Raw genomic sequence first — 144179 nt, 5'->3', positions numbered from 1 at the left:
CTCCCTTCTGGCCTGCATAGTTTCTGTTGAGAAATCAGCTGACAATCTCATGGGTGCTCCCTTGTAGGTAACTAATTGTTTTTCTCTTGCTGCTTTTAATATTTTCTCTTTGTCTTTTGCCCTTGGCATTTTAATTATGATGTGTATTGGTGTGGTCCTCTTTGGATTCCTTTTGTTTGGGGTTCTGTGTACTTCCTGTACTTGTAATTCTACTTCTTTTACCAGGAGGGGGATGTTTTCAGTCATTATTTCTTTAAAGAGATTTTCAGTATCTTGCTCTCTCTCTTCTTCTGGCACCACCATAATTTGGATGTTGGTACGCTTGAAGTTTTCCCAGAGGCTCCTTACACTATCTTCATATTTTTGGATTCTTTTTTCTTTTTTCTTTTTCAGTTGGGTGTTTTTTGCTTCATTCACAATAGACGGCTTTGATGTGTTGGCTGCTGTCCTTTTTACATTTGACAATCTAAGGGACAAGAGGTCAGTGCCCACGACTAAATAGTCAGGTATTGCATGTTTTAAATATTCCTGTGGCACACCTGTTGAAAATTGCTGATCAAAGTGAAGACAGCAGGCTTGCTTTCATCAAGGTAAGCCTGCATTCTTTCTTTCACCCTGCTTGCTGTGCCAAATCTCACATAGAACTGCCAGAATCCCCCTTCTTGTGTCTAATTACTCCCTAATGCTCTCCTGCCTGATTTCTTACCCACAAAGAGGTGGTAGTCCTGGAATTTCCCTGGAATGCATTTAACCCAGCCCATCTCCTATTCAAATTCTGCTTCATTTGGACTTCCCAAATGAAGCATTCTTTCATTCAGTGATAATAGATCTCCTTTCATTAGATTGTCCAGCATCTATAATACTCACTCAGTCACTTAAATATATCCTATCACAGTGAGTGTGTGTGTGTGTGTGTGTGTGTGTGTGTGTTTGTGTGTGTGTAAATGTGTGAGCTGATTCTTATTTCCTTAAGGGCAAGGCTTACAGTTCATTCTAATTTTTCTCTTATACTACTTAGCATTTGATTGGACTCAGCATCAGTGCTTCTAAGTATTCACAGATTGATTCATTATTAAGAACATACTAATAACTGACTTTAGTTTGAAAAAAACACACATTCTAGATAGTAGAATAAACCAAACAGAAAACCATGACCAAGGCCATTCCATTGTTCAAAGCAGTAGGCTTACTGTCTAGAGTCACATTTAGCCCTGTTGCATGGTTTCCCAACTTAGCTCTGCCATTGGCAATTCCTTACCCCTTTGTCCAAGTGGGTATCAGTGACCTGCAGCACCTGAAAAAGGTAGCCATTAAAACATCCTTTATTGATCAGGTCTAGAGCTTTCCTAGTCAGGGGCTCAGTAGCATTGCAATCTATAGGACTCACAGTGTAGGAATATCTAAGTGTGATCCAAAGGATGGAAAGCAGAGCTGCAGGGAATGTCTTCATTTTGTTAAAATGGAAAAAACCACCCCTTGTGATGGTATACTACAGCAGAGAATTTTATACAGGTTTTTAAACACATACACACACACACACACACACACACACACACACACACACACACACTATTGATTAATCAGTCTTTATATATTTTTGTTCTGTAAACTGAATGTTTACTGCCACAACCTTTTAAGGCGGGGATTTAGGATCTGAAGAAGGGGCTGACTCACAAATGAAAATACTATACAAGACATATGAATTTAGAAGGCATGGGGGCCAGGTGGAGACTTCTCTCTTGGAGAGGCAAACTGAAACCTGGCCTTATCCATTTTTATTCAATTTTAGATGCACACATCTTGCCCTCAGTAAAGCACGGCAAACAGGTAGAAGACAGACTGTGTCTAAGGTCAATAAAGATCAGTAAAGGTCAGTAAGGACCAGTAAACATTTACTTTGAGGCTAATAGGTCAGGAAATTGCTTTGAGCCACTGCTATCTCAACACAGCCCTGCTAACGCCCACGGTCCATCGCCCTTCCATGTTCCTTGGTGCACTCTTATGACAATATTGGGAAAACGGTGACTTCCTGCAGTTCACCTTGACCCCTGGGTTAAAATCTCTATCAACATGCTGTAAATGATTAGTGGGTCCTGGGGACATGCCTCTGGTGAGTGGGTGAAACTGTGAGTTGCACAAATCTGGATATTTCTAGAAGATACCAGGTCCAAAGTGTTTTTTACCATAAGCACTGCCTCATTCATGAGTGTGCTGGGTACAGTTAGCAGTAAAGTCATTTTCCTCTATCTGCTGGTCTGTCTCAGCCAGGGATTGCTACCATCAGTCTCCTTGTTAGATTATAGCACTAGAAGTCTTCAGTAGAAAACAGCTATCTTATTTAAGGGAGGACCTGAGTTCTCATAAAATGATTAAGAGCATGTTCCTTTGGAGTCAGATCTGAATTTCAATTCTGCGTTGTTACCCTCCTCCTGTGTGATGCTGGGGAAGCTATGAAATGTCTCTGTGACTTTGTTTCCTCGTGTATAAAATGGGATTAATGTCCCCTGACAGGATTGTATGATAATTAAATAAGAAAACATATAAAGTAAATAATACAATTCTTGGCACAGATTCAGGTGCTGAATTAATGATGCTATTGATGATTATTTTTGTTGTTATTATTATTATTGTGCCTGAGAAGAAGTTGAGGACACCAGCTATCATTCCAGTTCTCCGTGGCTCTTAAAACATGCCAAAAATATTGGTTACTGTGGAAGAGAACCGTGCTGAGGGTAGAAGTCAAGCCATTTGATGCCCACCCATTGCAGAGAAGGGGTGAGAGGGAATACACCATTGGGAGAGGGTCTCAGCATTGAGCGACAGAGCTGGGATTAAGCTGACCCCCTCTGCCCTATTCCTCCAATAAAACCAATATACCTATATGGATCCTTCATACCAGGAGAACCCAGTAACATCAGACCAGAGGGAATCAGCCCCGGTTAACTTTCCACTTAGACAGTATCTCCCTCCATGCTCTCTTCTCCGTAGTGTCTATAAGTGTCCACAGCAATGATGCTCAGCCTTAGCTAGAATCGCCTGAGGAGTTTTGAAAAGTCCTTATGTCCAGGCCTTCCCTGAGAGCAATTCAATCAGGATCTCTAGGTATTAAACTCAGGCACTGGTAGTTTTGAAATTCCAAGATGATTCAAATGTGCAGTCAAGGTTGAGAACTATGGGGGCTCCAGAAAAAACCTGGAAGGAGTTTGAAGAGAGAGAGGGAAAGGGCAGGGTATACCACACAAAAAGCAGACCACACTTCCCCAGAGACACAGATTGGCTTAAGGAGTGCTAAAAGTGGAAGGGACACATTTTGACTTTTGTTTAATATTGAACTTTTAATATTAACAACACTAACTTTTAAATACCCAAATAATACCACCCTAGTGCAACTTAGAATGACTGGAAAAGTATGAATTCTGGCCAAGGTATTATTAAGGGGCTCTCACAAAGGTGGTTTGGGGGGATGTTATTGATTAAAACAAAACTGTTTTATGCTTCAATGAGTTGATTTCCTTAATTAAGTCTTTCAATTATTGCTGTATTGGTCATGTCCAATATGGAGTGCCCTGGACAAACCAAATGCTGGTGAAGGGAAAGGTATGGGACAGGGAAAAGCCACCAAGGAAGAGAATAAGCACTTCCTACAATACTGTTTTGCTAAGACTTAGGGGTACTCACAAGAGCCATGCCTTCTCTCCCCTTGCTTTATTGAATCTTAAATACGGACACAATGCTAGTGATGCCATCCAGTTATGGAGCAGCTTCAGATGAGACAGACATCTCAGGGAGCCAGTGAAAGTGCTAGGGTGGCAATGGTCAGGAGGAGACAGAATGATGGTGAATAGGAGAGATAGTCCTAGGAATTGTCTGATCTAGTGTTGTGGCAAAATGCATGGGAAAACAATCAGCCAGCACTCCGAGGGAGGAACCTTTAACCTTTCTTTCGCAGATCTGCTAGTCCAGGGGAATTCTGGATCCAAAGCCTGAACCAAACTCCTGGGGAGGCTCTGGCCTATATATCTCCTCCTGTGGTGGGCCCCTGAGGGTCCCCAAAGCTCCGCCTAAGTAGGTCTTGGCAGGGCCTTGGGGTCATGCTCTGCAGAACTGCAGCTCCACAGCTCTGCCCAAGTCAGCTGTGGCAGGGCCCTGGGGTTAGGCTTTGCAGCTCCACCCAAGTCACTCAGAGTGGGGAAGAAAGATTACAGTTTTAACCAGATGCTGAACTAGGTTGCAAATCCCTCCCACCCCTCTCACCCCGCCACCTCCCATATTCCTTTTCTCTGGGAAGTCACGTTTAGCATTTGTGAAGCTTCTTACTGGCTTGGGGAAAGCTTCCTGGCAGTCCTGAGCCAGAGAATGGCCAATGATGTGGAATGGAGAGGGGACTAGTGACTTTTCACAAGATGGTTATCAGGGCAGCCGGGGGTAGATAGATCTTCACCTCTATGTGTTCTTTCTGTTATGCAGGTTCTTTCTGGGTGTCCTGGCTATAGGATCAGGAAAGTCAGGAACAGAATTTTTATCCTTTTGTTGTTGTTAATCCTCATCCAAGGATATTTTTCTATTGATTTTTAGAGAGAGTGGAAGGGAAGGGGGAGAGAGAGAAACATCGATGTCAGAGAGACACATAGATTGGTTGTCTCCCACACTCCCACATGAGCCCCGGATTGAGCCTGCAACCAAGGTACATGCCTTTGACCGGAATTGAACCCGGGACCCTTCAGTCTGTGGGCGAATGCTCTATCCACTGAGAAAAACCAGCCAGGGCCAGAATTTTTATTCTTTAAAGCTTGTTTCCCCCCACACACTATGGTTGAGTGTTTACTTACAACCTCTATTGTTGAAGGGTATTACTAGAAACCACTTAAGGTTTATAAATGTAGAAAATACAAAAGCATAAAGAAATACTCACCTCTCATCCTACTATGATGAGAAAAATCATGAACAATTATATATTGCTTTATAGACTTTTTCTATTTAAATATCTATAATAAATGTGCTTTTACATTATTGCAATTATTCTTTACATACAGGTATTGTTTTCCTCCACTGAATTGAGTGTTTACTTACAATCTCTATTTTTGAGGGGTATTACTAGAAGCCATATAAGCTTTATAAATGTTGGGGTTTGTTTGGATTTTTAAATAAGGTTTTATTGTCAAATTTGAGTTATTTTAATTATACAATTTTTAGTTATAAATATAATCCCTATACAAAGTTAAAAGAACACAGGATATTATCGAATGTGTAAAATAAAAATATCTTTGTTATCCCTCATGTTTTAAAAAAATATATTTTTATTTATTCATTTGAGAGAGAGAGAGAGAGAGAGAGAGAGAGAGAGAGAGAGAGACATTGATTTGTTGTTCCATTTAATTGTGTATCCATTGGTTGCTTCTTGTGTGTGCCCACAACCTTGCTGTATTGGGACAATGCTCTAACCAACAGAGCTACCTGGCCAGGGCTTCTCCTATCTCTCATTCTTCAAACCTTTTCCCAAGGGAAACACTTTTTTTAAAATTTAAGGAAAAATTTTTTAAAGTTCTTTTTTTTTTATTTTAGAGAGAGAGGAAGGGAGAGGGAGAGAGAGATAGAAACATCAACTTTAAACAGTAAAGAAATGAAATAAAAATAAAGAAAAGAAACATCAACATTGATTGACTGCCTCTGCTAGGGATTGAGCCTGAAACCTGGGCATGTGCCCTCACCAGATTCGAACCAGCGACCTCTTAATGCATTGGTTGATGTTCAACCACTTGAGCCACAGGGGAGCCCAAGGGAAATGCTTTTAATAAATTTTTGTTATATACAGCTTAGACAGTATATTTTTCCTTAAGGTTATACCATGAGGACTTTACCAAATCATTAAATATTATTCAGAAAGATTATTTTCTAAGATCACATGGTAATTTGTGCTATATATGCTTATAATCTATCAATATTCCCTTATATTTGGACATGTATATTGCTTTCAATTATTTGTTCTTATAAATAACTAGAGGCCCAGTGCATGAAAATTTGTGCACTTGGGAGGTCCCTCAGCCCAGTCTGCGCCCTCTCGTAGTCTGGAATCCCTCGGGGGATGTTCACTGGCTGGCTTAGGCCCACTTCCCTTCCCGGGGGAACAGGGGAATGGTCCTTAGCTGGCAGTCAGACATCCCTCTGGCAACCCGGGAGCCTTGGGGGATGTCTGACTGATGGCTTGTGGCTGAGCAGAGGTCTCCCTGTGTGAGTGCACTGACCACCAGGGGGCAGCTCCTGCATTGAGCATCTTCCCCCTGGTGGTCAGTGTGCATCATAGCAACCTGTCTTCCCGGGTCGTTCCACCATTAAGGTCAATTTGCATATTACCCTTTTATTATATAGGATGTCAATATGGACATATTTGTAAATTTCTGATTTCTTTGGGGATCAGTGGACCAGTTGACAGAATTTTATAACATTCAGCCTTTTGTAATATAAGGCACTTAAAAAAAAGATTTTCATATACTCTGTGCTCACTCTCCTGATACAGCCTCCTTCACTATTAGTATTCTCACCAGAGTGGTACATTTGTTGTTATCAATGAACCTACTTTGAAACATTATTATCACCTAAAGTCCATAGTTCATATTGGGCTCACTCTTGATGTACATTCTATGGATTCAGACAAATGTGTAATGCTCTGTATCCACCATTATAGTGTCTTACGGAATAGTTTCATTGCCCTAAAATACTCTGTGCTCTGCCTATTTATCCCTCCCTACCCTCAACCCACTGATCTTTTTTCTGTAGTTTTGCCTTTTCCAGAATATTAAGTAGTTGGAATCATAGGTTATGTCACCTTTTCAGATTTTATGCTTTCACTTAGTGATATGCCTTTAAGGTTCCTTTGTATTTTTTCATGGCTTAATAGCTCATTTGTTTTTAGCACTGAATAATACTCCATTGTTGGTTTGTACCACAGATTATCCATTCAACTACTGAATGGTATTTAGGTTGCTTCCAAGTTTTGGCAATTATGAGTAGAGCTACTATAGACATCCATGTGCAAGTTTTTCTGTGGACATGTTTTAAACTCATTTGGGTGAATATTAAGGAGCACATTTGCTGGATTGTATGGTAAGAATATGCTCAGCTTTGTAAGAAGTGCCAAATTGTCTTTCAGAGTGGCTATACCATTTTGCATTCCCAACAATGAATGAGAGTTTCTGTTGCTCCACATTCTCTCCAGCCTTGGTGTTGTCAGAGTTCTGGATTTTGGTCATTCTAATAGATGAATAATGGTATTTCATCATTGTTTTAATTTTCAACTCCCTGTGATATATGATATAGTATATCTATTCTTTTGCTTATATGGAAAAGAGGTGACTGTTCAAATCTTTTGCTCTTTTTTTTCTTCTTTTTTTAAAATCCTCACCTGAGGATATTTTTTTCCATTGATCTTTAGAGAGAATGGAAGAGAAAGATAGAGAGAAGATCAATGTGAGAGAAACACATCGATTGGTTGTTTCCTGCCATGACCATGGCCTGGGCCTGAGAGGAGCCTGCAACCAAGGTATGTGCCCTTGACTGTAATCGAACCTAGGACCCTTGGGTCTGCAGGCCAGTGTGACTGTACTTGGAGATAGGACCTTCAAAGAGGTAATTAAAGTTAAATGAGATAATAAAAGTAGGGTTCTAACTCAACAGAACTGGTGTCCTCATGAGAAGAATAAGAGACATAGGGGTGTACAAGCACAGAGGAAAGTCCATGGGAGAACAGAAAGAAGGCATTTGTCTGTATGCATAGGAGAGAGACATTAGGAAAAACCAACCTGTGGACACATAGATCTTGCACTTCCAGTCTCTTGAACTCTGAGAACATAAATGTCTATTGTTTAAGGCACCCAGTCTGTGGTATTTTATCATGGCAGCTCTAGAAGACTAATGGATGTCAGCAAATCTAACTATATCTTGTGTAATGTAAAAGATATGTTAGGGCATGGCTATTTTTCATATTAGGAGTGTTCTTTTATCAAATGACTAATAATAAGTTTATTTTAAAACTAGAGGCCCGGTGTGTGAATTCTTGCAAGGGTGGGGTCCCCAGAGGGCGGGCAGAACACTATCAGCCCTCTGGGCAGGCAGTGAGATCTGGATCCTTCCCACTGACATTCATGCTAGTTTTCAAGAGCCACCTGGTGGCCGCTTTTATGTAATTTCTTTTTTGTGGAACGTCTAGGAAGGGTAAGCAGCCATGCTGCCCAAGGCAAACTTCTAGGAGGTTGGCAGCGCTGTCAGGATTATACCATTGGCACTGGTCTGTCAGTGTCTGGCCTGTTCTCTGGAAATTGGACCTGCAGCACTACTGAGGGAGTGAGTGGCTGCTCCCTGGCTGGTGTGCCACCTGGACAGGTCAGTCAGCTGAGCTGTGTTCTGGCTGCAGGAGTGCACTGATCACCAGGGGGCAGCTCCTGCATTGAGCGTCTGCCCCCTGGTGGTCAGTGCAGGTCATAGCGACTGGTCATTTGGTCTCTTAGGCTTTCATATCCTATGCTAGAGGCCCAGTGCACAAAATTTGTGCACTGGGGAGGGGGGGTCCCTCAGCCTGGCCTGCACCCTCTTGCAGTCCAGGACCCCTCAGGGGATGTCCACCTGCTGGAAATCCCTTTCAGTAGTCCAGGACCCCTCGTTCCTTACCACCCACCTGCTCACTGCTCCTTACCACTCAGCTTACTGCTCCTTAGTGCTGCCACTGAGGCAGGAGAGGCTCCTGCCACTGCCACTGCCACTGTGCTCACCAGGCGTGAGCCCTATCTTTTAGTTGTCTGTGGGCCAACTGCTCTCTTCCTTCTGACTTAGGGCGAGCAGCATGTGAGTTCGGAGTGCACTGTCATGGAATGCAGAGGGCTGCCCGGAGCTGAGAGGAGTGGCCAGGCCCACGGGGTGAGAAGTGGACACAGAGGACGTTATCTCACCCAACTGTGAGATGTGCTGGCTGGCATTCATCTGCCTGACCCCACCCAGGGAGGGACCGAGCAGGGTGTCTGCCTCTCCATTCTCCATCCTTCCATCTGTGACACCTGTCACCCTTACCAGGCCTCCCCCAAAATGAGTTCAGCTCAATCCCTGAATGTTAAAGGGCACAGGGGAAGAGGGACCCTCCACTCCAGTGCCCCCTGATTCCCAGTGACAAGACCTGGTCGACAGGACCTGATCTCAGGATGGTGGCCACAGCTATAGAACATAGATCTGTTTCAAGAAAAGTTGGGAATGCAGACTTTTGTATGCGCCCCTATTCCAAAAGGTGGCAGTTTATTCACATTGTGGCAAAGACATCTTCAAGAGTAACATAAGTGGGTAAAGTCAGGGCCAAACCGGCCATTTCCTCATCCAATCTCTCTGAGGCATGTGGACAGAACCAAGTCTCAGCTCTTCGCAGGACACTTCCAGGGCTTTTTAAGCCTAAAGGACAATAAGTAGTCTGTCTCCATTCTTGTTCTTTGGGATTTTTTCATCGTCGGATAAAAAGATATGTACATTGGGGCAATCCTCTGGAGATACAATATTTCAGTTGCACCCATGTGATGACGACAGTGCCCCTCAGAGTGAGGGAGCTGACAGATGGGGAGCAGGGAATTCTGAAAACCAAAGCGATGACAGAGATGCTAAGCCTTTCCTTCACGTGACTGACACCCCTCTTCAGGCAGCCTGCAGGCCAGGCGTCTGCTGGACCTTTACCACTTGATGTCCTGGCAGGCTGCCCTGGTTCCTCCCCTAGTCGTGCTCCTCCCCCCCGCCCCCCAGCCATTCCTGGTACAGCTCCTGCACATGGGCACTGGTCTCCGGGGGCCACACCGAGATGGCAGCATAGATGCCTTCCATCTGCCACAGCAATGCCCTGTCTGCATGCCTGTCCTACTCCTGGGCCTGGCCCCTGCTGCTTTAGGCATCCCCGGTGCAGACCATGACCTTCACGAAGTGGCAGGGGAACTTGCCCCTCTATAGCTTCAGGACCATTTCTATTTGTTCCGAAAGCCGTAAGCAGCCTCAAAACGTAGCAGAACCTCCCCGTCGTTTCAAGGGTGACCTCCTGGAAGTCTTTGTTCCTCAGGGTGTGGTAGGTAAGCACTCCCACATCCTCGTTGAACTATGGCCATGTGCCTGAAGATGTGTGCCAGGTACCATAGTGGAGCCTCACTTCCTTCTCCTTCATGTCTCCAAATAGAGTGTCCACGGTGGCATCATTCAAGGCGAGGTCACTTGGCTCCATTTTCTGGACAATTTCACCTGAGGTTAACATGCAGTCAGCACCGTGGGAACTATGTAAAGCTGTGGGAACATCTTCTCTAAGGGCCTCCAGTTTTTTGTCATAACACAGGGCCACAATGACGTGCAAAATCTTGTCTGGGGACAGGTTCTGCCGTCTGATGAAGTAATCCTTCACCAGCGAGTCCATGATCTGCTGGGGAGACTTGGCCGTGCAGAGGTGGGGGTGATGGGGTGACCCAGCACACACTCTGCATATCGGTCCCAGCCGGGGCAGGCAGAGGTCAGCATAGGTAGCCAGGGCTCTTCCTCACAGTGCTGGCAGTACCGATGCACAAATTCCTTTTGACTCTCCAGGTTGCTGAAGTCCGCAGCTATCTTCATGTCAAAGACAGTGCGCCCCAAGGCTTCTGAGAAAGCCGTAGAGCCTTCTGAGTGCATCAGTGACACTGAGGCTGAATTTAGCAGCAAAATAAGGCAGAGACTGAGGACACATGGGCACTTCCAGCACCTTGTGCTGTGAGCTATCACATTTCTTATTCAGGTTCAGAACATGGAAGAAGTCCTTGGTGTTCTGTTGAGAAACTTGGACTCCTTTCTCTGTGATCACACAACTGTCACACAACAGGCAGTCACTCAGAAATATCTTGGCATAGGCCAGTGGTCGGCAAACTCATTAGTCAACAGAGCCAAATGTCAACAGTACAAAGATTGAAATTGCTTTTCGAGAACCAAATTTTTAAAACTTAAACTATATAGGTAGGTACATTGTTATTAACTTAATTAGGGTACTCCTAAGCTGGCCTTTGCTAAAAACTCAAGGGGCCAAAGAGCCGCATGTGGCTCACGAGCCACAGTTTGCCGACCACTGGCATAGGCCAACTTATGGAATTCTCCCTTCTCTCCGTTCTCTTGAGCCGGACTCCGGACATTGACTGCGGCATTCTCTTGATCATTGGTTTTTGTTTTGTACTACATTCCTTCTGCGCTCACACTTCATCTGGAGCGGGTGGATGGGGGCTGGCTCAAGTGACCTGGAGGAAGCACGGGGAGAGCAATCAGTCACCTATGGTTGCCCCTGGCACTGCTGGCGGTATCCTTTCTTCCTTGTGGAGCATCTAGGGAGGGGAAGAGGCCACAGTGCCTGAGGCCGAGTGCCAGGAGGCTGGTAGTGCTGTTGGGATGGTGCCGGTGGTGCTGGTCCATTGATGCCTGGCCTATCCTCTGGAGATTGAACCTGCAGGACTACTAAGGAAGCCAGTCCCTAGTTCCACCCTGCCTCTGCCAGCGATTGATTGGAGTCTGAGGGCTGGGAGGAGGGACCAAGAGGCCTGTCTTCCAGCTGTTTGCTAGTCCCTGCCGCACCACTCCCTCCAGTTCCCTGTTAGCCATCCCCTGATCAATGGGAGCCTGCGGGCCAGGGGAGGGACCAAGCTGTCTGCCTTTCACCCGCTCACCAGTCCCTGCTGCCATGAATTCAACCCTGGCTCTTTATGTATAGAGAGATAATAAAAAGGTAATGTGCAAATCAACTGAATGGCAAAATGACTGGTCACTATGATGCACACTGACCACCAGAGGGCAGACACTCAATGCAGGAGCTGCCCCTGGTGGTCAGTGTGCTCCTGGCAGGGAGCAGGCCTAAGCCGCCCTCAGACATACCACAAGGGCTCCTGGACTGGGAAAGGGTGCAGCCTGGGCTGAGGTGTGTGGCCCCCCCTCCTGTGCACGAATGTCTTGCACCGGGCCTCTAGTATAGAGATAATATATAATGTGATTTAGTTTATAAAGGTTATGCCACTTTCTCCATCCCCTTTATCTCTTACAATTTGTTTATTTTCTTAGGATCAGCTCAAAAGTCTGTCTTTTGCTATGCCCTTCCTAACTACCCTAAAAATGAAGTCATTTCTTTCCTTGAGTTCCCATAGCCATTCTGTTGTACCTATCTTAAAATATTCATTATGTTCTAGCTTACAGAGAGGAGGGATTGTGTTTTATTCATCTTTGTATCTCCCACAACATGAAGCCCAGTGCTTTAATGCTTATATTAATTTTCATTGTTGCTGTAACTAATTACCCCAAACGTAATGGCTTAAAACAACACAAATTTATTATCTTACAATTCTGGAAATCTGAATCCAAAATGGGTCTTGGCTAAAATCAAGGGGTCAGTAGAGCTATGTTCCTTCTGGAGGCTCTAGGGAAGGATTTATCTGTTCCCTGTCTTTCCCAGCTTCTAGAGACTGCCCACAGTCCTTGGCTCCTGGCTACATCACTCTGCTTCCATTATGGACACATCTCCCATTCTGACTCTCCTCCTTTTCTCTTATAAGGACTTTATGGTTATACTGGGCCCACCTGGATTATTCAGAATAATCTCTCCACCTCCAGATCTTGAACTTAATCATATCTGCCTAATCCTCTTTGCATGTAAGATAACATAATCACAGGTTTGGGGGATTAGAATGTGGACATTTGGGGGGGGAACATTATTATGCCTATCACAATGCCCAATCCATTTTTTGAATGATAAATATTAAGATAATAAGAAAGACTTAGGGGAGACAGTAAATAAATTATTAGACTAGATCTGATCCAGAAAAGTATCTAAGAAGTTGTGAGTTTTGAAACAAAAATGGCAAAATGATTTTTTGTTGTTGTTTTTATTCTAAGGTCAAACTAACCGATGAGAAGATTTTCCCATTTGCCCATCGCACACATAATAAGCACTCAAATATGTTTTAATAAATTAGTGAATAACTAGAAGAATGGATATTATATATTTCCTATAGTGATTTATAATGATGATACTCTGTTTTAATTTCTTTTTTTTTCTTATTATTTTTATTGATTTCAGAAAGGAAGGAAGAGGGAGAGATAGAAACATCAATGATGATCAATCAGCTGCCTCCTGCACGCCCCACCCTGGGGATCGAGCCCACAACCCAGGTATGTGCCCCTTACTGGAATCGAACCCAGGACCCTTCAGTCCTCAGGGTGACGCTCTATCCACTGAGCCTGAGCCAAATCAATTATGGCTATCTTGATTTCTTTAAAAGAGTCTATTTCTCCTTGCTATTTATAGTCAGAAAGGACCCATCTTGATGTTCTCTACAGTTTATATGACAATTTTTATTTCCTTGACTTATGGGCCTTTATTTAATTACTGAAATGGTTATGATTTATGTGCTTTTAACTCGGAGCTGTTTTAAACTATCTGGACTATAAAACAAATTACAATTACTTATAAATTTTATTTTTTTATTGTACAAGAGATGCTTTGAAAATGATAGAGAATATTTAAAAAATAAAATTTCTAAAATTTCTCTTAACCCTACTACATTAAGAAACAAAGTTCAGTGAGGCAGGGCATTTCCTCCTGTTCATGCCCCATTAGCTGCTATAGTGTTGCTACTTCTGCTGATGTTTTCTGTGAATTTTGTATGGTGAATTTGCCCAAATTTGAAGCGAGGCTGAGTGAGGGGTCCTTAAATTCAGTTCATGCACCGGAAACTGGGGTGTAGTAAATAGAAATAAAGCAGCAATTTACAGATCTACTTCCTCAGTATAAATCCAGCCATTCTTCAATTGTTCAGACTCTTATAATTTTTTTTTGCCACATTCGAATACCATCTTAATTCTTTCCCGAAATTTTTATAAGTCAATTTGCATTTACTTCTCTTGAGAGAAATCAGGTTTAATTTGTTGTATTTTTCCAAAACTGATGAAAACAATTACATAACTATTAATATAAATACTGTGTATCAATATATTCCACCTGAAATTTCTGACAGTTTGGGATACACTGTTTTAGGCCTACCAAAATCTATAGTCATTAGCCAGACCATAGCAGAGGCAAATTAGATCTTGTTTTCAGTTTCGAATTCTGAATGATAGGCCACACATCTGTGACTAGCCAGATAAGTATTGTCAGTTGCTCCTGATGAAAATTATTTCTGATTTTATCAATAAGACTTTAACTGGTGCTCTCTGAGGTCTCTGTTTGGGAAGGCCTTTGAGTCTTCCCTGAAGGGAGAAGACAGTCAAGGGGTAGTGTCCCCTTGATGAAGGTTTTTGTTTTTCTTTTCCTTTAAGATCACTTTGAAAAGTAATTTTTAAAATGTTACACTTACACTTGATCTAAATAAAATAAATTATATATGTTACAATGTTATTTAATAGGTTTTGAGGGCAAGAAACCAATGTGTCAAGTACTTGAAAATTTCAAGGTACTAGGCAGGTCATTGTCCTCCACAGTAGGTTAAGGACAATCCTCTCTAATAAAATGGTAATATGCAAATTAACCATCACTCCGCTACATAAGCCACGCCCACCAGCCAAGCCATGCCCACCAGCCAATCAGGGCGAGTATGCAAATTAACCCAACCCAAGATGGCTACAGCCACAGAGAGCAAGGTTTCCCAGGTAACAGAGCAAGCCAAGCTTTCCATAGCCGTTGCAGGCCTAAGCCTCCACTCAAGCTACAAAGTTTCAATTATAGAAGGTAAACAAATTCAAACAAATGGCGGCAGAATGGAGCTTGAGAGAGCAGGCCAGGGTTGCCGGCGGCAACAGGGGAAGCAAAGCTTTCTGCACACCCTGACCGGGCTCACCCGCTTAAGGCTACAAAGTTTCAATTGTAGAAGGTGAATTAACTGCCACAGAAATGGCTGCCGCCCCGCCCCGGAGGGAGCAGCTGGCTTGGCTCCGCTCCAGGCTACAAAGTTTCAATTGTAGAAGGAAAATAAATTCCAGATACCAGTGCCTCTGCTTGGGTTGCCAGGCGGTGTGGCCGGCCTGCAAACCACCACAGGCCCCTTGCTCAGGCCGCCCCACGCCCCAAGGGAACCCCCACCTGATCCGGGACACCCTTCAGGGCAAACCAGCTGGCCCCCACCCGTGCACCAGGCCTCTATCTTATCTAATAAAAGAGTAATATACAGATTGATCATCACTGCAACACACAATATAGCTGCCCCCATGTGGTCAAAGATCCTGCCCCCATGTGGACACAAGATGGCCACTACAAGATGGCCAGCAGGGGAGGGCAGTTGGGAGGCACCCGGCCTGCAAGGGAGGGCAGTTGAGAGGGACCAGGCTTGCAAGGGAGGGCAGTTGGAGGTGATCAACCCTGCAGGAGAGGGCAGTTAGGGGTGACCAGGCCGGCAGAGGAGGGCAGTTGGAGGTGATCAACCCTGCAGGAGAGGGCAGTTAGGGGTGACCAGGCTGGCCGAGGAGGGAAGTTGGGGGCAAACAGGCTGGCAGGGGAGCAGTTAAGCATCAACCAGGCTGGCTGCGGAGTGGTTAGGGGGTGATCAGGCTGGCAGGCAGAAGAGGTTAGGGGCAATCAGGAAGGCAGGCAGGCAAGCAGTTGGGAGCCAGCATTCCTGGATTGTGAGAGGGATGTCCGACTGCCCGTTTAGGCCCGATCCTGGTGGGATCAGGCCTAAACGGGCAGTCGGACATCCCTCCAGGAGTCCCAGATTGGAGAGGGTACTGGCTGGGCTGAGGGAGAACCCCCTGCTGTGCACGAATTTTGTGCACCGGGCCTCTAGTCTGGTTATATAAGGAATGAGACCAGACTGGTACAGAAAAAGCCTTATTTAATTACTACTGACCCAGTGCACGGATTCATGAACATTGAAAGGAAATCAATTAGAAGGTAGCTGGTGCGGTGAGACCGGGATGGGACTGGGCGAGACAGACCAGATATACCCTGGAGCCAACCTTCTGTGGTGCATCACCAACCGGCCTCACCTGGGGTGGTGCCATGGCTCAAAGGCCCCTCTGCGGAGGGAGCGAGGTCTCTCCAGCAGGTGGGGTCCCTCAGCCTGGCCTGCACCATCTACAATCTGGGACCCCTCGAGAATGTCCCTACAGGATTCGGCCTAAACCGGCAGTGGGACAACCCTCTCACAATCCAGGACCCCTGGCTCCTAACCGCTCACCTGCATGCCTGCCTGATTGCCCTAACCACCTCTGCCTGCTGGCCTGCTGCCCCTAACTGCTCCCCTGCCAGCCTCATCGCCCCTAACTGCACTCCCCGGCTGCCTGATCACCCCTAACTGCTCTCCCATGCCGGCCTGATTGCCACTAACTGCCTCTGCCTCAGCTCCTATCACCGTGGCTTTGTCCAGAAGGAAGTTCCGAAGATGTCCGCTCTAATTAGCATATTACCCTTTTATTAGTATAGATAATTTATAAGGCTCTGTCTCTGGTTAGGTTCAATAAGAAACACCAAAACTTTTCCTGAGATGTTTTATTTTATTTTATTTTATTTTATTTACTGATTGATTGATTTGAGAAAGAGAGAGTAAGAGAGAGATTTCTTGCTCCACTTATTTATGTATTCATTGTTTGATTCTTGTATGTGCCCTGAGCAAGGATTGAACCTCAACATTGGTGTATTGGAATGATGCTCTAACCAACTGAGCTACCTGGCCAGGGCCCTGAGATGTTCAATGCTTTTTACATGTTTACTAATCTCCCTTCTATTGCAAAGCAAATACAATTTTGCAGTGTTTCTTCAATGTGCAGAATATGGTTATAGTAGAAAATGGAATTTGTTTGCTTAAATTGTAGTTGAACCAGTCTGGTCTCTTTATTCCTGATATGACTTACCTTTCTATATAATCTGATGTCTCTCTATTAGTGGATTAAAAGAAAACCCAGACCCTGTATCTAGCTGTCTTTCTGCCAGCTAAAATGAAACATGATTCTAATAGATTTAATGCTAAATACATTTCAAAGCCTCCTTCTTGCACAAGATGGTGCTATGGCAGTGATGGGCAACCTTTTGAGCTTGGTGTGTCAAACTTCACCAAAAACCTGAGAATAACTCGGGTAGTGTGTCACTTTGAGGAAAAAACATTATTTCGCAAATGTTTCATCCTCGGCATGCGGCTGCCTCAGCGGCCGCGTGTCATCAGAAATGGCTAAGCGTGTCAGTGCGGACATGCGTGTCATAGGTTCGCCATCACTGTGCTATGGTAAACTCAGTTGTCAAAGTCCCGCCTGATGCTCTGGACTGAGCTCCTGGCATGTCAAAAGAAGTGAAAGGCAAAGTCTATGGGAAGCTTCCTGTCTTTTCCTGCCTATCTCTAACATGGGATTAGCTGCTGAATCTATTAGATACTTCAAAGTAAACAATGACAAAAAAATCTGTCACATGAACTAAATGAGGTTCCTACATTTAAAAAGTAGAATCAATATACTCATTTCTATATTAATTGATAAGATAGAGGTAAGTATACTTGTGACCAGTGGGAATCACTGAGAGATAGACAGCACCAGGGTATATGTATTGAGACATAATTATTAAATTTTTATTTGGGAAATGTGTTTTCTAACGCTGGTTGCCCTCCTCCTTTGCACTGACTCAGGTTCCTAAAGGTAAAAACGAGGGAAGGGGAGAGGATTGCACAGAGATTAAATGATTTAACGCAAGATGATTGCTTTTGTTTTGTTTGTTCTTTTTAAAATTATTTTTATTGTTGAAAGTATTACAAACTAGTAGCCCATTTGCAGGAAGAATCCTGCAAGCGGCCGCTGCGGCCGCGTGCGCTGCAGCCGCCTTTTCGACTGCAGTGCCTGCACCCGCGCGTGGCTGCTACCCGCCCCGCTCCGCCCTGCCCCGCCCCGCCGCGCTCCGCCCCGCCTGGGCTTTCCCTCTGGCAGCCACCTTGCTTTCCGATTTTCCTCCCTCTTCCTTCTAAGTTGTCTTCAGTCTTCACTCCTCCCTCCCACAGCGTATGCAAATTAATTGCCATCTTTGTTGGGCAATTTGCATACTAGCCCTGATTGGCTGGTGGGCGTGGCTTTGGCAGTGGGTGTGGTTTGGGCATAGCGAAGGTGTGGTCAATTTGCATATTACTATTTTATTAGGTAGGATGTGCCCTTTCTTGTTTTTTTGTGTTTTTTTTGTTTGTTTTTTCTCCCCATTGACTCCCTCCACCTTACACCCACCCCTCCCAAGCCTTCACCACACTATTGTCTGTGTCCCTGGGCTATGCATATACACATATTAATTCCCCAGTTAATCTCTCCTACCCCTTACCTCCCACCCCCACCTTCCCTCTGACGTTTGCCAGTCTATTCCAGGGTTCTATGTCTGTGGATCTATTTTGTTCATCAGTTTATTTTGCTCATCAGCATCTACATGAGTGAGATCACATGATACTTATCTTTCTAATCTGGAGATTATTGTGCAAAAGTGCTTCCTTTTGAATGCTTTGCTTGAGCCCACAGGGATGAGAGCCCCCTGGGTATCCCTGAGGCTAACTTGTGGGAATTAGGTTTCAAAGCTTCCCAGGGAACTCTGAATGGTTTGTGGCTCTAAGTGGACTCTTTAGGCTCCTGGGGTCATCAATGACCACCTTTGCTTCACCCTGCCCTCTCCCTTCAAGTGGGGAGTTTTTTGCCCCTGTATATTAAATTTGTTAGAGTGGAAATTTTTGAGCACTCCAGAGAGGCCATGGACTATGCCCCAGATAGAGTTGTCAGTGCTGACACCAGACCAGGCCAGGCCTTGAGATATGGTCTCATGGCCCCTTCCCAGTTGCACCTCACAAAATAGCCTTGCTAGATAGAACACTGTCAGCTTTCTAAAGAACAGGATAACCCTGTAAGTAACATGGTCATCAATAGCATGGCCCTGACATTATTTGGGAAAAACTGTTTTGTCTTGGGTTGTTTACTCTGCAAAAACAGGATGTGGTTAATGTGCTTAAAAGTGATCTTGAACAAAGGGTCGGGGCTGCTCTCTGAACTCCCTGTGTGGAGAGAGAACAGTCGCCAGCCGGCAATTAAAGGCTCTCTAAATTTTAATTTGGTCTGGACTCCAGTGGTCGTTTACTCGCGTTCGCTCCACAACAAAGTCTTGATTATTTTTAAAGTTAAAAGATTGATATTTAACCTCTGCCCTCTCTTGAAAGCTCACTAAAATAATGGTAAAAGTGTTCCTTCCTTCCTTCCTTCCTTCCTTCCTTCCTTCCTTCCTTCCTTTCTCTCTCTCTCTCTCTCTCTCTCTCTCTCTCCCTTCCTTCCTTCCTTCCTTCCTTCCTTCCTTCCTTCCTTCCTTCCTTCCTTCCTTCCTTCCTTCCTTCCTTCCTTCCTTCCTTCCTTTTGAGGAGGAAACTGGTCTTGCAGAACTCATTATCTAAATGCAGAGGCCATGGAACTGTGAACAATGCACTGCCCTGGGGGAGAGGAGTGCATTGTTCACAGTTGCCAGGATGGACCATCAGATGTGGCCTGACACCTGGGGGCCTTCCTGCAGGGCCACAAAGGGGGCAGGGGGCATATCTGCAAGACAAAGACCCCAGCAGGATATATATAGACAGGCTCTCTGCATGTTTCTTCACTCTGATTTGGAAATTATTCCCAGAGTCCACTAGTGTTAATAAACGGGGTCCCTCTCTTTCTCTAGTAAGTGTGCTTGGTATTTCTTTGGTTTTCTGTAACATATGGTTCCCTGACAGAGAAGCTAACTGCGTTTTGACTTTGTTTTGCCTCAGGTGAATGGACAGGGTTTGGGGCGTTGGGACAGGCCTCTGGGAGGTGCGTGCTGCTGATTTTAGCAGAATTGAACCAGGGGGAACTCCAGGCGCTCCTGGACCTCAGCCCAGGACCCAGCCGGCATCTGGAGAAAGTGGACAGACACCTCTGGATAAGGTAGGTAGGGGCCCCAGTCAGTCAGGCCCACTCCAAGTGAGTGGAAGGGGTATCACCTCCTCAGAAGTCATAGGACTTCGTCAGGTAAATCAGGAATCAGGACTCCGGAGGTGAGTGAATTCAGATTCGATTAAGGAATTATGGGTTCACACTTCTGTTTGTTTGTGTGTGGGACTAGTCAATTTGCTACCAAGAAGGGGGGCTGTATGCAGCCTTAACACCTCAGGTAGGTTCTCACCAAGAAGTCAGTCGAGAATTCTGGTCTGGGGCACCGGGAGTGACCCCATGCCAATCTGGGGAGTTGGGCATTATCTGATCACCTCCAGTCTGGGCTAGTCTGAGAGAGTGTGAGTACGGATGTTTGTCTGTCTTGGCATAATTATCTGCTGATTAACTGGTCTGTGTGAAAGCGAAAGCTACTTTGATTTTCTGTTCGCTCATCTGGTTAAAACGTTTGATTTGCTGAAGGCTGAACCTGTGATGGTCTGCAAACGTCTCAAGCAGTGCTGTTGAATTAGTTTTCTCAGAGAAGTTTGCTCTCTATCATGGGAGAAATCAGTCCACTTAGTAAAATTTCTGTCTATGTTTGTGTACTAGGGACTTTGGTTTGCTCTGTGATTTTGCTGTGTTAGGTTGAAAATTTGGAATTCTGGGGTAGATTTAAAGGTATTTGTGGCTTTTCTTGTCTGGGACTTTCAGGGGCAGGGCTCACAGCTCTGCAGGGCAGAGAGATTTTACAGACCCTGCCCCATGCCTGTGCTGAATTAAGGATCTTTTCTTTCAGGAGACCCTCCAGGCTTTTAGTAAAATTTCCCTGTACCCTTGTCATCCTCTGACTTCTTTTCCAGGCCGACTAAGAGTCATTTTCCTCCACAGGTCAGACCCCAGCCTCCGGGAGGGAGGGCAACTACAGTGACAGCCTGTAGTTTTCTCTGAAACTCCTGCGGTTTCTATTTCTCCCCTCTGTAGGAATTGTCTTCCTCTAACTCACAATAGGAAATAATACAGACCAGTGTCATTTGGCTTGCTGGTTAAAAGAAGACAATGGGCCCTGGAATCTGTAAAAGTGGCCAGGAATGAAGCTGGTCAAATGTACTGAAAAGGTTTGGTACCTGTTGCTGCTAGCAGAGGAGGGGCTGATATCCCCCTTCCAGTGTACTCCCTTAGGAGAGGCCTGATTGCAGCTCTGCCACGGGATGGGTACGAAGGCAGGGGCCTGGTACCATACCTACTGCCACAGGAGCACTTTGTAATATGCAGGGCTTCTAACTGCAACTCTGGCTGTTTTGGACTGGCAGCTTATGTCAGGACCCTGTAACTAGTAAACAGGGTTAACCAAAGGGCAAAGGAAAGGCGCTCTCCCTGGACCCGGGAGGGAGCCTTCAGGACTTTGAGATTCTCCAAGAGAGGAGAAGTCTGACTGAGGGACTGGCTGAGACCCCGTTGGGGTGCGAGGACCGGAGGCTGCATATTGAACTTGTTGACTGCAGTTTGTTAGGCAGAGGTCCAAGCCCAGTTGTATAGGGGTTAAGCTACCTGTGTAAAGCGAAGCAACTTTCTCCCATGCCAGAATACATTTTGGGGAACTGGGCAGACTGTATTTGTGGCTGGAAAGAGGAACCAGCCACCATGCACAGCCCTGACAATGGCCTGCAGAAAATTGTATAATAGACTTAGAAGATGCCTGTGTCTTCATGGACATGGCTCCAGAGAGACAAGGATGTTGTGATTCTTATTCTAATTGCTACAGTTTGTCTCTGTAAAGGAGGGGAGAACTTGGGAAAGGAGTTTGCCTCTTTACAGTCACTCCTTCCATTTCTCATTTTACTCGCAATAAGAGAAAACTTGCTTCTCACTGGAATATCACAACGAAGCCTCCCATGCCTGAATAAGATTAAATATTTAAGCAGAATCACCTCTTGACTATAGAAACACATTCAGAAAGTAAGGACTGTTGGCTGTCCTCTGAGTCAACCACTCAAATATGGGTCTCCACCTATTTGTGGATCCACCTTTTGTAATATTAGCCACAGTAATAGCAATAACAAATGCATATTTACTGAATTTTCTTACCCACTGTGGTTTTTCAGCAGCATATCATTATTAAAAGGTGTTAATATACATATTTATTATAATTATGAGAGATTTATGGGAGTCAAATCTGACATTAAAAATGGTCACGATATATGTTGTGTAAAAATAGAGATTATGTATTATATTTATAGCAGGACTCTTTTTTTTTTGGAATACACATATCTACAGACATTTGGGGGGGAAAAACACATTTCTGGAAAGTTATAACCAAAATTTCAACAGTAGTTTCCTTTGGCTGGTGAAATTTCAATAGTTTTTATTTTCTGCTTTATGTCCTTCTGGATTTTCTCACTTTTCCACATTGTACACTTAAATATGTAGTATACAATAGAACAATTAATAGTGAATTTCAACATTTAAATGAATATTTAAGTATAAATTGGCTCAATCTTAGTCCTACATTTGCCTGTCCTATGTTCTGGCTTTTATTGATTAACTAGAGGCCCGATGCACAAAATGCATGCAAGAGTAGGCCTTCACAGCCCCAGCTGCCTCAGCCCTCCCAGCCCTGGCTTCGTCCGGAAGATTGTTCAGAAGGTCATCTGGACGGTAGTGCTCGGCTGTTGGGTCGATTTGCATATTATGCTTTTATTATTATAGATATTTATCTGGCACATGTAACTAGCAGAAAATGATTTGGGGGTGGATAAGATGTCAGAACCAAGCAGTAGTGGATGTTCAAACCACAGAGACTAGACACAGGAAAGAAGTAACTGCTCATTAATCTTCAGGGGAACTCTGAGCAAGTCACTGCCTGTATCTTTCTCCTTTTCTGGGTCCACCTCCTTCTCCTCTTTGTCTCTATCCCCTCATTATAGAATTCTAGACTCTGAGGAGGGTGAGCCACAGCTGTCACCTTGTCCTGCCCTGCTACCCAGCAATCTGTCCCAGAAGACCTTTGACTCCCAGCCTCTACTTCAGCACCTCCAGAGATGTGGAGCTCAGTTTGGCCAACCACAGAGACATTGCAGGTTGGTTTCCAGACTACAGCGACAGAGTGAGTGTTGCAATCTTTTTGCTGGTGGAGGGTTTTGTCTTCAATTTACATGAAATGCAAAACCTGTAAAATGCAGTAAAGCCAAGTACAATAAAACAAAATGTGCCTGTACTTTTGCCTGAAAAGCATTCTCCTCTTTATCTACCTAGGGAACTTCTCCTCAATATTTAAATCAGGCGTGCTGTTTTAAATCAGGCCCCTGTGGCATAGGCATCTGTGGTTACATGAGTGGACTCTAGTCAGAGACCTGGGTTCCATCCTTCCTCTCCTAATGATACCTGGTGTGTGATCTTGGCCAGCTGATCTCATTTTTCTGAGCCTGAGTTTTCTTACCTGTAAAATGGGGTATCCCGATGTGTTAATGTGTATGGGATCTTTATATGGTGTCCAGCACACAGCAAGTAAGCAATACATGGTAACTGCTACTATTCATCACGTCGGTGGTTTTGACCCTGACCTGCACATTCCAATCACCTGCAGAACCTTTAAAACATGACTTAACAGGTCTGGAGTGATGCTCATAGCAAGGTATTTTTTAAAAGTTGCCCTAGTAATTGAGAACTGTTACACCAGCAGTTGTACCATATGCCTTAGAGCAGCAGCACCAGCATCTCCTGGGAACTTGTTAGAAGCTCAAATTCCAGAGCCTTTCCCCAGACATACGGAATGAGAAGTTCTGGGAGTGGCCCCAGCAATCCAGGTTGTAGCAAGCCTTGCAGGAGATTTTGATGCACGCTCAAGTTTGTGAGCCACTGCACTAGATTGTTAGCTAAGTGAAGGCATGAACTAGCCGTGTTTGTCTTGTTCAGTGCCCTATTCCTAGGACTTACCACTGTGCCCTATGCAAATTCAGTTTACTTCAATTTAATTCAATTTTCTGTGAGGGCACTGTGCCTGAAACCTGGGAAAATGGTGCTGTGAGAGACAAGTCCTTGCCCTCTCAGCTTGCTTACTGCCTCCCAAACTTGATTCTTTCTTTCTGCTCTCACTGCCCCATAAGCACATCTCTACCTCCTGTTGTAACCTCTTTATACGTTTTTATGTGTCTGTGTCCCCCACTCTACTGAACAGCCTTCACTCATTTTCTTAGGAGATGCTCTAATGCAGTTGCATTGCTGGACCTGGTTCTGTATTCGAAAGCAATGGACTGTGTTTCCTTATGTAAATGATGGAGGCGGGGTGTCTGATGTGTCAGTCAAGGTTTGATCAGGGAAGCAGAACAACACTATGAGTCTTAGGGCATAAGGGATTTATCTTAGGAATTAGATCTTACACCGTTGAGGGAGGGGCTAGGGAAGTTAGATCCAGGGTAAAGAAGTTGGAGGATCAAAGTTATTAACCAGCCTTCCCCAGGCATTGGTGCTGTAGGACAAGTCGGAGATTTTAAAGAAATCTGGACAAGCAAGTCCAGCTGCCAGAGGAACTGTGGGGGGAGTTAGTGAAGAAACCCACAGAAGGCTGTTGCCCTAGAGCGCCTCCTGTGCCTGTAGGTCAACATGGCCAGCGGTGGGGGAGAGAGCTAAGTGCCAAATAAGGAAGGATGAGGCCAGGCCTGAGCTCTTGCCTCTGAGTCCTCACTCATGGCATCTCACTCTGTGACTTTCAGAGATTCGTGGCTCTGCTTCATTCCATCTTCTTGTTCACACACAAATGTCTCTTTTGAACAAATCTTATCCAGAACCATACAGAAAAGGGGCTTCTTGGAAACAATTCCTGTTTAGCTAAGTTGACCAAAGCACCCAGTGGGTAAATATTCCTTACGTAAAAAAGCTGGTACTTTTATTTTTTCCAAGAGCTCCTATTTTATCTGTTTTTAATAATAGTGGTGTTTACACACAATCAGAAATGCCATATAGAGAAGATAGGAGACAGAAAAGCTGCCATAATAATGATCTTTTGCTAGTTTCAGGTTTCTAATTCATCAGTCAAATAGAAGTTAAGATTATTTTCAGAAAACAATTTCTCTCCTTTCTGTTCTTTTTGATAGGAGGAGTCCTTTAATTGTACTTCTCTCACCTGTTTTTCACAAGCTTGGTCTATGAGTATCTAATGATAATTCCCTGTTAATATGGCAGGTGCCACAGATATTGCAGTAAATGAAATAATTTGATGTGGGTCTGAGTAGTGTTTTACGTTCATTTGCATAATGATTTCATATGCTTATTCAGTTGTTGAAATATCTTAAATTATGTGCATTTGGGGTCAGTCTGGTTTTTAGAGTTACTAGGAAGCACAGAACACCTCCCAGTTTCCTTGTTTGTGTTAATGGTATTACTATTCCCTTAGGCACCTAGACCAAAAAACTTTTTGTCATCTTTGACTTAATCCTGTCCTTCACTTCTCATACTTAGTTAATAATTTGTTAAAAGTCTTTGAAAGGCCATTTATACCCATCTTATACTCTTCATATTTATTGCAACAAACCTAGTGAATATAATGCTTAGTTATCTGTCTGTCCGTCTGTCCATCCTTTCCTCCATCCATCCATCCACCCATCCATCCATCCATGCATGCCTTGTGAATCTCATAACCTTCTTATTTTAAAAAAGGATTTGAAAGACAATAAAGCAGTACACTGTAAACCAGGATTGAAAGGAAGAATAGGCCTAAATCAATTGTTCTCACCTTTAGATGCATTAGAATCAATGGAGAACTTTTGAAAAATACTGATGTTCAAAACAACGCACAGAGATTTGGCCTCCTATGGTCTAGAGCTCCCTTGGTTATTCTAATGTGCAGCCAGGTTGGGAACAGTGGAATTGAAAATGAGGGAGCAGATATTACCACTTGATATGAGCTGATTACAACCTTTGAAACATGTGTATGGCTGCAAAGGCAAAAGGGGATATATGCTCTGTTAAACACATCTCATTGTCTGACAAAATATTTTCCTCCAGAGTTAAATTCTAAAAGTAACATAGTTCTGTTCCAGTAATGCAACAATAGCTACCCTTTACTGAATGGTTGCCATGTGCTAAGCAATATGCCAGTTCAAGGAATTACCTCTTTTAAGTCTCACCAGACACCTATGATGTGAGCATATTATTAACCTAATATTTCACATGAGGAAACTGGGATGTTGATAACTTAAATAAATTTCCAGCTTTTGGACTCAGGCTGTCTAATTGCAGAACCCTGGTTCTTAACCATTTTACTGCACTGCCTCTAATGTGAATACTGGGCAACACCTCCAGTTAAACTTTTGCAAGACACAGAATGTGGTGGCCAAATGGAAATTCTTGTAAAATACAGGCTGAAGGTAAGTAATTTAACAAGAGCAATTTTTGCAAGGTATTTAGATAACATTTTGCTTGCTGATCATCTACCTTACAGGTAGAGACACTAGGAATTCTGGAAGAGTGGGTTGTTATCATATCTACTGGATTCTTTCAAGTGTTCTCATAGGAGACTTGGGGTGGCCTGGCTTCTCCCACAGAGCACGAGCAGGGGCCTGCGGGGAGATGGGGTAAAGCAGGAGTACAGGACAGATTGGGATGAGGCTTAGCAGGAAATGATAAAAGGGGGTAGAAAACTGGTAAGGGCATCCTGCTTGAGGTGCTCAGCCTGGACAACATGAGGAAGGTGGGTTGGGCTAAACAAGAGGAAATTCCTGTCCTGAAGAGGAGTATAAAAGGAGGAAGCTGTGTGGTTTCAGAGCCAAGGTCAGAAACATGGGTGTGGTTTTGGCTTGGAAGTGGGAGGAGGGTGCAAATATTTAAAGAGTGAAAGGTAGGTTCTGGGTCACAGGAAAATCATGATTATTTTATCTAACAAAGGTCTAAAGTAGAAACACCTAATGTTGCTGAGTGAGACCCGTAGGTTTTATATACCAGCCTGGGTGGTCACCTTCTGTGAAAGTACCTGAACTCTGCCTTGAGTTCAGTCTCGTCTCATTCTAACCAGTTACTTTCCAGAGTCTTCAGAATCATGTGTTTTATACACTCTTTCAGCAGGTCTCAGCTCAAGAACTGTCAGAGGTTCTCTACTACTACTTCAAATCCAAACTACGAGTTGGGCTTAATTTTATCTTTCCATCTCTTCCATATCTTCCTATCCCATTCATCAGGTCTGCTTACTGCTCCACAAATGATCATGGGGTGGATTAAATGTCAGTCCCACATACTTTAGTCCTAACTTCTCAATGTGATTGTAAATTCTTTCAGGAGTTATGTCTTTTAACACTTGTTTCTCTTCTTTTCAGTACCTAGTGCTAAGCAAACAGTAAATGGCCATTGCCAGTGATTGACTCCATCATAGTTTACCCTGAGCAGTACTCAGAACAGCATCAGACACAGTAAGATATTTAATAAGGGTTTTTGTATTGAGATAATGACCATTCTCAGATTCAGAAATGTGTTTTTTTTTGTAATGCTAACATTGATAATAATACCTCATGGTAACTTGGTGTAATGAAGTTCAAAAGGTCTGAGTATGAATGCCAGCTCTGTCATGCAGTAATTGTGTGACCCTGAGCAGGGCACTGGGAGTTAGCTTCCTCATTGTAAATGAAAGGTGGTCATGGGGACCTCAGAGTTGTTGTGAGGACTAAGTCACACACCAAACAGAAACTGTCTAGCATGGTAAATGGCTCCAATTGGCATTCGGTAAATACCTATTACAGAAAATTAAAAAAAAATTATCTTATCACTTTTTATTCTATTAGATTTCTACTTTTTACCATTATTTGAACCAGAAAGACCATTTTAAATTTTCTTTAAACTTTTTTGAGGTTTGATATTTTATGCTAGTGAAAAGTTAGTAAGCATCCTATTAACAAAGAATATTTTTTTGTTTTCTTCTTTGGTAATTACCTAGATCTTTAAAAATAACAAAACAAGACAAATCTCTCTTAACTTTGGGCTGGAAATCAGGAGAGAGAGAGAGGGAAAAAAAAGAGAGAGTGGAAGAAGGGCAGGTAGAGAGATTCCTTAGATTGCTGATGGAAACATCATCCACAAAACCCTTGATTTAGAGCCCATGATGAAGTCCTAGTATTAGGAAAGCCCATTTAAGGGATCCCCGCCAGTCCAGAGTTGCACTGTGAGTCTCCATGGTAGAGCATGCTCTCTGATCAAGTGGACTTTGCTGCAGGATGGGAGTGGCTGAAAGCAGACTACTGTGAATAAACCAGGTGTGAGAACATTAAGATCAGACTTTATTGCACCCAGAAACAGACTGATAAAATGGCATTCTTCTCTATTGACATTCTATCCCATCTTCTTGTCCTTCCATTCAAGGCTGCTGACAGGTTGCTGGGGCTATGATGCCAGGCGTGGAGATTATGCCCACTGGTCAAGAGGCCTCACTCACAGATGTTGGCTCTGTCCCTGCCTCCCGAGGTCGGCCCTTGTACACGCAGGGCCTTAGTTGCTTCTGAAAGTATAGTAAAATACTGTTAACATTATGTTATCATTCAGTAAGAAAAGAGTGAAGCAACCAGTTTATAATATGAGATTCTTTTTCCTGACATCATTGGTTCTTTATTGAAAAGTACAGGTAATATTTGAAATGGAATAAAAACTCAGAGGCTCAAATGCATCCAATAACTTGAAGTAGCAGTGCCACATGCATCCACAAGTGACTGTAGGTGTTTAAAGCCCTGTCCTGTTTCCCTAGGCAGAACACAGCAAGGATTATGAAATGTGTGCTTCCCTGAGATTAGAAGCAATTAACAACAATCGCATTGTCCTTTTTTGGTAAAAATCAGCGCTCTTCAATGTCATAGCAAAAAGATGACTCGATAATAAAGTATGGCTAGAGAGGCATTACCTCATAAAATTTCTGAATAAATTTTTCATCACATCTTATGATATTCCCTTGTCAATTATAAAAAAAGATATCCTTCTATGTCTCTACTCCTGCTTTCCGTTATCATTAAACTCAGAGCTGCTGAAAACTAAGGATTGATCATTCTAGCCTCAGCAATAAATAGACAAACAGAAAACTCCTATTTCCAAGCCTTGTTGCAAAGAGTAGTTATTGAGTTAACAGAAATTACTGACTTCTGAGAAACACTCTGACTCAGAAAGAGAATTACCAGAATAGCTTTGTGAAGTGGGAGTAACTATTTGATATAACTAGCCCATTTTGGAAACAGAAAGTCAATTAGTTTATTTCCTCCTGTCCTCCCTTTGGCCAGTCTATCTTTTTTGTTGTCCCTCTTTGACCTCTGGTGGCTTTTATTATTATTTTTGCCCTATTAATAAGTTCAGCATTCAGTCTCTTGACTTTCCTTATTTTCACATGTGTTCAGGGACCAGATGCCACAGTTTATTCAGAATGGCAAGAATCTTTGTATGAAAGTCGATGACATCCATTCTAAGGTACATATTTGTTAATAGAAAAGCAAATTGCAGTAGGCCACAAGGCACATTTGTTTGTCTATTTTCTGTGATAGTTAGGAAAACTCGTGAGGAAGATTCAGAAAGGATTTAGAATCCTGCACACTGTTTCGTGTTGTCCATAGAAATTGACGGTGTCCCCATTGGGAGCCTCACCATTTATCTCTAGGCTGTTTTGAAGCTTCAGGGTTTTTGGTGCATTATACCAGGGTATGTGGATAATGGTGAGAGGGGATGAGGAAGTATTAAAGAAACACCCATGGCTGCATAAATTAAAAAAGAACATCAGAGAGATCGAAATCATGAAATTCTTTTGTTTCCACAGTTGGATTCATTCCATTAACTGGCTTCCACGGCGTCCAGAACACTTGGGGGAAGTTGTTTCTGGGAAATCAGATATCAGGTTAAATGAAAGGCTATTTGGCTCTATCTGGATTTCAGGGATCCAAGAATCATCATTCTCTGTGGGAGTTGACGGTGTATTAGTCATGGTAGCTGCAATGAGATCTAAGTCCCAAAATTCAGGAAAGGCAACTGCTACACCTGACTGGGCTATGGAGGGGAGGGATGTTGGTTCTTTGTCTTCTGTGGTATCTATGCAGATGTAGTACTATCTTAGAAGAACTTGTTCTCCAAACATTGTGATTTCCATTCTGTTTTTTCTTTATTTTTATGTTTTTCATGTCCATGCTCATGCTCATGTTTATGTCTAAGGGCTAGGCCATGTTCCCATTGATGTCCATAACCAAGGCCATGTCCGTTTTGGTGCCCAAGGCCTTGGTCATGCTCATGTTTATGGCCATGGCCAAGGCCATGTTATATTTGCTTTTCATGGCCCCAGCCATGATCATGAGTGGGTCCTTGTTCTTTTTCTGAATCCTGCTCTTCATCTTGTACAAGTGCCATGAAAGTGTGGGGTGGACTTACAGTTGTTCCTTCTTTTGTTACCGCCACTTATACTGATCAGAACGGTAAAAAACCTGGAGGTCTTTTCCACAATGTGATCTAATCAGGAAATATTAAGATGAATTCATTACTGTGGAAGCCTCATTATCAATGAAGAAAGAAGGGACTGAGACCTTGGTTCAAAACAGAGTAAGTATTTAGCCAGGTTTTAAATGCTATGTTAATACTTCAGAAAGAATGAGAATGAATAACTTTTCTTCTTTTGATTGATTTTATAATGCGTGGATATTTCTTAATAATAGTCCTCTAAACTGCAGAGGTTTTTCTTCATCTGAAAAATTGGGAGGTTGAACTACATAATACCATGGCACATTATTTATTAATTGATATTATTTCTATTAGCACAATTACAGTTTTTATATCAAAAGACCCGAAATGGCTTTATGGACTGAATATATATGCAGCATATGCCCACAATTACTTTGTTGGGCTGAAACACATTAGGACATATTCATAAGCTTGAAATGCAGCCTTTGTATAATGTCTGTGTTACACTACATATATGCGTATACAGGGAAAAAGATAAATCAGAAAAAAAAAGACAAGAGGCAACTCTCATTGAAGATGTGGATGATTCCTACCTACATTTCACTATTGGTGAGAACAGGATGCTGGAGGCAGTGTTCAGTGGTGCAAAGAGCATGGTCTTTGGAGTCAAATAAGCCAGACCCTAGTTGTTAGCATCATGTGAATTTGGTTGACTCTGATTTGACCTACACTTGTATCCACGCACCACTAGCTTCACTTTTCTCATCTCTAAAATAGGAATAACAGGGGAGGAGAAAATGGCTACATAATAGACAGACGTGTTCCGAGCCTTGTCCCAGAGCAGGAAGAAGGAGCAGCTGAGAGTTGCACAGGGAGTGTTTGTTGGCAAGCTAAGGAACAGCTAAACTCCAGGAGAAGGTGGGGGACTGCTGGACAGGGTTCCACTGACCAGTCAGCACCCACTACGCCTGGGTCCCCTCCCGGAGCTACAGGCTCGGAGGGGGAAACCACGCCATCTTGAAAGGAAAAGTAGATCTTATCGGAAGCCTGAAAATCCACAACTGCAGCAACCACCGAACAGCTGGGATCCCCAGAACACCTGTCCCCAATTGGCACAAACATTCAGATTCAAAGGAGCTCTTCACTCCACCACTGAAAGGTCAGATTTTGCTGGGGATAAGGTGAGGTCTCTGGTCCCGGCGGGAGAGAGAAATGTGCGTGCTGCAGGAGCTGGAGGACCGTCTGGGGAAATCTGTGCCTAGAAAAGTCCGTGGATGTTGGGGCTGGCATGATCCATGAATGTGGAAGGGGGTCCTCAGAGCTGCTAACAGAAGGGATCTATAAAAAGCAACCCATTTTTACAACAATCCAAAATCTATGGGACACAGCGAAAGCAGTCTTGAGAGGGAAGTTCATAGCTCTACAAGCCTACTGCAAAAAACAAGAAACAATGGTAATAAATTACCTAATCCTACAACTCAAAGAGTTAGAAAGAGAGCAACAAGAAAAGCCCAGTGTAAGCAGAAGGAAGGAAATCATAAAGATCAGAGCAGAAATAAACGACATAGAGACCAAAGAAACAATACAAAAGATCAACAAAACCAAGAGCTGGTTCTTTGAAAGGATAAATAAGATTGATGAACCTCTAGCCAGGCTCACCAAGAAGCAAAGAGAGAGGACCCAAATAAACAAAATCAGAAATGAAAGAGGTGAAATAACAACAGATCCTGCCAAAATACAAAGGATTGTAAAAAAATACTATGAACAACTCTATTCCAACAAACTGGACAACCTGGAGGAAATGGACATATTTCTAGAAAAATATAACCTTCCAAAACTCAATCAGGAAGAATCTAAACAGCTCAATAGGCCAATAACTATGGAAGAAATTGGAACAGTCATCAAAAAGCTTCCGGCAAACAAACGCCCGGGGCCAGACAGCTTCACAGGAGAGTTTTACCAAACATTCTAGGAAGAACTAAAACCTATCCTTCTCAGACTATTCCAAAAAATTCAAAAGGAAGGAACACTTCCAAGCTCCTTCTATGAAGCCAGCATCACCATAATACCAAAACCAGATAAAGACAACACAATGAAAGAGAATTATAGGCCAATATCCCTCATGAACATAGATGCCAAAATCCTCAACAAAATTCTAGCAAATCGGATCCATCAGTACATCAGAAAGATCATACACCATGACCAAGTAGGATTTATCCCAGGAATGCAAGGATGGTACAATATCCGCAAATCAATAAATGTGACACATCACATAAACAAATTGAGAGATAAAAATCACATAGTCATATCAATTGATGCAGAAAAAGCATTTGACAAAATACAACACCCTTTCTTGATAAAAACTCTTAGCAAGGTGGCAATAGAAGGATCATACCTCAACATAATAAAAGCTATATATGATAAACCCACAGCAAACATCATACTCAATGGGCAAAAACTAAAACCATTTCCCCTAAGAACAGAAACAAGACAGGGATGCCCACTCTCACCACTCCTGTTCAACATAGTACTGGAAGTATTAGCCATTGCAAATAGACAAGAAGAAATAAAAGGCTCCAAATGGGAAAAGAAGTAAAGCTGTCCTTATTTGCAGATGACATAAAAACCTGAAAGACTCCATCAAAAAACTATTAGACGTAATAAATGAATTCAGCAATGTAGCAGGATACAAAATCAATGCCAAGAAATTTATGGCATTTCTATACACCAATAGTGAACTTACAGAAAGAGAGACTAAGAAAACAATCCCATTTACCATCACACCAAAAAAATTAAGATACCTAGGAATAAACTTAACTAAGGAGGTAAAAGACCTATAAGTGGAAAACTACAATACACTGAAAAAAGAGATAGAGAAAGACGTAAACAGATAGAAGAACATACCATGTTCATGGATTGGTAGACTCAACATCATTAAGATGTCCATATTACCCAAAACAATCTATAGATTCAATTCACTCCCCATTAAAATACTAATGGCATATTTCCATAGACCTAGAAAGAACTCTCCAAAAATTTATCTGGAATAAAGAAAGACCCCGAATAGCCACAGCAATCATGAGAAGGAAGAACAAAGTAGGTGGGTTCTCAATACCATATTTCAAGCTATATTACAAAGCTACTGTTCTCAAAACAGCATGGTACTGGCACAAGAACAGACATATAGATCAATGGAATAGAATAGAGAATCCACATATCTACCCAATCCACTATGCGCAATTAATATTTGACAAAGGAGGCATGAACATACAATGGAGTCAGGACAGTCTCTTCAATAAATGCTGTTGGGAAAGTTGGACAGATACATGAAAAAAAAAATAAATAAATAAAATGAAACTAGACCACCAACTTACACCATACACAAAAATAAACTCAAAATGAATAAAGGACTTAAACATAAGATGGGAAACCATAAAAATACTAGAGGAATCCACAGGCAGAGAAATCTCGGACATATGCCGAAGCAATTTCTTCACCAATACCACTCCTAAGGCAATGGAAACTAAAGAGAAAATAAACAAATGGGACTACATAAAAATAAAAAGCTTTTGTACAGGAAAGGAAACCATCAACAAAACAATGAGAAAGCCCACTGTATGGGAGAACAAATTTGCAAATATTATCACTGATGAAGGTTTAATCCCCAGCATCTACAGGGAACTTATACAACTTAATAAAAGGAAGATAAATGATCCAATAAAAAAATGGGCAATGGACTCAAATAGAATCTTTTTGAAAGAAGACAGAAGGAAGGCCAAGAGACATATGAAAACATGCTCAAAGTCACTCATTATCTGAGAGATGTAAACCAAAACGACAATGCAGTACCATCTCACACCTGTCAGGATGGCTATCATCAACAAATCAACAAACGACAAGTGTTGGCGAGGATGGGGAGAAAAAGGAACCCTCGTGCACTGCTGGTGGGAATGCAGACTGGTGCAGCCACTGTGGAGAACAGTATGGAGTTTCCTCAAAAAACTAAAAATGGAACTCCCATTTGACCCAGTAATCCCACTTCTAGGAATATACCTGAAGAAAATAGAAACACGAATCAGAAAGGATATATGCACCCCTATGTTCATAGCAGCACAAGTCACCATAGCTAAGATTTGGAAACAGCCTAAATGCCCATCAGCAGATGAGTGGATTAAAAAATTATGGTACATCTACACAATGAAATACTATGCTGCTATAAAAAAGAAGGAATTCTTACCATTTGCAGCAGCAAGGATGGACGTGGAGAACATTATGTTAAGTGAAATAAGCCAGGCAATGAAAGAAAAATACCACATGATCTCACTCATTTATGGAAAATAAAGAACATTATAACCTGATGAACAAAAAGATAGCTACAGTGGCAGTAAAGCACCGATCAGACTGTCAAACTACAGTGGGAAGGCTGTGGAGTTTTGGGGAGGGGGGGAAAGAAATCAACCAAGGACTTGTATGCATGCATATAAGCACAACCAATGGACACAAGACACTGGGTTGTGTGATGAGGGCATGTGATAGGGGTTAGGGGAGTCTGGGGGAAGGTCAATGGGGAAAAAGATAAGGAGATATATGTACTACTTTAAACAATAATAAATAAATAAATAAATAAATAAATAAATAAATAAAAATGAATGAAAAAAAAAAAAAGAGAGAGAGAAGCTCCTGAAGGATGGGACACTGACAATGGGTGAGAAATGATTAAGGGGACTGACTGTTGTTTTCCTTTCTAGACATAAAAAAGAGAGGTCAGCACAGAAATGTGAGAGTTCTCTCCATTCTAAAAAGATAGTCCCCCAATTCATTTAAATAGTGGTTCATTTTCAAACCCCAAATAGGACTTTGCAGAATGAGCAAAATTTACCCAAGCTCACTAATTACAATCATACCTTTCCTGGTGATTGACATTTGACAGTGGAGTCAATTCTATTCTTCCAGGAAACCACAATTACATCAGCAGTGCATCTTAACATTTCCTATCCATGAAAACAAAAGCCAAAAGAGAGAACAGTGTTATTCATGAAATACTTAAACAAGTATAAAATATCAAGTAGATTTCTAGGGAATAAGTGAGTTGCATGAGTACTCACTCCAAGTTTATTGGTCTCGCAACTTTCGGTCAACTCTTTATTACTTTCCTTGGAACATGTGGTTTCCCTGGCCGTGAACTCAATAAAATATTTTGTTCCAGCCACCACCTGGAAAATTAATTAGTACAAGGTAAAACCTTAATTAATATTATATAATAAATGATATGTTTTTACCCTAGGGTATCTTAGGGGAGAATATTAAAATTTTAATTCACTGCTCAAATGAGAGGTATTCATATAAAAGTACAAATGTTTGACAGATAAACTTTTAGTTTGTATGCATATGTAAAATATTTGGCTGTTGGTTGGTCTTGTTTCCTGTTCTATAAAAGGAAACAAGGCTACAATTTTTATTTTTAAACTTTTCTGAGTTTTATTATTCAACAACATTCAAGCACTCAAGTTGTAATAGAATCTAAGAAGAGTAGGAAGAAAAACTTAAATATTTTCTTTAAGTATGCCTTATTGTCATGCCAAGTCTTGAATCAGAGAAATACTGAGTTAGTGTCACTACAGAAATTGTGGGTTAAATTCTGTGACTAAGAAAATTCTTTGGATTTTTTAATTTTCCTCTCTTAATTGTTTTATATTAAAAAACCTTTTTAATCTCTACCAAAGTTTTTTAAAATGGATTTTTAGAGGGAGAGGAAGGAAGAGGGAGAGAGAGAAAAATCGATCAGCTGCCTTCTGCACGCCCCTTACTTTGGATCAAGCCTACAACCTGGGCATGTGCCCTAACTGGGAATTGAATACACAACCTTTTGGTGCTAAGGATAATGTTCAACCAACTGAGCCACACAGGCCAGTACTCTGGCACCAGTTTTAATCTTTACACAATGCTGTGTCCACAATTAATATTTTATGGCACAATTTATTTATTTATTTTTATATAAAACAGGCACATGCTATTTATTTTAAAAATTAAACTCATGCTTTTTAAAATGCACCAACTTCAAAAAAATTGCACATATGGCTTTTTAAACGTCATTTCAAAATACCATATCTTACTTCTCTTACACTTAAAATACTTGATAAAAATGACTTTAAATTGTATGTTAAAAAGTTAGTTGATATGGCCAAATTTCTAATCCAAGTTATTCAGTACTTATTTTTTTTCAAGTTATTTAGTACTTAATTCTAGGATCTAAATGTGTGTGTGTGTATGTATGTGTGTGTGTGTGTGTGTAAAAGAATACATGAATATATCAGACCTGGAGAGATGACTATTATTTTTTAAAATGAAGTTACAGCCCTGTTTGGTGTGGCTCAATTTGTTGAGTGTCATCCCATGCACCAAAGGGTCCTGAGTTTGATTCTCAGACAGGGCACATGCCCGAGTTGTGGGTTTAATCCCCAGGTGAGGGGTCATGCACGAGACAGCGGATTGATGGTTCTCTTTCCTTCTCCCTTCTTCTCTCTCTAAAATCAATAAAAGCCTATTAAGAAATAAAATAAATGAAGTTACAGGGTGATAGTAGAATCTCGTTTAAGAAAGCAAACCAAAACAGTCTTCCCTATCCCTATGTTTTTTAAAAGCATGGAAAATGTGTGGCGGGAGGAAGAGAGCAGGAGAACAGAGTCATAGGAAGAACTAAGCTCCCCCTCTACTTTAAAAAAATATATATATTTTACTGATTTTTTTACAGAGAGGAAGGGAGAGGGATAGAGAGTTAGAAACATCGATGAGAAAGAAACATTGATCAGTTGCCTCCTGCACATACCCCACTGGGTATGTGCCCGAAACCAAAGTACATGCCCTTGACTGGAATAGAACCCGGGACCCTTCAGTCCGCGGGCTGACACTTCATCCACTGAGCCAAACTGGTCAGGGCCTATCCCTCTACTTTTCCTGCATTGTTCTGCTGGGTAAACATGGTTAAATTTTTTTAAAAAAATTGATACTTAACTTTTAAGACTCCAGGTATAGGTGTAAATGGGGAAGAAGGTTCTAAAAGGGTTTTAGGGTCTATATTTTGGTGATCATAAGTTTTCTTGCTCATTTCAGAATATATCTTAATTCAATTTTCTGTAACAATAAAGTTGATCACAGTAAAGTTGTCTAAGAAACTTGATAATATGTGACACAAACCACAACTGATAGCTCTACTCTATTCAGGGTCAAGAAGAAGGAATTAAATAGATGTAAATCTTCCATTTGAGGGCCTCAAGATGGCATCTATATTGCCATTATTATCATGTGTCATTCTAATCAAAAGTCTTCCCTGCTCAAACCCATCCTGCTCAACTTTTTTTTTAACGTAGAGATAACTGCACAGCAAAATAAATTCCAAATGTATTAACAATTTAAATTAAAGAAATAAACTCAAAAATATAAATATGTATTCATGAGGTCTCAGGATGAAGAAGGCCTTTCTTAGGTGAAAAGCAGAGGAAGAAAACCTAAATGGAAAAAAAAAGTCTAAATTTGTTCAGACAGAAAGGACAACTGATTCTCAAAAATCACAGCAAGCAAAGTAAAAAAAAAAAAAAAATTAAAGCTGGGGAAAATATGGTATAAGATTAATATTCTTATGCATGTAAAGCACAACATGAAAAAAATGAACAAAAGACATGAACAAGTATTTCAGAAAAGAAGTAAAAATGCTCATTAAGCCAGAAACAAACTACTACCTTCATTAATAACAAAAGATTAAAAAAAAAAAACCAACAACAACACAACAGCATCTTTAATCTTCCATATATTGGCAAAGATAAAAAACAGTGGTGATACCTGGTATTGGCCACGTGTGGGAAGCATGCAGCCTCAGTCACTGTTGGTAGGACTAGAACTCAAAGCAAGATGATCAAGGTCCTATAGTCAGGTAGTATGAATGTAAATTGGCATAATTGCAAATAGTTTGGCAATTTGGCAATTGGCATCAGAAGTCTTAGACATATACATACACCTTGACATTTCTAGTACTTTGTTAAAGGAAAAATTCCTGAATGTGCACACACAGATCCTTGAAGTATATTCATCTGAGCAAAGACAGGGAGGAAAATGGACAACAGAGGGGACAGCGGCGGCAGAGGCAGGGCAAAAGAAATGGCTTATTATAGAAATCACATCAGTCACATGTGCAAACGGAGAATTTAAGAAATATTTGGCATCTGAAACCACCTGGAAATGGACATGCATCCAAATAGGACTAAATATGCAAAGCCAAGGCAAAACCAAATCTGTAAAATAAATCTTTGGCAAAAATCAGTCATTTGGCAAATTCATCAAATGGTAAATGGATTTCCAGTAACTCGGCTGCTTCCAGCAAGGCCTCCTTGAATATCAGAACAGCCAAATTGTTCTGTTTAAATGTAAAATCCAGTAAAGATTCATCTTTTGTAAGTAAGTCTGAGATTCTCACCATATTTCAAATTGACTTGGCAAGTGAAGGAATGTCAGTTCTCTTCAACTAACAACATTACCTGTTGTTCCCCTGGCATCCTTGGCATACACAAATACACACTGTGCTAGGATGTTGATTCATTAATTTACAGAGAACTGCAAGTACTCTGAAGACTAGCTAGTCATGTATAAATGAGTGGTTCTCTCCTGACAGCAAACCTCTGATATGAAATATGTGGTGGAGTAGAGGGTATTCCTGCATCAACAATAAGGGAGTTTCACAAGAAAGCAGAAATATGAAGTGAGAAGAAAAGCTGACAAATACAAGAATAGCATTGGGGGGTGTGGATGGGTAAGACAGCAACTAAAGGACTTGTATGCATGCCTATAAGCATACTGGTCACAGACACTAGCGGGGTGAGGGCATGTGCTGGGGGATGGGAACGGCTGGGAAGAGATCAATGGAGGGAAAAGGAGACATATGTAATACTTTAAAAAATAAAAATAAAATTTTTAAAAAAGGATACATGCACCCTTATGTTCATAGCAGAACAATTTATAAAAACGAAGATTTAGAAACAGCCTAAGTGCCAATGAGAAGATGAGTGGATTAAAAAATTGTGGTACATCTACACAATGCAATACTATGCTGTTGTAAAAAAGAAGGAACTCTTACCATTTGCAACAGCATGGATGGACCTGGAGAACCTTATGCTAAGCCAAATAAGCCAGTCAGAGAAAGATAAGTATCACATGATCTCACTCACTTGTGGAATATAATGAACAACATAAACTGATGAACAAAAATAGATCCAGAGGCACAGAAGCATTGAACAGACTGTCTAACCTCAGAAGGAAGGCAGGGGATTGGAGGGTAAGAGATCAATCATAGGACTTGTATGCTTGCATATAAGCATAACCAATGGACACAGACAGTAGGGGGGTGAGGGCATGTGCTGGGGGTGGGAACGGCCGGGGAGAGGTTAATGGGAGAAAAAGGAGACAAATGTAATACTTTAGAAAATAAAGAATTTAAATTAAAAAAGAATAGCATGGATTGGTGTACCATGTGAGTACACCACTAACATGGGTCATGTGCCCGTGAAATGGGGGAGAAAGATTATGGTGTCAGGAGCAGGAATAAGTGCCTGAGTAGGAGAGAGAGCAAAGTGTCAGTTTTGACTGATTTTAATACCATTTGGTTAGGTTTCCCTTGCAGTAGTGAAACTAATACAGGATTTAGAAGATGAAAATAAACAGCCCATTGTGCCATCACCTAAATCCACCACTGTGAATAGTTGGAGGCATTTGTTTACTTTCAGTATTGTTTTCTGTACTTTCTATAAAACACCTGACAACAGAATATATAGTCAATTTTATGGCCTCTTTTCCCCACTGCATATTTTAACACAAGGCATTTCCCACATCAAGAACTCCTCACAAGAATGCTTTAAAATTGGTCCTTGATACTCTATTTTAAGGATATGCCGGATATTATTTGATCATTTCTATATTATTGATCATTTTGACAGTTTACCATGTTGTCTTTTATAGTTAAAGCTGCCATGAGTATCATTGTCTTTAAAGACTCAATTTTAATTTTCTAGAAATTCAATTACTGAGCCAAAAGTATGAATTGTTATAAGTGAAGTCCGCCCCTCCCCCCAATCAGATTATGTTGGTTTGCTGAAACAGTTCGGTTCTATTTTGATTACTTTTTTTGGTTCTATTTTGTTTACTTTTAGGTAGGCCAGTTTTGAGGTTTATAATAGCAATCTGTCCACGAATAGATTACTCATATGCTGTTAGAGTTGGAAGAAATTTGGGCTCTTCTCACTCAGCCACTCATTTTACAGATGGGGCCACAAAGACTGAGTGAGTCTGAATGACAGCCGGGGTTACCCAGGACATGAGGGCTGGGGTCTCCTGACCCCCAGACTAGGTCACTCCTTATCTATTGACAGGGCATGGGAGGAAAGATGAAGCCCTCGAGGGCACATTTGTGGGCTGGAAGAACACTTAGGCAGGGGGGAAGTGACATGGAGGTGAGAGTGTGAAGAGAGTCTGGGTGATGATAGGCTGACATGTGGCTGATCCCAAGGCACTAAGTGATGCTACAACAAGAAATGACTCTAGAAAGGCAGAGAATAAGAGTAGCTTTCCCTTGCCCTACATTTTATTAATTATATAATGGTTGCTAGAATTTACATAACACTTTAAAGTTCGAGAAGATAATGTATTGATATATATTATTTCTCTTTTTGTGTTCCACTTATTTATACATTCACTGGGTGCTTCTTGTATGTGCCCTGACTGGGGATCGAACCTGCAACCTTGGCATATCAGGACAATGCTCTAACCCAGTGATGGGCAACCTTTTGAGCTTGGTGTGTCAAACTTCGCCAAAAAACTGAGCATAACTCGGGTAGTGTGTCACTTTGAGGAAAAACACACACATTATTTCACAAATGTTTCATCCTCAGGAGCAGCAAATGTTTCATCCTCGGCATGCGGCCGCCTCAGCAGCCGCGTGTCATCAGAAATGGCTACGCGTGTCAGTGCTGACACACGTGTCATAGGTTCGCCATCACTGCTCTAACTAACTGAGCTATCCGGCCAAGGCTTGAGATATATTATCTTATTTGAGTCTCAACCCAGTCCTTTACAGACAGAAAATGGAAAGTTCTAAATGACTTGTCCAAGATCACATAGCAAGCATGGAGTGAGGTTGAGACTTGACATTTATTTCCTTTTACCAGGTATAGTATTTCCCAACCCAAGATCAGATACAATATTAGGAAGAAGTTTGCACATAGACTATAATATCATAATTTTTATAGCTTAATTTACAGACCTGTGATGTTGCTCTGTGCACAATGTCAATCTTGAAATAGAAAGTTGCATTATTCTCTGCATTAAGCTTTGTAATGGAATGAGTCAGAGCCTCTTTCAGCCTTGGGCTATCAACAGGTATCTCTGAGGGGCAGCCAAGGCAACCTATAGTAAAATCCTCCCCTGAAAGAAGAAGCAGGTTTTAAGTCAGTATGTACTCTGAAGGAGCAGTCTAGCCTAGTACCTCTCCTGCACATTGTCCAGCACTCATTTATAGAGGGCCATGTGCAGCCTAAAGGCCAGTAGTGAGTGGGTAGAAGTTGTCTGTATGACCTTCACCTTACTGCCTGTCCTCTTTTCCTCTCCTCAGAGTCAAGGGTATTTAGTTACCTCCATCAGAAGGTATTAGTTACACCTTCAATATCAATGTGCTGCACTCTTCCTAAGTTTTTGCATTTTTGAAACAAAGTTTAAAAAGCAACGCTTAATTCAAAGGAATGATTTTCTAGTGGGAAAAAAATTTTAAGTCTTCTGATTCTGGTGAGCAGGGAGCTTCAATGATGCTTCTCACTGTGGAATGTATGCAAATATCTTCCAAGTATGAGAAAAGCCAACTCTTGGTATAAGAAACACTGGCTTGACCATAAACTTGCACTATCTCACTTTCCCCCATTATAACATGCAGGAGAAAAAAGTATTTAATTGAAAGGATTTTATTCTGAGTGATTAAATAGGAGATACAGCTTCCCCAATTTATAACACCTGATGTAGTGACATCTGATACACAAGTAAGACCAGCTGCCATTGCATCTGGAGGTCAGCTTTGGAAAAAGAACATCAATCTTTCTTTCTGTCACCATATTCCCTCTGGCCACTGGCAGAGCAGTCCCAACTGCATCAGCTACAGCTCAGCTGTGCAGAAATGGGGTACAGCTGTAAGGGTTGTTGATTATATCATGGGACCTAAAGCACAATTCCTATAAAAAGACCTCACCAGTTGTCTGGGATCAACATGTACTACTAGAGCACGAACATGTATTATCGCATACCTGATAAAATCTCACACTTCTGTGAGAAGGAGGCAATTCTTAGCTGAGGATCCATGTATGCAAGATCTGTACATTCACCGGTGTCCTAGTTTTTCAAAAGTAAATAAGTTAAAAATGTTTTTAAGAACTTTTAAAGTAAACAACTGGTAACATTAAATATAGGATGTTTGACTTTACATAGAAAACAAAACAAAACAAAACCTAATCCCATTGCAAAAGAGAGAATAAGAAACAATTAGGTATTAACATCAACAACAATAAATGTATTTACACAAACACATGAAATAAGATGACAAGAATACCTAGTATAGAAATAATAACCATATGAGCCAGCCAGCCAGTATCAACCTATGAACCAGGAGGTCCTGGTTCGATTTCTGGTCAGGGCCTATGCCCAGATTGCAGGCTTGATCCCTAGTGTAGGGTGTGCAGGAGGCAGCTGATCAATGGTTCTCTCACTCATTGATGTTTCTATCTCTTTTGCCCTTTCCCTTCCTCTCTGAAATCAATAAAAATATATTAAAAAATAATATATTTGAATGGGTAAAATTCTTTTAGAAAGACAAAGAATTCCAGACCATCTCGTGTGGCTCAGTGGTTGAGCATCAACCCAGGAACCAAGAGGTCACGTTTAGATTCCTGGTCAGAGCACATGTCCGGGTTGTGGGCTGGATCCCCAGAGTGGGGTGTGCAGGAGGCAGCTGATAGATGACGATCTTCTCTCATTGATATTTCTATCTCTCTATCACTCTCCCATCCTTTCTTTCTAAAAATCAATAAAAATATTTTTTAAAAGAGGGAGGCAAAGACTTCCATATTAAGTTAAAGAGAAAATTAATATGTTACATTTTGGAGAATAATATCTTGTAATAAAAAAGATAAAGGTAGATTACACATAATGGATGATCAAAACTATATGAAGCAAATATAAACAGAAAAATGATCTAGAGCATTATTAATATTGGACAAAGTAAAATTCAAGGTAACAAAAAAACTCATGATGGTAGTAAAGAAGATAATTTTATTTTTATAAAGATACTAGAGGGCCGGTTCACAGAATTTGTTCATGGGTAGGGTCCCCAGGCCTAGCCAGCGATCAGGGCCCATCTGTGGGGCTGCTCCCCAGCTGCTAACAGTTGGGTCCTGCGGGCTGGAGGCAACTCCTTTGTTGAGCCTCTGCCCCCTGGTGGTCAGTGTGCATCATAGCGACCGGTCATTCAGCCATTTGATTGATTTGCATATTAGGCTTTTATTATATAGGATTATATAGGATACTCTAGAACAGCGGTTCTCAACCTGTGGGTCACGACCCCTTTGGGGGTCGAATGACCCTTTCACAGGGGTCACCTAAGACCATCGGAAAACACAGATATTTACATTATGATTCATAACAGTAGCAAAATTACAGCTATGAAGTAGCAATGAAAATCATTTTATGGTTGGGGGTCACTACAATGTGAGGAACTGTATTAAAGGGTCGCAACATTAGGAAAGTTGAGAACCACTGTTCTAGAAGCATGGAGTTAAAATACATATAGCAGAAATTAGATATATATGTGTAGAGATAAATTAAAATAATGGTGGTAGAGAAATTTTATATACAACTATAAATTTAAGATAGACCAAATGGATAAAAAATAAATAAAATAATAGAAAATGAATAAAAAAATAAAAATGTATTTAGGTGGTATTTTCATTTGATCCATAGGCTTAAATGATATTTTTATAAGTATGATACAGATATTTTCAATTGCTTTTACATTAGGTTACAAGAAAGGCTCAATAAATTTCCAAATTGAAACAATACAGGCCATGTCCTTTGACCTCAGCACCAAAAGAAAAAAATTCCTAAAAATACATTTAAACAAATAAACAAGAAACTAACTACTTGGAAATCTAAACACATTTGCCTAAATAGTCAGGGTCTTCTTTGGATAAGGAAAAATATAAAAAACAAAATAAGAAAACTGAGAATTTTATATAATGTTGACAGAGCAGCATTTGGAATTAAACTCATGTCTTTATAGCTTTCTTTTATTTTTTTTCAAATATATCTTTTATTGATTTTTTTTTTTTTTTTTTTTTTTTTTTTTTTACAGAGAGGAAGTGAGAGGGATAGAGAGTTAGAAACATAGATGAGAGAGAAACATCGATCAGCTGCCTCCTGCACACTCCATACTGGGGATGTGCCTGCAACTAAGGTACATGCCCTTGACTGGAATTGAACCTGGGACCATTGTGTCTGCAGGCTGACGCTTTATCCACTGGGCCATACTGGTTTGGGCTTTATATGCTTTCTTAATTTAAAAAGAGAGAGGCAAGAAACAAATAAAACAACCTCAAACTGAAGTGTTTACATCAGGAAGTTAGAAAAAGAAAAAGAATAATAAATAGCCTTAAGCAAAATAAAAAAGGAGGAAACAATAAAGCAAAATGGATGAACTAGAAAACAGAAAGCACTAGTATTATTAAAATAATCCAAAAGTAAATCCAAATGCTCATTCTTGGGATAAGGAAAAAAATCAAATGCAAAAAAAAAAATAAATAAAAAGGCATCATAGCAAAGGTACAAAGAAGTTAAAAATATAAGAGAATAATTATGAACAAGTGTATGTTACTTTAAATCCCAAAGAAATAGATACTATTCGGGAAAACTATTAATAACCAATGCTGACTTAAACACAAGAACAAATTTGAATGGACCAGTAACTGAAGAACAAAGAATGCTATCATTACTCTCAACTTCCATTCCTTTTCTCACCTCCAAACAACATAGATGTTTTATAGATAAATAATTTTTAAAATTAAAGAAACATTTAGTTCCTTGCTATGTAAACTGTTTCTGAATATAGAAAATAGTGGCACACTACCCAAGTCAAAAAATAGTGCCTGACCACCTAACTAATAAATGGAAGGAAGCAGGAAAAGAGGAAGACCAAATATGACATGGACTAACTCCATAAAAGAAGCCAGGGAAAGGAGTCTATAGGTGCTCAGCAGAGCTGTTGAAGTCAAGACAGTGTGGCCATCACTCATTCATAGGGTCACCAGGAGTCAGAGCTGACTCAACTGCACATAACATACCCAATTCATTCTAGAAAACTATAATCTGGATACCAAAACCTGAAAAAATAGAATGCACACACAACCACAGCCAGAAAACTGTCAAACCACTTTCTCTTATAAAGATGTAGACTTCTTAAACTAAAAATAAAAGCCAAATGCATATTTAAAGAATAATGAACTCTAAGCAAGTAGAGTTTATGAATCTAGAGGTTACTATTAGGAAAGCTGTAAAAACAACATGAAAGATTAAATTAGAAATACATAACATGATATTTCAATACATATTTAAAGCATTGGCTAAATTCTAACACAAATTCCTTTTTTTTTTCTTAAATTAAAAAAATTGTTGAGGTGACATTGGTTAATTATAAAGGTTTCAATTGTACAATTCTATAATACATCATCTGTATATTGTATTGAGTGTTTACTACCCAAAGTCAAGTCTCCTTCTGTCATCACTTATACCCCATTTATCTTCTTCTACTTTCCCCCATCTCCTTTCCCTCCGGTAATCTGTGTCTGTGAGTTTTGGGGTTTTTTTTTGTGTGTTTTTTTTTTTTTGTGCGTAATTCTTTCATCTTTCTCACCTAACCCCACAACTTGTCTCCCCTCTGACAGCTGTTAGTCTGTTCTCTGTATCTATGAGTCTGATAATACCAATTTCTTATTTAAAAATAAAACAAACTTCTTCAAAAGCAGGAATGCAAGAATGCTTCTTTAATATGACAAGAATGCCTACCTGGAATCCATAGCAAATACTATAAATAACAAAATTCTAGAGGCTTTCCCAATAAAATCAGGAGTGAAACATAGATGTGTGTGGAACTGAAAGTTAACTATGTTTTATAGTTTTGCATATTTTTTTCATTACTTAAATTATTTTTATGAGTTTATTTGAGGCAAACTAACAACATATGACAGGGAGCAAGATCTCAAATGCTCCCCTCGATCACTTTTTTTGTTGTTGTTAATCCTCACCTGAAGATATGTTTCCAATGATTATAGAGAGAGTGGAAGAGAGAGGGAAAGACAGAGAGAAACATTGATGTGAGAGAAACACATCAATTGGTTGCCTCCTGCATGCACCCTGAACGTGGGTCTGCAGGGTCCTGGGAGGAGCTTGCAACCGAGTAACATGCCTTTGGCCAGAACTGAACCTGGGTCCTTTTGGTCCACAGTCCGATGCTCTATCCACTGAACTAAACCAGACAGGGCCCCTCCATCACTTTTGATATTTACATTTACTTTATATATTTAAATAAATATGTATTTATAATTTTATATATTTTTTAACTTACCATATTATAACCATTTTACTAAGTCACTAAAAAATCTGTAAACATACGTTTAATGGCTGCATATATTCTACTGTGTGGATATACTGGAAGTTATTTAAACATTCCCTAATGTTGAAAACATTTCCAATGTTTTTCTGGTAATAATAATGCTGAAATTAACATCTTACTGTCTGGGTTTCTCATTTTCTTCCCACATAATGGAATTGTAGAAGTAGAATAACAGACTAAAGGGCTTGAAGCAATCCCTTGTTTAAAGCAGTTTTCTGCTAAAATCCTGGGATGGTCATTGTGCCTTAGGCATCTGCACATGCACTAACTTTTGATCCTCTCTTTTGATCCTCTCTTGTAACACAATTTTGGTTCTGATAAAGTGGTGGAGGCTCAGGATGTGTTATTAAAAATAAAGGAAGGGGAGGGTTGGGGAGGGGAGAAAATAAGCAAAGGCAAGTTTGAAGTTGAGGAGTGTCCTGCGCAGAGCTCAGGAGCACCGGGAAGGACCTTAAGCAGGTGGGGAGGAAAGGGAGACAGGAAAGTGTGAAGACATGGACAGACAAACTTGACACAGCATCATTTTATCTCAGGCCCTGGTTATATCTGTAAATGCTTATTGCCAGATGTACAGATCTTTTGACCAGGTAGGTAAGGCAGCTTCACTAGTGACATGGAGAATGTGGCTGTGAATTCATGCATGTCATCTAAAATCTTAGTGATCAAGTCTTCCTATGTAGCTGAGTATTCCCACACCTGTAAATACTGGACACCAAATGCTAATAACGTTATTATTCAATTTTTGCCTACTTACACCATTGTAAAGGACCTTGCAGTCTGGGGTTAAGACTTTAAAATTCTCCTTGGAACAATTAGTTTGCTGAATTAAGTAAGTAACTTCATAGTCCCATCCAGACACCACCTGAAACAATGTTGAATTGAATAGTTAAAGGGTAGTTTAAACATTATATTCACTGTGTTATGAGGAACTTAGAACACTGCCTGGCATATTGCAAGCACTCAAAAATATAAACTCTTATTACTAGGCAAAACTCTTGGCTGAATAAATATTGAGCACTTTATGACTCTCACTCTCCTCAATACACACACACACACACACACACACACACACACACACACTCCTGCACACCTAAAAAAAAAAAGCAATATATAGGTGGAGTTACTGCATTTTCTTAAGAAAAAACTAGCAATATTTCCTCTGCCAGGCAATTGAAAAATAATGTCCTTTTGAATTTTGTGAAATAGTAATAATACTCTTCTACATGGTTAAAACCACTTTGGAGCTAGAATGGCCTTTACTGATAAGTTCTCAGGTTCCCAGACAGTAAGTTTTGTGCTGCTTTATCTTGAGCTAGTCCCACCCCAATAGCTGGCTATGAACATAATTGAGTAGAATAAGCTCTTGCATGAAGGAAAGTTGGATGGTCTATTAAAAGCAGGGACTGTTACTGACTAAAGTAGATCCCTCATAATTAGACACTGAAATAGAAGGGACCCAGTCAACTGTCTGTAAAGACTTAGTGAAATGGGTCATTGAAAAGGCCAGATTTTTAAGTATTTACTTTCTTTTAATGATATGAAAACTATAATTTAGAGCAGGCATCCTCAAACTATGGCCCGCGGGCCACATGCAGGTGTTTTTGCCGTTTTGTTTTTTTTTACTTCAAAATAAAATATGTGCAGTGTGCATAGGAATTTGTTCAGAGTTTTTATTTTTAAACTATAGTCCGGCCCTCCAACGGTCTGAGGGACAGTGAACTGGGCCCCTGTTTAAAAAATTTGAGGACCCCTGATTTAGAGAGTGCTCAGAAAGCTGTGCCAACTGTTTGGGTACCATTTAATATTTTGGAGCCACGTTTGACTCACGATAGCTAAGTGATAATGTAATTTTCTTAAAACCTTAAGGCTAGAATGATCTTTTCATCTCACCATCTCTCAGAAAAACATGTATTTCTGACTATCCATTCATTAAAACCAACCTCAGAGCCAGGGGTCTGATTAGCCACACTTTTGCCCTTTATATATTGCAGTATCCGAATCACTTTGACTCAAGAGCAAGCTCTTTACCTCCTATGCCAGTCAGATGAGGACATAAAGAGCTCCCTTACCACCAGTCATGGAATCATAGGTTTTCTATTGACCAATGGTTTATTTTAGGCAATGAAACCCTAAACATAAAGATCCAACTAATTTTAACAATACTGTGAGAAATGAAAACTAAAGCACAAACCTGTCTCTGTGCCCTTTTTACTTTTTTAACAGCAAAGAGGTGGGAATGATCAGTATGGTTGTTAAAATGTTGAATAGCATGTCTCAGAACAGGGTCCAAGTCAGCGGGGACAGTCGATATGGAGTACATGCAGCCATAGCATTCATACTGGTAGGTCACCACAGGTCCCTCAGCTTGACAAAGAAAGAGTAGGCAAAAGGGCAGCGTTAATGAGTAAAACCCGCATTCAGATACTTTGTCCTAAATAAGTAAGATAATTTCCAAGACCCTGGAAAACAAACTTTGTAGTAAATTCTAGTATGTATTAGAAAAAGAGAACACAAGACTGCTTTTTTGTCAGAGGGAAAAAAAACCTACCATTGACTTAGGAACATCTTATGTGCATACTATTGTGCATAATTATTTCAAATTTATTTAAAAATCATTGTAAATTATATAAATAATACATTAATTTATCCTCTTATAAAAAAGTAAAACACTACAGATATAGTATTATTTATTTTTCAGTGTTAATTAAAGCTCCTTGAAGTCTCATTCAGGATATAATGTTTTGTATCAATTCATTTGAACAAATGTACATATTTTGTTCCTGCTGTAATATGTCAGAAGCTGAGGTAGACTGTGTGTTTACGTTAACTTGTTAGTTATGGTCCCTGTGGTGTGTTGGGGAGCACAGGAGACTTGGTTGGAAAGGTGTAAGGAGGACATTCTCATAAAAGGGTAGTGTGTGGAAGGCTGCCTGCCCTGTTTATCAGAATTCCGACTTAGGGAAGACATAGGGGAGTGTCGAAGGTGGCACCCCTAATTATTCCTTGACCTTTCCAAACAAGTCTGATTACATACCTACCCCATAAAGATAGTGGAATCTTTATGCTTAATCCCTGGATGCCCTTGCCTAGAGGACAATGTAAACACATGTGTCCTCCCAAGATTACTCACCCTATTGATTGTATCTAAAGATAAAAACTGCAATAAAAGGCTAATTAGGCAGGCAATCCAGGCTGCTCTGGTTTCTAGAGCCAGGAGCCCCTTAGCCCTCTCTTTCACAGTCAAAGTGTGTCTGAATAGTCTGTTTATCTGTCGTTCGTTAGGGGCTGCTGGTCAGCCCGGCAGTGGTGAAGGTGTGGGGCCAAATTGAGTGGGAGAGACAGAACTGCAGATGGATATTTCAAAATAATTCGACAAAAGCTTGGAAAGGCAGGAGCCCAGAGTGAGCTCAAGAAAGACTTTCCTGAGGAGAAGAGGTCTTTCCTGTGTAAAGCGGTCAAGGTCAACTGGGCCACATAAAGTGTGAGCCTGAGAAGAAGGAACAAAGGGAGGAATGGCTCTCGAGAAAGCAGGATGAGTCAGGGGCAGCGTGTGGGATGCTGTGTGTACTTTTTACCGGGGCTTAAAGCGGGAGGCAGGGACTGGAGATTGAGGTCTGGACAATTGGTAGAGAGAGTCCTCTGCTGTGGAGCCCAGGCCACTCTGCGGAGGCCAGGGGTTATGAACTATATTCCAAGGGTCATGGGCTCCTTGGTGAACCTGATGAGACCTATGGTGCCCTCTCCAGGAAAATGCTGCTACTCACAACGTCCTCCATATAATTTCAGGGTGTGCATAGACCCACTGAAGTGAATTAGGAGTGGTCAGCAGTAATGATTGGGTGCCACTGATGGGGTTTTAATAAAATAAGGTAAAATATTAAAACCGGAGCGAGCTTGTATTAAGTTACCAAGTAATGTTTATAACAGATAGCCCTAACCCGCGGGTCAGTAGAGGCACACGGTGTAGAGGGAAAGTCATGAAGGCACCCTGGGCCCCTTTGCCTTGGGCTCTCACTGTCCGAGTGTGTAGGACCCAAACAGAAGCAGGAGCAACTGCTCTACAACAGTGTCCCTCAGTTGCAAGTAGGTCAACACAACTCCCCTTGCAGCTGTTTTTTGGCACTCACTCCATAAGCTTTGTGTGTCAGAAAAAAGATTTGCTGGGTGACTATTCATAGCTTTCCTCACTGTTCTCCCCTTGCAGAAGGTATGTGGCATCAGGGCAGTGGACAAAGTTAACAAACTGGAGGGGACTTACCTGGGAAAGGAGAATATTACTGATAGGAAAATAAAAGATTGATGAACACAGAAGAGGGAGGGGAAAGGGAGTAGAGACCAGAGGCTGGTTTGCTGACGGCAAACGCAGCTCTGACTGGGGTAAGAGGAGAGATGGAGCAGTCTTTTGAGGGTGAAAGATGCAAATTCAGTTTTTCCAGGCGAAGGAATGATTTTTCATCCTGCTCCAACATTTCTAGGGAGATTTTTAAAATATTTAAAAAAGGTTTTTGATTTTGAATTCTGAAACATATTTGGCCAAAAAGGTTTCAGGTAAGGGATTGTGGACCTAGTAGTAATTGTGGCAAAGAGCTTTTCCTCTCCTAGTATATAAGTGCTGTGTTCTGGATCATGTGAAAATTTGCTTATGAGCTAAAGTGCTTAAAATAAATAATAAAAAGCTACTCCAAAAATTAAAAAAAAAATTGTGGTTTCTTTTCTATTTTGGACTGTTTTTCTTTGAATGCCACTTCTTGCAAGAGCTGAAACTCAAGAAATAGAGTTTTCGTGGGTCCCTTATGGATGACTAAGGCCAAGATAGAACAATTGCTCCTCCACTGATGTTCATGAGTGTGGCTGAGGATGCTGTTCTGGAGCCTTCTATACAAAAACTCTATCTTGCAAAAGACCAGTTCTGGATTGGCTTTTGTGATTGACATTCCCTAGATGTGCCCATTCTTCTGCACCCAGCCACTGTGCCAACACAGGGAAGGCGCTAATAGTGGTTATATCTCTGCATAAGTTGCTCCATTCTTACAAGGTCTACTATACCACTCTGCTAATTGCCAGCTATGGGACACTGGGCAAGATATTTAACTGTGGTGGGCCTTGGTTTCCTCATTTGTAAAATGAGAATATTAGCACTTGCCCCCATAGACTTGTTGTGAGGATTAAATAAATCATCATATGTAAAACGATTAGCACTGTGGCTAGTAATAAGTGCTCAATAAATGTCAGCTATGATTACTTTTATTCTGATGATCATCAATGCATTCTTATGCTTGTAACTTCAAGCCTGCCATTTACTTTCAGTCTACAATAACCCTCTGCAGTGAGCATTACTGTGATCCCCTTTTAAGGAAAAGGAAAACCAAAAAGGTGAAGAGCTTTTGAAGGATTGCAGGCCAGGTCTGACCTCAAAGCCTGTGCTTTTCTGGCTCTAGGACACCCCACAATGGAAGCATGTGGCATGTTTTCTAGTCCTTTCCCAGGGCCTTAGCACACACCTAATCCAGCTCTGCTGTCCAGGGAGAGTCCAGGGGATGATTGGCAGGAGCCTGGCCCCACCTCAGGACTCTGCCAACACAACCCGCCCCTCCTTCCCCTCTCCCCCGCCCCATCCTCCCTCCCTGTGCCCCAAGGCTGCAAATGGCCTTGTGCAGCCACCCACTGCCCTCTTGGAAGGGGCTTTGTCCAAGTTATGCTCCTGGCTCCACAAGGAAAAGGTTCATTTCCCCCCGGGGCAGTGCCACCCTATATATCAGCTACCTGGAGTAATGTGGCAGGTCTGGGTAACCACGGAGAATTCCATATTCCATTTCTTCGCTATGGATGCCATGCATTCTCCTGTGGCCTAGAAAGAAAGAAAAAGGAGACCATTTATCTTAATCTTTCAGATGGAGAAGTGCACCTAGTGCTGTTGCTATGTATGGCTTTTCTCTTATTTAAAACTTAAGATTCTTTTCTAACAGAGTTTTGAGACACAGAATGAATGTTTTTGTAGCCTAATCATTATTATTTACAAGTCATTGATATTCAGGAGATGTCGGGAGGAGTGGCAGTGAAGATAGTGAGGTTTAAAATAATGCTATGTTTGGAGCAGAGGAAATATTTCTTTTTCACCAAGGTGAACACAGTGCCCTAAAACTAGCCTGCCAGACTCGCCTCTTACAGCTCAACTTCAGGGTTCAACTGCACAGAGGATGCGGAGTTTTTGATGCCATGGTAGTAACCAGTTATTAACTGAAAAGGAGCAAAGGGAAGGCCAAATAGACACATGCCCAGTAAAGTCTGGGTGACATAGGGAAGGTACTTGTCTGTCAGTCACACCTGGGAACATAGTCGGTGTGGCCACTGCAAGCACGGGAAGATGTCAGTTATTGAACTCCTAAACGAAAGAGTTCTCTCTCTTGCCTCTTTGCTCACTGGGGCTCCTGGCTCTCTTGTTGCAGGGGACACACTCCCCTGCTTGCTCCCACATGGCCCACAGCCATATATTCTCCCCACACCACATACACACACATACAATAGACTAATAGTCGGGAACTAGCCTGATGCTGTACCGGACCCAGCTCCACCATGGAATGGAAACTTGGGACATTGGTTTGGCTTTTGGCTCTCTGAATCCCCAGCTGCACCTATTTTAGGACTGGTTTAAGGAAAATGGGACTTTAGAAATGCAGATATGTAATTCCACACAAATAAAGATCTCTCATCTTCCTGTGTGAGTCTTAGAAAATTCTTTTTCTCAAGATATCATGAGGACCGGACCCCCAACATCCCGTGGAGAAAGGGATCCCCCACTTCCCACCAGTGGACACCCCATTTCCACCAATAACATTTTGACACATTAAAGAGGTGAGTCCATGGACTGTGGAAAGAGTGGCTTACTTCCTGGCAGATACTGGCTGTTAGCTCCCTCAGGCAAGGCCAAACAACCAGCTGTGGTGTAGCAAACAGATGTTAGACACTTGGTTAAGATACCTTGTTATTAAAACAAGATCTTTTCCTATGTATCTCCATTCTTCTTCCAATTTAGGTCAATTTTACCTCCCTTTTCAAGGGAGCCCATGGGTTAAAAGTGGTCAGCTAATTAGAGGCAGAGTAGAATTCAAACTCAGGTCTGCACAAATAAAGCACCCAGTTGGTCATAGGAGTCCCCTCTTCATGGGAGGGCTTTCTTCACATCTCATGGCTGGCCTCTCATGCCCTTTCTGTCTATGCAAGAACATAGACATCAACCATTTGATTTTTCTACACATTTGAGGGTTTATGTTCACCCCTCACAAACAGGCTCAACAGTACTCATCACCCCCAGCACTAATAGAATAATTTTGCAGTCTCGATTGAGAAAACTGGGGGCTCTGGACCATCACACTTACAGCTTGCTCAGGTTCTTTGTAGTCACAGTCCTGCCAGGTTTTGCCACTTTGAACAGCACAGTTGCCCTCCTTCATTTCGTACTTGACAGAATAAAATGTATCTCGGCCTTCCTGGAAAAAAAGCAATCAAAGATACATAGGGCTTATTCAACTGATAACAGCAGATCATTGGAGAGGGATCTGGTGCAGTTATGAATATTTGATATTGATTTAATTCAACAAGAGCAAAACATTTACTGAAAATATTGAAAGTTATAAATACTTGGAAGAATGTTCATAATATATTTATAAACATGTGTTTTCAAGTAACAAAGTAATATACAATATATTAGCCTATTTTTATAGAAACCAATTACATGTACATATATGATTTTAAAAGCCTGAAAAGTTATGTAGCAAAGCTGTTAATATGTTGTGTCTCAATGGTGTGTGTATGGTTATCTTTTACTCTCTTCTTTAAACAAACATTCCTAAATTGTCTGAGAATGTTTTTGAAAACAAATATATATTATTTTTACAATTAGAAAGCAAACCAACAAATAAGAGTACTTTCTTTTTCATTTTTTGAAAAAAAATGTTAACAGGTATCTCTGGATGATGAGATTAGTTATGAGTAATTTTAATATTCTTATTTGGTTTTTTTTCCTAACATGTCATAAAATAATAAATAGAACTTTAAATCCCAAAGGTTCTGAGTTAGATGAGCTTTTAGATGCAAAATCCTGGCATGTTGGAGCATCAAGAGACCTGAGAGGTGATGTTGCCTGGTCCCTCACTTTGCAGGTGAGAGAAAAGAGGCCCAAGGAGAGAGGGCAGAGCTTAGGCAGCCTCCCACCTTGGGAAGGCAAAGCCAACCCAGACCCGTATCTCCTGAGTCCAGGGGCATTGCTCTCTCAGAGCCTGCACTCCTCAGAGTATTTGCATCTGGGACAGGATGGAGTCAAACACGACAGTTCTGAGGTTCGTTTCAGGTCTCAGATTTTGATAAAGTGGTAGGTGATAGTGATTCTGTGGACATTTTAGAAAACACACACACACACACACACACACACACACACACACACACACACACCAGAACATTTGCCACAGATGTCAGTCAGTCTATGATGACAACACCAATAATATTGCTGAGGGCACCAGGACTCGCATGACTATACTAGTTTGTAAAACAGAATGGCTCAATGTTACTTTCAAGAAAAAAAAAAGCCCATTGGGCTTTTTTCTTTAATCTCGTCATGTCAAATGGATGGATTTTTCTTCCACTAAAGTAAACTATCACAGAGACATAGTGAAATTCATTTAACAAACTATTGAAAGCTTATTTTTTTTAACTTTGCTTTTTTCCCCCTTTAATAATAATTTGTTTTCTTTTGTATGACACAAGACTTCTAGTTTCTAAACAGGGTACATCTCAAATAAAAATATTCCCCCTGTGTCCCATCTTTATTTTCACCAATGCAAGAAATCCTTCTGGAATATCAGCATGTGATTAAGTAGGTATCCAACCACTGAATCTACAAGTTAATACATATTCTGTTATGGCAGAATAACCAAGAACTTCCCCCCAAAGAAAGATGTTAATTTTCTAAACATGAAGGGGTCTAAGAGGATCATATGTGAACAAACAAAAATCTCTTATGACAGTTTTTTTATGCTAAAGATGGGTAACACCCTGGTAGCGGAAGAAAGCTGAAACTATAAATAGATACAAATTAAGAATTTCTACATTTCTTTAAAAAACAGAACCAGAATTCCTGTTTTAAAAGTGACTCTGTGGAATAGCTTGCTTCCATATTTATCTAATATTGTAACAGTAAAACAGACACAAGAACGTTGATGACCGCTCAACAATGCTGGATGCAGGATGTTTACATGTGACTTTTGTTTAAAAGTCCCACAGTTTTATTGACTAAGGCTAGACAGCAAGTCATATGATCCTATTTGATGCTTTTTCTACAGTGTCCAAGATCATTATCTGGACTGGGTCCAACTTTCAGGATAAAGACCACAAAAAAGAAAATCAGGGTAGTTATTTAGTCCCCCTAGTTCCGTGGTCGGCAAACGGAGGCTCGCAAGCCACATGTGGCTCTTTGGCCCCTTGAGTGTGGCTCTTCCACAAAATACCACAGCTTGGGCAAGTCTATTTTGAAGAAGTTGTGTTAGAAGAAGTTTAAGTTTAAAAAATTTGACTCTCAAAATAAATTTCAATCGTTGTACTGTTGATATTTGGCTCTGTTGACTAATGAGTTTGCCGACCACTGCCCTAGTTAATTCTTTGAACTGGAACAACAAAAGGTGGAAAACAAAGACTTCAATGAATTAAAGGAGTTGGAAAAAGTTAGTGGAGAGAGGCATGGTATACGAGGAAGGTCATTGGGCTTGGGATGTCAAGGACAGTGCAAAAAGAGCATCCATGGGACCACGTATTTATAATGTCCTGTGGTGTCACTCCTTCAACGATGTTAAGACATCTATATCTGATAATAAATAGGTCAGTTATGCAATAAGGCAATGTGTCAAATATGCATTCGTCCTGTGGAAAGAAACACCACAGAGCTACATGATACCATACACATTCTTTAAGTATTCTTGTGTTGTGTCTGATTTGCTTGTTTTCAAAGCCACCCAGGCAAACTCTTCCTGGGATGTCCTTGGAGAGAAGAGTGGTCCACTGAGCCCGGTTTGCTTAATGTTTCCTTTATTAAGAGATGATGATTGACTTTAAAGAGAAATAAAGCTAAAGGTTGTTTGATTTTGATTTTTTTCCCCTTTCAGTTGCATCATTCTGAATGCTTTCATATAAACAACAACAACAACATAATCACAACTAAACCCTCCTTCCTGCCCCCACCCCAACCTAATAGTTTTGATGCATCCAGTTGTATTTCTTGGAATCACACATCCTGTCAGGATTTATCTTCAACCTGAGTGTATCCATCAGTGATAAAATAATATTCAAAATCAACTAGAGCATTGCTGTTACCCTTGATGCATTCAGCCATCAAGACTTCATGGTAGGTATTTTATCTAATACTAGTAGCCCATTTGCACGAAGATTCGTGCAATAGACCTTCATTCACCTGGCTGCCTGCACCAGTTTTCTGCCGGCACCGGGGACCCAGGCCTTGGCTGTGGCCACCGCCTTCTGCCTTCTTTCAGGGTCGGGGCTTGGCCCCGGGTGGTGGCCTTGGGCTCGGCCGCACCCAGCGTCCCTGCTACCAATCGCAGGAGCCAACCCCCAGTGGTTTCCTGCAATCCGTGCAGGCTCCCCGCTGGTGCCCAAGGCCGGGAAAGCCTCGGGCGGCTTTCCAGGCCTTGGGCTCGGCCGCACCCAGCGTCCCTGCTATGGATCGTAGGAGCCGACCCCCTGGTCGTTGCCTGTGATCCGTGCAGGCTCCCTGCTGGAGCTCCGCCACACCCCAACGTCCCTGCAACGGTTTCCTGGTGGGCGTGGTTTGGTTGGTGGGTGTGGCTTGGGCGTAGCAAAGGTGCAGTCAGTTTGCATATTTGTCTATTATAAGGTAAGATAGTAGAACTGTATTAACTTCTTTTCTGACTCCTTTTGACATACCCCACTGTCCCTCATTTACCCTAATTTTATTGAGGTATAATTTATTGAGTTATATTTATTGAGGTATAAATAAATTACATATGTTTAAGATATACAAGAAGATGATTGCTATATGTATACATTGTGAAATGATTTCCACAAATAAGCTAATTAATACATTGTCACCTCACATAATTACCTGTTTTGTGTGTGTGGTGAGAACTCTTAAAATCTAGCCCTTTAGCAGATTTCAAGTATACAATACTGCTAGGGTTCTTGTCCCAGGCTTACAAAGGGTTCAGCAAACTGGAGAAAGGAGCTGATGCATAGATTAAGAAGGAGTCCAAAGACAATAGATAATTTTGAAAGGCATTGGGGGTCAGAGGAGCTTCAGCTAAAGGAACTAAAGACTACCCCTTGTCTAAGGACCCCGTGCTATTTATTAATACAACTTGTCCTAAGGCAAGGTGGAGATAAAATAGTTCAAAGTGTAGGGTTTACAGAAGCATTGTCAGTTTGGGGAATAGACTACAGCTGTTCAGGTGTTTGGCCAACAGGAGGCAATATCATGCAGATTTAAGATGCTCTTAGGTGTCTGGCAGCAAGCAATCCTATTCAGGTTCTGGGGAAATGCTGTTTAGCTATCCTAGATAATTCAGCCCTGCTGACATGCTGGAATTGGCTTCTGGCAAATACAGTATTATTAATTCTATTCGCCATGCTGTACATTAGACCCCCAAGACCTACTCATCGTATTTAAAAAATATATATTTTTATTGATTTTAAAGAGGAAGGGAAAAGGAGAGAGAAATAGAAACATCAATGATGAGAGAGAATCACTGATTGGCTACCTCCTGCACATCCCACACTGGGGATCAAGCCTGCAACCGGCCATGTGCTCTGGCCGAGAATTGAATCACCACCTCCTGGTTCATAGGTTGATGCTCAACCATTAAGCTAAGCGACCAGGCTCATCTTATAACTGAAAGTTTGTACCCTTGACAAACACCTCCCCATCTCTCCCTTCCCACAGTCATTGGCAACCACCATTCTACTTTCTGCTTCTGTTAAGTTTGACTTTTTTAGATTCCATTTATGTGTGAAATTATACAGTATGTGTTAGACATACCCCCATAAACATTTCCTCCTCTTCAAGGTCTGGAGGTCTTTATATTTTAGTTTAAGGCCGGTCACCCAGTAAATGCTCTTGCTGTGGCCTGAGTTCCTGGATTTTCCCACTCTACATAGTCCCTTTCAAATGACTCCATCTACCTTTCTTTAATTTCAGCCTAGGATACCTGTCCTCTGATGACCCAGGAGGCCAACCTTGGAGGCTTGAGGACTAGTCATACCCTGCCTAAGTCCCAGCCCAGAGAGTGGGGTTGGTCTTTTCTAAGAGCTGTAAGCCTCTACCTTTAATGATCAGTTTTTGTGGTGTGTGTGTGTGTGTGTGTGTGTGTGTGTGTGTGTGTGTGTGTCCTGGATTCAAGTGATAGCACAAATCCCAAATGACCTCAAGGTTAAACACAACTCACTCACCGTCTTGATGACTTCAGTTATGCGGTACAATACAAACTGGTTGCCACTTTTGCTTCCATTATTGTATTTCTTCAGAGCTGCATCCACAGCCTTAAATACATCCTCATCATTGCAGTCAATTTCTTGCTGTTGGTCGTCTTGGGCGAAACTTGTTAGCAGCCTGGAACAAAGGAAAAGGATGGCAATTAACTTCATGATTTATCAGTCTCCCTCTGGGAGTTTCACCAAGAATTGGAAGCTATCTTGGAACTGATGTTAACCCTCTTCAGCCTCTTATATCTTCTGTCTCTCCTCTCTCTGCATTAGCACTTTAGGGCTCTGCTTGGCTTCCTGCTGCCCTCCACTATTTGCCCTATTACAAAAGGACAAATGGTTCTGCTGGATTATCCAAGCAGATCTCAGTCTGGTACATTACAACACTGGGTCGTTGACCTGCTTGTTTGTATTTGGGAGGCATGTATGAGCACATTTCCAGAAAATTGTACAACTTTGTATAGCAACTCAGAGTACAATCCAATAAAGGAGGAGGAAAAAAAAAATCAACCACCTGTTATTCCGTTTCCCAAATGACTTTCCAAAAGCTATTTATAAAGGTCACTACATGTCACAACAATGCAACCATGAGCAGATACATTTCAATAGAAATTCTTTGCACTCCTGGAGAGGACATGCACAGGGACATAGTAAGTGCAGGGAGTCTCACATCAGGACACTGGCATGACTGGAAATAAAAAATGGGCATCCTATCTGTTCTCTGTCCAAGCCAGCCTCTCTCCACTCAACTGGATCTGTTGTAGAAAGGATAATTTTCCCCAGGGTGGAGGAGACAGGGGAGAAACTTAAGGAGAGATGGTTTGAGTGAAGCCTGCTTACCCTGTCCTTCCTTCTTGTTTCTGGTTTGGTGGACTTTATAGGGATCTTTCATTCACCAAGCCTAAGTGACCTTTTAGATCAAGTTAGATTATTCAGGGAGAGGAGGTCTAAAGGTAGGTTAAAGATGCTGGGAACCAATTCCAGCATGTAATTACAGGAGCTTCACTAAATGGTTGGTGAAGATTGGGCGACTCAACAATGGCTGAGCCACATATGTAGTTTATCTGTTGGAACGGCTTCAGGGGTCCTCAAACTTTTTAAACAGGGGGCCAGTTCACTGTCCCTCAGACCATTGGAGGACCGGATTATAGTTTAAAAAAAACAACTATGAACAAATTCCTATGCACACTGCTAAGTCAGCTGCTAAGCAGGACAGGCAGAGGTGGCAAAAAACACCAACTGTAGTTAGAGGACCCCTGGGCTAAATGGCATTTTCCCCAAACCTGAATAGGATTGTCTGCTGCCAGACAGCTCAGGGCATTTTATTACCTCCTGTTGGCCAAACACCTGAACAACTGTAGGCTATTCCCCAAACTGACAGTGCTTCTGTACCCTTTGAAATCCTACCCTTTGAGGTGTATTATCTCCACTTTGCCTTAGGACAAATTGTGTTAAATAAATAGCTTGGGGTCCTTAGACAAGGTGAGTCTTAAGTTCCTTTAGCTGAAGATCCTCTGACCCCCAATGCCTTTCAAAATTATCTTTCATCTCTGGACTCTTTAATCATCTACACATCAGCCCCTTTCTCAGGAATGCTGAATGCTTTGTAAGGCTGGGAAAAGAACCCCGGCATAAAGATATGGGCTAATAGATGTTTGCCTTCAAGTCTTACCCTCTTCCCCCAACAAAGATGTTTGGCTTCTTTCTTGGTGATTGGCTAGCTTGGCAAGTCAATCTCCCTGGGAGCCCCTGGAAAAGAGGGATCCATGGGAGCTGAATGATGGCCTTGTAGCAGAGTGGCAGGAATATCAGCTTGGCAGTAAGCCCAACCTTGATTCCCATCCAGCTCTGCTGCTTAACTGCTATGTGATCCTGAGCAAATCAGGGTCATATAGCCTTTCTGTGCTTCCATTTCCTCATCTGAAAAGTTAAATATCATAATATCTTATGAAGTTTTCTGAGGAGAAATGAGATAATATATGTGCAGAGCCTGGTAATTAGTTCATATAAATTATATCTAATATTAGGGCTAGTTGGTTAAGAATCCCTGACTTACTGAAGCAGTTTCAGGTGTGTGATGATGGCAGAAGGTAGATTCTAGTGTGTGTGTGGCAGGGCCAGGGGGTGGTGGGAGATGTAGGAAATGAAACTAAGGAGGAAAAAGACTCGGGAAAGTTCTTAGACTTGAAAGAAAGAGAGACCCACAAAGATGGAGAAGCTGAGGGTGGGAGAGGGAGGAGATGACTAATGTGTAGGGTCCAGGAGGAGTTGGAAAGGAGCACAGGGCTGATCAGGGTGGGTGTTTCAAGTGAAGATTCAGAAACAGGACTTGCCAGTGTATACAGGCGGCATAATAAACAGGAAAGCATGTGACTTTGGAGGAGGCTGATCTGGGTTCTAATCTCAAGCCCAATTTACTGACTATAAGAAACACGTTTTAGCTACTGTGTAATAAATCTGGAAAAGGAGCAATCAATGGTATCTTGTCGAAATCTCTAGTACAATGTAAGCTCCCTAGAGTAGGGATTGTTTCTTACCCCATTATTCAGCTGCAGCAACTGTGTTTGCATATTATAAATGCATTTAATGGACATGAATTGAGAACATTCAATCCCATGTTTTCCAGATACCAATTTCAATAACTCAAACAATATTTGTGAAAGTACTTTATAAATTAGAAAATGCTACTGAAATGCTCCTGTGAGTTATTGAGGTATGCATTTTTTGGGTCTTCTTGGATTTCACCTTTGTTTAATCTTTATTTATGCAGCTATCCCTGTGTTCATGCCTCTGGAGGAATGTGACTCTGCAGAGCAGACATTTGGCTGGAGCCTCCCTGATTGTTTATAGTTGGCAACCGTTCTGACTGGTTGTTGTATCTGCTCTGTTGGTCAGTGCTGATGTCATTTTGGTTATTGAATATTATTAAATATTTTGGGTGTCATCATGTGGTTTCAGGAAATGACATCTAGCTGTACCCTAGGGAGAAAAGGGAAATGGGCTGCCACCATCACCATTTTTTACAAAAGGAAAATGGGGCCCAAGAAGGTTTAATGACTCTTAGGATCTTATAGTCAATAAATTGTAGGACTGGGGTTAGAACCCAGATGGGTCTTCTTTAAAGTTGCATGCTTTTCTATTTATTGTACTGCCTGTATCCATTGCCACGTTCTAGTTTTATTAATAAACTAGTGGCCTGGTGCATGAATTTGTGCACATTGAAAGGGATTTAATTAGAAGAAATATTTTAATATCACCATTTTCCCTTTCTCTATAATAGAAGTGTCAGAGATTAAAGAAAATTAGAAAAATGTATATGAAAGTAATATATAATTTTTTTAAATAAATAAACAATAACAATATGATATAACAACAACAAACACATGATATAAAAGCATCATTGATTCAGTGGATTTCTTGAGGGATGGAGCTCCCTCCGGCCTGCTGTCTGGGCCTCGGGTGCAGGTATCCGGCTCCCTCCTCCATCCTGTCAGAGTCTGGGCCAGCGCCAGCAGGGACACAGCAGCAAGACCCTGCTGGCGCTGCGATACCCAGAGTCAAGTCCTGGGTGTGGGTAACTGGCTCCCTTCTCCATCCTGTCAGAATCTGGCTGGCGCCCACAAGGACAGTGTCATGTCCCTGTCCACCCGTGCACGCCTAGCAGTGTACATAGCCCCGCCCACCTGCCTGTCACGCAAGCACCCTCCTGGTGATTGGTCCTTATGGCATGAGGGCATCACCACCACAGGCTTTTTATATATAGGATAATTGACATATATCCCTTTGTAAGTTTAAGGTGTTCCACATGATGCTCTGATTTACACATCTTTTGAAATGATTACAATAGGTTTAGTTAACATTAATCGTCTCATCCTATATAATAAAAAGGTAATATGCAAATTGACCATCATGCCCTCGCACAAGATGGCCACCCCCATGTGGTCACAAGATGAGTGCCACAAGATGGCCGGCAGGGGAGGGCAGTTGGGGGCAACAAGGCCTGCAGGGGAGGACATATGAGGAGGAACAGGCCTGTAGGGGAGAGCAGTTGGGGACGACCAGGCCTGCAGGGGAAGACAGTTGGGGGCGACCAGGCCTGCAGGGGAGGGCAGTTAGGGGCTACCAGGCTGGCAGGGGAGGGCAGTTGGGGGCAATTGGGCTGGCAGGGGAGTGTCAATCAGGCATCGATCAGGCTGGCAAAGAAGTGGTTAAGGGATGATCAGGCTGGCAGACAGAAGCAGTTAGGGGCAATCAGGCAGGCAAGCAGGCAAGTGGTTGGGAGCCAGCAGTCCTGGATTATAAGAGGGATATCCAACTGCCAGTTTAGGCCCTATGATTGGAGAGGGTGCAGGCTTGGCTGAGGGACACTCCCCCCAGTGCATAAATTTTATGCACCAGGCCTCTAGTGTAGATATAATAAAAAGAAAAGATTTCTTCTTGTGATGAGAACTCTTAGGATCTACTCTCTGAGCATCTTTCCTATATATCACGCAGCAGGGTTAACTATAGTCACCATTCTCAAAATTTCACCTTAGTCCTCACTTCTCTTAAAACTGGAAGTTTGCATCTTTTGATCACCTTCCTCCAAGTCCTGTTTTTTTTTTCTTTTTTAAAAAAATTTCTTTATTGATTAAGGTATCACATATTTGTCCTCATCCCCCGATTCCCATCCCACACCCCTCCCCACGCATACCCCCACCCAAGTCCTGTTTCTGACTCTTCACTTGAAGCACCCTCTGTGATCATTTTGGGCTCCTTTCCACTCCTCCTGGGACATGCACATCAGTCATCTCCCACCCTCAGCTTCTGCATCTTGTGGGTCCCTCTTTCTTCCCAGCCCAATATCTTACCCAAGTCTCTTTCACCCTTAGTTGTTGTTGTTTTCTTTCTCTCCCTTCGCTCATTAGAATCTACCTGCTGCCACCACCACACACATGAAATGCTTCAATAAATAAGATAGAGAGAATCTAAAGCTTGGGTCTAAATGCTTGAATCAAGTTTGGGAAGCAGGAAAAAAAATTCAAATGTGAAAAAAGAGTCCCCTGGCCTCAAAAATGAATAAAGAAAACTTTCTGAGACTAGAAAAGCCTCTAACATGGGAGAAGGTATAAGAAGAACAGAGGAGTCTAGGGGTCTGGAAGCAAGGACACTCTGCCGTGCTTTCTGGACATGTAGCCTGAAAGACAGCAAGATCCCAGAGGGAGATGAATATGGTATGCTTGGCAGTCATGTTCATCAGTAGTCGTAGAGAGACTCCTGCAACCCCATTTTGATTCAGAAGAAGCAGATACACTAGACCCAAAGAGTGATGCGACCAGGGTAGTAAGTATTCCTTAGCAGGGCGACCTGGTGAACCAGTGAGGAAGAATCAGACCTTCTTCCCATGCCCACTACCCAAACACATGGGACTATGTGAGACTCTTGAACTGTGGCATAACTTTGTGTGGGAAGCAGCAGGGTGGGGAAATTCGAAGAAGGACTGAGGTTAAGTTTTCTGTTATCCCAATAGGATGGCAACTTGAAATATAAATTAATGTTCTGAAAATAAAGTGATATTTCTGGGGGCACTTGAATTTATGGTCATGATTCATGCCTATGAACTTCTCTGAAAATTTTTTATTTTTATTTTTATTTTTTTAACTTTTTCATAAACTTTTTAATGGTTTCAGTTATTTATTTATTTATTTTAATTTCTTTATTGCTTAAGGTGTCACATATTTGTCCTCATCCCCCCATTCCCATCCCACACCCCTCCCCACGGATGCCCCCACCCCCCTGTTGTCCTTAACCATTGGTTAGGCTTGTATGCATGCACACAAGTCCTTTGGTTGATCTCTCCCCCCTACCTCCACCTCCCCTACCCTCCCTCTGAGGCCCGACAGTCCGATCGATGCCTCCTTGTTTCTGGGTCTGTTCTTGTTCATCCGTCTATGTTGTTCATCATTTCCCCTAGATGAGTGAGATCATGTGTTACTAGAAATATACTTATAAGAACCGAATGTGAGACGAGCAATAATAGTTATGCTGACAGGCAAATGAATCAGTCTGTAGTGAGTTTCTTTCTGGAACAACAGTTCTTTAGAGACTCAATTTCAATGTCCACCAGTTCCTTATGTGTACATGTTGGCACTGACTTTTCAGTTCTGGATGGTGGACAAATGGTGGTAATGCAGGTCCGACTCCCTCTGGTTTGGTCTCGCCCGGACCCAGGGGCATGGTTTCACCTGGACTCAGGGGCGCGTGGCCTCACCCAGGCCCGGGACCCAGCCTCATCTGGACCCAGGGGCGCGTGGCCTCTCCCGGACCCAGGGGCGTGGTCTCACCCAGACCCGGGACCCAGCCTCGCCCGGATCCAGAGGCGCACGGCTTCACCCGGACCCGGGATCCAGCTTCACCCGGACCCAGGGGCGTGTGGCCTCACCTGGACCCAGTGGCGCGTGGCCTCTCCTGGACCCAGGGGGGCGGCCTCACCCGGACCCAGGGCCCAGCCTCACCCAGATCCAGGGGCGCACGGCCTCACCCGGACCCGATTCCTTCGGCCATTTTCTCAGAGCTCCGGGGCGGCTGCCGCGGAATTCGTTGGGCAGCGGGCTCGGCGAAGCTCCGGTGCACCTGGTGCGCGGTGGAGGGCTGGTCCGAGGTCGTTGTGGCAGCACTCGGGTCTGCAGCGGTGACCAGTCTCCGGGCGAGCGCTCCTGGATCCAGGACCCAGTGGGGCCTCGTCTTCCCGATCCCAACTCTCATCTGTCAATTCCTTCTCAGCAATTCCTCCGGCCATTTTCTCAAAGCTCCGGGGCGGCTGCCGCGGAACTCACTGCAGAACTCGCTGGGCGGCGGGCTCGGCAAAGCTCCGGTGTGCCCGGTGCGCGGCGGCGGGCTGGTCCGGGGTTGCTGCATCGGCGCTCGGGTCTGCTGCAGCGGCCAGTCGTCGGGCGTGCACACCTGGCTGCTTCCGGGGTGCTGAGATTCTCGAAGGACTCGGAGGTCAGCAAGTGCAGGGTCTCCCACCCCATGTCTCCCAGGGGCTCGTCTGTTTGTGCTCGGCAGCGAGTGGAGCCGTTCCCTCAGCCGGAGACCAGCGGGGGAACTGTGCCGAGTACGTTCGAGGCCGCCATTGTGTCGCCAGAGCCGTAGTTCTTAAAGTGTGATCTTTGGCTCACCAGCATCAGCATCATCCCACGTACCCCTCTCTTTTATTCTAGTTGTAGAGCATCTACTCAGCCAGCCCTCCGGTGGTTCTGGATGGTGTCTGCTCTGTTTTCCCGTTGTAGTTTCAAAGTTGTTGTGGTAGGCAACAATCAGGCGTCCACCCTATGCCTCCATCTTGGTCCTCCTTTGTGTAGTTAAGTCTTGATTGTTCTCTGAAAATTTTATCCTGAACTTTGTCTACTTTATAATTAAATTTAGAACTTATTTCTTCAAAATAAAGGGAATTTAGAGAATTAGAAATAAGAAGTAGGAGAGAATTTAGATCACTTTTATAAGAACAATCCTTTATATGACAATACATACTTCTTGGCATGCCCAGCTACAGCATAAGAACTAAAAGAGGAATGATGCTAGAATTAAAGGAGTTGAACTCAGGAAGTAAAGGAATTCTGAGGATCAGAGATTTGTCTTGAGTGGTGTAGTAACCAGTGAGAGAATGAACTTTTGACTTGGGACACAGATTTTTTCCTCTCCTCTCCATTTTTGTTGTTCTTCTCACATCATCTCTTCCCCTACCCACATTTTGTCCTATTCTGAATATGGAAGTTAAGATTATAATAACTTGTAATGTTGCATTTATTATTGGTTACATTTTATTTATGGTTCTAATTCAGAATATTACTCATTTTTCAAGGAAGTCAGATTTTTTTTTTTTTTTGAAAAGTCTCTTAAAAAAACTTTGAAACTTGTAAAATTCACTCTTGAACATCCCTGGACATAATTCAGAGGCAGATTGAGGGAAGGGCTGAATTTCTGGCTTTAGAGGATGGTTGTGGTTTGGCAATGAGAAGCTGGGAAAATTGGCTTCAGGAAGAGGAAGAACTCCACCTTTCTTTAATGGAGGGAGTCGGTAAATATATCCAATTTGTCTCCATGTTAAGGGAAAGTACCTGGACCTCTTTCTTCTGAGGGCATAGGAGGTGGGTCATGGCCCAGGTGATGGTGATCTTGGGGACCTTGCCAATGGGGTGATTGGTCACAGGGTCCATGGTCATGAAAACCAGGGTGGTCAGGATGCTGTCCATGGGGGTAATGTCCTTGGGGATGATGTCTATGGGGATGATGTCTATGGGAATGGTGTTCACTGGAACTATGATTATGAGGGGATGCATTTGTGCCATTGGTGCCAAAATGGAGGTGATGACATCTTGAAGGGGGCAATCATGAAGGAGCTCCTGCTTGAAGTGGTGGTCTGTCTAATTTTTGTCGTGTAGAGCAGGTGGGCATCCAGATTTATGTGATGTGTGATGATGGAGGTTATCTCTGGATACACTGTGTGTAAACAGAGGCTTGTCAGCAGAGGAATGCTCATGGCTTCCAGAGTGGAGGGGATGGTCCAACTGGGGTTGTAAATTACTGATGTTCCTATGTTCCTGGTGAAGGACACAGAAGAGTGAGTATCATCATGTAAAGAAGAAATTAGATGTTTAACTTGATTTAATTCAACTAAATTCATACTTTTGGATTTCGGAAATAAATTTTAAAAGTAGGATATCAAAAAAGGATTCTCAAATTTATATCTAGGTGAGTTGGCATTTAAAATACAAACAAAAATTATCATCTACTACCATCATTTCACAATAGCAATAATATTTTATAACAGCAGTCAGAAAGATAATCCCAGAGTAAAGTATGGTTCTTTTATATGTAATAAGTTATACCACAAACAATTTTCTTATTATCTTTATGTTTCTCATTTCCATATAAAGTGATAAAATTATATTATAGAATGGTACTCATCTGTAGACCAACATTTGGAAAACTAGTGCCTTATAATTCAGGCTCTCAGCAGAGTTCTGAGACTCTATAGTATAAGTATCTCTTACTCCTAAAAGGTGAGCACTTCACCTTTTCACTATCCTTATTGATGTTTTAATATTTAAAGAAATCTGTGCAGCCATGCCCATGGTGAAAAACCTGCCCCTCTTTTTGGTCTGTCACATGGATGTTTGAATTATTTTTTTCTGATATAAAAAAAAAAACACTGTGAAGAATATTTTGTGTAGAACAAAAGTTTCTACACACTGATATTCTCATAAAATACTGTTTTGTATTTTATTTTACATATCTTTATATAATAAATTTGACACTAATTCATTCCCCTTAGATTCTGTGCCTAATAATAAAACTAGATTATTAATTCAGCAATGGAGTCCTAGCTACAAGAACCATTTTCAAATTCATTAAAGATTGGTTAAATTGGTTATGATTTTACTTTTATGCCAAATCTTATATTTTCGCAATTCTTGGAAAAAGTGTCACACTTTTGGTGTCTTACCAGGAATTGTCCAGGGGTTATTTTCTCTGTTTCTCTCCCTCCTCCTGATCTTCTCTTCTCTTCTCTTCTCTTCTCTTCTCTTCTCTTCTCTTCTCTTCTCTTCTCTTCTCTTCTCTTCTCTTCTCTTCTCTTCTCTCTCTCTCTCTCTCTCTCTCTCTCTCTCTCTCTCTCTCTCTCACACACACACACACACACACACACACAGCCATAAGAACAACATACACTATGTGTGTGAAAACATTACTTAGTCTGGCACTACTCATGACAAAAGTTGCTTAGGCAATGCACCTTAAGGTCGAAGACTTCACAGTTTATGTCAATCTCTATTGATGTTTCCATGTCAGAGGCCCCTATATTATAGGACAAAATTGATCTGCAGAATCCAAAGACCTATAAATAAGAGAGAAACCTGTTAGTGTATGTGTATTTGAGTGTATGTGTGCAGGTGGTGTGAAGATGCCCAGCTAGAGTTGTGAACTTCCAGACATTCTGGTAAGGAAGGAGAGCTCTAGAAAAATCAAGTTAATATCATCAAATATCTCCACCAGTTATTTAACAATATTTCCTAGTCAACACTTTGGGAAAAGTTCAGGTTCCAAAGATTTTCATTACTGCTGTGGTTCTCTTCCATGACTGGTCACTAGCACTGGCCTTCCCCATGGGTGGTAGTTGGGAATATTATGCCACTGATGCCTTGATGCTAGACCAACTCTTCTGTACTGAAGACCTGAGTTGCCTGTGCCTAGAGAAAAAGAAGAGTGGTATAGATGAGAGATTTGTACAACTTTATCCAAGACCCTTGGAGGAAAGTCTTGGGAAGAAGGGAGCCATTATAAAAATGGGTTTTCACAGACCCTGTCAAAGAGACTGTCTTCTGGCCCTACCCTAAATTCAGGGACTACATCTGGCTGGCACCCTTCTGCCAAAGATCCCTAATCCCAGCTGTCAAAGTTACAATAAGAAAACTCATTTTTTGAGGAGACTGTTAAGCAGTAAGATTTTGAATACAGCCCTATCCAGTTTGGTTCAGTGCGTAGAGTCTCAGCCTGGGGACCAAAGGGTCCCGGGTTCAATTCTGGTCAAGAGTGCTATCTTGGTTGCGGACTCCTCCCTGGTCAGGGCTTGTGCAGGAGGCAACCAATCGATGTGTTTGTTTCACATCGATGTCTCTCTCTGTCTTTCCTTCTCTCTTCCACTCTCCCTAAAAATCAAAAGGAAAATATCCTTGGGCAAGGATTAACAAACAACAACAAGAAAAGATTTTTAGTACAGTTTTGGAGTCAGACAGACCTATGTAATCCTGGCTTCATCATGTATTAGTTCTATGAGATTTAGGTAAGTTGCATAAAATTTCTGAAACTCAGTCTTTATTTCTAAAATGAGTACAGTACTATCTATCCACAGGTTGTGGGAGGGCTTAATTTAATGAGCTAACGCTATAGAACATTTAGCATTGAGCTCCTCTTTTCCACCCTCCATGTTTCTGCACTGAGTTTGCATTCCTCACACCAAGATGGTTGAGGGTTTGTTGGGGTCAATGGGATGGTCACGGGGATCCAACAAAGCAGTAATATATCGAAGTGTTTTGTAAACTGTAGGTTGCTATACAAATGCTGCTTATCATTCATAACACTTCCTGCAGGCACATGGGTATAAGTTTATACATGAGTAGGAGGGCAATCCCACGGGTCTGAGCATCTTGGTTGTGAACATTCGGCAAGACCCTTACTTTACTGAGCCCATTACCTTCCCATTTGTTAAATGTGCTGACAGTGAGGAGTGAATGAGATGGAGTGAATGAAAGCACCCATGAGTATAGGTTCTTAATTCATTCTAGTTATTAGGTTTAGCTAACCTTTAATCCTAATGAGTTAAAAAAAAACAAACCCTCAGTGTTAAGTTTAGGTATATATCATGTATATTTATAAAATAATAATCTCAGTTTTATCGCCATGACTCAGTTTCCCCATGGGTAAATCTGTGATAAAAAATGTTCTCTAGTTCATGTGTGGCAGTGGGGATAATAGGCTAACATATGTGTAAAAAGCCCTTACAAGGGTATCTGTCACATAGTAAGTAGTCTCCAAATGTTACTAATATTTCACACTGATCTATTATACTCACACTAGAGGCCTGAGGCACCAAGATTCATGCAAGAATGGGCCTTTCTACACCTGGCTGCCGGCATTGCCTTCACTCTGGCCCGGGAACCACGTTTCCGACTTCCCACACTTCCAGAGGCCCTGAGCAGCTGGGGTGGTGCAGAATGCCTGCGTCTTTGCCATGGCAACAATGCAAGCGTCCTGCCCCCGGCCGTTTGGCGCCTGCATATGCAAATTAACCTGCCAGCTTTGTTGGGTTAATTTGCTTACTCACTCCTGATTGGCTGGTGGGTGTCACAAAAGTATGGTCAATTTGCATCTTTTTCTTCTATTAGTGTAGATTATGGTGCCTGCGAAAATGGTGACTGGAGCAGTTTCTCACAGAGAAGTCAATATAATAATTGGTTCTTCTCCCTCCTCTCTAGAACAAATAGGATCAAAGCAGTTTCAGGAACATTTTAAAAAAGCCAGTAGATACCTACTATCCAATATACTGTAAAGGCACTATCAGGATTCACTAATATGTGCCATTCTTCTTATTTTCTGTGTCTTTTTAAAATTTATCAAGTGATAAGATGAATACTATTTGATTGAAAAGGCTCAGGTAATACAGACATGATTAAACATAGTGTGAAAAGTCATTCTTCCTGCACCTCAAGCCTCTTCCTCTCAGAGGTACCACTATCATCCATTTGATGTGTTTTTCTTCTAGCCTTTTCCTAAATATGTTGTGTACATACACTTATATCTAACTAGAGGCCCAATGCCTGAAGATTCATGCAAGAATAGGCCTTTCTTCCCCTGCTGCCGGCACCACCTTTGCTCCAGCTTGAGCCGCTTTTCCGACTTCGCTCTGGCCAGAGCTGCCTTCTGCCTCTTGCCTTGTCACATCAGTTTTCATATTTCCTCCTCATTGGCTGTGGGTACTTCCATCTTTGTCACAGAGTTTCGGTCAATTTGCATATTCTGCTTTATTAGATAGGATTGTTTAATATAAAGAAAGTAATAGTCAAAGTATTGTTCTGTAACCTGCTTTTTCCCCTGGGCAATATATCTTGAAACTCTTTCCAAAGCATATAGGTCCAAAACATTCTTTTTAGTACGTAATTGCATTATACTGATCCCATTGCTTGTCTGCACCATTATCTATTTCACTTTGTGTTTTCAAAATATAAGACAACATAAACTAGCTGTTCTGTAAGACTGCTATGGGTGGGAGGCACTTGAGTCCCTAGTTAGGGAAGGATTGTCTGGCTCTAGCCATACTACTGGGTGTGGTGAGGTAGTTGCTCTGAGCCTCACTTTTCCATCATAATACAAGGACGTTAGGACTAGATGATTTTAATTACTCATAACCCTAGTATGCTCTTCCGCATTTTGCTCTTTTTGGTTTGGGTTTCCCCCCTCTCTGTTAATATCACACTCCTCACAACTCCGAAAAATAAAAAAAATTACAGGAGGGCTGTTCCACGGTATCTGCTGCCTGTCTCTTGAAACTGCAACAGGGATCTCAATTTAAAAAGCAGCTGGTGGCTGGCACCAGCAGCCCAGGGGAAGAGGCAAGAGGGGTTGGTCAAGAGGGAAGCATAACAAAGGGGTCCAAGAAATTATTGGGGGTGATGGATATGTTCACTATCTTAAGTGTGGTGTTGAATTCATTGGTATATACATATGGTACAATTATCAAATGGTATACTCTAAATATGTGCTGTTTATTGAATGTCAATTACACCTCAGTAAAGTTGCCATTGTATTAAAACAAACAAACAGAGCAGCTGGATTTTGTAATTCTCTGTCTGGCTTATTTCACTTAGCATCATACCCTCTACATTGTCACAAATGGTTAGATTTGATTTTTTTTATGCTGAGTAATATTTTATTATAAATATATAATACATATATTTTGAATACATTTCCTTTATCAAAGGAGATAGCCCCTCCGCCTCCGCAAAAAAAAACAAACAACAACCAACAACACCAAAACCCCAAACATGTAAAAACCCAGGATGCTAGAAAACAAACTCAATTCATTCAAATTCAATCTTGTCCCGACACTGGTCACAAATCCTAGTGAGGTGCCTGTGAGTACCAAGTCGGAGAGGGGCAAAGAGTGAGGCCAACAGAAAGAGTGGGAAAGGGGCCTTCATAGGCCCCCTAGTGATCACTTTCACAGTGTTACCTCCACCCCTTCCCAGTGACAGTGAAGACCTACCAGGCCCTGTCCTTTTGACCCCCACCCCACTCCTGGCCAGGGCTTCAAAGGCCAGTCCCAAATGGTTCTACCCTCTCTTGCTCCATCCTCACTTGTCCAAGCTTCTAGCCTCGTTCTTCTCCTCCTCCTCCACATTCTTCTCTGTGATTAGTAGCAGGTCAGGGTACTGTATAAGCCAGTGATGGGCAACCTTTTGATCTTGGTGTGTCAGACTTCGCCAAAAAACTGAGCATAACTCGGGTAGTGTGTCACTTTGAGGAAAAAACATTATTTCGCAAATGTTTCATCCTCAGGAGCAGCAAATGTTTCATCCTCAGCATGTGGCTGCCTCAGCAGCCGCGTGTCATCAGAAATGGCTACGCGTGTCAGTGCTGACACGCGTGTCATAGGTTCGCCATCACTGGTATAAGCCATAGTGAGGCTGGGGCTAGGGGAGGCGGGGTGAAGAGAGTAGAAGAGCTGTCGGAGGACCACTGTCTTCATGGGATCCCAAACTGTACAACCAGCTCCTCTCTTGCGTCCACACGGATCTGAAAAAGTGCACTGTAAGCATAAGCAGCTATCCTGGAGACCTGCTGCAGGTCGGAGAAGGGGATGGGTCGCTGGCCAGCACTTGGTGGGGCTGACTGGTGAGAGAAGGCAGTAGTGGCAGCTTCTTCCAATGGGTCAGGCTGCTGCTCAGCACAGCCAAGCGGGTGCTGTACTGCCTTGCCCGTCCATGTACTCATGCTGCTCCAAGCCCTGGGAGTCTGCAGCAGACATGTCAATGATGTTGCTGGCTGTCTTGGCAAGAATGGAGGAGAGCAGAGCCTGCTCATCTGTGCAAGGCAGCTGTGGTAATTTGGCTCGGCTCCATTGAGGGCTTTGGTAGGAGGGCTGCTAGTGTTCAGCAGCAGCTTCCGCTCCTCTCGGTCCTGGTCAGAGTTCTTGTTCTCGCTGCTGTAGCAGCACCCCATGGCTGGGTCGGACAGGGCGCTCAGGCCATGAGGAGGGATGGTGTCCATAAGGAGCCCTTCCAGTCACATGACTTGTGGCTGCAATTAGCAAGCAACCACCCACCTACACGACTATCCCTTCCCAGACTATAATACACATTCTTTATCTAATCACCTATCCATAGGCACTTAGGTTGCTTCCATATCTTGTCTATTGTAAATAATGCTGCAATAAATTTAAGGATGCATGTATCTTTTTGAATTTGTGTACACTTGAAACTAATATTATTTTGAATGTTACTTGTAAGTTAAAAATTATAATAATAAAAATCATCTAGCCCAAGGAGGCCAGTGGGGAGAGGGTCAGTGCAACTTAATTTGTGCCTGCGAGGTTGGAGCCTGGGCCCTCAGACTCCAGCTGGACATTAGTGGAAACTCACGCCTCTGCCAACTCTCTCCACTTGGTCCACTCTGAAAGAGGCAAAGTCGCCATTCTCCTTTTCGTACATCTCAAGGACTTTCTCTGCTTGTTTTCTGTAGACCTCAGTCTCCTCAAAGAAATCCAAGAGTACAGGGCTGTCTTTAGTATTGGCCAAAGCGGAAAAGACTGGAGAAAGAAGATGGTAGTTTTGTGGCTAAACAGCACTGTCAATGCTGTGACTTAATACATATATGCATGGTGGAAAAAATAACAACTCCTGTTTTATAGATGGTTGAATTGAGGGTTGGAGAGGCTAAGAAACTTGTTCCAGCAAATCAGTTAGTCAGCAGCAGAGCTAAACTTAAACCCAGATCCTTCTGATGCTCAAGTCTCAGTTGTTACTCTATTCAGATGCCCCAAACCCATCTAGACTAATAAAAGAGAAATATGCAAATTGACTCTACCTTCTCAATGCCCATCAGCCAATCAGGAGTGAGTATCAAAATTACCCCAACAAAGATGGTGGGTTAATTTGCATGCACAGCCGGGCAGGGCAGGACGTCTGCTATGAGGGGGAGAGCAGGGGGTGAACAGAGCTACAGGAGCGGCACGCCAGCAGGAGCAAACACTGAAGGCTCCAGCCGGAGTGAAGACTCCAGCCCGAGCGAAGACTCTGGCCATAGTGAAGGCAGAAGGTGGAGGCTGGAACAAAGGCCTAGGTCCTGGGTGCCAGAGGAAAACCAGTGCCAGTGGCCAGGTGAAGGAAGGTCTATTCTTGCATGAATCTTTATGCAATGGGCCTCTAGTCAATAATAAAGTGTGAATATTTTAATGAACCCTTCCTATCTCTGCCAAGGAGGGAGAGCATCATTAAAATGAAGTTTTGCCCAGAGAGAGAAGATACAGCTCAGTCTTCTTTAAGGCAAACTCCTGAAGTAGTTGCTTGCTGCTGAATTTTTGTATATTGAATTATGCTGAAATTTGCTATTTTTGAAAGGAACTCTGTGATAATTCTCTTAGAAAAAGTAAATAAAAAGATAATGGACTTTAGAGTCAACACTGGTAGGGTTGTTTGAGGTTCACCACATTTTGGCAGTTTTATGAGGCCAAGTAATTTATTCTCTTTGAACCTCTTTTAACTCTAAAATAGAAAGTCTCATAATCTTCATAGTCATATTTTGAGATTAAATGAGACTGCTGTGTAAACTGTAGTATTAATACAGAAGTTTTAGATGTTGATGTCAATATATTCCTAAGTAATTTGGAAGTGGACTACACAGAGCATCTTATTTAATTCTAACAAAGACCCAAAGAGCTAATACTATTATTAGCTTTATTTTACACATGAGGAATTCTTTCATTTTTAAAAATAAATCTTTAATGTTCAGATTATTACAATTGTTCCTCCCCCCCCCCCATAGCTCCCCTCCACCGGTTCCCACCCCACCCTCTGCCCTTATCTCCCCCCGCCACTGTCCTCATCCATAGGTGTACGATTTTTGTCCAGTCTCTTCCCACACCCCGCACACCCCTTTCCCCCCGAGAATTGCCAGTCCACTTCCTTCCTATGCCCCTGATTCTATTCTATTATAATCACCAGTTTATTCTGTTCATCAGATTTTTTATTCACTTGATTTTTAGATTCACTTGTTGACAGATATGTATTTGTTGTTCATAATTTTTATCTTTACCTTTTTCTTCTTCCTCCTCTTCTTAAAGAATACCTTTCAGCATTTCATATAATACTGGTTTGGCGGTGATGAACTCGTTTAGCTTTTTCTTATCTGTGAAGCTTTTTATCTGACCTTCAATTCTGGATGATAACTTTGCTGGGTAGAGTAATCTTGGTTGTAGATTCTTGCTATTCATCGCTTTGAATATTTCTTGCCACTCCCATCTGGCCTGCATAGTTTCTGTTGAGAAATCAGCTGACAATCTCATGGGTGCTCCCTTGTAGGTAACTAATTGTTTTTCTCTTGCTGCTTTTAATATTTTCTCTTTGTCTTTTGCCCTTGGCATTTTAATTATGATGTGTATTGGTGTGGTCCTCTTTGGATTCCTTTTGTTTGGGGTTCTGTGTACTTCTTGTACTTGTAATTCTACTTCTTTTACCAGGAGGGGGATGTTTTCAGTCATTATTTCTTTAAAGAGATTTTCAGTATCTTGCTCTCTCTCTTCTTCTGGCACCACCATAATTTGGATGTTGGTACGCTTGAAGTTTTCCCAGAGGCTCCTTACACTATCTTCATATTTTTGTATTCTTTTTTCTTTTTCAGTTGGGTGTTTTTTGCTTCATTCACAATAGACGGCTTTGATGTGTTGGCTGCTGTCCTTTTTACATTTGACAATCTAAGGGACAAGAGGTCAGTGCCCACGACTAAATAGTCAGGTATTGTATGTTTTAAATATTCCTGTGGTACACCTGTTGAAAATTGCTGATCAAAGTGAAGACAGCAGGCTTGCTTTCATCAAGGTAAGCCTGCATTCTTTCTTTCACCCTGCTTGCTGTGCCAAATCTCACATAGAACTGCCAGAATCCCCCTTCTTGTGTCTAATTACTCCCTAATGCTCTCCTGCCTGATTTCTTACCCACAAAGAGGTGGTAGTCCTGGAATTTCCCTGGAATGCATTTAACCCAGCCCATCTCCTATTCAAATTCTGCTTCATTTGGACTTCCAAAATGAAGCATTCTTTCATTCAGTGATAATAGATCTCCTTTCATTAGATTGTCCAGCATCTATAATACTCACTCAGTCACTTAAATATATCCTATCTTACACAGTGAGTGTGTGTGTGTGTGTGTGTGTGTGTGTGTGTGTGTGTGTGTGTGTGTAAATGTGTGAGCTGATTCTTATTTCCTTAAGGGCAAGGCTTACAGTTCATTCTAATTTTTCTCTTATAGTACTTAGCATTTGATTGGACTCAGCATCAGTGCTTCTAAGTATTCACAGATTGATTCATTATTAAGAACATACTAATAACTGACTTTAGTTTGAAAAAAACACACATTCTAGATAGTAGAATAAACCAAACAGAAAACCATGACCAAGGCCATTCCATTGTTCAAAGCAGTAGGCTTACTGGCTAGAGTCACATTTAGCCCTGTTGCATGGTTTCCCAACTTAGCTCTGCCATTGGCAATTCCTTACCCCTTTGTCCAAGTGGGCATCAGTGACCTGCAGCACCTGAAAAAGGTAGCCATTAAAACATCCTTTATTGATCAGGTCTAGAGCTTTCCTAGTCAGGGGCTCAGTAGCATTGCAATCTATAGGACTCACAGTGTAGGAATATCTAAGTGTGATCCAAAGGATGGAAAGCAGAGCTGCAGGGAATGTCTTCATTTTGTTAAAACGAAAAAAACCACCCCTTGTGATGGTATACTACAGCAGAGAATTTTATACAGGTTTTTAAACACACACACACAGACACACACACACACACACACACACACACACACACACACACATACACACTATTGATTAATCAGTCTTTATATATTTTTGTTCTGTAAACTGAATGTTTACTGCCACAACCTTTTAAGGCGGGGATTTAGGATCTGAAGAAGGGGCTGACTCACAAATGAAAATACTATACAAGACATATGAATTTAGAAGGCATGGAGGCCAGGTGGAGACTTCTCTCTTGGAGAGGCAAACTGAAACCTGGCCTTATCCATTTTTATTCTATTTTAGATACACACATCTTGCCCTCAGTAAAGCACGGAAAACAGGTAGCAGACAGAATGTGTCTAAGGTCAATAAAGATCAGTAAAGGTCAGTAAGGACCAGTAAACATTTACTTTGAGGCTAATAGGTCAGGAAATTTCTTTGAGCCACCGCTATCTCAACACAGCCCTGCTAATGCCCACGGTCCATCGGCCTTCCGAGTTCCTTGGTGCACTCTTATGACTGTATTGGGAAATCGGTGGCTCCCCACATCTACCCCGTTTTGTTTTCTTAATACATCTTCAAAAGTGTATGCCTTCTGTAGAGCTTGAGTCCTTTTAAGACTTCATCCTGCATCTGCAGACTAGAAATAAACATATAAGTACAAAAATGAGACAGACAATAGTAGTTATGCTAAGAGGCAAATGTAAGGAGATCCAATGAAAAGGATTGAGTTCTTTTATGTCCTTTTTAACTTGTGGGTAACTAACTGTTTTTATCTTGCTGCTTTTAATATTCTCTCTTTGTCTTTTGCTTTTGGCCATTTACTTATGGTGTGTCTTGGTGTGGTCCTCTTTGGATTCCTTTAGTTTGGGGTTCTGTGCGCTTCCTGGACTTGTAAGTCTATTTCTTTCACCAGGTGGGGGAAGTTTTCTGTCATTATTTCTTCAAATAGGTTTTCAGTATCTTGTTCTCTCTCTTCTTCTGGCACCCCTATAATTTGGATGTTGGTACACTTGAAGTTGTGCCAGAGACTCCTTACATTATCTTCAAATTTTTGGATTATTTTTTCTTTTTGCTTTCCCAGTTGGGTGTTTTTTGCTTCTTTGTATTTCAAATCTTTGACTTGATTCTTGCAATCCTCTAGTCTGCTGTTGGATCTCTCTCTCTATATTTTTTATTTCACTCAGTGTATGCTTAATTTCTAGTTGGTCCCTTTTCATACCCTTGAGGGTCTCACTAAATTTATCGGCTTTTTCTAGAAAAATTTTTAAAAAACCTTATAACCATGGTTTTGAACTCTATATCCAGTTGTTTGCTTTCCTCCATTTCTTTCATTTGTGACCTGTTTCTTTGCTCTGCATTTTGGCTGCTTCCCTGTGTTGAAAGAGTGGCTTTGTTTCTAGGTGTCCTATAAGGCCCAGTGGCTCAGCCTCCTCAGTTACCTGCCGTGGACACTCTTGGTGCACCCCTTTGTGGACTGTGTGCACAGTATTGTTGTAGTTAAGCCTTGATTGTTGTTGGTATCACTGGGAGGAATTGACCTCCAGGCCAATTGGCTGTGAGGATCAGCTGTGTCTATGATGGGAGAACTTCTGTGCTGGAGACACACTTATGAGGCAAGACTTGCTTCAGTGGGGCTTTGGTGCTCACTGAGTCTGTCCCCTGAGTGTGTCTCTTATGGATCTGAGGAGTTGTAATCTGGATGGTACCACTTTGACCACTGGGTCCACTGGCTCTTGGATCTCCAAGGAGGTGCTAATTTAGTCTCTGCCTGAGGCCACCAATCAGGAGCTACAGAGAGATCTGCAGATTCCTTTTCTTTGTTTGGGGTTTGGAGGTGCCCAGATGAGACACAGCTGTGAAACAATGCAGGCTGCTATGGGGCCTTGCGCCTTCTTTTGGATGTTCTGGGTCTCTCTGACTCAGCTGCAGTTTGTTAGCTAATTTTAGATTTCAACAGACCAGGCCATTCATATGTAAAAGCCTCTGGTTGGTGCGGGGTCTCAGGACGAAGCAAACAGCAATGGGTTTCCATCAGCCCTGCCCTAGGGGACACCTGGGTCTCAGTGTCCCTTGGTAATCATTGCAAGCACCTCTAAGAGAAAGCCGCCCTCGAATTCCACCTGCTGGCAGACAGTCCAGTTTCTCCCCGTATGAGTCTGGGTCCCCAGAGTCTCACCCGGAACTGGAGTTCAGAGCAGTCAGGAGCTTTTGTCTCCCTTCCACTTGAAAAAGACAGCCATGTGCTCAGTTTGCAGCCCTCTCCACGCGCACTTCCGTACCTCTGCCTTTACTTCCGCAGTTCCTGTGAGTCTCAGTGTGCTTTTCTCTTTCCTTCTAGTTGTAGAATTTCCACTCAGCCAGCCTTTCTGTGGTTCTGGATGATGTCCATTTTTGTCTTTTAGTTGTAATTTTGAAGTGGTTGTGCGGGGCAGCAAGTTCAGGTGTTTCCAATGCCGCCATCTTGGTTTCTCCTGTGTGAGTTTTTTCTTCCCTTTATCAGGAAGTTTTCTGTCATTATTTCTTCAAACAGGTTTTCTATTCCTTGCTCAGTTTCCTCTCCTTCTGGCATTCTTATTATGTGGATGTTGTTTTGTTTCGTGTTGTCCCAAAGTTCCCTTAGGTTCTCCTCCTGTTTTTAAATTCTTTTTTTCTAGAAGCTGCTCTGCTTGGGTATGTTTTCCTACCTTGTTTTCTAGCTCACTGATGCAGTCCTCTTCTTCTTCTAGTCTACTGTTGATGATTTCTATTGACTTCTTTATAGCAGCAATGTCATTTTTCATTTCTTCTTGGTTCTTCTTCATTTCTTCTTGGTTCTTACACATATTGTTGAATTTGTCTTCCTTTCTTTACAGCCACCTTATGACCATTTCTCTGAATTCTTTCTCCAACAGGTTGCTTGCCTCCATTTCATTTACTTCCTTTTCTGGTGATGCCTCTATTGCTTTCATATGCAAGCTGTTTCTTTCTCTCCCCATGATCTCTCTTCTCCAGGTGTCTGGTTATGAAGTTCTCTCTCTCCTTTTCCTAGGCAAAATCTGACCTCTCTGTGAGAAGGTGCAGAGCTCCTCCGAGTCTGCGTATTCATGCTTCTTGGGGTCTGGTGTTCCTGGGTTTGCAGCTGTTCCCTGGGTGTTGTTGTTGTAGATTCCCAGGATTTTTATACTTCCAATAACAGCCACTCTCCCCTTTAAGATGGTGCAGTGTCCGTGGCAGAGCCGGTTGCTCAGGGAGGGATTTCAGCAGCAGTGGAGGTTGCCCTCTATTATTAAAACCACACAATATTTAAACTTTAATTTTCCAATGATAATTAAAAGTAAATAGCCAGCATTTCTTAGATTGTCATTTATGAACATTCTCACCTTTAAGAAATATATTTTTAGGTTTTCTCTATTAAAAAGTAAAACCAGGTGAACTGAAAACTTGTTGGAATATTTAGATGTTTATTGTTTAATTTAGCAATGTTCTAAAGTCTTTAAGTTACCAAGGACTTTGGAAAATTATGTATAGGCATATGGGCCTGGAGAAAAGGCAGAGGGAGGAGGGAACAGGCCTCTAGATGCCTGGGTATAAACTGCTACTTTCCTACTTAGAAATAACATCTAAGGTCACTACTGCAGCTTCTCTGCATTTGCAGGGAGAAGTGCCACTGGCCTTTGCCTCTAACAGAGAGTATAGTCAGTCTTCTCTTGAGTGACAGCAAATAGGTAACAGACAGACCATCTCCAAGGTCAATAAAGATCAGTAAAGGTCAGTAAGGTCCAGTAAACATTTACTTTGAGGCTAACAGGTCAGGAAATTGCTTTGAGCCACTGCTATCTCAACACAGCCCTGCTAACGCCCACGGTCCATCGCCCTTCCATGTTCCTTGGTGCACTCTTATGACAATATTGGGAAAACGGTGACTTCCTGCAGTTCACCTTTACCCCTGGGTTAAAATCTCTATCATCATGGTGTAAATGATTAATGGGTCCTGGGGACATGCCTCTGGTGAGTGGGTGAAACTGTGAGTTGCACAAATCTGGATATTTCTAGAAGATACCAGGTCCAAAGTGTTTTTTACCATAAGCACTGCCTCATTCATGAGTGTGCTGGGTACAGTTAGCAGTAAAGTCATTTTCCTCCATCTGCTGGTCTGTCTCAGCCAGGGATTGCTACCATCAGTCTCCTTGTTAGATTATAGCACTAGAAGTCTTCAGTAGAAAACAGCTATCTTATTTAAGGGAGGACCTGAGTTCAGGTAGAATAAAATGATTAAGAGCATGTTCCTTTGGAGTCAGATCTGAATTACAATTCTGCGTTGTTACCCTCTTCCTGTGTGATGCTGGGGAAGCTATGACATGTCTCTGTGACTTTGTTTCCTCGTGTATAAAATGGGATTAATGTCCCCTGACAGGATTGTATGATAATTAAATAAGAAAACATATAACGTAAATAATACAATTCTTGTCACAGATTCAGGTGCTGAATTAATGATGCTATTGATGATTATTTTTGTTATTATTATTATTATTGTGCCTGAGAAGAAGTTGAGGACACCAGCTATCATTCCAGTTCTCCGTGGCTCTTAAAACATGCCAAAAATATTGGTTACTGTGGAAGAGAACCGTGCTGAGGGTAGAAGTCAAGCCATTTGATGCCCACCCATTGCAGAGAAGGGGTGAGAGGGAATACACCATTGGGAGAGGGTCTCAGCATTGAGCGACAGAGCTGGGATTAAGCTGACCTCCTCTGCCCTATTCCTCCAATAAAACCAATATACCTATATGGATCCTTCATACCAGGAGAACCCAGTAACATCAGACCAGAAGGAATCAGCCCCGATTCACTTTCCACTTAGACAGTATCTTCCTCCCTGCTCTCTTCTCCGTAGTGTCTATAAGTGTCCACAGCAATGATGCTCAGCCTTAGCTAGAATCGCCTGAGGAGTTTTGAAAAGTCCTTATGTCCAGGCCTTCCCTGAGAGCAATTCAATCAGGATCTCTAGGTATTAAACTCAGGCATTGGTAGTTTTGAAATTCCAAGATGATTCAAATGTGCAGTCAAGGTTGAGGACTATGGGGGCTCCAGAAAAAACCTGGAAGGAGTTTGAAGAGAGAGGGAAAGGGCAGGGTATACCACACAAAAAGCAGACCACACTTCCCCAGAGTCACAGATTGTCTTAAGGAGTGCTAAAAATGGAAGGGACATATTTTGACTTTTGTTTAATATTGAACTTTTAATATTAACAACACTAACTTTTAAATACCCAAATAGTACCACCCTAGTGCAACTTAGAATGACTGGAAAAGTATGAATTCTGGCCAAGGTATTATTAAGGGGCTCTCACAATGGTGGTTTGGGGGGATGTTATTGATTAAAACAAAACTGTTTTATGCTTCAATGAGTTGAGTTCCTTAATTAAGTCTTTCAATTATTGCTGTGTTGGTCATGTCCAATATGGAGTGCCCTGGACAAACCAAATGCTGGTGAAGGGAAAGGGATGGGACAGGGAAAAGCCACCAAGGAAGAGAATAAGCTCTTCCTACAATACTGTTTTGCTAAGACTTAGGGGTACTCACAAGAGCCATGCCTTCTCTCCCCTTGCTTTATTGAATCTTAAATACGGACACAATGCTAGTGATGCCATCCAGTTATGGAGCAGCTTCAGATGAGACAGACATCTCAGGGAGCCAGTGAAAGTGCTAGGGTGGCAATGGTCATGAGGAGACAGAATGATGGTGAATAGGAGAGATAGTCCTAGGAATTGTCTGATCTAGTGTTGTGGCAAAATGCACGGGAAAACAATCAGCCAGCACTCTGAGGGAGGAACCTTTAACCTTTCTTTCGCAGATCTGCTAGTGCAGGGGAATTCTGGATCCAAAGCCTGAACCAAACTCCTGGGGAGGCTCTGGCCTATATATCTCCTCCTGTGGTGGGTCCCTGAGGGTCCCCAAAGCTCCGCCTAAGTAGGTCTTGGCAGGGCCTTGGGGTCATGCTCTGCAGAACTGCAGCTCCACAGCTCTGCCCAAGTCAGCTGTGGCAGGGCCCTGGGGTTAGGCTTTGCAGCTCCACCCAAGTCACTCAGAGTGGGGAAGAAAGATTACAGTTTTAACCAGATGCTGAACTAGGTTGCAAATCCCTCCCACCCCTCTCACCCCGCCACCTCCCATATTCCTTTTCTCTGGGAAGTCACGTTTAGCATTTGTGAAGCTTCTTACTGGCTTGGGGAAAGCTTCCTGGCAGTCCTGAGCCAGAGAATGGCCAATGATGTGGAATGGAGAGGGGACTAGTGACTTTTCACAAGATGGTTATCAGGGCAGCCGGGGGTGGGGTAGATAGATCTTCACCTTTATGTGTTCTTTCTGTTATGCAGGTTCTTTCTGGGTGTCCTGGCTATAGGATCAGGAAAGTCAGGAACAGAATTTTTATCCTTTTGTTGTTGTTAATCCTCATCCAAGGATATTTTTCTATTGATTTTTAGAGAGAGTGGAAGGGAAGGGGGAGAGAGAGAAACATTGATGTCAGAGAGACACATAGATTAGTTGTCTCCCACACTCCCACATGAGCCCCGGATTGAGCCTGCAACCAAGGTACATGCCTTTGACCAGAATTGAACCCGGGACCCTTCAGTCTGTGGGCGAATGCTCTATCCACTGAGAAAAACCAGCCAGGGCCAGAATTTTTATTCTTTAAAGCTTGTTTCCCCCCCCCCACACTATGGTTGAGTGTTTACTTACAACCTCTATTGTTGAAGGGTATTACTAGAAACCACTTAAGGTTTATAAATGTGGAAAATACAAAAGCATAAAGAAATACTCACCTCTCATCCTACTATGATGAGAAAAATCATGAACAATTATATATTGCTTTACAGACTTTTTCTATTTAAATATCTATAATAAATGTGCTTTTACATTATTGCAATTATTCTTTACATACAGGTATTGTTTTCCTCCACTGAATTGAGTGTTTACTTACAATCTCTATTTTTGAGGGGTATTACTAGAAGCCATATAAGCTTTATAAATGTTGGGGTTTGTTTGGATTTTTAAATAAGGTTTTATTGTCAAATTTGAGTTATTTTAATTATACAATTTTTAGTTATAAATATAATCCCTATACAAAGTTAAAAGAACACGGGATATTATCGAATGTGTAAAATAAAAATATCTTTGTTATCCCTCATGTTTTTTAAAAAATATATTTTTATTTATTCATTTGAGAGAGAGAGAGAGAGAGAGAGAGAGAGAGAGAGAGAGAGAGACATTGATTTGTTGTTCCATTTAATTGTGTATCCATTGGTTGCTTCTTGTGTGTGCCCACAACCTTGCTGTATTGGGACAATGCTCTAACCAACAGAGCTACCTGGCCAGGGCTTCTCCTATCTCTCATTCTTCAAACCTTTTTCCAAGGGAAACACTTTTTTTAAAATTTAAGGAAAAATTTTTTGAAGTTCTTTTTTTTATTTTAGAGAGAGGAAGGGAGAGGGAGAGAGAGATAGAAACATCAACTTTAAACAGTAAAGAAATGAAATAAAAATAAAGAAAAGAAACATCAACATTGATTGACTGCCTCTGCTAGGGATTGAGCCTGAAACCTGGGCATGTGCCCTCACCAGATTCGAACCAGCGACCTCTTAATGCATTGGTTGATGTTCAACCACTTGAGCCACAGGGGAGCCCAAGGGAAATGCTTTTAATAAATTTTTGTTATATACAGCTTAGACAGTATATTTTTCCTTAAGGTTATACCATGAGCACTTTACCAAATCATTAAATATTATTCAGAAAGATTATTTTCTAAGATCACATGGTAATTTGTGCTATATATGCTTATAATCTATCAATATTCCCTTATATTTGGACATGTATATTGCTTTCAATTATTTGTTCTTATAAATAACTAGAGGCCCAGTGCATGAAAATTTGTGCACTTGGGAGGTCCCTCAGCCCAGTCTGCGCCCTCTCGTAGTCTGGAATCCCTCGGGGGATGTTCACTGGCTGGATTAGGCCCACTTCCCTTCCCGGGGGAACAGGGGAATGGTCCTTAGCTGGCAGTCAGACATCCCTCTGGCAACCCGGGAGCCTTGGGGGATGTCTGACTGATGGCTTGTGGCTGAGCAGAGGTCTCCCTGTGTGAGTGCACTGACCACCAGGGGGCAGCTCCTGCATTGAGCATCTTCCCCTTGGTGGTCAGTGTGCATCATAGCAACCTGTCTTCCCGGGTTGTTCCACCATTAGGGTCAATTTGCATATTACCCTTTTATTATATAGGATGTCAATATGGACATATTTGTAAATTTCTGATTTCTTTGGGGATCACTAGACCAGTTGATAGAATTTTGTAACATTCAGCCTTTTGTAATATAAGGCACTTAAAAAAAAGATTTTCATATACTCTGTGCTCACTCTCCTGATACAGCCTCCTTCACTATCAGTATTCTCACCAGAGTGGTACATTTGTTGTTATCAATGAACCTACTTTGAAACATTATTATCACCTAAAGTCCATAGTTCATATTGGGCTCACTCTTGATGTACATTCTATGGATTCAGACAAATGTGTAATGCTCTGTATCCACCATTATAGTGTCTTACGGAATAGTTTCATTGCCCTAAAATACTCTGTGCTCTGCCTATTTATCCCTCCCTACCCTCAACCCACTGATCTTATTTTTTTCTGTAGTTTTGCCTTTTCCAGAATATTAAGTAGTTGGAATCATAGGTTATGTCACCTTTTCAGATTTTATGCTTTCACTTAGTGATATGCCTTTAAGGTTCCTTTGTATTTTTTCATGGCTTAATAGCTCATTTGTTTTTAGCACTGAATAATACTCCATTGTTGGTTTGTACCACAGATTATCCATTCAACTACTGAATGGTATTTAGGTTGCTTCCAAGTTTTGGCAATTATGAGTAGAGCTACTATAGACATCCATGTGCAAGTTTTTCTGTGGACATGTTTTAAACTCATTTGGGTGAATATTAAGGAGCACATTTGCTGGATTGTATGGTAAGAATATGCTCAGCTTTGTAAGAAGTGCCAAATTGTCTTTCAGAGTGGCTATACCATTTTGCATTCCCAACAATGAATGAGAGTTTCTGTTGCTCCGCATTCTCTCCAGCCTTGGTGTTGTCAGAGTTCTGGATTTTGGTCATTCTAATAGATGAATAATGGTATTTCATCATTGTTTTAATTTTCAACTCCCTATGATATATGATATAGTATATCTATTCTTTTGCTTATATGGAAAAGAGGTGACTGTTCAAATCTTTTGCTCTTTTCTTTTTCTTTTTTTTAAATCCTCACCTGAGGATATTTTTTTCCATTGATCTTTAGAGAGAATGGAAGAGAAAGATAGAGAGAAGATCAATGTGAGAGAAACACATCGATTGGTTGTTTCCTGCCATGACCATGTCCTGGGCCTGAGAGGAGCCTGCAACCAAGGTATGTGCCCTTGACTGTAATCGAACCTAGGACCCTTGGGTCTGCAGGCCAGTGTGACTGTACTTGGAGATAGGACCTTCAAAGAGGTAATTAAAGTTAAATGAGATCATAAAAGTAGGGTTCTAACTCAACAGAACTGGTGTCCTCATGAGAAGAATAAGAGACATAGGGGTGTACAAGCACAGAGGAAAGTCCATGGGAGAACAGAAAGAAGGCATTTGTCTGTATGCATAGGAGAGAGACATTAGGAAAAACCAACCTGTGGACACATAGATCTTGCACTTCCAGTCTCTTGAACTCTGAGAACATAAATGTCTATTGTTTAAGGCACCCAGTCTGTGGTATTTTATCATGGCAGCTCTAGAAGACTAATGGATGTCAGCAAATCTAACTATATCTTGTGTAATGTAAAAGATATGTTAGAGCATGGCTATTTTTCATATTAGGAGTGTTCTTTTATCAAATGACTAATAATAAGTTTATTTTAAAACTAGAGGCCCGGTGCGTGAATTCTTGCAAGGGTGGAGTCCCCAGGGGGCGTGCAGAACACTATCAGCCCTCTGGGTAGGCAGTGAGATCTGGATCCTTCCCACTGACATTCATGCTAGTTGTCAAGAGTCACCTGGTGGCCGCTTTTATGTAATTTCTTTTTTGTGGAACGTCTAGGAAGGGTAAGCAGCCATGCTGCCCAAGGCAAACTTCTAGGAGGTTGGCAGCGCTGTCAGGATTATACCATTGGCACTGGTCTGTCAGTGCCTGGCCTGTTCTCTGGAAATTGGACCTGCAGCACTACTGAGGGAGTGAGTGGCTGCTCCCTGGCTGGTGTGCCACCTGGACAGGTTAGTCAGCTGAGCTGTGTTCTGGCTGCAGGAGTGCACTGATCACCAGGGGGCAGCTCCTGCATTGAGCGTCTGCCCCCTGGTGGTCAGTGCAGGTCATAGAGACTGGTCATTTGGTCTCTTAGGCTTTCATATCCTATGCTAGAGGCCCAGTGCACAAAATTTGTGCACTGGGGAGGGGGGGTCCCTCAGCCTGGCCTGCACCCTCTCGCAGTCCAGGACCCCTCAGGGGATGTCCACCTGCTGGAAATCCCTTTCAGCAGTCCAGGACCCCTCGTTCCTTACCACCCACCTGCTCACTGCTCCTTACCACTCAGCTTACTGCTCCTTAGCGCTGCCACTGAGGCAGGAGAGGCTCCCACCACTGCCACTGCCACTGCGCTCACCAGGCGTGAGCCCTATCTTTTAGTTGTCTGTGGGCCAACTGCTCTCTTCCTTCTGACTTAGGGCGAGCAGCATGTGAGTTCAGAGTGCACTGTCATGGAACGCAGAGGGCTGCCCGGAGCTGAGAGGAGTGGCCAGGCCCACGGGGTGAGAAGTGGACACAGAGGACGTTATCTCACCCAATTGTGAAATGTGCTGGCTGGCATTCATCTGCCTGACCCCACCCAGGGAGGGACCGAGCAGGGTGTCTGCCTCTCCATTCTCCATCCTTCCATCTGTGACACCTGTCACCCTTACCAGGCCTCACCCAAAATGAGTTCAGCTCAATCCCTGAATGTTAAAGGGCACAGGGGAAGAGGGACCCTCCACTCCAGTGCCCCCTGATTCCCAGTGACAAGACCTGGTCGACAGGACCTGATCTCAGGATGGTGGCCACAGCTATAGAACATAGATCTGTTTCAAGAAAAGTTGGGAATGCAGACTTTTGTATGAGCCCCTATTCCAAAAGGTGGCAGTTTATTCACATTGTGGCAAAGACATCTTCAAGAGTAACATAAGTGGGTAAAGTCAGGGCCAAACTTTCCTGATCCAATCTCTCTGAGGTGCATGGACAGAACCAAGTCTCAGCTCTTCGCAGGACACTTCCAGGGCTTTTTAAGCCTAAAGGACAATAAGTAGTCTGTCTCCATTCTTGTTCTTTGGGATTTTTTCATCGTCGGATAAAAAGATATGTACATTGGGGCAATCCTCTGGAGATACAATATTTCAGTTGCACCCATGTGATGATGACAGTGCCCCTCAGAGTGAGGGAGCTGACAGATGGGGAGCAGGGAATTCTGAAAACCAAAGCGATGACAGAGATGCTAAGCCTTTCCTTCACGTGACTGACACCCCTCTTCAGGCAGCCTGCAGGCCAGGCGTCTGCTGGACCTTTACCACTTGATGTCCTGGCAGGCTGCCCTGGGCCCTGCTAGGTGGTGTGCAGGGCCACCTGGGCCTGGGGGGAGTCGTGCTCCCCCCCCCCCCCCCCCGCCAGCCATTCCTGGTACAGCTCCTGCACATGGGCGCTGGTCTCCGGGGGCCACACCGGGATGGCAGCATAGATGCCTTCCATCTGCCACAGCAATGCCCTGTCTGCATGCCTGTCCTACGCCTGGGCCTGGCCCCTGCTGCTTAGGCATCCCCGGTGCAGACCATGACCTTCACGAAGTGGCAGGGGAACTTGCCCCTCTATAGCTTCAGGACCATTTCTATTTGTTCCGAAAGCCGTAAGCAGCCTCAAAACGTAGCAGAATCTCCCCGTCGTTTCAAGGGTGACCTCCTGGAAGTCTTTGTTCCTCAGGGTGCGGTAGGTAAGCACTCCCACATCCTCGTTGAACCATGGCCATGTGCCTGAAGATGTGTGCCAGGTACCATAGTGGAGCCTCACTTCCTTCTCCTTCATGTCTCCAAATAGAGTGTCCACGGTGGCATCATTCAAGGCGAGGTCACTTGGCTCCATTTTCTGGACAATTTCACCTGAGGTTAACATGCAGTCAGCACCATGGGAACTATGTAAAGCTGTGGGAACATCTTCTCTAAGGGCCTCCAGTTTTTTGTCATAACACAGGGCCACAATGACGTGCAAAATCTTGTCTGGGGACAGGTTCTGCCGTCTGATGAAGTAATCCTTCACCAGTGAGTCCATGATCTGCTGGGGAGACTTGGCCGTGCAGAGGTGGGGGTGATGGGGTGACCCAGCACACACTCTGCATATCGGTCCCAGCCGGGGCAGGCAGAGGTCAGCATAGGTAGCCAGGGCTCTTCCTCACAGTGCTGGCAGTACTGACGCACAAATTCCTTCTGACTCTCCAGGTTGCTGAAGTCCGCAGCTATCTTCATGTCAAAGACAGTGCGCCCCAAGGCTTCTGAGAAAGCCGTAGAGCCTTCTGAGTGCATCAGTGACACTGAGGCTGAATTTAGCAGCAAAATAAGGCAGAGACTGAGGACACATGGGCACTTCCAGCACCTTGTGCTGTGAGCTATCACATTTCTTATTAAGGTTCAGAACATGGAAGAAGTCCTTGGTGTTCTGTTGAGAAACTTGGACTCCTTTCTCTGTGATCACACAACTGTCACACGCCAGGCAGTCACTCAGAAATATCTTGGCATAGGCCAGTGGTCGGCAAACTCATTAGTCAACAGAGCCAAATGTCAACAGTACAATGATTGAAATTGCTTTTCGAGAACCAAATTTTTAAAACTTAAACTATATAGGTAGGTACATTGTTATTAACTTAATTAGGGTACTCCTAAGCTGGCCTTTGCTAAAAACTCAAGGGGCCAAAGAGCCGCATGTGGCTCACGAGCCACAGTTTGCCGACCACTGGCATAGGCCAACTTATGGAATTCTCCCTTCTCTCCGTTCTCTTGAGCCGGACTCCGGACATTGACTGCGGCATTCTCTTGGTCATTGGTTTTTGTTTTGTACTGCATTCCTTCTGCGCTCACACTTCATCTGGAGCGGGCGGATGGGGGCTGGCTCAAGTGACCTGGAGGAAGCACGGGGAGAGCCATCAGTCACCTATGGTTGCCCCTGGCACTGCTGGCGGTATCCTTTCTTCCTTGTGGAGCATCTAGGGAGGGGAAGCGGCCGCAGTGCCTGAGGCCGAGTTCCAGGAGGCTGGTAGTGCTGTTGGGATCCTGCCGGTGGTACTGGTCCATTGATGCCTGGCCTATCCTCTGGAGATTGAACCTGCAGGACTACTAAGGAAGCCAGTCCCTAGTTCCACCCTGCCTCTGCCAGCCATTGATTGGAGTCTGAGGGCTGGGAGGAGGGACCAAGAGGCCTGTCTTCCAGCTGTTTGCTAGTCCCTGCCGCACCACTCCCTCCAGTTCCCTGTTAGCCATCCCCTGATCAATGGGAGCCTGCGGGCCAGGGGAGGGACCAAGCTGTCTGCCTTTCACCCGCTCACCAGTCCCTGCTGCCCTGGATTCAACCCTGGCTCTTTATATAGAGAGAGATAATAAAAAGGTAATATGCAAATCAACTGAATGGCAAAATGACTGGTCACTATGATGCACACTGACCACCAGAGGGCAGACACTCAATGCAGGAGCTGCCCCCTGGTGGTCAGTGTGCTCCTGGCAGGGAGCAGGCCTAAGCCGCCCTCAGACATACCACAAGGGCTCCTGGACTGGGAAAGGGCGCAGCCTGGGCTGAGGTGTGTGGCCCCCCTCCTGTGCAAGAATGTCTTGCACCGGGCCTCTAGTATAGAGATAATATATAATGTGATTTAGTTTGTAAAGGTTATGCCACTTTCTCCATCCCCTTTATCTCTTACAATTTGTTTATTTTCTTAGGATCAGCTCAAAAGTCTGTCTTTTGCTATGCCCTTCCTAACTACCCTAAAAATGAAGTCATTTCTTTCCTTGAGTTCCCATAGCCATTCTGTTGTACCTATCTTAAAATATTCATTATGTTCTAGCTTACAGAGAGGAGGGATTGTGTTTTATTCATCTTTGTATCTCCCACAACATGAAGCCCAGTGCTTTAATGCTTATATTAATTCTCATTGTTGCTGTAACTAATTACCCCAAACGTAATGGCTTAAAACAACACAAATTTATTATCTTACAATTCTGGAAATCTGAATCCAAAATGGGTCTTGGCTAAAATCAAGGGGTCAGTAGAGCTATGTTCCTTCTGGAGGCTCTAGGGAAGAATTTATCTGTTCCCTGTCTTTCCCAGCTTCTAGAGACTGCCCACAGTCCTTGGCTCCTGGCTACATCACTCTGCTTCCATTATGGACACATCTCCCATTCTGACTCTCCTCCTTTTCTCTTATAAGGACTTTATGGTTATACTGGGCCCACCTGGATTATTCAGAATAATCTCTCCACCTCCAGATCTTGAACTTAATCACATCTGCCCAATCCTCTTTGCATGTAAGATAACATAATCACAGGTTTGGGGGATTAGAATGTGGACATTTGGGGGGGGGGCATTATTATGCCTATCACAATGCCCAATCCATTTTTTGAATGATAAATATTAAGATAATAAGAAAGACTTAGGGGAGACAGTAAATAAATTATTAGACTAGAACTGATCCAGAAAAGTATCTAAGAAGTTGTGAGTTTTGAAACAAAAATGGCAAAATGATTTTTTGTTGTTGTTTTTATTCTAAGGTCAAACTAACTGATGAGAAGATTTTCCCATTTGCCCATCGCACACATAATAAGCACTCAAATATGTTTTAATAAATTAGTGAGTAACTAGAAGAATGGATACTATATATTTCCTATAGTGATTTATAATGATGATACTGTTTTAATTTCTTTTTTTAAATTATTTTTATTGATTTCAGAAAGGAAGGAAGAGGGAGAGATAGAAACATCAATGATGATCAATCAGCTGCCTCCTGCATGCCCCACCCTGGGGATCGAGCCCGCAACCCAGGTATGTGCCCCGGACTGGAATAGAACCCAGGACCCTTCAGTCCTCAGGCTGACGCTCTATCCACTGAGCCTGAGCCAAATCAATTATGGCTATCTTGATTTCTTTAAAAGAGTCTATTTCTCCTTGCTATTTATAGTCAGAAAGGACCCATCTTGATGTTCTCTACAGTTTATATGACAATTTTTATTTCCTTGACTTATGGGCCTTTAATTACTGAAATGGTTATGATTTATGTGCTTTTAACTCGGAGCTGTTTTAAACTATCTGGACTATAAAAAAATTACAATTACTTATAAATTTTATTTTTTTTATTGTACAAGAGATGCTTTGAAAATGATAGAGAATATTTAAAAAATAAAATTTCTAAAATTTCTCTTAACCCTACTACATTAAGAAACAAAGTTCAGTGAGGCAGGGCATTTCCTCCTGTTCACTGCCCCATTAGCTGCTATAGTGTTGCTACTTCTGCTGATGTTTTCTGTGAATTTTGTATGGTGAATTTGCCCAAATTTGAAGCGAGGCTGAGTGAGGGGTCCTTAAATTCAGTTCATGCACCCGAAACTGGGGTGTAGTAAATAGAAATAAAGCAGCAATTTACAGATCTACTTCCTCAGTATAAATCCAGCCATTCTTCAATTGTTCAGACTCTTATCATTTTTTTGCCACTTTTGAATACCATGTTAATTCTTTCCCGAAATTTTTATAAGTCAATTTGCATTTACTTCTCTTGAGAGAAATCGGGTTTAATTTGTTGTATTTTTCCAAAACTGATGAAAACAATTACATAACTATTAATATAAATACTGTGTATCAATATATTCCACCTGAAATTTCTGACAGTTTGGAATACACTGTTTTAGGCCTACCAAAATCTATAGTCATTAGCCAGACCATAGCAGAGGCAAATTAGATCTTGTTTTCAGTTTCGAATTCTGAATGATAGGCCACACATGTGTGACTAGCCAGATAAGTATTGTCAGTTGCTCCTGATGAAAATTATTTCTGATTTTATCAATAAGACTTTAACTGGTGCTCTCTGAGGTCTCTCTTTGGGAAGGCCTTTGAGTCTTCCCTGAAGGGAGAAGACAGTCAAGGGGTAGTGTCCCCTTGATGAAGGTTTTTGTTTTTCTTTTCCTTTAAGATCACTTTGAAAAGTAATTTTTAAAATGTTACACTTACACTTGATCTAAATAAAATAAATTATATATGTTACAATGTTATTTAATAGGTTTTGAGGGCAAGAAACCAATGTGTCAAGTACTTGAAAATTTCAAGGTACTAGGCAGGTCATTGTCCTCCACAGTAGGTTAAGGACAATCCTCTCTAATAAAATGGTAATATGCAAATTAACCATCACTCCGCTACATAAGCCATGCCCACCAGCCAAGCCACGCCCACCAGCCAATCAGGGCAAGTATGCAAATTAACCCAACCCAAGATGGCTACAGCCACAGAGAGCAAGGTTTCCCAGGTAACAGAGCAAGCCAAGCTTTCCATAGCCGTTGCAGGCCTAAGCCTCCACTCAAGCTACAAAGTTTCAATTATAGAAGGTAAACAAATTCAAACAAATGGCGGCAGAATGGAGCTTGAGAGAGCAGGCCAGGGTTGCCGGTGGCAACAGGGGAAGCAAAGCTTTCTGCACACCCTGGCCGGGCTCACCCGATTAAGGCTACAAAGTTTCAATTGTAGAAGGTGAATTAACTGCCACAGAAATGGCTGCCGCCCCGGAGGGATCAGCAGGCGGCTTGGCTCCGCTCCAGGCTACAAAGTTTCAATTGTAGAAGGAAAATAAATTCCAGATACCAGTGCCTCTGCTTGGGTTGCCAGGGTGCGTGGCCGGCCTGCAAACCACCACAGGCCCCTCGCTCAGGCCGCCCCACACCCCAAGGGAACCCCCACCTGATCCGGGACACCCTTCAGGGCAAACCAGCTGGCCCCCACCCGTGCACCAGGCCTCTATCTTATCTAATAAAAGAGTAATATACAGATTGATCATCACGGCAACACACAATATAGCTGCCCCCATGTGGACACAAGATGGCCACTACAAGATGGCCAGCAGGGGAGGGCAGTTGGGAGGCACCCGGCCTGCAAGGGAGGGCAGTTGAGAGGGACCAGGCTTTCAAGGGAGGGCAGTTGGAGGTGATCAACCCTGCAGGAGAGGGCAGTTAGGGGTGACCAGGCTGGCTGAGGAGGGAAGTTGGGGGCAAACAGGCTGGCAGGGGAGAAGTTAAGCATCAACCAGGCTGGCAGCGGAGTGGTTAGGGGGTAATCAGGCTGGCAGGCAGAAGAGGTTAGGGGCAATCAGGAAGGCAGGCAGGCAACCAGTTGGGAGCCAGCAGTCCTGGATTGTGAGAGGGATGTCCGACTGCCCGTTTAGGCCCGAACCAGGATCGGGCCTAAACGGGCAGTCGGACATCCCTCCAGGAGTCCCAGATTGGAGAGGGTACTGGCTGGACTGAGGGAGAACCCCCTGCCGTGCACGAATTTCATGCACCGGGCCTCTAGTCTGGTTATATAAGGAATGAGACCAGACTGGTACAGAAAAAGCCTTATTTAATTACTACTGACCCGGTGCATGGATTCGTGAACATTGAAAGGAAATCAATTAGAAGGTAGCTGGTGCGGTGAGACCGGGATGGGACTGGGCGAGACAGACCAGATATACTCTGGAGCCAACCTTCTGTGGTGCATCACCAACCGGCCACACCTGGGGTGGCGCCATGGCTCAAAGGCCCCTCTGCGGAGGGAGCGAGGTCTCTCCAGCAGGTGGGGTTCCTCAGCCCGGCCTGCACCGTCTACAATCTGGGACCCCTCGATAATGTCCCTGCAGGATTTGGCCTAAACCGGCAGTGGGACAACCCTCTCACAATCCAGGACCCCTGGCCTCTAACCGTTCACCTGCATGCCTGCCTGATTGCCCTAACCACCTCTGCCTGCTGGCCTGCTGCCCCTAACTGCTCCCCTGCCAGCCTCATTGCCCCTAACTGCACTCCCCGGCTGTCTGATCACCCCTAACTGCTCTCCCATGCCGGCCTGATTGCCACTAACTGCCTCTGCCTCGGCTCCTATCACCGTGGCTTTGTCCAGAAGGAAGTTCCGAAGATGTCCGGTCTAATTAGCATATTACCCTTTTATTAGTATAAATAATTTATAAGGCTCTGTCTCTGGTTAGGTTCAATAAGAAACACCAAAAATTTTCCAGAGATGTTTTATTTTATTTTATTTTATTTTATTTTATTTTATTTTATTTTATTTTATTTACTGATTGATTGATTTGAGAAAGAGAGAGTAAGAGAGAGATTTCTTGCTCCACTTATTTATGTATTCATTGTTTGATTCTTGTATGTGCCCTGAGCAAGGATTGAACCTCAACATTGGTGTATTGGAATGATGCTCTAACCAACTGAGCTACCTGGCCAGGGCCCTGAGATGTTCAATGCTTTTTACATGTTTACTAATCTCCCTTCTATTGCAAAATAAATACAATTTTGCAGTGTTTCTTCAATGTACAGAATATGGTTATAGTAGAAAATGGAATTTGTTTGCTTAAATTGTAGTTGAACCAGTCTGGTCTCTTTATTCCTGATATGACTTACCTTTCTATATAATCTGATATCTCTCTATTAGTGGATTAAAAGAAAACCCAGACCCTGTATCTAGCTGTCTTTCTGCCAGCTAAAATGAAACATGATTCTAATAGATTTAATGCTAAATACATTTCAAAGCCTCCTTCTTGCACAAGATGGTGCTATGGCAGTGATGGGCAACCTTTTGAGCTTGGTGTGTCAAACTTCACCAAAAACCTGAGAATAACTCGGGTAGTGTGTCACTTTGAGGAAAAAACATTATTTCGCAAATGTTTCATCCTCGGCATGCGGCTGCCTCAGCGGCCGCGTGTCATCAGAAATGGCTAAGCGTGTCAGTGCGGACATGCGTGTCATAGGTTCGCCATCACTGTGCTATGGTAAACTCAGTTGTCAAAGTCCCGCCTGATGCTCTGGACTGAGCTCCTGGCATGTCAAAAGAAGTGAAAGGCAAAGTCTATGGGAAGCTTCCTGTCTTTTTCTACCTATCTCTAACATGGGATTAGCTGCTGAATCTATTAGATACTTCAAAGTAAATAATGACAAAAAAATCTGTCACATGAACTAAATGAGGTTCCTACATTTAAAAAGTAGAATCAATATACTCATTTCTATATTAATTGATAAGATAGAGGTAAGTATACTTGTGACCAGTGGGAATCACTGAGAGATAGACAGCACCAGGGTATATGTATTGAGACATAATTATTAAATTTTTATTTGGGAAATGTGTTTTCTAACGCTGGTTGCCCTCCTCCTTTGCACTGACTTGGGTTCCTAAAGGTAAAAACAAGGGAAGGGGAGAGGATTGCACAGAGATTAAATGATTTAACACAAGATGATTGCTTTTGTTTTGTTTGTTCTTTTTAAAATTATTTTTATTGTTGAAAGTATTAACACTTGTTTCTCTTCTTTTCAGTACCTAGTGCTAAGCAAACAGTAAATGGCCATTGCCAGTGATTGACTCCGTCATAGTTTACCCTGAGCAGTACTCAAAACAACATCAGACACAGTAAAATATTTAATAAGGGTTTTTGTATTGAGATAATGACCATTCTCAGATTCAGAAATGTGTTTTTTTGTAATGCCAACATTGATAATAATACCTCATGATAACTTGGTGTAATGAAGTTCAAAAGGTCTGAGTCTGAACGCAGCTCTGTGATGCAGTAATTGTGTGACCCTGAGCAGGGCACTGGGAGTTAGCTTCCTCATTGTAAATGAAAGGTGGTCATGGGGACCTCAGAGTTGTTGTGAGGACTAAGTCACACACCAAACAGAAACTGTCTAGCATGGTAAATGGCTCCAATTGGCATTCGGTAAATACCTATTACAGAAAATTTTAAAAAAATTATCTTATCACTTTTTGTTCTATTAGATTTCTACTTTTTATCATTATTTGAACCAGAAAGACCATTTTAAATTTTCTTTAAACTTTTTTGAGGTTTGATATTTTATGCTAGTGAAAAGTTAGTAGGCATCCTATTAACAAAGAATATTTTTTTGTTTTCTTTTTTGGTAATTACCTAGATCTTTAAAAAAAATAACAAAACAAGACAAATCTCTCTTAACTTTGGGCTGGAAGTCAGGAGAGAGAGAGAGGGAAAAAAAGAGAGAGAGGAAGAAGGGCAGGTAGAGAGATTCCTTAGATTGCTGATGGAAACATCATCCACAAAACCCTTGATTTAGAGCCCATGATGAAGTCCTAGTATTAGGAAAGCCCATTTAAGGGATCCCGGCCAGTCCAGAGTTGCACTGTGAGTCTCCATGGTAGAGCATGCTCTCTGATCAACTGGACTTTGCTGCAGGATGGGAGTGGCTGAAAGCAGACTACTGTGAATAAACCAGGAGTGAGAACATTAAGATCAGACTTTATTGCACCCAGAAACAGACTGATAAAATGGCATTCTTCTCTATTGACATTCTATCCCATCTTCTTGTCTTTCCATTCAGGGCTGCTTACAGTTTGCTGGGGCTATTGGGCCAGGCATGGAGATTCTGCCCACTGGTCAAGAGACCTCACTCTCAGATGTTGGCTCTGTCCCTGCCTCCTGAGGTCGGCCCTCGTACACGCAGGACCTTAGTTGCTTCTGTAAGTATAGTAAAATACTGTTAACATTATGTTATCATTTAATAAGAAAAGAGTGAAGCCACCAGTTGACAAGATGAGACTTTTTTTCTGACATCATTGGTTCTTTATTGAAAAGTACAGATAATATTTGAAATGGAATAAAAATTTAGAGGCTCAAATGCATCCAATAACTTGAAGTAGCAGTGCCACATGCAGCCACCAGGGACTGTAGCTGTTTAAAGCCCTGTCCTGTTTCCCTAGGCAGAACACAGCAAGGATTATGAAATGCGTGCTTCCCTCACATTAGAAGCAATTAAAGACAATCATATTGTCCTTATTTTTTTGTAAAAATCAGCGCTCTTCAATACCGTAGCAAAAAGATGATTTGATGATAAAGGGTGGCTAGAGAGGCATTTCGTCATAAAATTTCTGAATAAATTTTGCATTACATCTTTGATATTCCCTTGTCAATTATAAAAAAAGATTTCCTTCTATGTCACTACTCCTGCTTTCTGTTATCATTAAACTCAGAGCTGCTGAAAACTAAGGATTGATCATTCTAGCCTCAGCAATAAATAGACAAACAGAAAACTCCTATTTCAAAGCCTTTTTGCAAAGAGTAGTTAATGAGTAAATAGAAATTGCTGACTTCTGAAAAACACTCTGTCTCAGAAAGAGAATTAGGAGAAGAGGTTTGTGAAGTGGGAGTAACTATTTGATATAACTAGCCCGTTTTGGAAACAGAAAGTCAATTAGTTTACTTCCCCCTGTCCTCCCTTTGGCCAGTCTGTCTTTCTTGTTGTCCCTCTTTGACCTCTGGTGGCTTTTATTATTATTTTTGCCCTATTAATAAGTTCAGCATTCAGTCTCTTGACTTTCCTTATTTTCACATGTGTTCAGAGACCAGATGCCACCGTTTATTCAGAATGGCAAGAATCTTTGTAATGAAAGTTGATGACATCCATTCTAAGGTGCATATTTGTTATTAGAAAAGCAAATTGCAGTAGGACAATTTTGTTTGTCCATTTTCTGTGCTAGTTAAGAAAACTCGTGAGGAAGATTCAGAAAGAATTTAGAATCCTGCACACAGTTTTGTCTTGTCCATAGAAATTGACGGTGTCCCCATTGGGAGCCTCACCATTTCTCTCTAGGCTGTTTTGAAGCTTCATGGTTTTTGGTGCATTATACCAGGGTATGTGGATAATGGTGAGAGGGGATGAGGAAGTATTAAAGAAACACTCATGGCTGCATACATTAATAAAGAGCATCAGAGAGATCAAAATCATGAAATTCTTTTGTTTCCACAGTTGGATTCATTCCATTAACTGGCTTCCACGGGCGTCCAGGACACTTGGGGGAAGTTGTTTCTGGGAAATCAGATATCAGGTTAAATGAAAGGCTATTTGGCTCTATCTGAATTTCAGGGATCCAAGAATCATCATTCTCTGTGGGAGTTGATGGTGTATTAGTCATGGTAGCTGAAATGAGATCTAAGTCCGCAAATTCAGGAAAGTCAACTGCTACACCTGACTGGGCTAGGGAGGGGAGGGATGTTGGCCCTTCTGTCTTCTCCTGTGTCTGTGCAGATATAGTACTATCTTCAGAAGAACTTGTTCTCCAATCATTGTGCTTTCCATTCTGTTTTCCTTTATTTTTATGTTTTTCATGGCCATGACCATGCTCATATTTATGTCTATGTGCTTGGCCATGTTCCCATTGATGTCCATGGGCAAGACCATGTCCCTTTTGGTGTCCATGGCCTTGGTCATGCTCATGTTTATGGCCATGGCCAAGGCCATGTTTTATTTGCTTTTCATGGCCCCAGCCATGATCACGAGTGGGTCCTTGTTCTTTTTCTGAATCCTGCTCTTCATCTTGTACAGGTGCCATGGAAGTGTGGGGTGGACTTACAGTTGTTCCTTCTTTTGTTTCCGCCATTTGTACTGATCGGAAAGGTGAAAAACCTGGAGGTCTTTTCATCAATGTGGTCTAAACAGGAAATATTAAGAAGAATGCATTACTGTGGAAACCACACTATCAATGAAGAAAGAAGGACTGAGATCTGACAATGCTATCTTGGTTTACAATGGAGCAAGTCTTTAGCCAGGTTTTAAATGCTATGTTAATATTGCAGAAGGATGAGAATGAATATCTTTTCCTCTTTTGATTGATTTTATAATTTGTAGGTATTTCTTAATAATACTCCTCTAAACTGGAGAGGTTTTTCTTCATCTGGAAAAATTGGGAGGTTGAACTACATAATACCATGGCACATTATTTATTAATTGACTAGAGGCCCGGTGTACAAAATTTGTGCACCGGGAGTGGGGGGAGTTCTTCAGCCCGACCTGCACCCTCTCCAATCTGGAAGCCCTTGGGGAATGTCCAAGTGCCAGTAGGGTCAGGCCTAAACTGGCAGTTGGACATCCCTCTAGCAATCTGGGACCTCTGGCTCCTAACCTCTCACCTGCCTGCCTGCCCTAACCACTCTGCCTACCTGCTTGATCTACCTAACTGCCCTCCTCTGCCAGCCTGATCCCCCTTAACTGCCCTCCCCTGCCTGTCTGATCCCCCTAACTGCCCTCCCCTGCTGGCCTGGTCACCCCAACTGCCCTCTCCTGCTGGCCTGGTCACCCCTATTAACTTTTTTTAAAAAATTTTCCCCTTCACACACAATTGTATTTGACTTTTTTATTGGCTTCTCCCTCTCACACAATTTTTCTCTTCCCTTTATGTAACACTTTTTCCTACTGACTCATCATTTATAAACTTTTCTTTCTTCCTTATTCCCTACTTCTGTTCCATCATCCTTCTTCATCCTCCTTGATGCATGGGGGTGTTTGTCTGACACATGCACCCGGGAGAAAAAGAGGACTCCAGCGCCGGGTGGGGTACGCAGCCTCACTTCCCCCTACCAGTGCCAGGTGCAGAGAAGTGAGGTGGCCCATGCGCCCCATTTCCTGAAGCATCTGAGACACTGCTCCAAAGGTTCCAAGCTACCTGAGGCTAAGTGGAGTGGGGTTTTTTGCTTCTATCCCACGTTCCGCCCAGATTTCGCTCAATGAGCGAGAAGCCATTACCCTGGAGCAGGCCACAGCTCAGCCCAGTGCCCTCTCCTGTTGTGGGGCAGAACCCCCAGATCGGGGCCCCGAGAGCACCAGACTGACCAATCCTCTCACCAACGGGGGCCTGCCACCCACTGAGGGGGGTGCAGGGGTGCAGGGGCAGGCGAGGCCCTGGTGAAGCCTCAGTTTTTCACACTTGCCTCTGGCTCCAAAACAAGGGGTCCCAACCTTCCCAGGGAGTCTGCGTCATGGCCGGGCAGAGAAAGTCCCACTGCTGCACGCACAGCCTCCTACTGGTCTGCCCATATGTAAATTGGTCATTACTGTCACACCGTTAGGACCAATTGCATATTACCTCTTGATTATATAGACTAGAGGCCTGGTGCACAAAATTTGTGCACGGGGGGGGGGGTGTCTCATCCCAGCCTGCACCCTCTCGAATCTGGGACCCCTCGGGGGATGTCCGACTGAAGGTTTAGGCCTGATCCCTGTGGGATGGGCCCAAAACTGGCAGTGGGACATCCCTCTCACAGTCTGGGACTGCTGGCTCCCAACCATTCACCTGCCTTCCTGCCTGATTGCCCCTAACCGCTCCTGCCTGCCAGTCTGATCACTGCCTAACCACTCTCCTGACAGCCTGATTGATGCCTAACTGCTCCCCTGCTGGCCTGATTGCCCCTACCTGCCCTCCCCTGCCAGCCTATTCACCCACAACTGCCCTCCCCTGCAGGCCTGATCCCCCCAACTGCCCTCCTCTGCTGAACTGGTCTCCCCTAACTGCCCTCCCCTGCAGGCTGGTTGCCCCCAACTACCTCCCCTGCTGACCTGATCACCCCCAACTGCCCACCCCTGAAGGCCTGGTCACCCCTAACTGCCCTTTCCTGTTGGCCTCATTGCCCACAACTGCCCTCCCCTGCTGGCCATCTTGTGGCAGTCATCTTGTGACCACATGGGGGCGGCAATCTTGTGTGAGGGTGTGATAATCAATTTGCATATTACCTCTTTATTATATAGGATTATTATATAGGATACTATTTCTATAAGTACAATTACAGTTTTTATAGCAAAAGACCCTAAATGGCTTTATTGACTGAATATATATGCAGCATATGTCCACAATTACTTTGTTGGGCTGAAAAACATTAGGACATGTTCACAAGCTTGAAATTCAGCCTTTGTGCAATGTCTGTGTTAGACTACATATATGCGTATACAGGGCAAAAATCTAAATCAGAAACAAAAAAGACAAGAGGCAACTCTCATTGAAGATGTGGATGATTTCTACCTGCATTTCACTACTGGTGAGAACAGTATGCTGGAGGCAGTGTTCAGTGGTGCAAAGAGCATGGTCTTTGGAGTCAAATAAGCCAGAACCTAGTTGTTAGCATCATGTGAATTCGGTTGACTCTGATTTGACCTACACTTGCATCCATGCACCACTAGCTTCACTTTTCTCATCTCTAAATTAGGAATAACAGCACCTCCTCATGAAGTTGTCAAGAGGAAAATATGTGTGATGTCCTCAGTATAGTGGCTGGGACAGAGGAAGCACTTGATCATGTAATTATCCACTCCAGGATCTCAGCATCTTTATAATTTTTAGTGTCACATCCTTGACAATGGGAAAAGTCTTACTTACCTCCCAAGGTTTTCTTAAGAATTGGAAAAGATGATACAAACTAATGCTTCTCACACTTGAATGTGGGTATGAAACCCTGGGGACCATGTTAAACTGCACATTTGGATTCAGTCGATGTGGAGTGGGGTCAGAGATCTGCATTTCTCCCAAGTCCCTTGGATGGAGGCAGATGCCAGTGAAGCATCTCAAGCACAGCTTAAATCTGCAGAGCTGGTATTGGCTCTGCCCAGCAGGGGCTGCCCTTCTTTAAGAGAGAGCCTCCTGAGGGCTAGGACACTGACATTGGGTGAGAAGTGATTAAGGGTACTGGGTGTTGTTTTCCTTTCAAGTCATAAAAAAAGAGAGTTCAGTACAGAAATGTGAGAGTTCTCTCCATTCTAAAAAGATAGTCCCCCAATTCATTTAAATAGTGGTTCATTTTCAACCCCCAAATAGGACTTTGCAGAATGAGCAAAATTTACACTAGATGACAAATTAGAATCATACCTTTCCTTGTGGTTGACATTTGACAGTAGGGTAAATTCTATTCTCCCAAGGTACCACAATTACATCAGCAGTGCATTTTAGAATTTCCTATCCGTGAAAAAAAAAAGCCAAAAGAGAGAACAGTGTTATTCATGAAATACTTAGACAAGTATAAACTATCAAATAGATTTCCAGGGAATAAGCAGAGAGTTGCATGACTACTCACTCCAAGTTTATTGATCTCGCAACTTTCGGTCAACTCTTTATTACTTTCCTTGGAACATGTGGTTTCCCTGGCCGTGAACTCAATAAAATATTTTGTTCCAGCCACCACCTGGAAAATTAATTAGCCCAAAGTAGAACCTTAATTAATATTATATAATAAATTATATGTTTTTACCTTAAGGCATCTTAGGAGAGAATATTAAAATTTTAATTATACACTGATCAAATGATAAGTATACAAATAAAAGTACAAATGTTTAACAGCTAAATTTTTGTACACATGTGTAAAATATTTAGCTGTTTGTTGGTCTTCTTTCCTTTTCTATAAAAGGAAACAAGGCTACAATTTTTTATTTTTATACTTTTCTGAGTTTTCTTATTCAACAACATTCAAGCACTCAAGTTGTAATAGAAACTAAGAAGAGTAGGGAGAAAAACTTAAACATTTTCTTTAAGTATGCCTTATTGTCCTGCCAAGTCTTGAATCAGAGAAATACCGAGTTAGTGTCACTACAGAAATTATGGGTTAAATTCTGTGATTTGGAAAATTCTTTGGATTTTTCAGTTTGCCTCTCTTAATTGTTTTACATTAAGAAATCATTTTAATCTCTATCAATAGTTTTTTTAAAGTGGATTTTTTTTTAGAGGAAGAGGAAGGAAGAGGGAGAGAGAGAAACATCGATCAGCTGCCTCCTTTATGCCCCTTACTTGGGATCAAGCCTGTGCATGTGCCCTTACTGGGAATTGAATCCACAAACTTTTGGTGCTCAAGACGATGTTCAACCAACTGAGCCACACTGGCCAGTACTGTAGCAACATTTTTATTCTTTATACAATGCTGTGTCCACAATGAATATTTTGTGGCCCAATTTATTTATTTATTTATATAAAAGAGGCACAATTTATTTATTTAAGAATTAAACTCATGCTTTTTAAAAATCCACTGACTTCAATAAAATTGAACATATAGCTTTTTAAAATTCATTTTAAAAATGCCATATCTTACATCTAAAACTTTAAAAATATACTTGGTAAAAATGACTTTAAATTGTATGTTAAAAAGTTAGTTTTTATGGCCCAATTTCTAGTCCAAGTTATTCAGTACTTAATTCTAGGATCTAAATGTGTGTGTGTGTGTGTGTGTGTGTGTGTGTGTGTGTGTGTCTGTGTGTGTCTGTGTGTGTGTGTGTGTGTGTGTGTGTGTGTAAAAGAATACATGAATATATCAATTGACCGGGAGAGATGACTATTATTTTTAAAAATAAAGTCACAGCCCTGGTCGGTGTGGCTCAGTCCATTGAATGTCACCCCATGCACCAAAAGGTCCTGTTTGATTCTCTGTCAGGGCACATGCCTGAATTGTGGCTTTAATTCCCAAGTGGAGGGCGGGAGGGGGTCAGGAGGGGTGTAGGGGGGGTAGGGGGAGGGTATGCACGAGACAAAGGATTGATGATTCTCTCTCCTTCTCCCTTCTTCTCTCTCTAAAATCAATAAAAGCGTATTAAGAAATAAAATAAATGAAGTCACAGGGTGATAGTATAATCTCATTTGAAAAAGCAAACCACAACAGTCTTCCCTAGCTCTGTGTTTTTTAAAAGCATGGAAAACGTGTGGCAGGAGGAAGAGAGCAGGAGAACAGTCATAGGAAGAACTAAGCCCCACTTCTACTTTTCCTGGCATTGTTCTGCTTGGTAAACATGGTTAAATTTTTAAGAAAAAATTGGTACTTAACTTTTAAGACTCCAGGTATAGGTGTAAATGGGGAGGAAGGTTCTAAAAGGGTTTTAGGGTCTATATTTTTGGTGATCATAGTTTTCTTGCTCATTTCAGAATATATCTTAATCTAATTTTCTGTAACAATAATGTTAATTAAAGTAATGTTGCCTAAGAAACTTGACAATATGTGACACAAACCACAACTGATAGCTCTACTCTATTCAGGGTCAAGCAGAAGGAATTAAATAGATGTAAATCTTCCATTTGAGGGCCTCAAGATGGCATCTATATTGCCATTATTATCAGGTGTCATTCTAATCAAAAGTCTTCCCTGCTCAAACCCATCCTGCTCAACCTTTGTTTTTAATGTGGAGATAACCATATAGCAAAATAAATTCCAAATGTATTAACAATTTAAATTAATAAAATAAACTCAGAAGATATAAATATGTATCCATCAGGTCTCAGGACAAAGAAGGCCTTTCTTAAGTGAAAAGCAGAGGAAGAATATCTAAATGGAGAAAAAATGTCTAAATTTGTTCAGACAGAAAGGACAACTGATTCTCAAAAATCACAGCAAGCAAAGTAAAAAAAATAAAAGCTGGGGAAAATATGGTATAAGATTAATATTCTTATGCATGTAAAGCCCAACATGAAAAAATGAACAAAAGACATGAACAAGTATTTCAGAAAAGAAGTTAAAATGGTCATTAAGCCAGAAACAAATGACTATCTTCACTAATAACCAAAGATTAAAAAAAAAAAAAAACAACCAACAACACAACAGCACTTTTAATCTTCCATATGTTGGCAAAGATTAAAAAAACAACAGTGGTGATAGCTGGTATTGGCCACGTGTGGGAAGCATGCAGCCTCAGTCACTGTTGGTAGGACTAGAACTCAAAGCAAGATGATCAAGGTCCTATAGCCAGGTGGTATGAATGTAAATTGGCATAATTGCAAATGGTTTGGCAATTGGCATCAGAAGTCTTAGACATATACATACACCTTGACATTTCTAGTACTTTGTTAAAGGAAAAATTCTTGAATGTGCACACACAGATCCTTGAAGTATATTCATCTGAGCAAAGACAGGGAGGAAAATGGACAACAGTGGGGACAGCGGCGGCAGAGGCAGGGCAAAAGAAACGGCCTATGACAGAAATCACATCATTCACATGTGCAAACAGAGAATTTAAGAAATATTTGGCATCTGAAACCAGCCTGAAATGGACATACATCCAAATAGGACTAAATATGCAAAGCCAAGGCAAGACCTAATTTGTAAAATAAATCTTTGGCAAAAATTGGTATTTGGCAAAATCATCAAATGGTAAATGGATTTCCAGTAACTCGGCTGCTTCCAGCAGGGCCTCCTTGAATAACTATGTAAGAACAGCCAAATTGTTCTCTTTAAATGTAAAAGCCAGTAAAGATTCATCTTTTGTAAGTAAGTCTGAGATTCTCACCATATTTCAAATTGACTTGGCAAGTGAAGGAATGTCAGTTCCCTTCAATTAACAGCATTACCTATTGTTCCCCTGGCATCCTTGGCATAAACAAATACACACAATGCTAGGATGTTGATTCGTTAATTTACAGAGAACTGCAAGTACTCTGAAGACTAGCTAGTCATGTATAAAATGAGTGGTTCTCTCCTGACAGCAAACCACTGATATTCTTGATGCAGGCGTAGAAGGTATTTCTGCATCAAGAATAAGGGAGTTTCACAAGAAAGCAGAAATATGAAGTGAGAAGAAAAGCTGACAAACACAAGAATAGCATTGGGGGATGTGGGTGGGTAAGGGAACAACCAAAGGACTTATATGCAAGCCTATAAGCATAACCCATGGTCACAGACACTAGCGGGGTGAGGGCATATGCTGGGGGGTGGGAATAGCCAGGGAGATGTTAATGGGGGGGGGAAGGGGACATATGTAATACTTTTAAAATTAAATAAATTTCTAAAAAAAGGGATATATGCACCCCTATGTTCATAGCAACACAATTTATAAAAACTAAGATTTAAAAACAGCCTAAGTGCCCATGAGCAGATGAGTGGATTAAAAATGTGGTATATCTATGCAATGGAATACTACGCTGCTGTACAAAAGAAGGAACTCTTACCATTTGCAACAGCATGGATGAACCTAGAGAACATTATGCTAAGCAAAATAAGCCAGTCGAAGAAATATAAAGATCACAAGATCTCACTCATTTGTGGAATATAAGGAACAACATAAACTGATGAGCAAAAATAGATCCAGGGACATAGAAGAATTGAACAGACTGTCCGACCTCAAAGGGAAGGCAGGGCACTGGAGGGTTAGAGATTAATCAAAGGACCTGTATGTTTGCATATAAGCATAACCAATGGACACAAACAGTAGGGGGGGGGGGGGTTGAGGGCATGTTCTGGGGGTTAGAATGGCCAGGGAGAGGGTAATGAGGGGGAAATGGAGACATATGAAATACTTTAAATCATAAAAATTTTAAATTAAAAAAAAAAGAATAGCATGGATTGGTGTGCCATGTAAGTACACCACTAACATGGGTCATGTGTGCATGAAATGGGGAAGAAAGGTTGTGGTGTCAGGGCCAGAAAAAAGTGCCTGAGTAGGAGAGAGAGCAGTGTCAGTTTTGACTTATTTTAATACCATTTGGTTAGGTTTCCCTTGCCGTAGTGAAACTAATATAGGAAATTAGAAGATGAAAATAAACAGCCCATTGTGTCATCACCTAAAGCCACCACTGTGAATAGTTGCAGGTATTTGTTTCCTTTCAATATTGTTTTCTGTACTTTTTTATAACACACCTGACAACAGAATGTGTAGTCAATTTTATGGCCTCTTTTCCCCACTGCATATTTTAACACAAGGCATTTCCCACATCAAGAACTTCTCATAAAGATGCTTTGAAATTGCTCCTTGATACTCTATTTTAAGGATATGCCAGACATTATTTGATCATTTCTATATTGTTGATTGTTGACAATTTACCATGTTTTCTTTTATAGTTAAATCTGCAATGAGTGTCATTGTCTATAAAGACTCTATTTTAAATTTCTAGAAATTCAATTAATGAGCCAAAAGTATGAATTGTTATAAGTGAAGTTCTCCCCACCCCCTATCAGATTATGTTGTTTTGCTGAAACAGTTTGGTTCTATTTTGATTACTTTTGTTGATTCTATTTTGTTTACACTTAGGGAGGCCAGTTTTGAGGTTTATAATAGGAATCTGCCCATGAATAGATTACTCATATGCTGTTAAGAGTTGGAAGAAATTTGGGCTCCTCTCACCCAGCCACTCATTTTATAGATGGGGCCACAAAGACTGAGTGAGTCTGAATGACAGCCCGGGGTTAACCAGGACATGAGGGCTGGGGCTCTGGTAGAATTGGGTCTCCTGACAACCAGACCAGGATGCTCCTTATCTATTGACAGGTCATGGAAGGAAAGATGAAGCCCTCTAGGGTACATTTGTGGGCCGGAAGGACACCTAGGCAGGGGGGAAGTGACATGGAGGTGAGAGTGTGAAGAGAGTTTGGGTGATGATAGGCTGACATGTGCCTGATCCCAAGACACTAAGTGATGCTACAACAAGAAACGACTCTAGAAAGGCAGAGAATAAGAGTAACTTTTCCTTGCCCTACATTTTATTAATTATATAATGGTTGCTAGAATTTATATAACACTTTAAAGTTCGAGAAGATAATGTATTGACATATATTATATCTCTTTTTGTGTTCCATTTATTTATGCATTCACTGGGTGCTTCTTGTATGTGCCCTGACAGGGGATCGAACCTGCAACCTTGGCATATCAGGACAATGCTCTAACCAACTGAGCTACCCGGCCAAGGCTTTACATATATTATCTTATTTGAGTCTCACTCCAGTCCTTTACAGACAGAAAATGTTATGTTCTACATCACTTGTCCAAGATCACATAGCAAGCATGTCGTGAGGTTGAGACTTGACATTCAATTCCTTTACCAGGTATACTATTTCCCAGCCCAAGATCAGTGGCAATATTGGTAAGCAGTTTGCACATAGATTGTAATATCACTATTTTTGTAGCTTAATTTACAGACCTGTGATGTTGCTCTGTGCACAATGTCAACCTTGAAAAAGAAAGTTGCATTATTCTCTGCATTAAGCTTTGTAATGGAATGAGTCAGAGCCTCTTTCAGCCTTGGGCTGTCAACAGGTATCTCTTTGGGGCAGCCAACGCAAAGTCTGGTAGGTGGTAATACAAAATCCTCCCCTGAAAGAAGAATCAAGTTTTAAGTCAGTGTGTACTCTGAAGGAGCAGTCTAGCCTAGTACCTCTCCTGCACATTGTCCAGCACTCATTTATAGAGGGCCATGTGCAGCCTAAAGGCCAGTAGTGAGTGGGTAGAAGTTGTCTGTATGACCTTCACCTTACTGCCTGTCCTCTTTTCCTCTCCTCAGAGTCAAGAGTATTTAGTGAAACCTTCCATCAGGAAGTGTTAGTTAGTACACCTTCAATAACAATGCGCTACACTGTTCCTAAGTTTTTGCATTTTTGAAAGAAAGTGTAAAAAAGCAACGCTTAATTTAAAGCAATGATTTTCTAGTGGGAAAATTTTGAGTCCTCTGATTCTGGTGAGCAGGAAGCTTCAATGATGCTTCTCACTGTGTAATGTATGCAAATATCTTCCAAGTATGAGAAAAGCCAACTCTTGGTATAAAAAACACTGGCTTGACCATAAACTTGTACTATCTCACTTTCCCCCATTATAACATGCAGGAGAAAAAAGTATTTAATTGAAAGGATTTTATTCTGAGTGATTAAATAGGAGATACAGCTTCCCCAATTTGTAACACCTGATGTAGTGACATCTGATTCACAAGAAAGACCAGCTGACATTGCATCTGGAGATCAGCTTTGCAAAAAGAACATAAATATTTCCTTCTGTCACCATATTCCCTCTGGCCACTGGCAGAGCAGTCCCAACTGCATCAGCTACAGCTCAGCTGTGCAGAAATCGGGTACAGCTGTAAGGGTTGTTGATTATATCATGGGACCTAAAGCACAATTCCTATAAAAAGACCTCACCAGTTGTCTGGGATCAACATGTACTACTAGAGCACAAACATGTATTATTGCATACCTGGTAAAATCTCACACTTCTGTGAGAAGGAAGCAATTCTTAGCTGAGGATCCATGTATGCAAGATCTGTACATTCACCGGTATCCTAGTTTTTCAAAAGTAAATAAGTTAAAAATGTTTTTAAGAACTTTTAAAGTAAACAACTGGTAACATTAAATATAGGATGTTTAACTTTACATAGAAAACAAAACAAAACAAAACCTAATCACATTGCAAAAGAGAATAAGAAACACTTAGGTATTAGCATCAACAATGATAAATGTATTTTCAAAAACACATGAAATAAGATGACAGGAATACTTGGTATAGAAATAATAATCATAAAGCCCAGCCAGCATGTCTCCGTGGTTGAGCGTCAACCTATGAACCAGGAGGTCATGGCTCGATTCCTGGTCAGGGCATATGCCCAGGTTGCAGGCTTGATCCCTAGTGTGAGGTTTGCAGAAGGCAGCTGATCAATGGTTCTCTCACTCATTGATGTTTCTATCTCTCTCGCCCTTTCCTTTCCTCTCTGAAATCAATAAAAATATATGAAAAAATAATATATTTAAATTGGTAATTTTTTCTTTTAGAAAGATAAAGAATTCCAGACCAGCCCGTGTGGTTCAGTGGTTGGGTGTCAACCCAGGAATCAAGAGATCACGTTTAGATTCCTGGTCAGGGCACATGCTCAGGTTGTAGGCTGGATCCCCAGATTGGGGTGTGCAGGAGGCAGGTGATTGATGGTGTTCCTCTCTCATTGATATTTCTATCTCTCTATCACTCTCCCATCCTCTCTTTCTAAAAATCAATAAAAACATTTTTAAAAAGAGAAAGGCACAGACTTCCATATTAAGTTAAAAACAAAAATAATGCATTACATTTTCAAGAATAATATCTTATAATATAAAGGTAAAGGTAGATTAAACATAATGGATGATCAAAACTATATGAAGCAAATATAAACAGAAAAAGGATCTAGAGTATTATTAATACTGGACAAAGTAAAATTCAAGGTAACAAAAAAACTCATGATGGTAATAAAGAAGATAATTTTATTTTTATAAAGATATAGTCTAGAAGTTAAAATACATAAAGCAGAAATTAGATATATATGTGGAGAAATAGATTAAAATAATGGTCATGGAGAAATTTTATATACAACTATAAATTTAACCTTTTGCACTAAGATGTCGAGATTAAAATTACTCTTTGAATGTATCAATAACTTGAAATATAAAAAAATACAAATAAATAAGTTTGTATGAAAAGAAACTCCAGTTTTTTATTCTACTGCTGCGCTTTGTAAAATCTGGGGAATTTAAAAAATTAAATCCCGAGTAGAATAAAGGAATCGAGAAAAAAGCAAGTGAGTGCAAAGGGTTAAGATAGACCGAATGGATAAAAAAATAAATAAAATCATAAAAAATGAATAAAATAATAAAATCGTATTTAGGTGATATTTTTATATGATCTGTATGACTTAAATAAGATGTTTATAAGTATTATACATACATTTTTAATTGCTTTTATATTAGATTACAAAAAAGGCTCAATAAATTTTTAAATCAAAATAATAAAGGTCATGTTCTTTGATCTCTGCACCAAAAGAAAATAATTTTAAAAATACATTTAAATTAATAAACAAAAAACTAACCACTTGGAAATCTAAACACATTTGCCTAAATAGTCAGGGTCTTCTTTTGATAAGGAAAAATATAAAACAAAGTAAGAAAACTGAGAATTTTACATAATGTTGACAGAGCAGCATTTAGAATTAAACTCATGGCTTTATATGCTTTCATAATTTAAAAAGAGAGACGCAAGAAACAAACAAAACAACCTCATACTGAAGTGTGTTTACATCAGGAAGTTAAAAAAAGGAAAAGAATAATTAATAGCCTTAAGCAAAAAAAAAAAAAAAAAAAGGAAACAATAAAGCAAAAGTGATGAACTAGAAAACAGAAAGCACCATCAATAGGAAATAAATCCAAATGGTCATTCTTGGGATAAGAAAAAAATCAAATGCAGAAAATAAAGTCCTCATAGAAAAGGTACAAAGAAGCTAAAAATAGGAGAAACCAAGATGGTGGCCTAAGTAAACACCTAAACTGCTGCCTTGCACAACAATTTCAAAACTACAACTAAAAGACAAAATGTCTATCACCCAGAACCATGGGAAAGCTGGCTGAGTGGAAGTTCTACAACTAGAAGGAAAGTGAAAAGAGCATTGAGACATGCACAAGCACTGAAAAGCTGAGGTACAGAGGCACATGAATCAGGCTGGCGGCGGGTGTCTGGGTGTGCTGCTTTCTTGAACCCGAAGGGAGACAAGCTCCCAATTACTCTGAACTCCAGTTTCTGGGGAAACGCTGGGGACCCAAACTCCTATGGGGAGAAGCTGGACTGTCTGCAATCGGGACAGAAAGTGAGGGTGACTTTCTTGCAGAGGTGCTCCCAGCGATCATTGTTTACTGGGCTGGGGCACAGGATGCGGGGACTTGGAAACACGGAGACACAGAGATGGCTGACTGGCAGCCATCGCTGTTAGCCACGCCCTAGCCTAGTGACTCCCTGAGACCCAACACTGCACAATCTACAAACCCACCCAAGCTCCACACAGAGGCTTTTGCATATAAATGGTCTGCCCTATCGCAGCTTAACTTAACAAACTGCAGCTCTGGTCAGACAGCTCCAAAACCTCCAAACCCCAAGCAAAGAGGAGAAAACTGTAGTTCTTGCTCTAGCTCTTGCTGGGTAGCCTCAGACAGTAGCTGACCTGCACCCCATTGGAGATCCAGAAACTAGTGTATCTAATGGTCAGTGTAAGATGACACCAGATTTCAACTCCTCACATCCATAAGTGACATATTCAAGAGGCAGACTCAGTGAGCACCAAAGCCCCACTGAAACAAGACCTGCCCAATAAGCGGGTCTCCAGCACAGCAGTTTTTCCATTAGAGACACAGCGGGTCCTCACAGCCAATTGGCCTGAAGGTCAATTCCTCCCAGTGACACCAACAACAATCAAGAATTAACTACAAACAAGGCTGTACACACTGTACACAAAGGGGTGCACCAAGCGTGTCCACCTCAGATAACTGGGAGGCCGACCCACTGGGCCATATAAGGAAACCTAGCACACAAAGCCACCCTGCCAACTCAGGGAAGCAGTGAAAATGCAGAGACAAAGAAACAGATCACAAACGAAAGAAATGGAGGAAAACAAACGACTGGATATAGAGTTCAAAACCACGGTTATAAGGTTATTCAAGAATTTCCTAGAAAAGGCTGATAAATTTAACGAGACCCTCAAGGATAAGAAAAAGGACCAACTAGAAATTAAACATACACTGACTGAAATAAAAAATATTATAGAGAGACCCAACTGCAGACTAGAGGAATGCAAGAATCAAGTTAAAGATTTGAAATACAAAGAAGCAAAAACACTCAACTGGGAAAGCAAAAAGAAAAAATAATCCCAAAATTTGAAGATAGTATAAGAAGCCTCTGGGACAACTTCAAGCATACCAACATCAGAATTATAGGGGTGCCAGAAGAAGAGAGTGAGCAAGATACTGAAAACCTACTTGAAGAAATAATGACTGAAAACTTCCCCCACCTAGTGAAAGAAATAGACTTACAAGTCCAGGAAGCACAGAGAACCCCAAACAAAAGGAATCCAAATCCAAAGAGGACCACACCAAGACACACCATAATTAAAATGCCAAGGGCAAAAGGCAAAGACAGAATATTAAAAGCAGCAAGAGAAAAACATTGAATTACCTACAAGGGAGCACCCATATGATTGTCAGCTGATTTCTCAACAGAAATCAGCTGACAATCATATGGGTGGCCAGACGGGAGTGGCAAGAAATATTCAAAGTGATGAATAGCAAGAACCTACAACCAAGATTACTCTACCCAGCAAAGTTATCATTCAGAATTGAAGGATGGATAAAGAGCTTCACAGATAAGAAAAAGCTAAAGGAGTTCATCACCACCAAACCAGTATTATATGAAATGCTGAAAGGTATTCTTTAAGAAAAGGAAGAAGAAGAAAAAGGTAAAGATAAAAATTATGAACAACAAATACATATCTATCAACAAGTGAATATAAAAATCAAGTGAATTAAAAACTGAGTAACAAAATAAACTGGTGAATATAATAGAATCAGGGGCATAGAGTGGGAGTGGATTGATAATTCTCAGGGGGAAAGGGGTGTTGGGGGTATGGGAAGAGACTGGACAAAAATTGTACACCTATGGATGAGGACAGTGCGGGGGAGGGTGGGGTGGGAACTGGGTGGAGGGGAGCTATGGGGGGAAAAAGGAGAAACAATTGTAATAATCTGAACAATAAAGATTTATTAAATTTTAAAAAGAAGCTAAAAATATAAGAGAATAATTATGAAGAAGTGTATGCTACTTTAAATCCCAATGAAATGGATTCTTTTCTGGAAAACTATAAATAACCAACGCTGACTTAAACACAAGAACAAATTTGAATGGACCAGTAACTGAAGAACAGAGAAGGCTATCATTACTCTCAACTTCCATTCCATTTCTCACCTCCAAACAACATAGATGTTTTATAGATGAATAATTTTTAAAATTAAAGAAACATTTAGTGCCTTGCTATGTAAACTGTTTCTGAATATAGAATATAGTGGCACACTACCCAAGTCAAAAAAATAGTGGCTACCACCTAAATGAAAAATAGAAGGCAGCAGGAAAAGAGGAAGACCAAATATGACATGGACTGACTCCATAAAGGAAGCCAGAGAAAGGAGTCTATAGGTGCTCAACAGAGCTGTTGAGGTCAAGACAGTGTGGCCATCACTCATCATAGGGTCACCAGGAGTCAGAGCTGACTCAACTGCATGTAACACATACCCAATTCATTCTATAAAACTACCAGAGGCCCAGTACACAAATTCATGCACAGGTGGGGTCCAGGATGGATTGGGATTGGGCCTGTTGGGAGGAGGAGATGGTGAGAGGTTGGCCGGCTCACCCGCCCTGATCGGGGCCTGATCAGGGCTGGACCAACTGGGGAAAGGGGCAGCCGGTGATTTGCCAGTGGGCCCCACACATGAATGGGGTGGGGGTGATAATTGGAGGCTAGGGGCCTTGGGGAGGGGCCATGTGTGGTTGGTGGGCTGGTCCTGCCTCTGATGGGGATGGGTTTGCCGATCTGGGGTGGGGCCAGGAGGGGCAGGGATGCAGGAGATTGGCTGGCGGTCCCTGCCCTTTATTGGAGTTGGAGAGCCATCAGGCACAGGGCTGGCCATGGGGAGGGGCTGAATGCTGATCAGGGGGCGTGGAAGCCCATCAGGGGTGTAGCCAGCTGGGGCGAGGGGCTGCAAGAAGTTGGTCGGCCAGCCCTGCCCCCTATTAGGGTGAGGGGGTAAGATCAGGGGTGGGCCAGACAGGGGGAGGATCTGTAGGTCTATCATGTTGGGGTGGGCTGATTGGGGTGGGGCTGGCTGGAGGGAAGAAAGGGGGCATTTGGTCAGCCAACCCCAGTCTTGATCACTGTGTGAGAGTCAGATCAGGGGCAGGCCGGCAGGGGGGAGGGGCCGCAAGGTTGGCCAGCTGGCCCCACCCCCTGATCAAGCTGGTTTGCTGGCCACAGTGGGCATCATAGTGATGGCTCCTTTTGATCGTTACAGTCGTTATGGCCATTGTGGTCACTGGCTGTTTATATATATATAGATAATCTGGATATCAAAACCTGAAAAAATAGAATGCACACAGAACCACACCCAGAAAACTGTCAAACCACTTTCACTTATAAAAAAAAGATGTAAAGTTCTTAAACTATAAATAAAATCCAAAGGCATATTTAAAGAATAATTAATACTAAGCAAATAGAGTTTATGAATCTACATTTAGGAAAGTTACAATTAGGAAAGTTGTCAAAACAACGTAACAGATTAAATTAGAAATATATAACATGACATTTCAATACATATTTAAAGCATTTGCTAAATTCTAACACAAATTTTTTTTGTCTTAAATTTAAAAAATTTATTGGGGTGACATTGGTTAATTAAATAAGTTTCAAGTGTACAATTCTATAAAATATCATCTGTATATTGCATTGTGTGTTTACCTCCCAAAGTCAAGTCTCATTATATCATCACTTATCCCCCCTTTATCTTCTTCTACTTTCCCCCACCCCCTTTCTCTCTGGTAATCTGTGTCTGCGAGTTTCTGGGGTTTTGTTTTTTTGTTTAATTCTTTCAACTTTCTCACCTAACCCCACAACTTGTCTCCCCTCTGACACCTGTCAGTGTGTTCTCTGTATCTATGAGTCTGTTAACACCTATTTCTTATTTAAAAACAAAACAAACTTCTTTAAAAGCAGGAATGTAAGGATGCTTCTTTCATATGGCAAGAATGCCTACCTGGAACCCATAGCAAATATTATAAACTAGAGGCCCGGTAAACAAAATTCTTGCATGGAGGGGCAGGGGTGTCCCTCAGCCCAGCCTGCATCCTCTCCAATCTGGGACCCCTTGAGGGGTGTCCAACTGCCCATTTAGGCCCGGTGGGATCAGGCCTAAATGGGCAGTCAGACATCCCTCTCACAATCCAGGACTGCTGGCTCCCAATTGCTTGCCTGCCTGCCTTCCTGATTGCCCCTAAACACTTCTGCCTACCAGCCTGATCACCCCCTAACCACTCCCCTGCCAGCCTGATTGATGCCTAACTGCTCCCTGCCAGCCTGATTGCCCCTAACTGCCCTCCCCTGCAGGCCTGGTCCTCCCCAACTACTCTCCCCTGCAGGCCTGGGTTCCCCCCAACTGCCCTTCCCAGCATGCCACATCGCCCCCAACTTCCCTCCCCTGCAGGCCTGGTCCCCTCCCAACTGCTCTCCCCTGCAGGTCTGGGTCCCACCCAAACACCCTTCCCTGCAGGCCTGGTCACCCCTAACTGCCCTCCCCTGCGGGCTTGATTTCCCCCAACTGCCATCCCTTGCAGGCCTGGTCCCTTCCAACTGCCCTCCCCTGCTGGCCATCTTGTGCTGGCCATCTTGTGTCCACATGGGGGCAGCCATCTTGTGTGTTGGAGTGATGGTCAATCTGCATATTACTCTTTTATTAGATAGGATAGAGGCCTGGTGCATGGGTGGGGGCCAGCTGGTTTGCCCTGAAGTGTGTCTAGGATCAGGGTGGGGGTTCCCTTAGGTCATGGGGCAGCTTGGGCGAGGGTCCAATGGTGGTTTGCAGGCCGGCCACTCCCCCTAGCGACCCAAGCAGAGGCCCTGGTATCTGGGGTTTATTTATCTTCTACAATTGAAACTTTGTAGCCTTAAGTGGAGGCCTGGGCTGGCCAGGGTGTGCAGAAAGCTTGGCTTCCTCCATCGCTGGGGAAACCCAAGCCTCCCTTCTGCTCTCCGTGGCCTCAGCCATCTTGGTTGGGTTTATTTGCATATTCGCTCCTAATTGGCTGGTGGGCATGGCTGGTGGGCGTGGTTTTGTGGGTGTAGCAGAGTGATGGTTAATTTGCATATTACTCTTTTATTAGATAGGATAACAAAATTGTAGAGGCTTTCCCAATAAAATCAGGAGTGAAGCACAAATATGTGTGCAATATCTCTGGAAGTTTGGTCAATTCATTGAGACACAGTACAGAACATAAGCATTGGAAAAGTAGAGATAAAATAATATCTTATTTTACACTTAGAATAATGAAAAGAAAGAATGCAAAGCTGTTAGAGTTACTCAGAGCTCACTTGCTGAATATAAGGTAAATATATCTAAATTGATACATTTATATAAAAATAATATTAAAAAGAATAAAATAAAATGAAAAACAAAATTTATTTCTTCAGAGCAATAACCAAAAATAAACAAATAAAAAAACACCACTACAAAACCTGGAAATAACTTCAGTGAGCAATGTTCTGGATATATAAATAAAATCACACAACTTTTAGAAGTTTAAAATAAAACTTGACTAAGTATAGATGTATGCCAAGTTCTTGACTGAAAAGACAAAATATAGTACATACATCAATTCTTCTTAAATTAATTTAAATACATTTTCATTGATTTCAGAAATTAATTTAAGGAGCACTGAGCCAAACTGGCCAGGGCTCCTTAAATTAATTTAGAAATGTAATGCAATTCCAATCTATATGACAATGTAAGTTTTTCTTACAAACTTATTCTAAGGTTAGTTTTGAAGTTATAAACACTAGAATAATAAATCACAAATTTAAACCTACTGATAAAACATGACATTACAAATATATTAGTAGAGAACAGCTTTTTCATAAGAAACTATTATAGAATTAATGTTGTCACAAATTTATGTATAAAAGAAGAATGTTGAGATATCTGGTTATCCTCTTGAAAAAAGCCTCAATTTAGAGACCTCAAAAGATACATTAAAATTATTTCAAGATAGGTTCAAAAGCTATATTTAAAAATACTGACTAGACAAACTAGGGGAAAAAAGATGACTACTGAGCAAATGGTGGAAGAATTCAAAAGGAACATGTTGGCAATCTTGAAGATGGCAGCTGGCAGGACGGAGGTGTGGGAGAGGAAGTGAGTGAGTGAGAGTATGAAAGGAGAGTGTGTTGATGTGTTTGGTGTATGTGTGAGTGAGTAAGGGACAGTTAAATCCCCGTAGGAGCAGCAAGGGCTGGCAGACCAGGCTTTCTTGGACAAGGAGAGACTACCACCACTGCAGGCACTCAACAGACTGTGGGACTCTGGCATGGACCCCAAGCTATCTTGAAGGAGAGAATGGCCTTTTTTTAGTAACTCATCATCACCGCCAACCAGATAGGCCTTGGAACTGCCCTGCCACCCAGCAGCCACTCTAGCCAAAATTCTTCTGCCCCACCCACAGACCCACGGACCGTGAGACCTCCACCTCCAAAGGTGCACCACTTGGCAGCAGTAAGTGCAACCTCCCCCTCCCCAGCGGACAACTCCAGACAACACTTTTGAGCATTTCCAGCCACACAGGCATCCACAGCACACCACTCCATAGACAGCGCCTGAGAGCCACTGAGAGCCCCCAGGGGTGTGATTTTGAACAGACAAAAGCTCATGGCCCTGCAGTAGATATTCTGAACTCCCTCTTCCTAAATAACTGCCCAAGGACACCCCAGCTGTGCAACTTCAGTGCCAGGGCCCCTCAGAGTGCGTCAGAGCTCTGTGCAGGCAAAGGCACCTCCACAGATGCGCATTACCAACAGGCAGGCCCCCTGAGCCCATCTAACCACAGCATGCTTGGGGGAGCAGCTATGAGACTCTGCTTTGTGTGATTCTGCACATACAAGGGTACGCTGCCCCGCAGTAGAAATTCTGAATTCCCTCTTCCTAAATAACTGCCCATGGACACCCCAGCTGTGCAACTTCAGTGCCAGGGCCCCTCAGAGTGCTTCAGAGCTCTGTGCAGGCAAAGGCACCTCCACACTCACACATTTCCAAGGAGCAGGACCCCTGAGCCCAGCTATCCACAGAGCGCTCGGGGGGGGGGCGGGATGGGGGGGGGAGCAGCTGTGAGACTCTGCTGGGTGTGATTCTACACAGACAAGGGCACGCTGTCCCACAGTAGAAATTCTGAATTCCCTCTTCCTGAATAACTGGCCACATTCACCCCAGCTGCTCAACCTCAGTGCCAGGACCCCTCAGAGTACCTCAGAGTACATCAGAGCTCTGCATGGGCAAAGGCACCTTCACAGATGCGAATTTCCAACAGGCAGGCACCCTGAACCCATCTACCCACAGGGCTCTTGTGGAAGCCACTGTGAGCTCTCCCAGGGGTGTGATCTTGGACAAACAGGGGTGCACTCCCCCCACCCCCGGCAGTAGAAATTCTGAATTTACTCATCCTGGATACCTGCCCACAGGTGCCTCAATTACACGGCTACACTGCCAGGGCCCTTCAGAGTGCTTCAGTGTGCCTCCTTGGCAAACTTGCCGTGGGTGTCCCTGTGAGCCACCACTGGGAGTGAGCACCTATCCACCACAGGTACAGCAACAAAAGCTGCCCAACCCACAACTACAGAATTCTGGACACCACAGTCACGCCTTTTCAGAGTGAAGGCCCCCTGAACCCCATCACCCCAACAGAAAGTCCCTGGGTGCCACTGTGAGTCCCCCACTGGGCATGCGTGATTTCAATTAAAGGTGCAAGACAGCAAAAATTGGGACACACCCCTCCATGGCTGCTGACTTCTAAACACTGCAGTTGTGCTTCTCAAGCTCACAGGTCTACATCAAGAGAACCCAAATAGCTCAAGTAGGGAGCTACACTAGCTACACCAGGAGACCTGAGATATGATTCCAGTAGCACCATCCCCAAAAGAACCTGGGTGGCAAAGCAATTGGATCTGCAATTAAAACATTACAGGAAAACATGGGAAGACAAAAAAGCAATCCCCGAAGGAAAGAAAAAGGGGAATCACCAGAAAGGGAGTTAAATGAAATCGAGGCTAGCAACATACCAGAGAAAGAATTCAGAGTAATGGTTATAAGGATGTTCAAATGGCTGAATGACAAATACACACAACTCAATGAGAATTATAAGGAGCTGAATGAGAATGTTGCCAACATGAAAAGGAATGCAGAGGAGATGAAGAACGACATACCTGAAATAAAGAACACAATGGAAGGCTTAAAAAGTAGATAAGAATAGGCTGAGGACCGCATCAACAAATTAGAAGTCAAGGTAGGAAAAAACACACAAACACAGCAGCAACTGGAAAGAAGACTTAAAACGCAAAAGGAAAGCCTAAGGGAGCTTTGGGACAACACAAAACATAACAATATTTGCATAATAAAGGTACCAGAAGGAGAGTAAGAGAAGCAAGAAATAGAACACCTGTTTGAAGAAATAATGACAGAAAACTTCCTGATATTGGCAAGAAAAAAATCATGCAAGTCCAAGAAGCACATAGAGTCCCAAACAAGATGAACGCTAAAAGACTAACACCAAGACACATCATAATTAAATTGGCAAACACCAACAACAAAGTAAGAATCTTAAAGGCTGTCAGAGAGAGACAGAAAGTTACCTACAATGGTTCTCCTATTAGAATATAATGGATTTCTCAACAGAAACACTCCAGGCCAGAAGGGAATAGAAGGAAATTTACAAAGTGATGCAAAGCAAGGGACTGAACTCAAGAATACTATACCCAGCAAGGCTATTATTCAAAATTGAAGGTGGAATCAGGAGCTTCACAGACAAAAAGGGCTAAGAGAGTTTATCACTACCAAGCCAGAAATGCAAAAAATGCTAAAGGGACTGCTGTAAAAAGAAGAAAGAAAGGCAAGAAGAAACACAAACATTAAAGGAAAATATGACAACAAACATGTACTTGTCAATAATAACATTAAACGTAAATGGATTAAATGCACCAATCAAAAGACAGGGTAGATAAATGGATAAGAAAACATGACCCATATATTTGCTGTCTACAAGAGACCCACCTCAGAACAAAGGATTCACACAGACTGAGAGTGAAAGGATAGAAAAACATTTTTCAGGCAACTGGAAATGAGAAAAAAGCTGGGGTTGCAATACTTATACCTGATAAAATAGACCTCAAAGTAAAGGCTATAACAAGAGATAACGAAGGCCACTACATAATACTAAAGGGAGCAATTCAACAAGAAGATATAACTCTGGTAAACATATATGCACCCAATACAGGAGCACCCAAATACATAAAACAACTTTTAGAAGATATCAAGGGAGAGATTGATAGCAATACAGTCATAGTAGGGGACTTGAATACCCCACTGACAAAACTGGATAAATCAACTTAACAAAAAATCAGCAAAGAAACAGCAATCCTAAATGACACACTAGATCAGAAAGACTTAATTGACATCTTTAGAACATTTCACCCCAAAGCTATAGAATATACATTCTTCTCCAGTGCACATGAAATATTTTCAAGGATAGACCACATATTAGGACACAGGCAAAGTATCTTCAAATTCAAGAAGATAGAAAAAATCAAGCATCCTCTCAGATCACAATGGGATAAAACTGGAAATCAACTACAATAAAAACAATCCAAAAAAATCTAACACCTGGAGACTAAATAGCATGCTATTAAACAATCACTGGGTTACAAGAGAGATCAAAGAAGAAATTTTTAAAAAATCATGGCAACAAATGACAACGAAAACACAACAATCCAAAATCTATGGGACACAGCGAGAGCAGTCTTGAGAAGGAAGTTCATAGCTCTACAAGCCTACTGCAAAACACAAGAAACAATGGTAATAAATAATCTAACCCTACAACTCAATGAGTTAGAATGAGAGCAACAAGAAAAGCCCAGTGTAAGCAGAAAGAAGGAAATAATAAAGATCAGAGCAGAGATAAACGACATAGAGACAAAAAAAAAAAAAAACATTACAAAAGATAACCAAAATGAAGAGCTGGTTCTTTGAAAGGATAAACAAGATTAATGAACCTCTAGCCAGGCTCAACAAGAAACAAAGAGAGTGGACCCAAATAAACAAAATCAGAAATGAAAGAGGTGAAATAACAACAGACCCCACAGAAATATAAAGGATTGTTAAAAAAATATTATGAACAACTCTACTCCAACAAACTGGACAACATGGAGGAAATGGACATATTCCTAGAAAAATACAACCTTCCAAAACTTATTCAGGAAGAATCTAAATATCTCAATAGGCCAATGACTATGGAATAAATTGAAGCAGTCATTAAAAAGCTTCCAGCAAACAAAAGCCTGGGGCCAGATGGCTTCACAGGGGAGTTTTACCAAACATTCAAGGAAGAACTAAAACCTATCCTCCTCAGACTATTTCAAAAAATTCAAGAGGAAGGAACACTTCCAAGCTCATTCTATGAAGCCAGCATCACCCAATACCAAAACCAGATAAAGACAACACAATGAAAGAGAATTACAGGCCAATATCCCTCATGAACATAGATGCCAAAATCCTCAACTAAATTCTAGCAAATTGGATCCAGCAGTACATCAGAAAGATCATACACCATGACCAAGAGGAATAATCCCAGGGATACAAGGATGGTACAATATCTGCAAATCAATAAACGTGATACATCACATAAACAAATTGAGAGATAAAAATCACATAGTCATATCAATTGATGCAGAAAAAGCATTTGACAAAATCCAACACCAATTTTTGATAAAAACTCTCAGCAAGGTGGGACTAGAAGGATTACACCTCAACATAATGAAAGCCATATATGACAAACCCACAGGCAACATCATACTCAATGGGCAAAAATTAAAACTATTTCTTCTAATAATAGGAATAAGACAGGGATGCCCTCTTTCACCACTCCTGTTCAACATAGTGCTGTAAGTACTAGCCATTGCAATTAGACAAGAAGAAGAAATAAAAGGCATCCAAATTGGAAAAGAAGAAGTAAAACTGTCCTTATTTGCAGATGACATGATACTGTACATAGAAAACCCTAAAGATTCCTTCAAAAAATTATTAGACTTAATAAATGAATTCTGCAATGTTGTAAGATACAAAATTAATGCCAAGAAATCTATGGCATGTTTATATACCAACAGTGAAGTTACAGAAAGAGAGACTAAGAAAACAATCCCATTTACCATTGCACCAAAAAAATTAAGATACCTAGGAATAAACTTAACTAAGGAGGTAAAAGACCTATATGCGAAAAACTATAGGACATTGAAAAAAGAGATAGAGGAGACATAAATAGATGGAAGAGCATACCGTGTTCATGGATTGGTATAATCAACATCATTAAAATGTCCATACCACCAAAAGCAATCTATACATTCAATGCACTCCCCATTAAAATACCAACAGCATATTTCATAGACCTAGAAAGAACTCTCCAAAAATTCATCTGGAATAAAAAAAGACCCCGAATAGCCACAGCAATCCTGAGAAAAAGAACAAGGTAGGAGGAATCTCAATGCCAGATTTCAAAGTGTATTACAAAGCCACTGTTCTCAAAACAGCCTGGTACTGGCATAAGAACAGGCATATAGATCAATGGAATACAATAGAGAATCCAGATATCAACCCAAACCACTATGCCCAATTAATATTTGACAAAGGAGGCATGAACATACAATGGAGTCAAGACAGTCTCTTCAATAAATGGTGTTGGGAAAATTGGACAGATACATGCAAAAAAATGAAACTAGATCACCAACTTACACCATTCACAAAAATAAACTCAAAATGGATAAAGGACTTAAACATGAGATGGAAAACCATAAAAATACTAGAAGAATCCACAGGCAGAGAAATCTCAGACATATGCCGAAGCAATTTCTTCACCGATACCACTCCTAGGGCAATGGAAACTAAAGAGAAAATAAACAAATGGGACTACATCAAAATAAAAAGCTTTTGCACAGCAAAAGAAACCATCAATAAAACAACAAGAAAGCCCACTGTATGGAAGAGCATATTTGCAAATGTTATCACTGATAAAGGTTTAATTTCCAACATTTACAGGGAACTCATACAACTCAATAAAAGGAAGATAAACGACCCAATAAAAAAAATGGGCAACAGACCTAAATAGATACTTTTTGAAAGAAGACAGAAGGAAGGCCAACAGACATATGGAAACATGCTCAAAGTCACTAATTATCTGAGAGATGGAAATCAAAACGACAATGCAATACCATCTCACACCTATCAGGATGGCAATCATCAACAAATCAACAAACGACAAGTGCTGGAGAGAATGCGGAGAAAAAGGAACCCTCGTGCACTGCTGGTCGGAATGCAGACTGGTGCAGCCACTGTGGTGAACAGAATGGAGTTTCCTCAAAAAACTAAAAATGGAACTCCCATTTGACCCAGTAATCCCACTTCTGGGAATATATCCGAAGAAACTAGAAACACCAATCAGAAAGGATATATGCACCCCTATGTTCATAGCAGCACAATTTACAATAGCTAAGATTTGGAAACAGCCTAAGTGCCCATCAGCAGTTGACTGGATCAGAAAATTATGGTACATCTACACAATGGAATACTATGTTGCTATAAAAAAGAAGAAATTCTTACCATTTGCAGCAGCCTGGATAGAACTGGAGGGCATTATGCTAAATGTAATAAGCCAGTCAATGAAAGAAAAATACCACATGATCTCACTCATTTATGGATAATAAAGAACATTATAACCTGATGAACAAAAAGATAGATACAGAGGCAGTAAAGCGTCAAACAGACTGTCAAATTACAGCGGGAAGGTTGGGGAGGGGTGGGGAAATTAAGAGATCAACAGAAGGACTTGTATGCATGCATATAAGCATAACCAATGGATGCAAGACACTGGGGGGGTGATGGCATATATGGGAGTGGGGTGGGGGCGTAATGGGAAGATATGTACAATGTAATACCTTAATCAATTTTTAAAAAATGATTTAAAAAGGAACATGTTATTAGATTTGGTCACCAATAAGCAAAATTTATAGGTAAGTCAGAATACCTTAAGGAAAACTAAAAAATGAACAACTGAGAAAATATGACAAAATAATGATACCTTTAATATACACATACTCTTTTTCAAATCATTAAGATTTATCCCAAAGAGAAATGGACAAAGGATATGGAAAACAATTCATAAATTCAATCCATAAATTTCTATACATTTTTTATTTATGAAAATAAGAATATATATCAAATACAGAAATAGCTTCATTCTCAAAAATGTTTGGTGAGTTATTAATGATAATAAAAATGGAAACAACTCAAATGTCTAACTATAGGAAAATAAAAATATCTATCATATCTTTAATAAGATGTTATACAGTTATTTAAAAGAAAGTTTTCAAGAGTTTTAATGATGTAGGAAAATTCTTAGGTGAAAAAAATGCAGCATGTAAGCCTGGCCAGCATGGGTCAGTGGTTGAGCATTGACCTATGAACCAGGAGGTCACTGTTTGATTCCTGGTCAGGGCACATGCCCATGTTGTGGGCTCAATCCCCAGTGTAGAGCATGCAATGTTTCTATCTCTCATTCCCTCTCCCTTCCTCTCTGAAATCAATAAAAATATTTTTAAATGCAGCATGTAAAATAATGACAATTATTAACAAACAAAAACAATCACCAAATTGTCTATATCTCCCCCACCCCACAAAAAGATAAGAGGGAAATACACTAAGATATCTTTGGGTATTTGGGTATGTGGCTTAATATTATTGTTTTCTGTGTTTCTGCATTGCCTTCTGCATTGGAAATGTTTATTTCCAATAAGGGGACATATCCTAATATATAAAAACCCTGGGTCGTAACAACCAGTAATGACCGGAGGGTGACCAACTGGAAGTCAGTGCTGGCCCTGCCCCCAAGCAACCAGTTAGGGGCAATCAGGCAGGCAGAGTCATTAGAGGTGAAAAGGTAGGTAGACAGCCCTTCGCTGAGCTGGCCCTGCCCCCAAGCAAGTGGTTAGGGACAATCAGTCAGGCAGGCAGAGTGGTTAGGGGTGATTAGGTAGGTAGGTGAGTGGTTAGGGGTGACAGGTAGGCAGACGGCCCCTTGCAGGGCTGGCCCAGTCCTTGCAGGGCTGGCCCAGTCCCCTACCAAAGAAAAAGGTAGGCCCAGGCCAGCCAATCCATTGCACCCCAGCCTGTTGCCTGCAGAGGGAGATCACCAGTGGCAGGGAAAGGGAGGTTAGCACTGCACAGGTGGCAAGCAGTGGCAACAGCGGTGGTGGGGCCAGCTGCCTGAAGCCCAGGGAAGGAAAGCCCTGATAGGCCCTGATCTTAGGCCAGGCCTAGGGATCCTACCCTAGGGGTCCTGGATTGTGAAAGAGTGAAGGCCCGGCTGAGGGACCTCCCGAGTGCATAAATTTTCATGCACCGGACCTCTAGTATATAATAAATGTCATAGTTGTTACAGATACAAGGAATACCACACTTATAATACTACTAGAGGCCCAGTGCACGAAATTTGTGCACGGGGGAGGGGGAGGGAGTCCCTCAGGCCAGCCGGCACCCACTCCAATCTGGGACCCCTCGAGGGATGTCCAATTGCCCGTTTAGGCCTGATCCCACAATCCAGGACTGCTGGCTCCCAACTGCTCACCTGCCTGCCTTCTTGATTGCCCCTAACCGCTTCTGCCTGCCAGCCTGATCACCTCCTAACCACTCCCCTACCAGCCTGATTGATGCCTAACTTCTCCACTGCCAGCGTGTTTGCCCCTAACTGCCCTCCCCTTTAGTCATGGTCACCACTAACCGCCCTCCCCTGCAGGCCTGGTCCCCTCCCAACTGCTCTCCCCTGCAGGTCTGGGTCCCACCCAAACACCCTTCCCTGCAGGCCTGGTCACCCCTAACTGCCCTCCCCTGCGGGCTTGATTTCCCCCAACTGCCATCCCTTGCAGGCCTGGTCCCTTCCAACTGCCCTCCCCTGCTGGCCATCTTGTGCTGGCCATCTTGTGTCCACATGGGGGCAGCCATCTTGTGTGTTGGAGTGATGGTCAATCTGCATATTATTCTTTTATTAGATAGGATAGAGGCCTGGTGCATGGGTGGGGGCCAGCTGGTTTGCCCTGAAGGGTGTCCCAGATCAGGGTGGGGGTTCCCTTGGGGTGTGGGGCAGCCTGGGCAAGCGGCCTATGGTGGTTTATAGACCAGCCACGCCCCCTGGCGACCCAAGCAGAGGCCCAGGTATCTGGGATTTATGTATCTTCTACAATTGAAACTTTGTAGCCTGGAGCGGAGCCAAGCCTCCTGCTCACTCTGTGGCTGGCAGCTATTTCTCTTGGGAATGATTATCTTCTATAATTGAAACTTTGTAGCCTGGAGCAGAGGCTTAGGCCTGCAAGGTCAGGCGGAAAGCTTGGCTTCCTTTGTTACCGAGGAAACCCAAGCCTCCCTCCTGCTCTCTGTGGCTGTGGCCATCTTGGTTGGGTTTATTTGCATATTTTCTCCTGATTGGCTTGTGGGCGTAGCTTTTGGGTGTGGCTTGTGGGTATAGCGGAATTATGGTCAATTTGCATATTACTCTTTTATTAGGTAGGATAATTTTGGTTGAGGAGATGGATACTGGAGATAGCTCTTGAGGTTCTCAATTCTATTAGCATATTTGATTCACCTGTAAGCTTTTAGGTTATTCTGACTCTAGAGACCCATCCCACACCTAATCAGAATGCTTGGGAAATGGCCTAGGACAGTGGTCGGCAAACTCATTAGTCAACAGAGCCAAATATCAACAGTACAACAATTGAAATTTCTTTTGAGAGCCAAATTTTTAAAATTTAAACTATATAGGTAGGTACATTGTTATTAACTTAATTAGGGTACTCCTAAGCTGGCCTTTACTAAAAACTCAAGGGGCCAAAGGGCTGCATGTGGCTCGTGAACCACAGTTTGCCGACCACTGGCCTAGGAGTAGTTACTAATATTTTTAAAGCTGGCAATGTGATTCTAATATGTAGTATGGCCCGAGAACTATTTGTGAAACTCTAAAATCAGTGCTTTTCCAACCTTAAAGTGCAAATGACTCACCTGAGAATCTTGTTAACATGCAGATTCAGTAGGTGTGGGTGGAATTCAAGATTTGGCTTTTCTAACAAGCTCCCTGGTGATGCTGCTGCTGGTTTAGGGACCCAACTTGGAATAGCAAGGCCTTCAGTCTTACCAGTTGTAGGCAAGAGTTCATTTATATTTTGTGTCCTTCATTTATGGTAACAACGCTCTGAGATAGGTGCTATTATTCCTCACCATTTTACAAATGAGGAAGTGGAAGCTTAGAGAAATGACACCAGAAATCTGATTGGATTTGTGACTCCAATCAGCCTTCCATCTCTGTGTGTTGCAAAGAAAGAACTAAATGGAGGCCTTACAAACAGATGCAGAAAGATTAAAGCTAGATAATATTTAAGCCCATATAATCTCAAATGGCTAACTAAAGAACATAAAAAACGAAGGTGTTCATAGATGCTTTAAAGGCCAGATGACTAAAAATAATAAAGTTAAATAGTAGCTAGAGCATACATTTTTAGAATGTTTCTCTCTCTCTCTCTCTCTCTCTCTCTCTCTCTCTCTCTCTTCGTTTTTACTATTTTTTTATTATGGTAAAATATATGTAACATAAAATTTGCCATTTCAACCATTTTTAAGTATATTACTCAGTGATATTAATTACATTATTTAACCATCACCACTATCTATTTCCAGTAGTTTCCATCACCCCAAACCCAAATTCTGTACCCATTGATCAATAAATTCCCATTCTCTGTCCCCTTAGCTCTTGGAAAACTCGAATCTACTTTTGCTTCTATGCATATGTTAGATGTTTCATATAAGTGGAATCATACAATATTTGTCTTTTTATGCCTGGCTTCTTTCACTTAGCATAATGTTTTCAAGGTTCATCTATGTTGTAGATTGTGGCAGAATTTCATTTCTTTCTATGGCTAAAGAACATTGCATTGTTTTATATATACATCACATTTTGTTTGTCCACTCATCTGTTGATGGGCACTTGGGTTGTTTCCACTTTTTGGCTATTGTGAATAATGTTGCAATGAATCCTGGCATGTAAGTATCTGTTTGACTCCCTGTTTTTTAATTCTTTTGGGTACATACCTAGGATTGCAATTGCTGTGTCATATGGTAAATCTATGTTTAACTTTTTGAGGAACTACCAAAGTGTTTTCCACAGTGGCTGCACCATTTTACATTCTCATCAGCAATGGACAAAAGTTTCAATCTTTCCACATCCTCCCCAATGCTAGTTATTTTTCAATTTTTTAAAAATTATATCCATCTTTTAGGTGTGAAATGGCATCTCACTTTGGCTTGTCTTACAACCCTGCCCCCATCACACACACCCCACCCCCTGTAGCTAATTATGTTGAGCATCTTTTCATGTGTTTAATGACTGCATATCTTCTTTAGAGAAATGTTTATTTTAAAGTCCTTTGCCCATTTGAAAATTAGGTTGATTGTCTTTTTGTTGTTGCATTATAGGAGTTATTTATATATTGCATATTTAATTCTTATCAGATATATGATACAAATAATTTCTCCCATTTTATGGGTTGTCTTTTCACTTTCTTTATAGGATCCTTTTAACTTTTCTCCCAATTATGAAATAAATACATGCTTGATTAAAAACATTGGCAAGTACTAAAGAATTCCAAAAAGTATAAAGAATCAAAAAAAGGCACTCATAGTTCCAACTGAAAGTTAACTATGTTTTATATTTATGCATATTTTTTGTCACTTAATTTTTTTTTATGAGTTTATTTCAGGCAAACTAAGAACATATGACAGGGAGCAAGATTTCAAATGTTCCCCTCCATCACGTTTTTGTTGTTGTTAATCCTCACCTGAAGGTATTTTTCCATTGACTTTAGAGAGAGTGGAAGAGAGAGGAAAAGACAGAGAGAAACATGAACCAGGCCCCAGTCTGGGCCTGGGAGGAGCTTGCAACCCAGTAACGTGCCCTTGACCAGAATTGAACGTGGGTCCCTTTGGTCCACATTCCAATTCTCTATCCACTGAACCAAACCAGCCAGGGCCCCTCCATCACTTTTGATATTTACATTTACTTTATATATTTAAATGAATATGTATCTATACTTTTATATATTTTTAACTTACCATATTATAACCATTTTACTAAGTCACTAAAAAATCTGTAAACATACTTTTAATGGCTTCATATATTCTACTATATGGATATACTGTAAATCATTTAAACATTCCCTATGTTGAAAACGTTTCCAATGTTTTTCTAGCCTACCTAATAAAATAGTAATATGCAAATTGACCGCACCTTGGCTACGCCCAAGCCACGCCCACCAGCCAAAGCCACACCCACCAGCCAGACGAGTATGCACATTACCCAACAAAGATGGTGGTTAATTTGCATATGCTGAGGGAGGGCGGAGTGAAGACTGAAGAAACTTAGAAGGAAGAGGGAGGAAAAGTGGAAAGCAAGGTGGCTGCCAGAGGGAAAGCCCAGGCGGGGCGGAGCGGGGCGGGTGGCCGCAGCGGCCGCTTGCAGGATTCTTCCTGCAAATGGGCTACTAGTTAATAATAATGCTGAAATTAACATCTTACTGTCTGTGTTTCTCATTTTCTTCCCACATAATGGAATTGTAGAAGTAGAATAACAGACTAAAGGGCTTGAAGCAGTCCCTTGTTTAAAGCAGTTTTCTGCTAAAATGCAAATATCCCTGGGATGGTCATTGTACCTTAGGCATCTGCACATGCACTAACTACTGCCACCTTGTGATCCTCTCTTGTAACATAATTTTGGTGGAGGCTCAGGGTATTTTATTAAAAATAAAGGAAGGGGAGGGGAGGGAAGGGAGAAAATAAGGAAAGACAAGTTTGAAGTTGAGGAGTGTCCTGCGCAGAGCTCAGGAGCACCGGGAAGGACCTTAAGAGGGTGGGGAGGAAAGGGAGACAGGAAAGTGTGAAGACATGGACAGACAAACTTGACATGACATCATTTTATCTGGAGCCCTGGTTATATCTGTAAATGCTTATTGCCAGATGTACAGATCTTTTGACCAGGTAGGTAAGGCAGCTTGACTAGTGACATGGAGAATGTGGCTGTGAATTCACGCATGTCATCTAAAATCTCAGTGGCCGAGTCTTCCTATGTAGCTGAGTATTCCCACACCTGTAAATACTAGACACCAAATGCTAATAACGTTATAATTTGATTTTTGCCTACTTACACCATTGGGAAGGATGTTGCAGTCTAGGGTTAAGACTTTAAAATTCTCCTTGGAACAATTAGTTTTCTGAATTAAGTAAGTAACTTCATAGTTCCATCCAGACACCACCTGAAATAATGTTGAATTGAATAGTTAAAGGGCAGTTTAAACATTATTCACTGTGTTATGAGGAACTTAGAACACTGGCTGGCATATTGCAAGTACTCAAAAATATAAACTCTTATTACTAGGCAAAACTCTTGGCTGAATAAATATTGAGCACTTTATGACTTTCACCCTCCTCAACACACACACACACACACACACACACACACACACACACACACACACTCCTACACATCTGAAAATAAAAAAGCAATATATAGGTGGAGTTACTGTATTTTCTTAAGAAAAATCTTGCAACATTTCCTCTGCCAGGCAACAGAAAAATAATGTCCTTTTGAATTTTGTGAAATATTAATAATACTCTTTTAGATGGTTAAAAATATTTTGGAGCTAGAATGGCCTTTACTGATAAGTCCTCAGGTTCCCAGACAGTCAGGCAGTACATTTTGTGCAGCTTTATCTTGGGCTAGTCTGACCATGATAGCTGCTATGAACATAATTGAGTAGAACATGTCTTGCATGAAGGGAAGTTAGATGGTCTATTAAAAGTATGGAATGTTACTGACTGAAGTAAATCCCTTATAATTAGACACTGAAATACAAGGGACCCAATGAAGAGGCCAGATTTCCATAGTATTTACTTTCTTTTAATGATACTAAAACTATAATTTAGAGAGTGCTCAGAAAGCCATGGCAACTGTTTGGGTACCATTTAATATTTTGGAGCCACGTTTGACTCATGATAGCTAAGTGATAATGTAATTTTCTTAAAACCTTAAGGCTAGAATGATCTTTTCATCTCACCATCTCTCAGAAAAACATGTATTTCTGACTACCCATTCATTAAAACCAACCTCAGAGCCAGGGGTATAATTAGCCACATTTTGCCCTTTATATATTGCAGTATCCGAATCACTTTGACTCAAGAGAAAACTCTTTACCTCCTATGCCAGTCAGATGAGGACATAAAGAGCTCCCTTACCACCAGTCATGGAATCATAGGTTTTCTATTGACCAATGGTTTATTTTAGGCAATAAAACCCTAAACATAAAGATCCAACCAATTTTAACAATACTGTGAGAAATGAAAACTAAAGCACAAACCTGTTTCTGTGCCTTTTTTACTTCTTTAAGAGCAAAGAGGTGGGAATGATCAGTGTGGTTGTTAAAATATTGAATGGCATGTCTCAGAACAGGGTCCAAGTCAGGGCTGGCAGTTGATATGGGGTGCACACAGCCAAGGCATTCATACTGGGAGGTCACCACAGGGCCCTCGGCTTGACAAAGAAAGAGTAGGCAAAAGGGCAGCGTTAATGAGCAAAACCCACATTCAGATACATTGTCCTAAATAAGTAAAATAATTTCCAAGACCCTGGTAAACAAACTTTCTAGTAAATTCTAGTATGTATTAGAAAAAGAACACAGAACTGTTTTTTTGTCAGAGGGGGAAAAACCTACCATCGACTTAGGAACACCTTATGTGCATACTATTGTGCATAATTATTTTAAATTTATTTAAAAATCATTGTAAATTATATAAATAATACATAATTTATCCTCTTATAAAAAAAGTATAACAATACAAATATAGTATTATTTATTTTTCAGTGTTAATTAAAGCTCCTTGAAGCCTCATTCGGGATATATTATGTTTTGCATCAATTCATTTTAACAAACATGTACATATTTTGTTCCTGCTGTAATATGTCAGGTGCTGAGCTAGACTGTGTAGTTACTTTAACTTGTTAGTCTCTGTGGTATGTTGGTAAGCACAGAAGACTTGGTTGGAAAGTTGTAAGGAGGACATTCTGATGAAAGGGAAGTGTGTGGAAGGCCACCTGCCCTGTTTACCAGAATTTTGAATTAGGGGAGACATAGGGCAGTGTCGAAGGCAGTACCCCTAATTATTCCTTGACCTTTCCAAACAAGTCTGATCACATACAAACCCCATGTTGCTGGAAGCTAATTCCAGTATGTCAGCAGTGCTGAATCATCTGGAATGGCTGAGGGCATTTCCCCAAACCTGAAAAGGATGCATAAATGATTGCTTGCTGACAGACAGCTGAGGGCATTTCAATCTACATGTTATTGCCTCCTCCTGGCCAAACACCTGAACAGCTGAAGGCAAATTCTTCCAATCCAACAATGCATTCCATACACTAAACCCTGGCCTTTGATGTGCATATCTACTTTGCCTTAGGACAATTTGTGTTAATAAAAAGCAAGGGGTCCAGCCAAAACCTGTTTGGCTCAGTGGATAGAGCCTCGCCCTGCGGACTGAAAGGTCCCAGGTTCAATTCGGTCAAGGGCATGTACATTGGTTGTGGGCACATCCCCAGTAGAGGGTGTGCAGGAGGCAGCTGATCGATGTTTCTCTCTCATCGATGTTTCTAACTCTCTATCCCTCTCCCTTCCTCTCTGTAAAAAATCAATAAAATATATATATATTTTTTTTAAAAAAAGCAAGGGGTCCAGAGAGACAAGAGAACTTGGAGAACTTGGTTTCTTTAGCCAAGCTCCTCTGACCCCCTAAATGCCTTCCAAAATTATGTTTCATCTCTGGACTCTTGATTAATTTACACACAGTGCCTTCTCCAGATTCCTGAAGCCCTTCTAGATGCTGGATTAAGAACCCTGGCACCAGGTGTTTACTGGAATCCTTATGCTTAATCCCTGGATGCCCTTGCCTAGCGGACAATGTAAACACATGTGTCCTCCCAAGATTACTCACCCTATTGATTGTATCTAAAGATAAAAACTGCAATAAAAGACTAACAAGGCGGCACTCCAGGCTGCTATGGCCCCAAGAGCCAGGAGCCCCTTAGCCCTCTTTTTCACAGTCAAACTGTGTCTGAGCAATCTGTTCATCCCTCATTCAGGGGCTTCTGGTCAGCCCTGGCAGTGGTGAAGGTGTTGGGCAAAGTTGAGTGGGAGAGACTGAACTGCAGATGAATATTTCAAAATAATTTGGCAAGAGCTTGGAAAGGCAGGAGCCCAGAGTGAGTTCAAGAAACTTTCCTGAGGAGAAGAGGCCTGAGCTAAGAAGGGTGTAAAGTGGTCAAGGTCAACTGGGCCACATAAAATGTGAGCCTGAGAAGAAGGAGCAAAGGGAGGAATGGCTCTCAAGAAGGCAGGATGAGTCAGGGCAGCGTGTGGGATGCTGTGTGTACTTTTTACCGGGGCTTAAAGTGGAGGCAGGGACTGGAGATTGAGGTCTGGACAATTGGTAGAGGGAGTCCCCTATTGTGGAGTCTGGCTTCTCTCCAGAGGCCAGGAGTTATGAGCTATATTCCAAGGGTCACGGGCTCCTTAGTGAACCTGATGAGAACCATGGCGCCCTCTCCAGGAAAATGCCAGTACTCACAATGTTCTCCATATAATTTCAGGGTGTGCGGAGACCCACTGAAGTGAATGAAGAGTGGTTGGCAATAACGATGGGGTGCCACTGACTGGGTTTTAATAAAATAACGTAAAATATTAAAACAAGAGCGAGCTTGTATTAAGTTACCAAGTAATGTTTATAACAGATAAGCCTTAACCCACTGGTCAGTAGAGGGAGCTCTGACTAGGGTAAGAAGAGCTATGGAGCTTTTGAGGGTGAGAGGAGTAGGGAAATATGCAAATTCAGTTATTCCAGGCAATGCGATGATTTTTCATCCTGCTCCAACATTTCTAGGGATTTTTTTTTAATTTAAACAGCAATTTAAAATGTTTTTTGCCAAAAAGGGTTTCAGATAAGGGATTGTGGACCTAGTAGTAATTGTGGCAAAGAGCTTTTTCTCTCCTAGTACATAAGTGCTGTGTTCTGGATCATGTGAAAATTTGCTTGTGAGCTAAAGTTCTTAAACTGAATAATAAAAATCTACTCCAAATTTTTTTTTTTAAATTTTCTGTTTTGGACTGTTTTTCTTTGAATGCCACTTCTTGCAAGAGCTGAAACTCAAGAAATATAGTTTTTGTGGGTTCCTTATGGATGACTAAGGCCAAGATAGACAATTGCTCCTCTACTGATGTTCATGAGTGTGGCTGAAGATGCTGTTCTGGAGCCTCCTATACTAAAACCCTATCATGCAAAAGGCCAACTGGGTTGGCTTTTGTGATTGACATTCCCTAGATGTGCCCATTTTTCTGCACCCAGCCATTCTGCCACCAGAGGGAAGGAGCTAATAGTGGTTATATCTCTGCATAAGTTGCTCCATTCTTACAAGGTCTACTATACTATTCTGCTAATTGCTAGCTGTGGGATACTGGGCAAGATATTAAACTGTGGTGGGCCTCTGTTTCCTCATTTGTAAAATGAGAATATTAACCCTTGCCTCATAGACTTGTTGTGAGGATTAAATAAATCAACATATGTAAAACAATTAGCACTGTGGCTAGCAATAAGTTCTCAATAAATGTCAGATATGATTAATTGTTTTCTGATGATCAATACATTCTTATGCGTGTAACTTCAAGCCTGCCATCTAGTTTCTGTCTACAATAACCCTCTGCAGTGAGAATTACTATGATCCCCTTTTAAAGAAAAGGGAAACCAAAAAGGTGAAGAGCTTTTGAAGGATTGCAGGCCAGGTCTGACCTCAAAGCTTGTGCTATTCTGGCTCTAGGACACCTCAGAATTGAAGCATGTGGCATGTTTTCTAGTCCTTTCTCAGGACCTTAGCACACACCTAAGTCAGCATTGCTGTCCAGGGTGAGTCCAGGGGATGATTGGCAGGAGCCTGGCCCCACCTCAGGACTCTGCCACCACAACCCGCCCGCCCCCTCCAATCCTCCCTCCCTCTGCCCCAAGGCTGCAAATGGCATTGTGCAGCCACCCACTGCCCTGTGAGAAGGGGATTTGTACAGGTTATGCTCCTGGCCCCACATGGAAATGGTTCATTTCCCCCCAGGGCAGCGTCATCCTATATATCAGCTACCTGGAGTAATGTGGCAGGTCTGGGTAGCTACGGAGAATTTCATATTCGGTCTCTTCCCTATGGTAGCCGTGCATTCTCCTGTGGCCTAGAAAGAAAGAAAAAGGAGACCATTTATAGTAATCTTTCAGATGGAAAAGTGCACCTAGTGCTGTTGCTAAGTATGGCTTTTCTCTTATTTAAAACTTAAGATTCTTTTCTAACGGAGTTTTGAGACACAAGAATGAATGTTTTTGTAGCCTAATCATTATTATTTACAAGTCATTGATATTCATGAGATGTCGGGAGGAGTGGCAGTGAAGATAGTGAGGTTTAAAATAATGTTATGTTTAAAGCACAGGAAATATTTCTTTTTTATCAAGGTGAACACAGTGCCCTAAAACTAGCCTGCCAGACTCTCCTCTTACAGTTCAACTTCAGGGTTCAACTGCACAGAGGATGCGGAGTTTTTGATACCATGGTAATAACCAGTTATTAACTGAAAAGGAGCAAAGGGAAGGCCAAATACACACATGCCCAGTAAAGTCTGGGTGACATAGGGAAGGTACTTGTCTGTCAGTCACACCTGGGAACATAGTCAGTGTGACCACCGTAAGCACAGGAAGATTTCAGATATTAAACTCTTAAACAAAGTTCTCTCTCTTGCCTCTCTTGCTCACTGGGGCTCCTGGCTCTCTTGTTGCAAGGGACACACTCCCCTGCATGCACCCACATGGCCCACAGCCATATACTCCCTTCCCTCCCCCCCGCCCCCCTACACACACATACAATGGACTAATAGATGGGAAGTAGCCTGATGCTGTACCGGACCCAGCTCCACCATGGAATGGAAACTTGGCACATTGGTTTGGCTTTTGGCTCTCTGAATCCCCAGCTGCACCTCTTTTACGACTGGTTTAAGGGAAATGGCGCTTTAGAAATTCAGATGTGTAATTCCACACAAATAAAGATCTCTCATCTTCCTGTGTGAGTCTTAGAAAATTCTTTTTCTCAAGATATCCTGAGGACTGGACCGCCATCATCCAGTAGGAAAAGGAATCCCTCACTTCCCACCAGTGGACACCCCATTTCCACCAATAACATTTTCACACATTGAAGAGGTGAGTCCATGGACTGTGGAAAGAGTGGCTTACTTCCTGGCAGATACTGGCTATTAGCTCCCTCAGGTAAGGCCAAACAACATTTGTCATGTGGAATACAGATGTTAGGCATTTGGTTAAGAGACCTTGTTATTAAAACAAGGTCTTTTCATATGTATGTACTTTCATCTTCCAATTTAGGTCAATTTTACCTCCCTTTTACAAGGGAGCCCATGGGTTATAAGTGGTCAGCTAATTAGAGGCAGAGTAGAATTCAAACTCAGGTCTGCACAAATAAAGCACCCAGTTGGTCATAGGAGTCCCCTCTTCATGGGAGGGCTTTCTCCACATCTCATGGCTGGTTTCTCGTGACCTTTCTGTCTATGCAAGAACATAGACATCAACCATTTCACTTTTCTACACATTTGAGGGTTTATGTTCACCCCTCAGAAACAGGCTCAACAGTACTCATCACCCCCCGGCTCTAATAGAATAATTTTGCAGTCTCGATTGAGAAAACTGGAGGCTCCAGACCATCACACTTACAGCTTGCCCAGGTTCTTTGTAGTCACAGTCCTGCCAGGTTTTGTTACTTTGAACAGGACAGTCACCCTCCTTGATTTCATACTTAATAGAATAAAATACGTTCTGTTCATCCTGGAAAAAAAAAAAAGGCAATCAAAGATACATAGGGCTCATTTAACTGACAACAGCAGACCATTGGAGAGGAATCTGGTTCAGTTATGAATATTTGATATTGATTTAATTCAACAAGAGCAAAACATTTACTAAAAATACCAAAAGTTATAAATGCTTGGAAGAATGTTCACATTATATTTATAAACATGTATTTTCAAGTAACAAAGTCGTATATGTAGTATTAGCCTATTTTTGTAGAAACCAATTTATAGGGACATTTATGATTTTAAAAGCCTGAAAAGTTATACAGCAAAACTGTTAACATGTTTCGTCTCAGTGGTGGATGTAAGATTATCTTTTATTCTCTTCTTTAAACAAACATTCCTAAATTTTCTGAGTATTTTTTTTGAAAACAAATGTATATTACTTTTACAATTAGAAAACAAACCAACAAACAAGAGTACTTTCTTTTTCATTTTTTAAAAAAATATATTAACAGGTATCTCTGGATGATGAGATTAGTTATGGGTAATTTTAGTAATTTTATTTGTTTTGTTTTGTTTTCTATTTTTTTCTAACATGTCATAAAATAATAAATAGAACTTTAAATCCCAAAGGTTCTGAGATAGATGAGCTTTTAGATGCAAAATCCTGGCATGTTGGAGCAGCAAGAGACCTGAGAGGTGATGTTGCCTCGTCCCTCACTTTGCAGGCGAGAGAAAGGAGGCCCAAGGAGAGAGGGCAGAGCTTAGGCAGCTCCCACCTTGGAAAGGCAAAGCCAACCCAGACCCGTATCTCCTGAGTCCAGGGGCAGTGCTCTCTCAGAGCCTGCACTCCTCAGAGTATTTGCATCTGGGACAGGATGGAGTAAAACACGACAGTTCTGAGGTTCGTTTCAGGTCTCAGATTTTGATAAAGCGGTAGGTGATAGTGATTCTGTGGACATTTTAGGAAAAAAAAATACCCTATGGGCCTAGCCAGTGGTCACGGACAACAGGGGGGTGGGGGCATATGTGGAGAGGGGTTTGGGATGAAAATGGGGGGATGAGGACAAATATGTGATACCTCAATCAAAAAAAAAAAATACCCAACAACAGCACATTTGCCACAGATGTCAGTCAGTCAGTGATGACAACACCAATAACATTGCCGAGGGCACCAGGACTCGCATGACTACACTAGCTTGTAAAACAGAATGGCTCAATGTTATTTTCAGAAAAATAAAATAAAATAAAAAGCCCGCTGGCCTTTTTTCTTTAATCTCATAATGTAAAATGGATGGATTTTTTTTCTTCCACTGATGTAAATTATCACAGAGACATAGTGAAATTCATTTGAACAAACTATTGAAAGTTTGTATTTTTTTTAACTTTGCTCTTTTTTTCCTTTAAAAATAATTTGTTTTCTTTTGCATGACACAAAACTTCTAGTTTCTAAACAGGGTACATCAAAAACAAAAATACCCCCCCTGTGTCCCATCTTTATTTTCACCAATGCAAGAAATCCTTCTGGAATATCAGCACGTGATTAAATAGGTATCCAACCACCGAATCTACAAGTTAATACATATTCTGTTATGGCAGAATAACCAAGAATTTTCCCCAAAGAAATATGTTAATTTTCTAAATATGAAAGAGTCTAAGAGGATCATATGCGAACAAACAAAAATCTCTTATTCCAGGTTTTTTAGGCTAAAGTTGGATAGCACACTGGCAACTGAAGAAAGCTGAAACTATAAATAGATCCAAATTAAGTATTTCTACATTTCTTTAGAAAACAGAACCAGAATTTCTTTTTTTAAAATGACCCTGTGGAATGGCTTTGCTTCCATATTTACCTAATATTGTAACAGTAAAACAGACACAAGAACGTTGATGACAGCTCAACAATGCTGGATGCAGGACATTTACATGTGCACTTTTGTTTATAAGTCCCACATGTTTATTGACTAAGGCTAGACAGCAAGTCATATGATCCTATTTGATGCTTTTTCTACAGTGTCCAAGATCATTTTATGGATTCAGCCAAAGACTGGGCCCCAACTTTCAGGAAAAAGACCACAAAGAAGAAAATCAGGGTAATTATTTAGTCCCCCTAGTTAATTGTTTGAACTGGACAACAAAAGGTGGAAAACACAGACTTCAATGAATTAAAGGAGTTGGAAAAAGTTGGTGGAGAGAGACATGGTACACGAGTAAGTTCACTGGGCTTGGGATGTCAAAGACACTGCAAAAAGAGCATCCATGGGACCACGTATTTATAATGTCCTGTGGTGTCACTCCCTCAACGATGTTAGGACATCTGTATCAATAATAAATAGATCAGTTAGGCAATAAGGCAATGTGTCAAATATATCTCTGTGGAATGAAACACCACAGAGATATATGATACTATACACATTCTTGAGTTGTGTCTGATTTGCTTGTTTTCAAAGCCACCCAGACATCGTGGAGATGTCCTTGAAGAGAAGAATGGTATGCTGAGCCTGCTTTGCTTAATCTTTCCTTTATCAAGAGATGATGTTGACTTTAAAGAGAAATAAAGCTAAAGGTTGTTTGAATTTGATTTTTTCCCCTTTCAGTTACATAATTCTGAATGTTTTCACATAAACAACAACAAAAAATCACAACTAAACCCTCCCTCCCGCCCCCCTCCCCAACCTAATAGTTTTGATGCATCCAGTTGTATTTCTTGGAATCACAAATCCTGTCAGGATTTATCTTCTACCTGAGTGTATTCATCAGTGATAAGGAATATACAAAATCAACTAGAACATTGCTGTTACCCTTGATGCATTCAGCCATCAGGACTTCATGGTAGATGTTTTATCTAATATAGTAGAACTATATTAATTTCTAACTCCTCTTGACATACTCACTGTCCCTCATTTACCTTAGTTTTATTGAGGTATAACTTATTGAGGTATATTTATTGAGGTATAAATAAATCACATATATTTAAGATATACAAAAAAATGATGTGCTATATGTATACATTGTGAAATGATTACCAAAAATAAGATAATTAACTCATTGTCAGCTCACATAATTACCTGTTTTGTGTGTGTGGTAAGAACTCTTAAAATTTAGCCCTTTAGCATATTTCAAGCATACATTACAGTAGTATTAATTCTATTCACCATGCTGTACATTAGACCCCCAGGACCTACTCATCTTATTTCTTTAAAATATATTTTTATTGATTTCAAAGAGGAAGGGAAAAGGAGAGAAAGAGAGATAGAAACATTAATGATGAGAGAGAATCACTGATTGGCTGCTTCCTGCACACACACACACCCCCACTCCCCTATCCCCCCACCCCCCGGGGATCAATCCTGCAACCTGAGCATGTGCCCTAACCGGGAATTGAACCACCACCTCCTGGTTCATAGGTTGATGCTCAACCATTGAGCTAAACGACCAGGCTCATTTTATAACTGAAAGTTTGAATCCTTGACAAACACCTCCCCATTTCTCCCATCCCACAGTCCCTGACAACATCCATTCTACTTTCTGCTTCTGTTAAGTTTGACTTTTTTATATTCCATTTATATGTGAAATTATACAGTATGAGTTAGACATACCTCCTTAAACACCTCTTCCCCTTTAAGGTCTGGAGGGCTTTATATTTTAGTTTAAGGCCGGTCACCCAGCAAATGCTCTTGCTGAGACCTGACTGAGTTCCTGGATTTTCCCACTCTACATAGGCCCTTTCAAATGACTCCATCTACCTTTCTTTAATTTCATCCTAGAATACCTGTCCTCTGATCACCCAGGAGGCCAGCCTTGGAGGCTTGAGGACTAGTCATACCCTGCCCAGGTCCCAGCCCAGAGAGTGGGGTTGGTCTTTTCTAAGAGGTGTAAACCTCTACCTTTAATTATCAGGGTGGTTTTTTTGTTTGTTTGTTTGTTTGTTTTGGTGTGGTGTGTGTGTGTGTGTATGTGTGTCTCCTGGGTTCAAGTGATAGCATAAATCCCAAATGACCTCAAGATTAAACACAACTCACTCACCGTCTTGGTGACTTCGGTTATGCGGTACAATACAAACTGGTTGCCACTTTTGCTTCTACCATTGTATTTCTTCAGAGCTGCATCCACAGCCTTAAATACATCCTCATCATTGCAGTCAATTTCTTGCTGTTGGTCCTCTTGGGCTAAACTTGTTAGCAGCGTGGAACAAAGGAAAAGGATGACAATTAACTTCATGATTTATCAGTCTCCCTCTGGGAGTTTCACCAAGAATTGGAAGCTAACTTGGAAGCTGATGTTAACTCTCTTTAGCCTCTTATCTCTTCTGTCTCTCCTCTCTGCCTTAGCACTTTAGGGTTCTGCTTGGCATCCTGCTGCCCTCCACTATTTGCCCTATTACAAAAGGGCAAATGGCTCTGCTGGATTATCCAAGCAGATCTCAGGCTGGTACATTACAACACTGGGTCATTGACCTGCTTGTTTGCATTAGGAAGGCATGTGTGAGCACATTTCCAGGAAAGTGTACAACTTTGCATAGCAAATCAGAGTACAATCCAATAAAGGAGGAGAAAAAAAATCAACCACCTGTTATTCCGTTTCCCCAATGACCTTGCCAAAGGTATTTATGAAGGTCACTACATGTGACAACAATGCAACTATGAGCAGACACCTTTCAATAAAATTTCCTTGCACTCCTGGAGAGCCCATGCACAGGGACATAGTGAGT

General features: G+C 41.8%; 2 protein-coding genes and 3 pseudogenes across 6 annotated transcripts; all 5 read right to left on the bottom strand.

Moving 5' to 3' along the window:
- Positions 1 to 28164: 28164 nt before the first annotated feature.
- LOC307097380 (kininogen-1-like) lies at positions 28165 to 59837 on the bottom strand. The gene is made up of 10 exons (XM_079767409.1): positions 59495 to 59837; positions 54406 to 54516; positions 52793 to 52877; positions 49221 to 49393; positions 47784 to 47891; positions 42618 to 42702; positions 41591 to 41751; positions 35394 to 35501; positions 35193 to 35279; positions 28165 to 28366 (listed from the first exon to the last, which is right to left on the bottom strand). The coding sequence occupies exons 1-10, from the start codon at positions 59687 to 59689 to the stop codon at positions 28286 to 28288; spliced, it is 1194 nt and encodes a 397-aa protein (XP_079623535.1). The 5' UTR covers positions 59690 to 59837; the 3' UTR covers positions 28165 to 28285.
- LOC307097215 (kininogen-1-like) lies at positions 29607 to 31410 on the bottom strand (annotated as a pseudogene). Its single transcript has 2 exons — positions 31252 to 31410; positions 29607 to 30339 (listed from the first exon to the last, which is right to left on the bottom strand). The product of its transcript is annotated as a kininogen-1-like (transcript).
- Positions 59838 to 67358: 7521 nt separating the features above from the next.
- Positions 67359 to 90412, bottom strand: LOC307097214 (histidine-rich glycoprotein-like; annotated as a pseudogene). Its single transcript has 5 exons — positions 89926 to 90412; positions 74704 to 74870; positions 71457 to 71537; positions 69303 to 69404; positions 67359 to 68109 (listed from the first exon to the last, which is right to left on the bottom strand). The product of its transcript is annotated as a histidine-rich glycoprotein-like (transcript).
- LOC307097384 (ragulator complex protein LAMTOR1-like) lies at positions 73808 to 74284 on the bottom strand (annotated as a pseudogene). Its single transcript has one exon. The product of its transcript is annotated as a ragulator complex protein LAMTOR1-like (transcript).
- An 8350-nt stretch (positions 90413 to 98762) lies between the features above and the next one.
- Positions 98763 to 143769, bottom strand: LOC307097376 (kininogen-1-like; the record flags this gene model as incomplete). Of its 2 annotated transcripts, XM_079767401.1 has the most annotated exons (11): positions 143495 to 143769; positions 139392 to 139502; positions 137770 to 137854; positions 133955 to 134127; positions 132746 to 132853; positions 111070 to 111154; positions 110027 to 110199; positions 104220 to 104327; positions 104015 to 104101; positions 100736 to 100813; positions 98763 to 98843 (listed from the first exon to the last, which is right to left on the bottom strand). In XM_079767401.1, the coding sequence occupies exons 1-11, from the start codon at positions 143687 to 143689 to the stop codon at positions 98763 to 98765; spliced, it is 1284 nt and encodes a 427-aa protein (XP_079623527.1). In that variant the 5' UTR covers positions 143690 to 143769. The 2 variants fall into 2 exon arrangements, with proteins under 2 accessions (XP_079623527.1, XP_079623526.1); XM_079767400.1 differs by lacking the exon at positions 98763 to 98843 and having other exon boundaries at positions 100079 to 100813.
- Positions 143770 to 144179: the final 410 nt, after the last annotated feature.

This window comes from Cnephaeus nilssonii (assembly GCF_951640355.1).
Source record: "Cnephaeus nilssonii genome assembly, chromosome: 3".
Classification (NCBI taxonomy): Eukaryota; Metazoa; Chordata; class Mammalia; order Chiroptera; family Vespertilionidae; genus Cnephaeus; species Cnephaeus nilssonii.
Note: the sequence above shows the minus strand (reverse complement) of the source record. Positions and strands in the feature narration are given on the sequence as shown.

What these genes read in the sequence shown, in the direction of transcription:
- LOC307097380 (XM_079767409.1), bottom strand. Translation starts at nt 59,689, where the DNA reads ATGAAGTTAATTGCCATCCTTTTCCTTTGTTCCAGGCTGCTAACAAGT. An exon ending in TAACTGAAGTCATCAAGACG is followed by an intron (nt 54,517 to 59,494) that starts GTGAGTGAGTTG and finishes CTTTTTTTCCAG; the next exon opens with GAAGGCCGAGATACATTTTA. An exon ending in GAAGTGTGAGATTTTATCAG is followed by an intron (nt 41,752 to 42,617) that starts GTATGCGATAAT and finishes TTCTTCTTTCAG; the next exon opens with GGGAGGATTTTACTATAGGT.